Raw genomic sequence first — 144,179 nt, forward strand, 5'->3', positions numbered from 1 at the left:
TTTTTATACTTTTCATGTTTACTTTATTAATTTCACTGAACTATTTTCTTTTTTTTTTAACTTTACTTATTTTGAGAGAGAGAGAGAGAAAGAGAAAGAGTGATGGGGAAGGGCAGAGAGAGAGAGAGAGAGAGAATCCCAGGCAGGCTCCGCACTGTCAACACAGAGCACAGAGACACAGGTCTCAAACTCATGAGCCACAAGATCATGAACTGAGTGGAAACCAAGAGGCCAACGCTTCACTAATTGAGCCATGCAGGCGCCCCTCACTGAAACTATTTCTTAAGGAATATTTAATGAATGATAAGGCTGTTATTAAAGTGTAATAACCTGTTTAACATGACTCCTAACAAAAGAGAACGGAGTACAACAGAGTAATAATGATTGAGTCAGGTGTGTGGGGTTCCTTCCATGCCCTGTAGAGGTACAGTCCACTCTACCCTGCACTCCTAGAGGCTACGTGCACTACCTATAACTCTCTTTGGTCCTCTGACTTAAGTTCATGCCTGCGCAATGGGAAGCACCAAACAGGAGATCAGAGAAAGGAAGAAAGTGAAATTAAAGGTATCCTTCAGGGTTGCTTCGGTTTGCTTCTTCCTGGTTGAAAGGTCTAAACAGCCTTCACTATATATCTCCTCCCTACTTCTTCCCTTGAGGCTGAAGTGTGTTTATTTTAAACAGCTGTTCCCGACACAATGGCATTGCAATACCCTTCGTGGTTTCCTCACACCAAGCCCACAGCTTTTGTACACAACACCTTTAAAAACAGAACTTCTCTTCAAACCTTGGATGTACCATCTGTTTCTGGCTAAGACTGATTGATACACCAGGACGTTTTCCTGCAAATGACTGGGCTTTACAGAAACTATATAACTCTTAGCAGTCAGATTCTTGGTAATCAATCAGCTCCATGTTTGCTGAGAAGACGTTTGTTCCAAACCCACTATCTGGGGCTTTCTTTTTAGTATGGAGAATTAAAAACTCTCTTCCAGTCCTAGATGGGTTCTAAATTTGAGTATTACCATTATCCCAAACACATATGTGTTCTAAATAATTTTCATTCTTTTCAATGGTGTCTCCATGTTAATGTATGAAAAAAGGAAGTAAAGGTTTTGGAGAAGAGACTTGCCATTTAAGGTCTCCAATTAAGTAATCGCAAAGAATAAGACTGGATAAAAATAAGTCAAGAGGAAAAAGGCATTGGGAAGAAATAAAAAAAGGTTCTAAGATTTGAAGGAAAGGAAAAACTTGTTAATGTAAGATAATGAAAGTCTCCAGAAAAGGCCACTGAAGATGGATAGCTGCTTTTAACAAAAGTGAACGATTTAAACATGAACGGGAAGAGATTAATTTTTTTCAAGGGCAACATCATTAGTATTCAAAACCTATAATGAAATGAGCACCAAGGCAGCTCAACTAATTATGAATAGGACTAATTCTGATTGGAAAAATGTTTTTTTATTAGATAATTCAGAAACAAATAAGTTCCCGTGTACCAATACGTAAGAGATACACCAAGGAGTCCTTGCTCTGATTTTAAAAACAAGAGAGATTTCCTTTTAGAACCATATTTATAGGCCGTATGCTTCACAAACTCTTTCAGGAATTTACATTTGAACGGGAACCTAACAAACCGGAACAAAATGACAAGTGTTTTGGTTTTCATTATTTTTTTCTTTTTTGTACATAGGAGAAAGGCAATTTGATGGTTTCATGTAGCTTCTTTTTAAAAACAAAAATTTTGTTTGTTCATTTATTTATTTATTTATTTTGAGAGAGAGAGAAAGAGATGGAGGGAGAGTGTGGGGGAGAGGCAGAGAGAGAATCCCAAGCAGGCTTTGCAGTACACTGTAAGTGCAGAGCCCCATGCGGGACTCCATCTCACAATTCATGAGATCATGACCTGAGCAGAAATCAAGCTTAACCGACTGAGCTTAACCGACTGAGTCGCCCAGGTGGCCCTGTATGTTATACTCTTAAATGCAGACAGGATCTGCATTTAATGGATCATGCTCTGGGTACAGCATGATTATTACTACAAATTGTAGTTTGAACCTTAGCCACACAGTGTGAATTTTGATTGCCTTCCCTTTTTGTATCCCTTTGTATTTCTGTTGTGTTCATAAAAGTTTAGTTCATTTTCACTTAGCTGTCTAAGTGTTCCAGGTGGGTTTACTCCCAACTTTCAACAGTCATAAAAATTTTCTCAAAATTGTCAAAAGCACAAATGTGACTAGTTGTCTGTCTTCTGGTAGCATCAGTCATGAACTTATCAACCCTCCTGCCCCAAACAATATCAGTGGCCCTAGAGGTCTGTCTCACAGATGACTTTGGGGGTTTAATGTTTCCATTGTTCAAGAAAATTCTTTTGCCATCTTTCTGTTGGATCCACTGTTTCCTGCATGTATTATCCTCCTATGCATCAGTCATGCCTTGTTTTCATGGAGCACATCTCCAGGAACTTCTGGAAAAAGGGTACATAAGAGGAAGTTTTGAAATGCCTGTGTCTATACCTTTACATTCCTTTATATTCTATGGATAATTTAGCTAGTGTACAATTCTAAATTCCCTCAAAATTTTAAAGTATTTTTAATTCTCATTTCCCACATTTCTCTTAAGTTAATATGATTTTGATTTTTGTTCCTTCATATCATGATCTTTTAGTTATTCTGTCCTCTCTACAGAAGCTCTCAGGAACTCCTCTTTATCCTGGTGTTCTGACATCTCTTGGTGATACACTTTGCTGTGTATCTTTTAAAATTAATTTTATTGGGTATCTATGTGGGTCCATTCAATTGTGAGAAATCGTCTTCTGTTATTTTTTAATGATCCATCCCCTCTGCCTTTCTCTTTTCCTATATAAATCCTATGATTAGATATTAGATCTCCAAGACTGAGCTTTGTTTCTTATGTTTCATACATTTTCATCTCTATTTCCTCCAACTTCCCCATACTCTGTTTTGTAAAATTTTTTAGAAATCTTTTCATTACAAATAGGGTCATGCTGGGGGCACCTGAGTGGCTCAGTCTGTTGAGCGTCTGGCTTCGGCTCAGGTCATGATCTCACGGCTCATGGGTTCGAGCCCGGCTTCAGGCTCTGTGCTGACAGCTTCGAGCCTGGAGCCTGCTTCCGATTCTGTCTCCGTCTCTCCCTGCACCTTCCCCACTCACACACTGTCTCTCTCTCTCTCTCTCTCTCAAATATAAATAAACATTAAAAAATTAAACAACACAATAAAAAAAAAATAGGGTCATGCTGGTAAATATTTGACAACCAGCTCTGTGACAGAATGTATGCATGTAGATATGCATGCATGTTTGATGTAACTTTTACGGATTTAAACGATGTGTAATATTTAACTTACAAATAATGAAATATAAAATATCTTAATTTTTGAATTTCAAATAGCAATAGGTTCTCACAGAATGCTTCAGTTGGTTTTTGCAGCTTATATTTGTATCAAATCTATGGTTGCAATATATAAATCATTGTTCTGATAGGAATGTTGTTTGATGTACTCATTTACTTTAATAAGTAAAACAAAAGTGAAACAGTAAAGATAGATGTTGGGAGCTTCACTCATTCATCAATGACATGAGGAACTTCTTGGTTGAAATGGGTAATTTTTTTTCAAATACTAGAAAAATTGTTTCACAAGTTTTCATGTTATTCATAATGTAAAAACATGACAAATTTTGAATGTAATGTACATTCTTAACATTTTATCTATCTTTTTAAAAATCTAGACATTCTACAAGGTAATAAATCATGTCATGATTTATATGGTTTGCCAATTTCTATGATATAAATATTTCCACTACAGCCAATTTCAAGCCACCAACCTGAGATCATGAATGGGTATGTGGAAAGAGATGTGTTATAATTCATTAGGAGCATTTCCTATATACTAATACAACTGATAAAAATAACATCAAGAGCACAGATAAGAGTGAAATGTAATAAAATAATTAGGATGATATGTGTTTCAAATGTCTTTTATCTTTCTAAATATAATTTATTTAACTATAAGTTTATAATTCAATATTTAACTGCAGCTCACAAAATTCCATGAAGATTTACAGAGTGGCTCTCATGAGCTGTTACAGCTGGTTCTAGCACAGCACTGATACCATTGTTTCTGTTGTTTTTCATTTTTTAAACATTTCAATTCCAAGAGCTATCAGGTGGTTTCTAAATATTCCTTATAATAATATTATTTTCTGTTTTATGCACACATATTATATGTAACTTCTAGATCAGGGTCTTAGGATCTCTGTGTGCTTACATAGGGCTTGTTTTCTAAAGGGCTTTTTTATAAGGTGATGAGATAGCCAGTTTCATATGAAGATTTCACTCAGCACAGTTCCTTTGCGATCCATCCAAGATTTTCTGTATATCGATAGTTTGTGCTGTGTGGTGCTCCATGGCAAGGATGTACCAAGTTTGTTTAAGCACTGACTCATTGAAAGGTACTGAGTTTGTTTCCAGGTCTTGGCAATTATGAATAAAACTGTTTTGAATACTTGTGCACAGATTTTTGCATGAGTGTGGGGTTTTGTTTCTTTCAGACAACTGTCCAGGAGTGTGATTGCTGGGTCATATGATAATTGCATATTTATTTTCTTAAGAAACTGCCAAACCAATCTCCAGAGGGGCTATACCATTTTACATTTCCACCAACAGCACATGTTTCTCAGCATCCTCACCAGCACTTGGTGTTATCACTATTTTTTAAATTATGATTTTAGCTATTCTGATAGGTGAGCAGTGATATCTCATTATGGTATTGATTTGCATTTCCTTAATGGCTAATTATGTTGAACATCTTTTCATGTGTTCATTTGCTGTCTGTATATCTTCTGAGTAAAATGTTTCTTCATGTATGTTGCCCTCTTCTTATCTGGACTTGTTTGTCCTATTGAGTGTCTAGGGTTTATTATATTCTCTAGATACTAGTCTTTTGTCATATATGTGGTTTGCAAATGTTTTCTCCCATTCTATGGCTTGTCTTTCTATCCTCTTAACAAGGTCTTTTGCAGAACCAAACTCTTTTTTAGCTGATAGGTTTCCAGCTAAGAATATATAGATCCTACTTTCTTTTTATTTCAGGAAGACTGGCAACACTGCACACTCTGCCTGGCACCACCAGGCACAGCTAACTCGTGGCTGTCCCAGATAGAAGAAAAGAGGAGAGTGTCCCCTTCACCAGAGCCGTGTGCCCTAACTTGAATCCCAACAGGTTGTTTTAGTTCACGACCCCAAATCTTTTTTTTTTTTTTTTTTTTTTTAATTTTTTTTTTCAACGTTTTTTATTTATTTTTGGGACAGAGAGAGACAGAGCATGAACGGGGGAGGGGCAGAGAGAGAGGGAGACACAGAATCGGAAACAGGCTCCAGGCTCTGAGCCATCAGCCCAGAGCCCGACGCGGGGCTCGAACTCACGGACCGCGAGATCGTGACCTGGCTGAAGTCGGACGCTTAACCGACTGCGCCACCCAGGCGCCCCGCACGACCCCAAATCTTGCAGCTTACATGGTCTATACATAGAAGGCAAAGAAATTCATGAAGTGTTTTTGTTCATAATATCAATGTTAGACATTTTCATGTGAGTTAAAATGAGCTGTATTAATCTTGAAATAAGAAAATTTAAGTTGTGGAAACAAAGCTTAAACAAATAATAAAGAGAAAAATAAATATATTTAAACAAATATCTAAAGGTTTTTTCATCTAGACCACTCAGTAAAAATTTCAACACTGCCTACTGTGCTAACACAATTATCACTTTTTTAATGTTTTCATTTATACCATTATTCTATTATTATTTAATCTCGTATTCACTTTGTTATTTGGTATTGATGGTTTTTAAATCCATTGCGCCTATCGAGAGGTTTTTCTAGAAGTCAACATGTGGATATTCAATTTGCCATGTTTAATTGCCATTTCCAATTTCTTTTCTCTTTACTTTATTCTGGCTTTTATCAACACTAGTTTATCAAAACTGTTTTTTAAAAAATCACCAATAAGCTATCTGTTGCCAAATCCAATGGACACTTCTTTGCCCCAATTCCCTCTAACTTCTGGCAATATTTAGCACAACTATTCTTTTCTTTCTTGAAGTTTATACTTGACTTATGTGACTTTTTTTTTTCAAATTTCTTACTGACTCCTACTCTAAATGATGTCTAACTGTTCTTCTTTAAAAAATATTTTGCTCTCTATTCTTTTTTTCTTTGGAGATAGATCTTATCACATCAATTCACATCAATTCACAGCAAGTACAATAGTGATGACTCAAATCTCCAGCCCTGTACCTCTTCTCTGATCTTTGAATTTACTTGCTATCTCCAAATTGTATCACCCGAAGTGTTGAATGATACTCTTTTATCTTCCATTCACCTTTATCCCAGTCAATAGGATTCACCTCTCAAATCTAAAACCTGAAAATCCCGATTCCTCTCTCTCCATTAATTCCCACATTCAGTTCATCAGCAAGTCTACTGATGCTGTTTCCAAATACAAAACTCAAGTCTACTCATCTCTTACCCAGATTCTTGCAAGCTGTTATCAAATGTTTACTATGCTTCCCTCTTTCTCCCATACCCACAATTCATTTCTTCCGTAATAGCATACGTGTTCCTAAAATGTCCCTTAACATGACTTATAACACAGAATGATTTACCTAATCTTTAGCTAGTCTCCCAAATTCATTTCTTTTCTGCCTTAATTCTTCAGGCAGGTCTCTGCTACCTTCATCTTGGCTCTTAAACATGACAGGCTATCTTCTTAAGGATTCTGTATATGGACTTTATTTCTTCTACTTTCTTTGTCTATAATTCTTTTTTCCTTACTATTAGAAGGACTACAATCATTTTATCTTTCAAGATTAAGTTCTCTTAGTCATAGAAACTACTCTTAAACATATTTTTTAAAAACTTTATAGCATTTATCGTAACTTACAATCATTATATAAATATGATCATTAATGAAAAATCTTTTCCTGTTAAAGGTCCATCGGTGAAGGAACACTGTCTATCTAATATCTCATTTTCAACAATTAGCCCATTGCTTAATTCATAGTAATTTCACGTCAAATATCAAATTTAATGAAAAATAGCACTGTTTTGTCATAGATGAATGTGACATTGCATAATACATTCTGTATTGTAACTATTAAAGAGGAGATGCATGTGACTGTGACAATTATTTACCACTCCTTATTAAATAGCTCTTAAGTAGAGGGAAGTCATAATTGCTAATATAAAATATTATGTATTACTTGAACTTTCAGTGATCTGTGCTTGTGTTAAACTTTTCATTGGCCATAACTGGAAACCAATAGTTATTGAGAACAAATTTATAATTGTTTATATTGGAAAGAAAAACAAGCAAGTAATGTCTCAGAAAACTTGGCCTAGCACATTCAAGTCTATTGTGTCTCATGGTATAGTGTCTCTAGAGACAGCAAACTATTATTGCTCCCTTTGTATAAGAAAACTTCAGTGAAGTTCACAGAGTTAACTCTTGTGATTATCATCTTTCATTAGTGACTCTGAAAATGTAAAGAAGGTACTACTTTGAGACATCAGTTAGAATTGCACCCATCAAGTTGGAATGCAGCTTACAGAATCTTACTGGTGAACAAATCTAATTTTTCAAAATTATCTTATTATCTTTCCTAATATCAGGTCTCTGCATACCAAATAAGTTTTATTGTTATCTACATATCAATAAGGATGTTATCATCTTTAGGATCATTCTTTGAAAGAATCACTTTTTCATCGTACCAAAGTCTAGTACAAACTTAAGTTAAAAGGGGAATGTCTCAGAGCAGACACAACTTAGAGTTGACTTCTGAGTATTTGTCCCTTATTTTAACAGTTTAACATAGTAATAGTTTGGAACAGAGGAAAACTATGGCCCATGGGCCAAATATGGTTCACTAGCTATAAAGTTTTATTGGAAAAAATCCACTCTCTTTGATTTTATAATCTTCATGGCTGCTTCTGTGCTAAAACAGCAGAGTTGAGTAGTTGCAACAGAAATTGTATGGCTCATAACATCTGCAACACTGTCTGGCCCTTTGCAAAAAAAATATTTGCTAATCCTTGGTTTACAACACTGGCCAGGTACCTCACTTGTGTGTATCTCAGTTTCTTTGGCTTTAACTAAGGGGTTGTGCTATGTGAGCTCCAAAGTCTCTGCCATCTCATGTGCCTTTATTTCATGCTCACTCATTCAGCTGTGTCTGGCTTTATGGATCCAGACTGCATTAACATTCATGTCAATGGTATAAATTTATTTTTCTGCATTTTCCTTTTCTAGTATGACACATTAAATAAATATGGTCTTCTTAGCAGAACAAATATTAACTGCAACAGGAATAAAGAATTGATATTTTCTGTCTCTAGTTTTCATTCTTTCCAGAAAGGAAAGGAGGAGATCTCAGGTAAAGACAATAAGTCAAAATTCAGGACATAATCATAGGACTATAGTTCCTGTTTATTTTCTTATCTTAAACATCTTTGGCAAAAGACACTACAATCAAGGTGGCACTCAATATCAATATCCATTTATATTGTTTCAGTATGTAAAGAAATTATCCTTGTTCATCATAGGTAATATATTTGAGTGATATGAGTATAGAGATTACTTTTAGCAAACCTGTTCCTAAGAGGTGAGATTTTATATACACACGGTGATAAGTTAACAAGGTTGACTACTGATAAAATGGAAGGAACACTTACAAGATTTCTATATAAAATGTTTGTAAATGAAAGGACCTTGAAATTCATGACAGCACAAAAATGGAACACCATATTACTGATTTTCAACATTCTTATTCCTTTGCACATTTAATCTTCAAGTTTAAAAGACAATAAAATCACCTATTAAATTATGAAGTAGAAGATATATTAAAACAATTCCCTATACTTTATATGCATGTAATCCTAAAACAGTTTTTTTTGTGTGTGTTTTTCATTGTTGTTGTTGTTGTTGTTTCTGTTTGTTTTTTAAATAGTGCTAAATGAATGGTTTGAAATTTAGCTTGATTATATCTGAAAGCTGAGGTCACATTGCCACATAAAAGGATATGCCAGGGGCGTCTGGGTGGCGCAGTCGGTTAAGCGTCCGACTTCAGCCAGGTCACGATCTCGCGATCCGGGAGTTCGAGCCCCGCGTCAGGCTCTGGGCTGATGGCTCAGAGCCTGGAGCCTGTTTCTGATTCTGTGTCTCCCTCTCTCTCTGCCCCTCCCCCGTTCATGCTCTGTCTCTCTCTGTCCCAAAAATAAATAAACGTTGGAAAAAAAAAAAAAAAAAAAAAGGATGTGCCAAACCACGAGGGAAGAGCTACACTTCAAGAAAGAGCCAAAAAATAGAACAAAGATCTCTTAAAGCAAAGATAAAACAAACAAAACAAACAAACAAACAAACAAAAAGCACTGTTTCTTCAGTGTATAAGGGAAAAAAGAAGTAACTTTTCTTAGTAGCAAACTGATTTAGAATGTCATCTTGACACTCTTTAAAACGAAGTTTTAACTATATTCTATATGGGCATGATTACACAAGCGTACTCTAAAAATCATCCTTCTATGGTTTTCCACCAGGAAGACACTGATTTAACAACAGAAACGCTACTCAGACTTGTTTGATTCACAGTGTTCGTTTTTGCTCTTCTCAGTGACTATTTTATCTAGTCTCTTAGCTTATTCTTGGATGAACAATGTTTTCTCTGACAAGCTTTGGATTCCTCTAAGAGATTAGAGTGATTTAGTGCAGAAGAGATTGGTGCTTTGCTGCCCTTAAGAAAGGAAGATGCAGATGTGAATGACCTTAAAGGTCTTTGTCCAAATCAGCTTCTTTCCCCCTCCTTTCCTTCCTGCAGGAGGAAAATCAGTCATGTCTACACAAATCCCAATTCCATTAACCTTTCAGCTACTGCTGAGACGTAGTTGTACTAAGGTCCCTAACATTATATATGTCAAGAATTGGCTGGCATGTCCTTTATAAGTCTCTCTTGTAATATCTTGACTATTTCAGATAGTTCATAGTTCAGTTACCTGAGAATATTAAAGTGTGATGAAATTTTTATTTCTAGAATTAATGCCTGAACTTGAGGTTCCCTGGAGGGGTAAAGAGGAACAAAAACACACTTTCTCACACACACTTTATATTTAGTTCATTTACGTTATGTTCTTGTAAATTTTCTATGTTGCAAATTCATAGACAATAAAGAAGAAGAAGTACTACTCCAGAACTCTCTCTTGGAAATGTGTAAACTGAAGATACGTAAATTGAGTCCTACTGTTGGGCAGCATACTATAGCAAATATGAGTGAAGACTGAAGACTCTAGAAACCAGGCTACTTAGCCTCTATACCAAATCTCCCTTTTAAAAAAAACCAAAACAACAACAACAACAAAACAAGTCACTTTGGGATAATAAGCTAACTTTTCCACACATCAGTTTCCTCAAATGTGGGGAATGGGAATAAGCCTAACTAGTGTAGTCACTGTGATGACTACATGAGTCAGTATTTGCCTAGAAATAGTCAACACTTCTCATACCAGGCAGCATGGCAAACATTAACAACTCAGGCAACAATAGATGTTGGAGAGGATGCAGAGAAAGAGGATCTCTGGCTGGTGCAGCCACTCTGGAAAACAGTATGGAGGTTCCTCAAAAAATTAAAAATAGAACTATCCCATGACCCAGCAATTGTACTAACACATATTTAACCAAGAAATACAGGTGGGCTGTTTCAAAGAGGCACATGCACCCCAATGTTTATGGCAGCACTATCAACAATAGCCAAAGTATGGAAAGAACCCAAACGTCCATTGATGGATGAATGGATACAGAAGATGTGGTATATATATACAATGGAGTATTACTCGGCAATCAAAAAGAATGAAATCTTGCCATTTGCAACTATGTGGATGGAACTAGAGGGTATTATGTGAAGCTAAATTAGCCAGGCAGAGAAAGACAAATATCAGATGACTTGACTCATATGAGGAATTTAAGACACAAAACAAATGAACATAAGGGAAGGGAAGCAAAAATAATATAAAAATAAGGAGGGGGAGAGAACATAAGAGACTCTTAAATACAGAGAACAAACTGAGGGTTGCTGGAGGGGTTGTGGGTGGGCAGATGGGCTAAATGGGTAAAGAGCATTAAGGAGGACACTTGCTGGGATGAGCACTGGTTATTATAGTAGGGGATGAATCACTGGCCTCTACTCCTGAAATCATTATTGTACTATATGCTAACTAACTTGGATGTAAATTAGATAAGTAAGTTAATTAATTAAATTTAAAAAATAGTAAACACTCATTAAATGGTAGCTATAATTATATTTAAGTATGATCACCAAAAATTTAAAAAATACTGATAAAGTTAATATAGCTTATTTTTAATAATGGATCATAAATATCAATTCTAAAAGGATAAAAATAAATAGATTAGAAACTAAAAGGCAAGATTTTTGAGACTTTCCAAAGTTAATACGATTTCTTATAATCATATTAACCATTTTGAATCTGATAATACTGTATTACTGTACAGATTATAGAACACCAAAGCGTACTGGGCTTATAGTGGGATATTTGCATCTCCATTACTGAATAAATAATTGGGTAAACTGCAATGGAGGAAGTGGAAAGGATTCGTGACAGAAGGAAAAGCTGACAGAATGGGCCAGGGAAATATGATTTTTGCAACTATCCTATCATCCAGTATGGGGTCTCTTCTCTCACTTATATTGTCAGCCTTGTTATTCATGTAGGTCCTTCCTTCTCACCTGATACATACTATAAAGACTGTTCCCTTGTTGAAAGCAAAACACCACTTCTCATGGCCTGCACTCCATGCTAACATAGTCTCCTTTGAGTACAAACTGATTTAATATTAAGCTCAAGATCTAATTTTTCTCTTTACTTCCTAATAATCTTGTTTTCAATCTTAATAATTTATTGAAATTACTTTTTTCATGATCATGATTTTTGGAAAATCAAATGAAAACTCTTCAAGTTTTATTATTTGCTTGTATTTTGTTTTCATCTTTTACCTATCTCTAAGAGTTGTCTAAGCAACAGCTCATCTTGATAATCTATATTCCCAGTGTTGATGTCGATATCACTATTCAAGTTAGTCTCTCCTCCTGTGATTTGTTTACTCTTTCTCTCTCATTGCATAACATGCGTTTCCTCCTCTGGAGCCTTCAATATATGCAGCATCCACCAAGGTTATGAACGTAGTACTCTACACTTTAACAAATTATTCTCCTGTGCATTGTATACCATCCCATAACTTCATCTGTCACATCTATGCAAAGGACTAGAATGTCCCTGACTCATTATGATATCTAATATACTGTGTGACAGAGTGACTTCATGTAGAAAAGACTGAGGCTTTGCTGCCCTTAAGAAAGGAAGCTGCAGATGTGAATGACCTTAAAAGACTTTAAATCAATTTCTTTCTCCCCTCTTTCTTTTCCTGCAGGAGGAAAATCAGTCAACAAGAATAGTAAGTAATGGCCCACTATTGTCTTAAATTCAAATCCAAATACATTATCTATCTTATTTCCTTTTTTGACTAATGGTTCTACAGTTACCTAGTCACTCAGGCTTTAAGCTTGGAGTTTCTTTTAGTTCTTCTCATTTTCTGTTATGTTTAACAATTATTTGTGCAATTGAAATTTGGTTTACTCTAAATGTGTGCCCTACATTAAAGATAATTTAGGGGCTTCTGGTGGCTCAGTCAGTTGAGCGTCTGACTTCATCTCAGGTCATTATCTCACAGCTCATGAGTTTGAGCCCCATGTAGGACTCTGTTCTGACAGCTCAAAGCCTGGAACCTGCTTCAGATTCTGTGTCTTCCTCTCTCTCTCTGCCCCTCCCTTGCTCATGCTCTGTCTCTGTCTCTCTCTCTCTCTCTCTCTCTCTCTCTCTCTCTCTCAAATAAATAAACATTTTTTTAAGAAATTAAAAAATATAAGGATAATTTAATTATTGCTGCTATGGGATGAACTATATCCCTCAAAAAGCTGTTACAGTCCTAACTTCCAGTACCTCAGAATGTGACCTTCTTTAAGAACTAGAGTCATTGCAGAGGTAGTTAATTAATATGAGGTCATACTTCAGTAGCATGAGCCCCTCCTCCCATATGACTGGTATCCTTATAAGAAATTGAGAAACAGACACACAGGGAAAATGTCATGTGATGACAGAGGCAGAGATCATAATGATGCAGTTGCAAGCAAAGAACACCAGGGATTGATGGCCATCACCAGAAGCTAGAAAAGGACAAATAACGATTCTACCTCAGAGGCTTCAGAGGTAACATGGCAGTAACAACACCTTGGCTTTGGACTTCTAGCCTCCAGAACCATGAGGCAATGAATTTCTGTGGCTTTAAGCTATCCATTTGTGGCACTTTACTATGGTAGCCCTAAGAAATTACTATTGTTGCACTATTCATTTTCCAATCACAAAATAGTTTTGAACTCACAAAACTGGACATTTCACAAAAATTATCTACTTGCTCTGAACTACAATTGTGATTTCATCTATTTTTCTTTGTAGTTTTTTCAAATTTTGTTGCATGTATGCTGAAACTCTAATATTAGGTGCATACATGTTTATGATTATTAGGTTTTCTTGATAAACTGACTCCATTATTGTTATGAAATGATCCTCTTTATCATGTGTAATAGTCTTTTCTCTAGAATCAATTAACTACTCCAATTTTCATTTGATTAGTATTAACATGGTATGTCTTTTTCTGTTATTTTAATCTATTTGTGTCTGCATATATAAAGTATCTTATAGGCAACATAAGATAACATTGTGTCTTTCATTTTTAATCCCATCTGGCAATCCCTGTCTTTTAATTGGAGTGTTTAGACCTTTTAAATTATTATAATTTACTTTACATAAATCATCTTGCTGTTTGTTTTCTATCTGTCCCATCTGTTCTTTGTAGATTTTCTTTTTCTGCCAAATTCTACCAATAGCCTGTTTTAATAGTCTTACAATAACAAACAAACAAACAAACAAAACCTGTTTCTCACCCTTTTAAAAGGTTTTAAATAGGTGAAGGGGATTAAGGAATGCACTCATGATGATGCATGGAAGTGTTGAATTACTATATTGTATACTTGAAACTAATATAACACTGTATGTTAATTAACTAGAATCAAAATAAACAGCTAATAAAAAGGTTTTAAGCAGGATAGAAGAAAAAAAATGCAATAGAGACCAAATGTGTTTCTCAAAGACTACTTATTCTCTAACCTTGACAGAAGATTCACAGTATATTGTTGTGGTGTTTACTTTAAACAATACATTAACTTTTAAAGAGATTTAATATTTTAATGTCTTTTAAATATACCCACATAGTCACTATTACTGCTTCTCTTATTTTCTTTGTATAAATCCAGATTTCCAGTTAGTATCATGTTCCTTCTATTTGAAGAAAGACTACTTTTCTTGAAGTGCATGTCTTCTGGTGATGGCTCCTTTTCAATTCTGTTTTTGCATATCTTAGTCTGTATTTCCCCCTCATTTTTGAAAGGTATTCTCTCTAGGCATAGAATGTACCCCGATAGTTGTGATAGTTGTTTTGCTTTGTTTTGCTTTGTTTTCACTCCTTTCTATACTATAAAGGACGTTCCTTACTGTCTTCTGGCTTGCATTATTTTCAAGAAATCTGCTGTAATTCTTGTGTTCTTTCATAAGTATGTGACCCCCCCCAGGCTGCTGTAGGATTTTCCCTTTATCACAGATTTTCTGCAATTTGATGGAGTTTTATTCTTGTTTCTTATGATTATTGCTTGTAATTAGTGTTCTTTAATTTGCTTGTTTTGTAATTATCTTCAACTTTGGAAGATTTTTGACTCTTATTTCTTCAAACATTTCTTCTGCCCTTGACCCTCTGAGGAAATATTCCATACATATTAAGCTGTTAATGCATGTGCCCCATATCTCAGATATGCTCTGGTGTTTTCATGATTATTTGTTCATTTTCTAGTCATTCTTTTTATTATCTTTTATTTTGCATCATTTTGATTACCTTCTCTTATGTTCACTAATCTTTTCGGCTGTAGTAACTAATCAGTTATTAATTCTATCTACTCAGTCATTGTGGTTTTCATCTTTAGAAGTTTGATATGGATCTTTTTTATATTTTCTGTCTCTAATTCACATACTTAATTTTTCCTCTAGCTTTGTGAACTTATGGGAAACGGTTATACAGTTGACCTTTGAACAACATGGGTTTGAACTGCACAGGTCCACTTATATATGGATTTTTGTTAATAAATACAATACAGTATTATAAATGTATTTTTTTTCCTTATGATTTTATTAATAACACTTTCTTTTTTCTAGCTTATTTTATTGTAAAAATACAGTATATAATACATATAATATCCAACATGTGTGTTAATTGACTGCTTATGCTATTGTAAAGACTTGTGGTCAACAGCAGGCAATTAGTAGTTGAGTCTTGGGAGAGTCTAAAGTTACACAGATTTTTGACTGCATGGTAGATAGGTACCCATTGTTCAAGGATCAGTTATATCTGTTTTTAATCTTTTTTTATGCTTATCATACCATATTTATCATTTGTATCAATTTGATTAATTGATTTTAATCTCATAATAGGTTATATTTTTTAGCTTCTTCACATGCTTGGCCATTTTAATTAGATGACAAGCATTGCAAAGTTTGTCTTGTTGGCTGCTGGATATTTTGTATTGAGACAAGAATTCTTCAGTTTTGTGATAGGAGCCATTTAATTCATTTATAAATAGTTTGTTCCTTTTGTAATGTTTTTACTTTTGTTGTTGTTGTTGCTGTTGTTAGTTGGATCAAAAGCAAGATTTATTCTATGTCTAATTTTCCTCAACTACTGGGGTAAGATTATTCTGAGTATGATACTTGTTTCTCTAAATTCTAAGGGTTTAGCCTCTGCCTGGTAGGAACAGGAAATATTCCCAACCCATAGGAGCTTCAGATATTGTTCCCACTAATCCTCATAGGTGATTTACCACCCAATCCTGGATAGTTCCCTCACACCCATGGGCTAATTAAACTCAAAGAATATCCTTTGAAGATTTTCAGAACTATCTCTCTGAGCAATTCTCTCTTCTCAGATAGTAGGGCCTGCTAATTGTGGTTTCATTGATGTCTCTCTCCAAACTTTTAGCTTCATCTCATACTGTGAAGGAGAGTCTCAGGCTACAACTGGGTTTCTCCTCTCTGCAACATAGTTTTAAAATAATAGGCTGTAGCAACTGTCAGCTCACTTTATTTGTTTCCATATCCCAGGTATTATTGTCCTTTACTGCCTGCTTCCAATGTCTTGGGAACTATTGGGGGTTTTGTTTTCCTTTTTAGTTGTTTCTAGCAGAAGTATTAATCATATGTCAATTATTCCATATTGATTGGAATAATTCCCAATATTCCATTTTAAGTTTAGTTTATGGTATGTCATTAGTGTAGGCATGAAAAATATTACTTTACTTTCAAATTTAGATAAAATATATACTATTATACTTCAGCCTATTAAAAATATAGTAATGCTCCTAGAATACTCAAATGAATACTAATAAGTCCATAGGTATAAGGAAACTACCAATGGCCAACAAATCAAGGTAGAATTTTAGCATAATACAAATAAGAACAAATATGGTAACAACACATAATAAGTATACCAATCAATAAACACAATTCTGGTTTGAAGAAATGAAACCAAAATTGTTAGCCATTTAGGAAATGGAGTACAGAGCTAAGATGGAAGATACTTTTTTTAAAAAAAGTTCTGAAATAAATATCCTTGTCCTTTCTGCGCCTTTAACTACTCAATCATGTAGAAGAATAAAGTTGGAAATATGGTTTATTTATTAAGAAGCACAATTGTATGTGACTACCATTTCTGTGTAAATGGTTGAAAGTATCATTGAAATCTTGTTTTAAAATCATTTAAAATCAGAAATACTTATATAATTAATTCTTAAACTAACAAACAACAGATTTGTTTATGACAAATGGATGTCACTATATACACATTATATATTGCTGATATAAAAGCAAGAGAAGGACCCAAATTAAATTTTAATATTAATTACACTTTAATGAGCATGGCTTTTTTCTCAATTTTTTTTAGAATTTTTAAATATGAAGAATTTTACTCCCAGTGTTACTTATGCTTTGAAATTAGATTTTTCCCCTAAAAATGATTGAGCTTCAGCCTGTAGAAAATATGTTTTCACTATTTCCTTTCTCTCACCTAAGACTTTCTTCTAATTTACACCTATCTAACAATACCACCTGTATAATGTCCATAATATAGAGTAAGAACCATAGCGAAGGGTTTGATATTAACCTGGAAAAAGAATATGCATTTGTCATGTCAAAATCCAATCTTATTTCATTTTTACTAACATTTGTTCCAAGTTGTCATCATATCCTGATTTCAGTTCTGAATCCTAGGAGAAAAAGGCTAAGTTACATGAAAATCCTAAGAATTTCAGACTCCATAGGAGATTTTTATTAATAAATAGTTACCAGATAACCCAACACATATTTCTCACTTATATTCACAGCACTATCTTCATTGATCTTAAATAAATTTCATGCAAAAAGTATCTGGTTTTGGTAAAAGTTTTAATAGTATGGAGAAAATTACAATATAATTTCCTTTGTATTCCTCCATTTATTCCATAAATATCTTTCAAGAATCTGTTTTGCCAGGAACATAGTAGGTATTGGAGATTCAAGAATATCTTGAACGGTTTTAAATTCACATATCTTGCTTTCAGTGAAAAATAAATATATTAGATAATTTATTCAATAAAGTATGAAAATGTTGACATAGGATTATATAAGATGTTATTGGAAAATATATCAGCATGACTAACCTTGTCTAGTGGAGTGAATCAAGGCCTCATCAAAGAAGTCATCATTTTTATCCACAACAGAAAAAAACTATGTCCCTGATTATGTGGAAAAAAGTTAGTAATGAAACTTTGAACAGTTCTTGAAAACTTTAAAACAATATGAAAACTTGAAAACAATGTACCTAAGATGACCACCATAAATAATTTGATGATAAACCTTTTCTTTAATTACTTCTCCTTACTTCACGCTATTAGATTCCAGGTAACAATGAGAGAATCAATTAATATTCTCAGTTGGAGGAGTTCATTTCTGTTCTTAATATAAATATGCATGAAAGCAGATGGAAAGAATTATGTTTAAACTTAGAAAATCGGGGCGCCTGGGTGGTGCAGTCGGTTAAGCGTCCGACTTTAGCCAGGTCACGATCTCGCAGTCTGTGAGTTCGAGCCCCGCATCGGGCTCTGGGCTGATGGCTCAGAGCCTGGAGCCTGTTTCCGATTCTGTGTCTCCTTCTCTCTCTGCACCTCCCCCATTCATGCTCTGTCTCTCTCTGTCCCGAAAATAAATAAACATTGAAAAAAAAAAAATTAAAAAAAAAAAATAAACTTAGAAAATCAAAAGGAAGAAATAAGACCACACTTACTATTTATTTCTTTAGTATCTTGCAAATACTCTCACTTCTCCTTTGCCCAAATCCCATTATCTTAACTCACAACATCCTCACCTCCTCCTGTATCATTGCCATGGCATACTAACTACTTTCCCTGGCTCCAATCTTCACTAATTCCACTTTATTTTGCACTTCATTGTATTTTTCTGAATTGCAAAGTGAAAAATTATTTCCCCCCATTGTCAAATAACCTTCAGTGTACTTTTATGAATTGCAAAGCGAAAAATTATTTCCCCCCATTGTCAAATAACCTTCAGTGAGTCCCCACAGTTTGCCAAATAAAAGTCAATCTCCCTAAGACGATACAAAGGGCTCATTAAAATCTGGATCACAAACAAATAGATGAAAAAAATAAATTAATATCTTCATCCTTGTATCCTCAGATGTTGGAACGTTGACTCCCATTGTAGGTGCTCAAAATTACTTGTATTTAAATGCTTGGATATTTAATGGATAAGGAATTTTCCTTGTGGGATTTTTAACAGGTTGTTTCAGTGAAGAACAATAGCAAGATTATTACTACTGCAGAAGGCGAATGGAATATTTCATCTCTGAGCCAAGCACAGAGCCTGCCATATAGTTTGCACATCATCAACATTTATTAAGTAAATAAGTCTCAGGGGTGCCTGGGTGGCTCAGTCGGTTGAGCGTCCAACTTCAGCTCAGGTCATGATCTCACAGCTCGTGAGTTTGAGCCCTGCATCAGGCTCTAGGCTGACAGCTCAGAGTCTGGAGCCTGCTTCAGATTCTGTGCCTCCCTCTCTCTCTGCCCCTAACCCACTCGCATTCTGTGTCTGTCTCTCTCAAAAATAAATAAACATTAAAAAAACATAATAAGTCTCAATAAATTTTCAGACATCCAGGTAGATAGATGGTGAATAAGTGTGATAAAGCAATGGTGTGCATAATACCAGTTACCAAACTAGTAATCAGGGATAGGACTTAGAAACTTAGGAAAATAATTAGAATACTTATAAGTAGTAGGGGTGTGTATCAAGGTAAGCGTTTCAGGCAGTGGGTAGCAAGGTAGAAATGTGAAAGGGAATGAAATCTAGGTAGCTCATTAAAGTTGCCACACTTGACAGAGATTATCGCTCTCCAAAGATATATCTGATTATTTAATTGGTTAATGTAATTATATTCCTCGAGAGTGATAACACATTTGCCAGCTCACTTATTAAGGTCAGTTTATCTGGAAAAACTCATTCATTATTGTCCATTCCCACCACCAGAGGTTTCAGGCAATTGGACAAAACCCAGATGGATATTATTGCAATTACTGGGTGAAACTACTTGAGTATAACTCAAAGGGACCTAAAGTAGCCAGACACAATATGAATGAGGGATGCGAAAAAAAGAAAAGATTCTACTCAAAGTAAATTGTGCTTGACCTGGGAGTGGTACTGCCTAAGATATTAAGTAAAGCAGTTTATATTCTGGACACAGTACCATCCACACAAATGTTGCCCACGAGGCCTCCAGCACAGTTAACTCTTCATGTTAATTCACGTTCCCGACAAGCTTATATAAAATAGCACTTCTCTCACATGATATCATCATCCTTTTGTGTTTCAACATACGTTGACTTGCTTTTATTACTTAGCATTATGTTGTACACATTTTATGAGTACAAGGCCTTTATAAGTTTATATACTACTGTATGTCCAGTAACTAAAATGGCAACTGGAGTATGTAAGTGTTCACTAAATAATTACTGAATGAATAAATAAATGAATGGAGGTTTTTAGGGCCCTCCTCTTTTAATTTTTCATTAACTTCCATCACCATTAGAACCAGAAGCCATACTAAGCCCAATTTAATAAACGACATGAAAATTAGGAGACATAATTGTAGATGGAAGGCAACGTGTTTAGCATCACTGAAGATCACTGAAGCTTGGAAGTCATACCTTCAGGTATTTGATAGCCCCTACAGCTTTTCCACAAGTGAAGTTCAAATCCTATGAAAAATCGTGCTTATTCTTCATAGGGAAAACTGGCATCGTCTAAGAAATATTAAATCAAACTAAGGGTCATCAGAAGTTTTGTTACCTTTGACATGGATATTGTTATATTTATAAAACTTTTACTCTATAATTAGGTACACTCTAAACCTGGTAAATCTACTAGGTCACAAGTATAGTCTTTTAAAAAAAAATTATAACTTATGTAATCAGTAAAGTTATGAGTCCACAAACACATTTAGACAGCAGAAATTTGTGTATGTTTGATCTCTTTTCTTCCTAACAGTTCAATATGCTGGAAACAGGTATGGTAGAGAAAAGACAAAAAATAAGGTAAGTCTACCTGTGATAACACTAGCATTGTGTTTTCCTTATTAAATGCAAAGAGCTGAAGAGGAAAGGGTAGGAAACACTGCCGTATGTATTAATTACTATACTGATTTAACTGCTTTCAGTAGAAAATATATTTTAGGAAATGTTTTCAGATAGATGATCTCAAACTTTTGTTTGTTTCTTAATAGATAACTGATGTCTGCCTTTAAATATGTAAAACTTATGAAACAAGCTACCTGGTGTATTTTATTTATTCAACTTCCAGAAGATAGGATTTTATTTTATTTTTTTTATTTATTTATTTTTGGGACAGAGAGAGACAGAGCATGAACGGGGGAGGGGCAGAGAGAGAGGGAGACACAGAATCGGAAACAGGCTCCAGGCTCCGAGCCATCAGCCCAGAGCCCGACGCGGGGCTCGAACCCACGGACCGTGAGATCGTGACCTGGATGAAGTCGGACGCTTAACCGACTGCGCCACCCAGGCGCCCCTATTCAACTTCCAGAAGATAGGATTTTAATATGACAAGAATTGAAACACAATGGTATACATTTTTACCTTGCCTTGTGATTAGAAAGTTGATCTGTACCTATTTATTAAAAAATTGGGCTGTACCCATCATTCTGATAGAACTTTTTTAAGTTGGGAATCTTTGAAAACATACCTCGTATAATACTTTTATATAGGCAAAACTGGTTGAGCTATTCAATAAAATCTCTACCTAAGCAAAAGGGGGAATATTTAAATGAACATTATTTTTAAACATCATTTCTCCATTACATTATTTGCCGCATTACACTGAAGTGAGTTCATTTGCCTTTTTATAACAAAGGTATGCAAAGGTATGCTCACGTCTCCTTTATTTAAAAAAGGAAATCACTTTCATGATAGATTTTCATGTCAATCTCAAAATACCTTCTGATTATCACATATATTTAAACTTATATATACCTTAATTTCCTGTCCAGGATATAAAATAAACATTTTCAATGAATGGATTAATGTAAAATTACTGTGAGCAGTTCAGAGTGAAATTCCATTACATCCCCTTAGTGTTAATCAATTAGTCATTTTCATTAGCTACAGGTCATAACCTTGAGTGGCCCCAAAGAATTCAATCCCTAGTCTTATAAAACTAAAGTACGCTTTTAAATTCAATTTGATAAAACATGTCATATGTATGGTTAATGTAACCTTTTCCTTTTTAGGCTCACTCAAATCCTCCCCCTCTGCCCTTTGGGCATGCACAAAAGCCTACCTCTGCACATCCACCTATGACATGTGATTAAGCGTGCTTCTAACTGCTGGCATGAGCTGTATACTAAATATTGTACCTATCAAGCTTTTACATGTTTTCATTTTGAAATTTCCATTTAAATGCAAATTCTGCCATTTAAATAGAGTCCTCGTGTGCTTTATTACACTATAATTACTATTTCCCATCTTCCTGGGACCAACTGCAAGAAAGGCCATAGGTCACTTTACCAGCCCTCTAAAGTGCAATTGAAATCAGAAAGTCATCATCGCCAGCGTTTGTGAGTGACACCCATTTGTTAAGGGAGACCTGAGGGACTGATTCAAACAGTGCCCTAAAACCTGTCCTGTCCTGTGATTTACAGGAACAAGAACAAACAAAGCCCACAGCTACAATTTCTTTAGGTCCATGTGAATTAAATAGCTTAGCCAGGATTTGGCACAAATAAATAGCAATTGAAATGCTGCCCTCATTTTGAAAGGAGACACATGCCAAGTGATACAAGCTAATTTCAATGTCAAGGGACAAGCAAGAAACACAAATATATTTAGATATTGTCAGTTCTTATTGAACAAAATGCAATCAATCATGGGTTCAACTGAATATAAATGTTAGAACTAAAATTTTTTTATAGATTTATCAATACTATAGGCACAAATATAAAGATATATATATATATATATATATATATATATATATATATGTATTTGAAAGTCCATAGGAAATACAATGAGTTTATAGCATTTTTAACATTTAACTCTTAGCATTCAATAAAGCCTTGAAATTATATATTTCATAAGTATATTTTGTGGCATGTATGTTTTTGTGTGTGTTTTATGGTGGGAGGGAGCATGGATTGTGGATGACAACCAGGAAAAAAAAAAAAGGTATCTATCTATAGGAGGTATCTCCAAAATGCTTGTTCAGTTTATGTAAATTTTCTCTTTGAGAGGCTATGTTATACAGTAGAAAGAATATGGATATGTGAATCAGACCAACATGGGTTCAAACAAGATTGCAATTACCAAATTAATGTCCTCAAGCAAGGTATTTAATCTCTCTCTCTGAAACTGGAAACTGAGAACATAAAATATCTCAGAAGCTAACATATAGAGGCATAGACACATAGATAGAGATATAAAGACAGGTATAGATACAGATAACTTGAGATAATAACATCATTGAATACAAGACACATAACACCTTTGGATCTTCAGCATTCCCATGTATTTAGTCCATGGGCATTATGGCCATGCATTACTATTTGAACAGAGGGAAAAGAACCACCACTTTTCTCATATCTTCTTGATTCTTAAGCCTCTCTAATAATAACATGTTTTCAGGACAACCGAGTGGCTCAGTTGGCTGAGCATCCGACTTCAGCTCAGGTCATGATTTCACAGTCTGTGGGTTTGAGCCCCGTGTTGGGCTCTGTACTGACAGCTCAGAGCAGGTAGCCTGCTTCGGATTCTGTGTCTCCTTCTCTTTCTGCCCCTCCGCCATTCATGCTCTGTCTCTCAAAAATAAATAAATGTTCAAAAAAAATTTTTTTGAATATGTTTTCAACCCATTTCATTGGGTTACAAATCCTAGGACCCTGAGTATTGACAGAGTTAAGCACAATCATTTATATACAGGGTAGGTTCAATTTGAGCCCTGTCATCCTTGACACTATCTCTTTAAAGTGCATTAAATCACTAACTGGAAATACATTCCTTGCTACTGTTTGCTCTTACCTTGACTTCTTATGATCTTGTCTCTAAAATAAAGGTAAATCAAGTTTCATTTTCCAAGTTGAATTTTAATATCATACTTGATGTAATAAAAATGTTAAGGCAATTTAAATGTTACATAGCTCTGATTTTGGTAATCATTGGTCCATGTTGAACTTCTTAAAGCACATGATGTCAAATTTGCTTGTTCTATCAACTATGTTATTTATTTTTCATTGTCATCTGGAATTATTTCCCATATCAATATTAAGATAGTTGTTTCCAAAATGTTCTCATGATTACTCTAGAACTTATAACTTTTCATTTAGCTAATCTATTGAAATTTAAAATGCACTTATGAAAATGTAAGATCATTTTATTTATTTTATTTTTTTAATATTTATTTTTGAGAGAGAGAGAGAGCAAGGGAGGGGCAGAGAGAGAGAGAGAGGGAGACACAGAATCCAAAGCAGGCTCCAGACTCCAAGTTCTTAGCACAGATACAGGGCTTGAACCCACGAACCATGAGATCATGACCTGAGCCAAAGTTGAATGCTCAGCCAACTGAGCCACTCAGGCACCTCTAAAATGTAAGATCATTTTAAAACTTAGAGCATTCCTCAGCATGTGATAAAACTATTTAGCAATTGATATATTTTTAAAAAGTCATTTAAAAATTCAATTCTCTCTTTAGAAGAGGAAAAAGGATCAAATCACTCAGGCTCCATATTTCTAACCATCTGGCTATACTTACAAAGCTGATAAGGTTGTGACTGTCAGAGCCCTTGGGGGAACTTTTGGTAAACCAGCCCACAATGTTCAGTATTCTACTTAATGTAGAGTTGAATTAACAAAAAGTGTCATTCCTTGACTTAAATTCTATTCAGATATTGTCTGCAATGAGTGAGTCCTACAGGATTAAATTTTGTTCATTAAATTTCCTCCTAGGATTACATTCTGGAGGAATTTTTACTTCCCACTTATAGAAATTAACAACATGGACCACGTACACATTTCTGTACCGAAAATAGATAAATATTCTTTAAGCCTTATGCTGTGGAGTTATCTTTACCCTTATTCTATTTTCTAGACAACAATATTTGAGCTCTGTAAATTGTTTCAGAATGTCAGCAGAACTCAATTGCTTTTGTCAAGATATTAACAGTATCAGTAATTGAATCTTTCTCCTCTGCATTCATGGTACTGGCTACATTATGACATCTCTAGTTTCTGGCAGTACACCATATTACCACTTAACTTACTTAAACTTCAAAAAGTGGGGCATCTGTAGAAGACTCTACTTTCATCCACCTGTATTTCATGCATTTATTTGTTCTTTCACTCAACATCAATATGTCTTGAGTGCCCACTCTTTTCCACACACTATTTCAGGCACTGGGGATAGAGGTATGGGCCAGTCAGATAATTCTGTGTCCTCATAAATTCTTAAATTTAGTGGAGAGGAAGAAATACAAAAGTAAATATATCCAAATGAAGATAATTCATGATGTCAGCCGTAAGTGTCACAAAGGAAATAACGAGGAGTGAAGTGAAAAAGTACTGCAGGTGGGCGTGCAGAGAATACACATGGAGTGTTCAGAAACGGCTGTTACAAAGAGATGCCTTTTGAGAAGACACCTGAATAAGGTGAGGATCTTTGCAAGTATTTGGGGGAAAAGACTGTTCCAGACACAAAAGATAGGGGAGAAACCTTGGAAGGATATGTGTTATGTTCAAAGAGCAAAAATGCTGGCTGATTAAAGATGAGTGAGCAAAGAAAGAGATCGATTTTAATGAGGTAAGGCTGTTGCCAAATGTTGAATCAAATGGAATCTTTGAAATCAAAGCAAAAGCTTTAAAATGGAGTCTCTGTGATAGGAAATATTTTCAAAAAGAGCATTGGTTGGGGCGCCTGGGTGGCTCAGTCGGTTAAGCGTCCGACTTCAGCTCAGGTCACGATCTCGCAGTCCATGGGTTCGAGCCCCGCGTCGGGCTCTGGGCTGATGGCTCGGAGCCTGGAGCCTGCTTCCGATGCTGTGTCTCCCTCTCTCTCTGCCCCTCCCCCATTCATGCTCTGTCTCTCTCTGTCTCAAAAATAAATAAAGGTTAAAAAAAAATTAAAAAAAAAAAAAGAGCATTGGTCTACTATATGGAGAATTGACTTATCTGCGGAAGAGTGGAAAGAGTTACACCAGTTGAGGCTGTTGCAACAGTTGTGGTAAGGTGGTGATTATGTGGACAAGAGTGGTAGCAGTGTGGAAGGTAACATTAGAGGGCCAAGTAACATATGTATTTAATGCTAGAGCTTTTAAGACATAGTAGCCCTTTAGTTTCCCTGATCTTTGATTTCTTCCTTTCCCTCTCTCTCCACATAATTTTTATCAGTAAACTATCCTGGTTCCACCTACAAAATATAATTTGAATCCAGCTGTCACTTTTGCTTTACTGATACCAACATGGTTCAAGCCCATAGTGTCTTTTGCCTGGATAAATGCCTCCTCATTGGGTATCACCACCATATTCTCTACTGGCAACATAGCACTCAGGAAGATACTGTTAATATCATTAGGAAAGATCATTTTACTTTTCCACTCAAACCTTCCAAGCAATGTGGTTCATGGTTTCATCTTCAGTTAGTTCTTTGTACACTCTCCCAGCTCACTCCTCTCTTGTGACACTAGCTTCCCTATTGTTCCAAGGACACACAACACAGATCTTTACCTTAAGACCTCTGTAGAGAATTCTCTTCCTTGCACATGACTCCCCATCTTATCCTTCTACCTAGCTCATAACTTTGTTCCCTGATTTACTATTTAAAATTATACCTCTGGACCTAAAGCTTGTACTCAACTTTTATGTTTTATTTTACTCTATAACATCTATATAATCTGTATATTTTGTTTATTTGTTTTCTTATTACATGCCAATGCCCACGTGGTAGTAATTTGTACTACTCACAAAGCTTACCCAGCTCTCAATCTCCTGGATACATGGGAGGATTACAATTCCTGGCCCTTTTACATTTGGTTAGGATCATGTGACTGGCCCTGGCTAATGAGGTATGAGCAATCCTGCTGTGTATTATTTCTGGTCAGGAGCATGTGATCACTGGTATGAGGTCCTACATAGTTCTCTATCCTTCTTCCTCTGTGACTGGCAGAAACAACAGTGGCTACACCATTGGCCTTGGCTACAGAGTGAGTACATATAGAAAAGAGCCTTAGCCAACCTGCAATAAAGATTTCATTTGTACCAGAAGTAAACATTTATCCTTTTAAACTTCTAAGAGTATGGACTTACTTAATATGGCAGCATTACCTAGGTCTATGTAGTCAGGGATTTTTTTCTCTCACTGTTGCATCCTTAGCAGTTAGAAGAGTATCTTGCATATAGTAACCTCTCAAAAAAAAAAAAAAAATTGCTGAATGAATAACTTAGAAATTCAGTGACTACTAATTGCCAGACTCTATTTCCCTGTGCCGTTCCTCACCAAACACTACTATTGACCATCCACCTTTTTAGTTTCCATGGATAAAAGGTTTTCCATTGGAATATCTATGTGATTATAATGCTGAATAGCATTTATGACTTGGAATGTTTGTTACCCTTGGGGGATTATAGGGGAGCCAAAGCATTTCTTGGAACTTGATCTGTACAGTTGTACTTTCAACCACAATGACTACTGATGGAAAAAAAAGGCTAGAGAAGATGGAATTAAATGAGAAATTAGGAATGTTTGCCAAGTGTCCTACATTCTGTTTTCAGATATTAGCAAGGAAAAACAAAACAAAACAAAACTTTGTTCAATGCTATAATCGCTATGGAGGAAAGACAGTCTTTTAGAACAAAAGATCTCACTCTGAATCAAGAGGCAGAGAGGACTGTGTTGCCCAGATTAAAAAAAAAAAAAAAAAAAAAAAAAAAATCATCTAGGAGGGGATGCTGCATACTGCTACCTAGGCTGGATAATAATGTTACTCTAGGGTAATTTTGGAAAAAAAATTGTAATGAGCTATAAATACCATAGCTATCACTAGAAATCAGGCATAGTTAATGATCCAACATGACTGTGTAAATGATTCTAAATAGCCAGCTCTGTGGGAATAGGCACAGCTTGAAGCAGTCGGATGCACTGAGAGATCTCTGTAGCTGATATTAGAGACCACTGAAAGAAAACAGGGAATGATTCAGTTGCTTATGACAAGTTATTAGTAAAATCAGCAATTTTGTTTTTCTCTCTTTCTTATTCAGACTGCTTCTTAAGTCGCATTAATTTCTGATATTTCATTAGATTTTAAGCCACTGCTCAAGAGATGTTATTACAAAATGATGACAAAAATCACCTCTAACAATCTATATTTGGGTAACAGAAAGGATGTTAAACTCTGGAAGTCTTCATGGATCTCTGCATTGCCTGCATGAGGCTCCCTCATAAGAACAGATAACCTCATATATGTAAAACCACAGCCAAGCTGAATATAACATACTTTTGTTGTTGTTGTTGTTGTTGTTATGGTTGTTGTTGATGTTGTTGTTGTTGTTTTCCCAAGTAAAATTCTGGATTCAGATATCCAAAAACTGTGAGTGGTGATATGGGCTGTATTTGAGAACCAAAATTGAAGTTCGCCCCCTAGTTTTCTATCAATATGCAATAGACTGAAAAATAAGTATCAGACATTTTTGATCTTAATTATATGGCATTTAGCATCATTCTAAATCATGTTGAAGTACAAAGGCCAATCAGCTCTCTTATCTTTTTGTTATATAAATTTCTTGAATAAATTTTGGAGATTTTCAGTAAGTCTATCTTATTGAGTTAAACTGTGGATTTCTCTTCAATACTGTGTTTCCCTGCCCTGTATCCAGGTTTTTCATTCGTTTCATTTCATGCATGTGTTGTTTGTCTTGTCTTTTTTGCTCATTTTTAATTTATGGATATAATTCAGGGATTTCCTCAGTACTCTGCCTATTTTATGTTTCTTCCTTTTGAAGGCCTCACATGAGTACTGTCAAGGTCAAGGATCTCCCTCTTGGCTGAGCTTGTTTTACTGCACTGAAGGAGTCCAGGCTTGAGTTAGGTTTGTTCTGTCACCAATATACCATGTGTGTTTTCCTCTATGACCCTGAATATCAGGATCTTTGCTTTAACAGAGGCATAAGCAGAAACAGTAGAAAAGGCACTTTTTAGGGTCCTAGTAAGACATCTGTTTTAAAGACTGTGACTTCAACACACCACATGGTAACTGCTTTTCACAGAGGAAACCACCCAACAGGTCCATACACTGCAGGGTATCAGTCTTCCCTCTGAGAACCCTTAAAATGGGGGATAATTCTATTTTTTTTTTTTAATTTTTTTTTTCAACGTTTTTTATTTATTTTTGGGACAGAGAGAAACAGAGCATGAAGGGGGGGGGGGGCAGAGAGAGAGGGAGACACAGCATCGGAAACAGGCTCCAGGCTCCGAGCCATCAGCCCAGAGCCTGACGCGGGGCTCGAACTCACGGACCGTGAGATCGTGACCTGGCTGAAGTCGGACGCTTAACCGACTGCGCCACCCAGGCGCCCCAGTTCTATTTGATACACTATCAACTGTCATGGGTTAGAGGGTTTTTTCCTGAGATGAGCACATTTCACAATTTATGCTAGAATTAAGACATATAATTTAGTCTGAGATGCAAAAATAGGACGGGGTCAAGACATAATCAAGGATACTTTAAAAAGGGCCTCCTGGGAATGCAAGCTAGTGCAGCCACTCTGGAAAACAGTATGGAGGTTCCTCAAAAAACTAAAAATAGAACTACCCTATGACCCAGCAATTGCACTACTAGGCATTTATCCACAGGATACAGGTGTGCTGTTTTGAAGGGACACATGCACCCCCATGTTTATAGCAGCACTATCAACAATACCCAAAGTATGGAAAGAGCCCAAATGCCCATCGATGGATGAATGGATAAAGAAGAAGTGGTATATATATATACAATGGAGTATTACTCGGCAATCAAAAAGAATGAAATCTTGTCATTTGCAACTACTTGGATGGAACTGGAGGGTATTATGCTAAGTGAAATTAGTCAGTCAGAGAAAGACAAATATCACATGACTTCACTCATATGAGGACTTTAAGAGACAAAACAGAGGAACATAAGGGAAGGGAAACAAAAATAATATAAAAACAGGGAGGGGGACAAAACAGAAGAGACTCATAAATATGAAGAACAAACTGAGGGTTACGGGAGGGGCTGTGGGTGGGGGATAGGCTAAATGGGTTAAGCCATTTAGCTATAAATACCATAGCTATCACTAGAAATCAGGCATAGTTAATGATCCAACATGACTGTGTAAATGATTCTAAATAGCCAGCTCTGTGGGAATAGGCATAGCTTGAAGCAGTCGGACGCACTGAGAGATCTCTGTAGCTGATATTAGAGACCACTGAAAGAAGGGAATTCCTTAGTGGAATCTACTCCTAAGGAATCTACTCCTGAAATAATTGTTGCACTATATGCTAACTAATTTGGATGTAAATTTACAAAAAAGGGGGGGGGGGCTCCCTCTCATACTCCTGTTCTTTTTCACCAATTACCAAAACTTCTGACTCAGGTAGGTTAAGTCTGTAGCAGAGGCTTAGTAGGACTCAGCCAGTGCAGCACAGAGCAACATGGTTGAAAGTGCAAGCTCATTAATAGGCAGTGAAACCAATTAGCGAGCCATAGCCAAGAGAAGATACCCACAAGACCTACATTAAATTTCGTTCACACATTGAGACAGATGACCACACACTAGTACCAAGAAGGTATGACAAGGTTTACTACCATATAATAAGATTTTATAGAGAGAGCAGGGCTGGGTCTAAAGCTGGCTTAAAATGGTTTAAGGAAGCTGGTAAATGAGATTGTCTTGTTTTTTATGGTGGTTAGTGCATGGGGCTCTGGGGGGGCTGGGCTCCCACTCTGGCTGGGACTTACATGGATTAAACTTCCTTCCCACTGGCACCAAAGGAGGGAGGACGTGGACTTTCTTATCAGCTTGGTAGATTTAGGCAGAAATGGAGAGGGGAGTGGTTAGGCTTGAAATCTGTCAGTCATCAAAAATGAGAAGCACATTGAGACTCATTATCATACTTAGCCAACTTTAGTTCCTTTTGTTTTATTTTCTTTCCCAAACCAATCCCCATAAATTCAACTCATGACAATCAAATTCAGCACAAGAACAAAATATATCATAATTCAAATCATTTATCAGTGTCCTTAAGAAGACAGACCATCCATGTCACTACTGGCTCTCAGGTGTATCACATAACTGGTCCTTGGTTTCTCTTTTGTCCTCCTAAGACCAAGCATAGCTTAGCACTTACACAAACCCAGTTGAGCACAGAAAAGAGAAACAACTAAAGGTTCTTAAAGCAGGGAATATTGGGTAGAGAAATTAGATGCTTATAGAATGTTTGGAACAGCTCTAAGGAGTGTATTCTAGGCCAGATCATAAGAAATTACCTCTAAAAATATACAAATGACCCAACAAATGAGCTACAACGTAAAACCTCTTATTGAACCTATGCTTTAAAAACTGTGTACCATCAATTTTCAAAATATGATTGCTGTAAGGAATTAAAGGAGTAATCCACATAAAACATTCTCTCATCACATTGGAGCATAGTAACAATGATGGCTCATTTTCTTTTTGCCAACCATAGTTTAAATCACATCAATATTTTGCGGTATATATTATTTTATTTTCTCAATTTTGAAATATTAACAGTGTAGTTTATATTTTTTGAGGAGAATATACCTCTTTCAGTCACATTGCTTTACTTCTGTTTATTTCAACATAAAATATTTTCCAAAGTATTTTAGCCTTGGAGATCTAATCAATCAACTTTCTAAAAGACTTCTTTACTGCATCATATGCTAATTATTACTATATGCTGATTCACTTTATGGGTATGAACCTGATATTGCTGGAGAGTGATATTAAGCTTATATATTTCCCCATGTGGCTATTAAAGTTTAGAATTCTAATATTCTTTGTAATTTCTAAAAATTATTCCTGATAAATTGAATCATAACCTAACAATTAAAAGAAACAGCATATTAGAACATATCTTGTGATCTTGTCTACAGAAATAATATGGGGTTAGGAAATCAAAACTTAAGAGAAAAATGCCCTCACCTTCTATATGACAATGATGAATGCTCAAATCCAAATCTCTCTATACATTCTTCAAAACCATACATGTCAACATGAAAAGCAAATAAATCCTTATATCACCAACGTCTGGAACATCACTGGAAGCAGAGAATACTTACAATTATATGTAGGCAGACATATAAACTTTCTGAAACCATCAGAGACATAAGACTTTTTTTCTAAACATTTGTTATAATGAATGAAAGCATATAGACTCTGGTTTTCTATAGCTCTTCTACTTAAATTATATGTTAAAAATTCTACATTAGCTGTATTCTATAGATTTGTATACATTGTATACATTTAGTAAGAGTATAAGTAGCAGACTTCAATTTAATTTAAAAAACAATAAAACAGCTACTTCTTGACACAGTTTGAATTACTCTGACATTTCTTGAGAAATGAAACTTTTTTTTCTTAATTTTTTAAGTTTATTTATTTATTTTTGAGAGAGGCAGAGAGAGAAACAGAGGCAGAGACAGAATGCAAAGCAGGCTGCAGGTGCCCTGAAAAATTTAACAATTTTGAAGAAATGTTTAAATTTTCTTGTGGGAATATTGTTAAAATTTTCAGAATAGTTATTTTTCTACCTTCCACAGTAAGTATGCAACATATGCACACTTATGCAAAACTATCACTGAAATACAGAAGTTATATTTTTATCGAATATCATATTTTTACAGTTTTGTATCATTTTAGATATTATGGCAGATTACAGATCGCCACAAAGTAACTGGCTCCCCACCCTGCAAATATTTATAAACTTCTCAAGTATTGAGTAACCAGCTAGATTACCAAATCCAGAAAGAGAATTAAATTTTTCCTGACTTTAAATATATTTTAATTTCTGAAGTTTAATTCCTAAATTCTGAGCAACACAATTCTAATTTCATGTTTAGAAAGAAAAAAATTACATTTAGAAAAGACCATATTCTAGTCTCATGAGAAAAAGGGTGTAACAAATTTCTGTGAAGGATGCGAATGTGAATGAAATTAACTGAGGTTCAGAAATATGTAGACAAGTTTTGATCTCCTCATAGCTAAGGTAGAAATAGGGCTGCTGATAAGAACAAAATGGTATTATTTAACACAAAAGAAAGGATTTAACTCATTATAGGAAGGTCACTCCCAGGACTTTATACAAACTAAACATAGAGAGTTAGGAGTTACATAGGATAGGAGATATGTGGAAAGACCTTTTCTGAGAAACTCAGTTGATGAGAAACTTGCACATTGCTTCCCCAGGAGGGCAGGGGTTTCAGAGTACGGTATAGTGTGGACATACATCAATGTGGTGCTATGGCTTTGATGTAGGTAGAGTGCAGACTCTATTTCTTGCTTTTAATCTCAGGCAAGTTATTTTACTCTCACTGGTCCTCTGTTTCCTCAGTATAAGAAGACTAACACTTACATTATGGATTAGTTGTGAGGATTAAAATATTCTCTGTAAACCATTTTACATAGTGGCTGGTATATAGAAAACTCAATGAATGGTAGACTGGTAAGTGTTTTATTTAGAAATTACAGTATTAGGGGCGCCTGGGTGGCTCAGTCGGTTGAGCGGCCGACTTCAGCTCAGGTCATGATCTCACGGTCCGTGAGTTCGAGCCCCGCGTCGGGCTCTGTGCTGACAGCTCAGAGCCTGGAGCCTGTTTCAAATTCTGTGTCTCCCTCTCTCTGACCCTCCCCCGTTCATGCTCTGTCTCTCTCTGTCTCAAAAATAAATAAACGTTAAAAAAAATTAAAAAAAAAAAAGAAATTACAGTATTAGAATACATCCTCTTTATTGAAAGGAATTCAGTGTTATTTTAGTTTCAGCATAATTGTTTTCTTTACTTTACAGTACAAGTTTACTGTCATTGACAGGCAAATATCTGTGCTACATTCAAAAGAAGTTTTTTGTTTTTGTTTTTGTTTTGCTCTGAATACTTTTGTTATCATAAGAGACTTAATTTTTCATTGCTTTGTGGTTGTCTTTGGCACAGTGTAAATGTAATTTAGGTACTGCATCACATCGATATTTATAGAGTATATTGAATTTTATGATCTCATAATGAAATGCAAGCATATGTAATCTAATAAATTTAATTTGGGAGAAAAACACACAGGCACAAATATACAACACTGCTTTTTATAGTCCCCAAAGAAATGTTTCCTGCTTGCAAACTAGCAACTGAGCATTGGTGACAGTCAAAATAGCATGAGAAAACTAACAATATTTTATGTCACAAATGGGAAAATAGTGAATCCAGGGTCAGAAGTAATTAAGTTATGTCTAGATTATTAACAGGGAACCAATAATGTTAAGTGATTTTGCTGAATACAAACAGACATGGCGAACACACGCACAGATTTTAGCTTCTGAAATTCCAACTAACTTACACAGTTCCATTCTGGTTTCAGAGATCCTTCCTTGGCAGATGTGTAAGGGTTCCAGAGAACATTACAATATGACCAGCTAGTTTGACTTTATATAATACTGTGAATAGCCAGACGCTCAGTTACTAGCTACTGTTATTAGAGTCTGTTGGTTTCAACAGATTTGACCAATCCTCAAGCAAAGAGCTAATACTGTTGCAGGATTTTTTACCTCAATATCCAGAATTCCTTGTCTTTACCTCTTCAAAGAATGAAGAGGTAGACACAAAATGAGCAGCAGGCAAAGTTTATTACAGTATTAAGATCAGAAAGGAAGAATAGTATGAAAGCTCTCTTCATAGAGAGGGGGGCATTTCGAAGTAAATGCCCCAGACTATAGGCAAAGGTCCTTGTTTTATAATGTTCTGGTTACCCTCCCCCACCTTCCATTCCCCCTTGTTCCTCTTCAGGTTCTACCCTGATTGGCTGGACAACTCTAGGTGCTGGGTTGTCCATTCCCTATTTACTCATTTCCATTGTATGAAGGGTGGTCTATGGCCATATCATTCCTTGTGGGTCATAGTTTTATGGCCTACTACTTATTTTTAGTTAGGTCTTTTGTCAGATTCCTGAGGGAAAAGCCTGAGGGGGAGTGGGTGGTGTCTATTGTATTCATAAAAGCAACCTTGAGCCTGAGGGGGTTTGCTGTGGTCAGACACTCCCAGCATTGTTCCAAAATAGGTGTTTTTCTCCCACCCAGGGAACGCAGGTCCTAATCTTTCTGTCTCTGCCTACTGAATCCTATCTTTTCTATCACAATATTACCCTCAAGCACAGCCATGCTATCCTTGAAGATGGAAACTCTCTGGCATAGTGGATTACAGAATTTTTTTACCCACATTATCTTATTTACACAAAGCCTTATTATTTTTCCTGTAACATGATGGAAAATAGATCTCAGTAGATAGCATGCAATATCTTAGTTTCCTCAACAAGCAAAGAATGAATTTAGAATATAAGCCTGGGCCTTCTAAGCCCACTCCAAGTTTATTTTCTCTGTTACCTTGCCTTTATTGTGGCTAACAAACACTAGACAACTCTGTTATGTGATGTTGAAAAGTATGTCATCATTTTCCTACTGTTATGTCTGAAACAATATCTTTTCTTTCCTTAGATCCAGGATTTTTTTGGGGGGCAATCACAGAAGAGCGTATTTATATGAGAATGTTTCCTAATACAAGGACACCACTAAAAAACATGCTCATATCTGAATGTGACACCTGTATCCCTTTCAGATTATAATAAATGACACTCTTCTTTGTTGACCTGTGATATTGGAAAAATTATAATGCCATGAAGGACCAGCTACCTGTTTGCCTTGCAAACAAATTCTGAATTTTTTGACCCATTACTTTATTACTGGCTATAAATTACTTAACATTTTGATGTTGAAGATTAGTGGCGACTTTCAGCTCATTTTTCCCCTGGGGAATCAGAACTATGTATGGTTAGAGGTTTTTCCTGAACAATGCTTCCCTGGATCTGAGAAATAGAGAGAAACATAAGAATTACTTATTTTTATTCTTCAGTAACTACAATAGTAAACAAGGAGAAAGGAAAAATGAAGGTCCTTTTTCTCTTGTTTCTCAGTCCTAGAACAAGTTGTACACTTCATAAACTGTCTCCTAGGCTCTTAACTTACAGAGGAACAGTGATGATCTCTAGGCACAGCCATCTTTAACCAGGAAAACTACGTGCATGAATGCCTGTCCATGTGACCAAAAAGTTTCCTCCATCTGACAAGTCCTCAGCAGCATCCTTCTTACTAAAGATCCTTCTTACTAAAGAATAAAAGCAATCTCTCCAGATTCTTAGTTTTGTTAAATCCTTCCCTATCTAAGGCTCCACTCTTATCATGTGACATCTGGATTTAAGGGCAAAGAGGGAAAGGTAGAGCATTAACAAATATAAATATGTACTTAAAGAATATATGGTTATCTCACTAATCTCAAAATAATATTATTTTAATTATTTCTAATTTTATTCTGTCTATATATTTGTTATACATATTCTAGCATTATTAACCCCAGTTTCTGTTCCTATGCTTAACATCTTTTTATGCTTTATATCTACTTTCAGATCCCCTAGTAGGCTACAGAATCTACAATGGTGTTTACACTGAAATACATAAAAATTTTACCTGAGCATGCAGCCTATTGTTGATTAATAAACTATTTTCTCTTGGCCTTCATGGAAGAATGGCAATGCATACAGCAATTATTTCAATAGCAAAACCAAACAAACCAAAAACCAAAAACAAACCAAAAAAATACACATTAAAAAAATTTTTTTTAAATATTATTATTGAGAGAGAGACAGAGTACAAGTGGGAGAGGGTCAGAGAGAGAGAGGGAGACACAGAATCTGAAGCAGGCTCCAGGCTCCGAGCTATCAGCACAGGGCCCAATGCAAGGCTCAAACTCACAGACCTAGAGATCATGACCTGAGCCAAAGTTGGATGCTTAACGAACTGAGCCACCCAGGTGCCCCCAAAATCCACATTTCTATAAGGTACCTAATATTCACCACGTTCTCTTGTGTTTTACAAATATTAACTAATTTAATCTTTACAACATCCCTTTAAGGCAATCACTATTATTCTTCCCATTGAACAAAGAGAACTCTAAAACACAGAGGTTGAATAATTTGCTTAAGTTCATCTAGAAAATAAGCAGTACAATGAGATCAAACTCAGAAAATTTCTCTGAGGGCTACACTCTAAACCATTATACCAAACTCTAAATGGTAAATAAATTCATTTAAGATTTCGCAACCTCCAGACTGGAGAATTTTCTAAAGATCTGATGAACTGCTTTACAATAGAATCTAGCCCTGTCTTTCTGATTTTATATTCTACAGATTCAATTCTGTTTCAGTACAAATCTCAGCAAGTTTAAAAAAATTGGCAAGCTGGTTTCAAAATTCACCTGAATCTACAAAGAAACTACAGGAAACAAAATAATTTTGTCACAATAAACAAAGCTGAAGGACCTATAATACTTGAATTCAAAGTCTACTGTAATGCCACTGTTATCAAGACTGTGTGGTATTTGTGAGAACAGACATGTATATCAATGAAATACACTAGAGAACTCATAATACATGCTCACATTCACTGTCAAATGATTTCAACAAATATGCAAAAATAATTCAGTGTATAAAAGATAGTCTATTCAACAAATGATGTTGAAGCAACTTGGTGTCTATATTAGAAACAATTATGAATCCCCTACTTCACACCGTTGAAAATATTTACTTGAAACTGATCATGAACACGAACTTAAATGAAAAGCCCAAATTTACAAAAACATCTTTGTCGCTTTGGAGTAGGCAAAGATTTCCTAACAGAACACAATAAACACAATAAAAGAAGAAAATTGAATTTAAAGTCTTATGTCATATATAAATCATAAATAATAGTAATACATATAATATTGGAATTTATCAAAATTAAAAACACACTCTTTGTAAGATAAGTTCAAGGAAAATGAAAGCCTTAGACTAGAAAAATATTTATATCATTATTATAAATTAGTGAAAATTATAAATATCACTATAATTTATAAATTATATATAACAAAGGACTTGTATTCAGCATATATAATTATATATATGTATGTATGTATATATATATATATATATATATATATATATATATATATATGAATATAAGGACATACAAATAAGCAATGAGAATTCAAACAACATCATAATGGGGAAAAGCCCTGTACAGTCACTTTGTAAAACAAAATATAAAAATAACCATACACATCTGAAGATTGCTCAACATTATTAATTGGAAGAACTAAAATGTAAACAACTATCCACCTATCAAAATGGCCCAAAGTAGAAAACATTACAATGTCAACGTTGGCAAGGATGTGGAGTAACTGGAATTCTCAGTGTTGTTGGAAAAGTAAAGTGATAAAACTACTCTGGAAAAAAGTTTGGCATTTTCTTATCTCAGCCAGTGTACTCTGAAGTATTATCTAGGTATCATCCTAGAGAACTAAAGATTTTAACACAGATTTTCTTAGGAGCTTTATTCTTAGTCCCAAATTGGCCATAGCCCAATTGTCCATGAACAAGTGAATGGATAAAGAACTTCTGATATAGCTAAAGAGTAGGACACTGCTCATTAACATAAAATCACAAAATATTCTTGCATGCAGCAATATAGCTAAATCTCAAAAACACTTTGTTGAGTGGAAGAAGCTGGATACATTAAAGGCAAACTGTATAATTCCATTAATACCAAATTATAGCACATACTAAACTAATTTATAATGACAGAAAACTGGTAGTTGGCAGGGGCCAGAGTCAGGTTGAATTGATAGAAAATAGTCAGAGGCATATGGGGTGATACAATATTCTACATCTTGATTATGATTATGGTTACTTGACTGATTACAGTTATCAAAACCAATTGAACTTTATACTTAAAATGAGTACCCTTATTATATGGAAATTGTCGCTCAATAAAGTTGATTAAAACTGTAAAGTGAAGAACTCTGGAAGCATTAAGTGGAAAAAAATAAAGAGGCAAAAAGAAGGGAACTACCAATCTAAATTAGAAAGTTACTATGAGCTGACTTAAAATATGCCATTTATTTGGGCAGCTGGGTGGCTCAGTTGGTTAAGTGTCCGACTTCAGCTCAGGTCATGATCTCACAGTTTGTGGGTTTGAGCCCCACATAGGGCTCTGTGCCGAAAGCTCAGAGCCTGAAGCCTGCTTCAGATTCTGTCTTCAGTGCTCTCTGCCCACCCCCCAAAACTTGTGCTCTGTCTCTAAAATAAATAAACATTAAAAAAATTTTTTTAAATATGCCATTTATTTGATGTGTATAATTAAATGTAGATTTACCCAGTCACCATACAGTTGGAACTTGCAGTGTGATAGCACGAATGGAAAAATACTAAGTACAGTTATAAATCATTTTCTTTTATGTAGTCCCCGACTCTTCTTAATTTCAGATTAATTTGAAAAAAACAACTGATAGAAGCAATCTCTCCCTCCCTGTCTCCTACCCTCGCTCTCTCTCTCTTTCACTGTTAAGAGTTTAGCAAAACCCGTCCATGATACTGTTGCCTCCGTATCCATTCTGAGTGGCTAAGTGGCCTGTAGCAGGCTTAAGTAGACACCAGCCCCTCTTGCAAGTATATGCAATGGATTACAGCCCTCAGAGTCACAGGTAAGTTCCTGATACAAGTCCCTTGATGCCCCTTGTGATAAACAGTGTCTCTTGTCTCCTGGCTTTTTCACCTTGAGCACCCCTTGGATAAGATTCCCTTGGAGTTTACCTGTCTTTTTGTTTTGAATTAACCGATTTAGACTTTGCGCTTTTACCTCAGAGCACTCCACCAAAAGACTCTACTAAAGACCTGGATCCCAGGTCCTACTGCTTACTCTGCCTGCACACTGCCTTGACCTCCCAGTGTGGCCCCTCAAGAAATGCTCTCGACTTCTTAAAAAAAATTTTTTTTTCAACATTTATTTATTGTTGAGAGACACAGACAGAGCACGAGCAGGGAAGAGGCAGAGAGAGAGGGAGACACAGAATCTGAAGCAGGCCCCAAGCTCTCAGCTGTCAGCACAGAGCCTGATGCAGGGCTTGAACCCATGGACTGCGAGATCATGATCTGAGCTGAAGTCAGACACTTAACTGACCGAGCCACCCAGGTGTCCCTTAATGGTCTCCACTTCTAAGATCTGTAATATGTTTCTCTATTTCACTTTCCCTTGATGTATTTTGTTGAGCCTGTAGCTCATCATCCAACCTCCAGCATTCTGCTCAACAAATGTTAATTTAACAACAACAACAAAATCACAACACACACACACACACACACACACACACACACACACACCCCTCCAGATGCTCAGTGAATTACTGATAAATGGAGAGAAAGAAAACAAAGAAAATGATCCACTAAGTAAGGTGAGAAAATCCCTCTGATGCCAAGAAAGAACATGGCAAGACTATTTCCAATTCTGTATATTCATTAAGTAAAATATTGGGCAAGAAAAACTGTCCTTGATAGTTCCGTTAGAAACAGATATTGAATACCGATTATCTCAAAGGACACTAAACAAATACCCAAAGCCTTGTTGAGTTACTGCAAGTCTACATTTTATTTTCAATATCCATGCCTTTTGTGCAATTGATTACATCTGACCTGGGCTAATAATTTAACCAGAGTAAGTGAATTTCAGTCAAATTATTTCTCCAAAGCTAAGGTTTACAGGTCACTGCTGCTCCTTCTTTCTAGAAGAAAATTGAAGAGACACCGGAGTCACAGAAAGAGAAAGTAGAAAGTACTTGTAATTTCATTCAGTTCAACCTGTTCATTCTGCAAGTAAGAACACTGGCATGTGGAGGAAGAGAAAGAAATCAAGAAGATTGTTTGGATAGAAGTTATGTAATTCCCCTAATGGCATATGTTATTACTAAGGCTTATGTCAGAATCCACATCTTCTGATTCTCAATTCAGTATTCTTACCATACCTTGGAACACAGGTTACCAGGAAAATAGTTGTGTCATCTAGAATAACTAGCACTTTATTTTTTTTTTTTTAATTTTTTTTTTAACGTTTATTTATTTTTGAGACAGAGAGAGACAGAGTATGAACGGGGGAGGGTCAGAGATAGGGAGACACAGAATCTGAAACAGGCTCCAGGCTCTGAGCTGTCAGCACAGAGCCCGACGCAGGGCTCGAACTCACGGACGACGAGATCATGACCTGAGCCGAAGTCAGCCGCTTAACCGACTGAGCCACCCAGGCGCCCCAAGTATAACTAGCACTTTAAAAGTATTATTGTATTTTCTACAACATTTACATCAAAGCCTTAATTAGAAACTTCTTTGCATAGATTTCTTTCACAGAATTAACTCACTAAATATTCCCATTCACGTGATATACTTATAAATGAAATCTGATAGACACTGGCCTTACTCCATGTTGTTAACAAATTAAACCTTTGGGATTCTCTGTAGGAGCCTATTTGGTCCTTGAAGAAACCATACATCTGAGAATTTTGTAATTTTCAATGTTAATTGCTAAGATTCAGTGAATTGAATGTTGAATATGGTATAAATTTCTGAAGTAATCTAAGAAACTAAAACAGAGATTTGGTATCTCCCCAGGTGATACATTGTTACATTTAATTATTTTGAAAACTTTCATTAAAGAAATGAGGAAGGCAAGGCCCTAGGACCTTAAGGGGCTTTCTCTACTTTACTTATTTAGACAAAACCTGTGTGTTCTGGTTCTGTTTGTACTGGCTACATCAAGGGGTTTCTAACAACCTAAGTTGTCAACTTCTATAACTTGTTATGTAAATGTGAATAAAAAGAACTCTATGCCTTGTGTTTGTTTTTATTTCTCATCCAATCCTGAAAAAAATGGGAAAATTTTCATCTTTAAATGGAAAAGGAAACATCTTTCACTAGCAATAGAAACACGAAGATTATGAAACCCCTTCACTCAGCGCAGATAATAAACTCTTTCCCACTCTTTGCTGTTACATATATAATGTATGCTCGGGAGATTTTTGGAATAGTGATAAGAAAATTTGTAAGAAAAATGTCTATGACATTAGTAATAGGCTGTGCTTCTATTAACTTTGGTGTCTATCTGTTTCATGTCAATGACAAGCTATGATACATTTCCCACAGCATCTTTTTTTTATCTAAGTATTTCATTTTGAAAGAGAGTAGGAGCTTCCACATTTTATAAAGGGTGGCATTGAATATTTTTTGCTATATAGCAAGAAAGACTCAACTAATTTCAGTAAAAATGATAACTAAATATTTATTTACAACTAATCTTATAATATTGTTCTGTCATAATATGTTTACATTTGTATCTCTACCAGTATACTTCTAAATTCTTGAAGGTAAAAATAATTCTTGATCTTTGTATGACAAGTTTCATGTACATATAAGATATTCTAGTGATATGCCTTTTTTTTCCCCCAAGAAACTTTAGGTATACATGTGGGCATTTATAAAGCAAAATGTCATGCACAATGGAGTCAAATTCCTGATAACATCATATTCATCCATGGCCAATTTAGGGTGGCCAAATGGTCCTTAGTTTAGATTACTTTGGTGTTTTTTAAGGATGTGTATGTATGAATGTATTTATTTATGAATCATATATGGTACACTGTTACAATAATGATTCTTCAATTTGTTCACACCCCTCTGTATTAATGCAGCTGGGTCGCCCTACTATACTGATACTTATATGCTGACAATTCATCTTGTTTGACCCATAGTAGAGTAGCAAACATAACACAAACAGTGACTTGGAAAGTGCTTTAACGCTGATCTTTCTTTCTGTTCTTGAAACATTGTCATCATGTAAATCATGGCAGGCTAGCCTGCCAGAGGATAGGAGACCAAGTGAAGTGATTCTCATTTGGGAAGTCAAGGCTAACATAAGCTAGTTGCTTCACACAGTCTACCAACTCATCACAGATGGGTGAACAGTAAACAGACCTAGCTGAGATGAGGTGAATGAGGTCCAGATGGGAACTTCCAACCACCTGGACCTGACCCAAATTCCCAAATTCCCAAATTTTTAATTTGCAGAGATGTAAGCTAAGTACATAGTTGTGTGTATGAATGTGTGTGTGTGCTGTGTGTGTCTTTAAACCACTGCATGTGGAGTGGTTTGTTATGCAACCAATATTATCTGAAATATTATCTGTCTTCCCCAATTGATCACAAATTTTATTGGGTAGGGAATTTATCCATCTTGTTCTATTTATATCTCCAGCACCCAGAAGAGTGCCTGCTATACCACAGATTAAAAAAAAAAAAATACATGAATTATAGTGAATGAAAGAATAATTTAATATAATTCTGCACTTGATCTTGGCCAAAAGGACAAGAAATGATTATTATTCTGGATTCTTAAGATTCTTATCTGTTATAGAGGGATCAATAGTCATGTGGTTAATATATATTATTGTTTTTAAAATTTTTTGTCCTTAATTACACTTCCAGAGAAAACTATGTGGCTTTTCAAAAGTAGCATGACCTCTTGTTACTTTTCTCAGGTTCCTCATTCTATTACCATACAGGATGGGGTAGGGCTGGGGAGTGTGCTACAGATGGCAACTGCTCTGTTTTGTTGAGTACAAATAAGAATACTTTCTTCCAAGAACAGTATTAATGTTTACATGGCATAATGTATAGGAGAAAGCATAGTTTATTTAATTGTTTAATATTTCATATTGTCAAACACATGGGAAACCATTAAAAAATATATAAACTAATTACAGTTCACCCTTGAACAACAAAGGTTTAAACTGCATGGGTCTACTTATAACATTTTTTTTTTCAATAAATACAGTTTAGTACTGTAAATGTATTTCCTCTTCCTCATGACTTTCTTAATAACATTTTCTTTTCTCTAGTTTACTCTATTATAAGAATATGGCATGTAATGCTTATATAAAATATAGGTTATTCAACTTTATGTTATCAGTACGACTTTTCATCAACAGCAGGTTATTAATAATTAAGCTTTGGGGGAGTCAAAAGTTATATGAAAATTTTTAACTATGTGGGATTGGCACTCCTAACTATTGCATTGTTCAAGGGTCAACTGTACTGATATTCTGAGAGAGATAATAGTTTGCATTGGTAAAGTTTTTAACATATAAAAATGGACAATTCCAGTTTATCAACCTCTTGATGCTTAGTTTTTTCCTGATTAGTTTAATTTCCCATGTTACAAACTCAGAACAGCTGCCACAGATTATCTGAATACTGACAGGAATATACCAGGAAGAATTTTTTCTGACATCCCTGTTCTCAGCTCTCACAACATTTGTGCAGTGATCTTTTGTTTTTTTAATTTTTTTTAATGTTTATTTATTTTTGAGAGAGAGCAGGAGTGAGGGAGAGGCAGAGAGAGAGGGAGACACAGAATCTGAAACAGGCTCCAGGCTCTGAGCTATCACCACAGAGTCCAACGCAGGGCTTGAACTTTGAACACCAAGATCATGACCTGACCTGAAGTTGGACACTTAGCCAACTAGCCACCTAGGCACCCTTGTAGTGATCTTTGACAATAATGTTCCTGGATGTGAGAACATGATTTTGCACAAGATGGCTGCTCTCATGCCAGGGTTTGGCTTGTTATTTTACTTTGGGGTACATGTGGTTTGTTTTCTGATAACCTTTTGTGTTCTTTTAGCTATTTGTACATTTTATATGGAACCTGGTCTTGATCACCCTGAGGAAGAACCAAGTGGCACTGGGAGATCTTGGAAGGCAGGAGGGTTATTTTACACTGGCAGGCTCAGAAGACATCACTCTCCAGAGGTTTGAGTCCTGAGCATAAGCAGAGGGAAAAATTTATAGTCTGTTACTTCCACATTCCACATTAGTAGCAATTTGGTGTGCAGGGCAAGTAGAATAGGAAGAACCTAGAAGGGGAGTCTTCTGGTGGGGACTGGAATTCTCCTCTCAGTCCTGTCGGCCATCTTATAACAGATTTTTCCCTATCAGTAGTACCCATAAGAGAGTTAGGCTTAAATCAATTTAAAATTGAAGGATAAAAAAGAACTAGGCTCTTTATAGTGGCTACAGATAGCCAGGGTTTAGTTGTTGAAGGAACCCATAACTTCCTAGAAGCTGGAGACTGCTGTGGTTGAGACTGAGCAGAATAAGAATATATAGAGGACACCAATTTAACTACCATGCAGATTATAAAAATGTAGGTGTCTTGTCACTAAAAGCTCTCCTCAGTTTCTCTCACATATAGTATCTTCTACATGGACCCCAAAGACATGCACAAGAATGTCCATAACATCATTATTAATGATAGCCAAGTAGTTGAAAACCATACAAATATTCATCAACATCAGAATAGATAGTTGTATACTCACTGAATGAAATATTATGACAATAAAAATATATAAGCCATTGATACATACGAAAAAGGTGATGCATCCCATAAAATAAATGTTGAGATAAAAAACTTAGCAGTATAAAAACACAGACAACATAATCCCATCTCTATGAAGTTAAAAAAAAATGACAAAAGCAACCTTTAATAATGTTAAATGTCAAGAAAACTGTCATCCTTGGTGAAGATATAAGGGAAAGCAATTGGATAAGGAGAAAAGCAGTGTCTTCAAGAATGATAGCAATTTTACATTTCTCATTATATTCTAATTCCAATAATTTTTTTTAGCTTCTGCACATTCTAAATCTTATTTTTATTATATTTCCCAGTCACTTTTTATGGTTTTGCTGTTTATTGTTTTAAGAAATATTGATATGTTTAATCTCTTTTTAGTGTATCTTTTAGTGTATCTAGTGTATCTTTCTAGATTCTGAAACTACAGATGTAATTAAACAGCAGACAACAATCAGAGCTCCACAAAACTTATATACTAGTTAAAAATAAAAACAAAATCAAATTGATAAATTATATATTACAGTAACAAGCAAAACAGAGATAAAGCACAGAAGGTGGAAAAAGTATGTATATCTAATGTGTTGTTTTAATAGGATGGTCCTACACTTGACTGAGAAGACACCTGAACAAACACCTGAAGGAAGCAACAGTGTGAGCTCTCAGATATCTGGAGTAAAGACAGTCCAGGTAACTGGAAGATCAAGTGCAAAGGCCTAGGCTAAGAACATTCCTGGATTATAAAGGATTAAAAAAAAAGCATGGAGACCATTGTGGTTTCAGCAGAGTGAACAGGGGGGAGAGTAGTAGATGATGAAGTCAGAGGAGTAATATACAGTGCATACAGAAGATTTGAAGCCTTGGTTTTACTTCATATGACTTGGGAAGCCATTTGAGGTGTTTAGCAAAAGATTAATGGGTTATTTCTTTCATTGAAAAATAGCACTCTGGTTGTTTCCCTGAGATTTGACTCAAGGATAAAGGATAAAAAGGCCAAGGGTAAAAAGGTATAATGAAATGAGAAACACTACCAAGATATTAAAATATTCCAGAGGGGCACCTGTGTGGCTCAGTTGGTTGAGCTTCTGGCTCTTTATTTTGGCTTAAGTCATGATCCCAGGGTCGTGGGATTGAGCCCTGGGTTGGGCTCCACACTGAGTGCAAAGCTCACTTAAGAGTCTCTCTCTCTCTCTCTCTCTCTCTCTCTCGCTCTCTCTCCTTCTGTCCCTGTCCCCCATTTGTGCATGCTCTCTCTCTCTAAAATATAAATAAATAAATAAATAAATAAATGAATGAATAAACAAACAAACATAAAAATGATGGTAGTCTAGACCAGGAAAATAGCAGTGCAAGAGGTAAAAAAAGGTCAAATTCTGGACGTATTGTGAAGGTAAAACTGACAAATGGCATTTGCTGACAAATTGTATTTGAGGTTTGAAAGTAAAACAGGAGTCAATGATGAATCTAGACATAAGCATCTGATCAGCTAGATTTGGTGTCAATAACTGAAACAAGAACAAAGGACTGGGGAGAAAATATACAGATCTTGATTTCCTGTCACTGGTTTTAAGATGCTAAATAAACACCCAAATGAAAGGATGAACAGGTGAAAACGAACTAGCTTGGAAGACTGAGACTGAGTCAATGAGTGGAGGGAAACTTAAGCAAAGAAAATGTTTCAAGAAGGAATGATAGATAGTACATGTCTAATGTCCAGATAGGTATACCATAGTTAATTTCTGTGATATGAACTGCTATCTATATTAAGATAACATAGTCATCACTTGTATAAAATTGAGGACAGCAATGTATCTCAAAGGCGAGACAGATTTTAGTAAGACTAAGATGGTGAAAGGAAAGATCTCAGAATATACTGAGATACAGGGCATTTTAATAACTGACCCCGTATTCTGAAGAAAGAAAAGGCCTAGAAGGCTGATAAAAGGAGGTGATATCCATGAGAATCAAGACTTTCTTTGAAGGACAGACACCAGCAGGGATAAAAGGCATGCTGAAACAAGGTGCACACCTTCCTCTTCACTCTAGCCAACACTGACATAGAGGCTGGAGACTGAGGTGGGAGCCAAAAGCATATGGTATTCTGTTGCTCCCACATCTCCTGTCTATGCCTCTGAACAGTTTTCCTCATGCATGCCTTTTCATAAATGTCTCAACTCCATTTCAAAAATATTTTCCTTCTGTTCATCCTCTTAAACACATCTCGAGTGTCAATTCCTCTGGGAAAACTTTCCTCAACTGATCCAGCAATCTCAGCTGTGTCATTTTTCTCTGCTTTTATCTCATAAATCATAGTGGTCATTTTTTTCTGTGCCTTTACCATTACTTTATTATCTACTGAACACACTTGAAAACCATGCTTAATCTCCACATCACCAATACCAAGTATATAATAGGCTACTTTTTGAATAGAAGAAAAAATCATGTTAATTAAAAAGGACATACTTGGGGCGCCTGGGTGGCGCAGTCGGTTGAGTGTCCGACTTCAGCCAGGTCACGATCTCACGGTCCGTGAGTTCGAGCCCCGCGTCAGGCTCTGTGCTAACAGCTCAGAGCCTGGAGCTTGCTTCAGATTCTGTGTACCCCCCGCCCCCCGCCTTGCTTGTGCTCTGTCTCTCTCTTTCAAAAAAGGAATAAACATTAAAAAAATTTAAAAAAAAAAAAAAGAAAAAAAGGGCTAGGGAACCACTATTTACATCAGACAAAATGACTTTAAAACAATGATTGTAACAAAAGGAAAAGAAGGGCATTACATAATAAAAAAGAGATCAGTTCAACAAGAGAATAACAATTGTAAATATCTATGCACCCAACATTGGAGCACCTAAATATATAAAGCAAATATTAATGACACAAAGGGAAAATTGACAGTAATGCAATAATAGGTGACTTTACTATCCCACTTACATCAATGGATAGATCACTCAGGCAAACTCAATAAGGAAACTGTGGCTTTGAATGACACATTAGACCAGGCAGACTTAATGGATGTACACAGAATATTCTATCCAAAGAAAGCAGAACACATATTCTTTTCAAATTCACATGGATCATTCTCTAGGATAGGTCACAGATTAGACCACAAAACAAGTTTCAGTACATTTAAGACTGAAATCATAGCAAGCATCTTATCCAACCACAAGAGAATGAAACTAAAAATCAATTATGAAAATAAAAAAACCTAAAAACAAAAACAATGTTTTTATGAAGGCCAAACAACATGCTACTAAACAACCAATAGACCAATGAACATACCAAAAAGAAAATTAAAAAAATACCTAGAGACAAAATCTGAAAACACAATGGTTCAATATCTTTGGGGTGCAGCAAAAGCAGTTCTAAGAGGGAAGTTTATAGCAACATAGGACTAAGTTAAGAAACAAGAAAAATTTGAACAAATAATCTAACTTTACACCTAAAGGAACTAGAAAAAGAACAAAGCTCCAAATTAGTAAAAGGAAAGAATAAAGATCATAGTGAAAATAAATGAAAGAGACTAAAAAGCAATAGAAAAGTTCAATGAAACTGAGCTAGTTCTTCAAAAAGATCTTTAAAAATTGGAAACCATTAGCCAGATTTATCAAGAAAAAAAAAAAGAGTAGGCTTAAATATATAAAATCAGAACTGAAACAGGAATTACAACCAACACCACAGAAATACAAAAGATTATGAGATTACTATGAAAAATTATATGCCAGCAATATGCACATTCTAGAAGAAATTGATACATTCCTAGGAACATACAACTTTTTAAGACTCAATCAGTAAGAAATAGAAAATCTGAACAGAACAATTACTAATAATGAAACTGAGTCAGTAATAATAATAAAAAAAAGTCCAAGATCAGATTGTTTCACAGCTGAATTTGACCAAAATTTATGAAAAGTTAATACCTATCCTTTTAAATTATTTTTAAAAATTGAAGAAGAAGAAGGAATGCTTCCAAATCCATTTTACAAGGCCAGAATTACCCTGATGCCAAATCAGACAAAGACATTACAAAAAAAAATTACATGTCACTATTCTTTATGAACAATAAATGCAAAAATCTGCAACAAAATATTGGCAAACCAAATCTGACAAACATTAAAAGAATCATTCATCATAGTTAAGTGGAATTTATTACTTAGAGATGCAAAGATGATTCAATATCTGCAAATCAATCAGTGTGATACACCACATTAAGAAAATTAAGTATAAAAATCATATGATCCTTTCAACAAATGCAGAAAAAACATATAACACAATTGAATATCCATTCATAACAAAAACTCTCAACAAATTGGGTTTAAAGGGAACATCCTCAACATAACAAAGGCCATATAGGAAAACCCCAAGAGCTAACATTATACCCAGTAGTGGAAGGTGACAGCTCTTCTTCTAAGATGTGGAACAGTAGGACATTCGCTCTCATCACTTTTATTAAACACATTACTAGAAGTTCTAACTCCATCAATCAGACAAGAAAAAGAAGCTAAAGGCATCTAACTTGATAAGAAGGAAGTAAAACTGTTACTATTTGCAGATGACATGATACTATATACTGAAAACCCTAAATATTCCACCAAAAAAGATACTAGAATAACTGAATTAAATTGCAACATACAGGGGTGCCTGGGTGGCTCAGTCCGTTGGGCGTCCGACTTTGATCTCGCAGTTTTTGAGTTCAAGCCCCATGTCAGGCTCTGTGCTGACAGCTCAGAGCCTGGAGCCTACTTCAGATTCTGTGTCTCCTCCTCTCTCTGCCTCTCCCATGCTCATGTTCTGTCTCTCTCTGTCTCTCAATAATAAACATTAAAAAAAATTATAAATTGCAACATACAAAATTAATATACACAAACCTGTTGCATTTCTATACACTAATGATAAACTAGAAAACAGAGAAATTAAGAAATCAGTCCCATTTACAACTGGATCAATTAGAATAAAATACCTAGGAATAAACTTAGCCAAGTAGGTAGAAGATGTGTACTCTGAAAACTAGAGGATACTTATGAAAGTAATTGAAGACACAAACAAATGGAAAGATATACCATGCTTGTGGATTAGAAGAATTAATATCATTAAAATGTCCATTCTACCCAAATTAATCTACAGATTAAATTCAATTCTATTCAAAATACAAACAATATATATATATTTCTACAGAACTAAAAAAATCATCCTAAAATTTGTATGGAACCACAAAAGACATTGTTATTTTGCCAAAGTAATCTTGGAAAAGAAGAACAATACTGGAGATATCACAATTTTAGATTTCAAACTATCCTACAAAGCTATAATAATCAAAAAAATATGGTATTGGAAAAAAATAGACACAGATCAATAGCACAGAATAGAGAGACCAGAAATGAACCCACACTTACATAGTCAATTAACCTATGGAAAAGGAGGTAATATACACAGTGGGGGCAAATAACAGCCTTTTCAGTACACAGTGCTGGGAAAACTGGACAGCTACATGCAAAAGAATGAAACCAGATCATTCTCTTGTACCACATAAAAAAAAAACTGAAAATGGATTAAAGACCTAAATATAAGATCTGAAACAATAAAACTCCTAAAAGAAAACAGATTGTAAATACATGGAAATTAGTTATACACACACACACATATATTATATATTCACATATATTATACATTTTATTTGTATGTTATGTGTATATATATATATATATATATATATATATATATATATATATGAAAAGCAACCTGAGTGAGAGAATATATTTACAAATGATATATCCAATAAGGTTATATCCAAAATATATAAAGAACTTCTTTACAGTTCAGCACCAAAAAAAACAATCCATTTAAAAAATGGGCAGAAGACCTGGACAGATATTTTTCCAAAGAAGACATACAGATGGCCAACAGACACATGAAAAGATTATCAACATTGCTGATCATCAAGGAAATGCAAATCAAAACCACAGTAAGATACCATCTCACATCAGTCAGGATGGCTAGTACCAAAAAGACCAAAAATAAAAAAGTGTTGGTGAGTATGTGGAGAAAAAGAAATCCTTTTGCTCTGTTGGTAGGAATGTACATTGGTAGAGCCACTATGGAAAACAGTATGGAGGATCCTCAAAACATTAAAATTAGAAATACCACCAGATGCACTAATTCCACCAGTGGTTATTTACCTAAAGGAAACAATAACACTAATTTAGAAAGACATATGCACTATGTTTATAGCGGTATTACTTACTTACAACAGCCAAGATACAGAAGCAACCTAAAGACCCATGAATAGAAGAATGAATAAAGAAGATATGGTGTGTATATATACATATATACATATATATATATATGTGTGTGTATATATATATATATATATATATATATATATATATATAATGGAATATTATTCAGCCATAAAAAGAATGAAATTTTGCCATCTGTGACAGTATGGATGGACTAAGAGTATTATGCTAAGTGAAATCAGCCAGAGAAAGACAAATACCACATAGTTTCACTTACATGCAAAATGTAAGAAACAAAACAAGCAAACAAAAAATACCAGAAACAGACTCATAAATACAAAGAACAAACTGATGGTTGCAAGAGGGCATGGTGGTTGGGTGAAAGGAAAAATAGGTGAAAAGCAATAAGGATACAAACTTCCAGCTTTAAAATAAATACATCACAGGGATAAAAAGTATAGCATAGGGGATATCGTCAAGGATATTATAATAACTTTCTATGGTGACAGATGGTAACAACAACTTATTGTGGTAAGTACTTTGTAATGAATATAAATATCAAAGTAAAAAGGGGACATACTTGGGTTTTTAATAAAACTATTGTAGCTGCATAAGAATCTCTTTGATTAGGTAACTTTCAAATTAACCAGCAAAAGTCACATCCTGCTCCACTGTTCTATGTATCTGTTTTTGTGCTAGTACCATACTGTCTTGATGACTACACCTTTGTAACATAGCTTGAAATCTGGAATTGTGATGCCTCCAGTTTTGTTTTTCTTTTTCAGGATTGCCTTGGCTATTCAGGGTCTTTTGTGGTTCCATAACAATTTTATGATGTTTGTTCTAGCTATGTGAAGAATGCCAGCGGTATTCTAATAAGGATTGCCCAGAAATAGACCCACACCTATATGGTCAACTAATCTTCAACAAAACAGGAAACAATATCCAATGGAAAAAAAGACAATCTCTTCAACAAATGGTGTTGGGAAAACTGAACAGCAATATGCAGAAGAATGAAACTGGACTGCTTTTTTACACCATACACAAAAATAAATTCAAAATATATGAAAGATCTAAATGTGAGATAGGCAACCATCAAAATCCTAGAAGAGAATGCAGGAAGCAACCTCTTTCACCTCATCCAGAATAACTTCTTACTAGTCACATCACCAAAGGCAAGGGAAGCAAACGCAAACATGAACTATTGGGACTTCATCAAGATACAAAACTTCTGCACAGTGAAGGAAATAATCAACAAAACTAAAAGGCAACTAATGTAATGGGAGAAGATATTTGCAAATGACATATCAGATAAAGGGTTAGTATCCAAAATCTATAGAAAACTTATCAATTTCAACACCCATAAAACAAATTATCCAGGCAAGAAATGGGCAGAAGACATGAGTAGACATTTTTCCAAAGAAGACATCCAGATGGCTAGCAGACACATGAAAAGATGCTCAACATCACTCATGATCATGGATATACAAATCAAAACCACAGTGAGATATCACCTCACAACTGTGAGAATGGCTCACAAGAAACAACAGGTGTTAGTGAGGATGCAGAGAAAGAGGAAGTCGTGAGTGGTCACACTGTTGGTGGCAATGCAAACTGGTACAGCCACCCTGGAAAACATTATGGAATTTCCTCAAAAAACTAAAAGTAGAACTACCTTATGATCCAGCAATTGCACTATTAGGTATTTACCCAAAGTATACAAAAATACAGATTTGAAGGAGTACTTTCACCCTAAAGTTTATAGCATCATTATCAACAATAGCCAAACTATGGAGAGAACCCAAATGTCCATGGACTGATGAATGGATAAAGAACATGTGGCATATATACAAATGGAATATTACTCAGTCATCAAAAAATGAAATCTTGCCATTTCCAATAACGTGAATGAAGCCAGAATGTATCATGCTAAGCAAAATAAGTCAATCAGAGAAAGACAAATATTATATGATTTCACTCATATGTGGAATTTAAAAAACAAAACATATGGGGTGCCTGGGTGGCTCAGTTGGTTGAGCATCCAATTTAAGCTCAGGTCATGATCTCACAGTCTGCGAATTTGAGCCCCACGTGGGGCTCTGTGCTGACAGTTCAGAGCCTGGAGCTTGCTTCAGATTCTGTGTTCCCCTCGCTCTCTGCCCCTCCCCCACTCATGCTCTGTCTCTGTCAAAAATAAACATTAAAACAAATTTTTAAAAACAAAACATATGAACATATGGGAAGAGGGAGGAGGAGAGAAGAGAAGCAAACAAACCACAAGAGACTCTTAACTTTAGAGAACAAACTGATGGTTGATGGAGGGAGACAGGTGGGAGATGGATGAGACAGGTGATAGGTATTAAGGAGGACACTTGTTGTGATGAACACTGGATGCTGTATGTAAGTGATGAATAACTGAATTCTACTCCTGAAACCAATATTGCATGTATCTTAATTGTCTAAAATTTAAATTTTAAAAGCTCATAAAAAAAGTCACAGCCTGAAATAGTGTAAGAAAAGTAAAAGTTCTCGGGGCGCCTGGGTGGCGCAGTCGGTTAAGCGTCCGACTTCAGCCAGGTCACGATCTCGCGGTCCGTGAGTTCGAGCCCCGCGTCAGGCTCTGGGCTGATGGCTCAGAGCCTGGAGCCTGTTTCCGATTCTGTGTCTCCCTCTCTCTCTGCCCCTCCCCCATTCATGCTCTGTCTCTCTCTCTGTCCCAAAAATAAATAAATGTTGAAAAAAAACATTTAAAAAAAAAGAAAAGTAAAAGTTCATAATCAAATAAGGTTTGCACAAGATATTAATCAAGTTACAAATAGATTCTAGGTTCCTTTCCAATCAAGAAGTAGAATAAATAAGAAGTAATCTTAAAGCTTAATGCGAATTTAACTGGAAATCTGTTCCAAATATGTTCTCTCTCCAAGAGAGACAGAAAGAAGGAAGAAAATAAGGGAGAGAAAATCAGCATTAATCTGGATAAGTAAATCAAGCATTGACAAAGGCAAGTTGAGCTTAAGATAAATATGAGACACAATATGAAGGTTTTGACCAATAAAATAAGCCAACACACTTAGTCTAGACATTCAATGTTCAAGGATACCAATAGTCTCATTAACACAATCATTTATATATAAACAGTCATTTACTATTATCCACATACTGTACTCTATCCTTTGAAATACTATGCTATTACCTGGGCCCTATTCATCTAATTCTTAATATAGCTGTCTGAGAAATGTATTCTCATTTCCAGTCTACAGATAACAGCAGCAGCCATAGCTGACTTGCCTTAGGATCCACAGGAGTTAAGCAATAGATCCAAGACTTAAAGCCAGGAATTCAGAATCCAAATTCAGAATCTTTTCTGTAAGACAGGAGAACTTGCAAATATATGCTCAAAAAATAACCCTTTGAGAAATAATGAAAAAATGGTAGAGACACAAATATGCTAATACCAGTCTGTATACTAATTTTCAAAAAGGAGAAATAGACAATGAAAACTAAAGAATTAAATCTATTAAGTTTGATGCCAAGCCCTAGTAAGATTCAAAAAGGACCAGTAAGCAGTTGCTTTCAAGGCATTAGAATAAAATATTAGAGGAAAATTACCAAATCCTGGCTTGTTAAAAATATAATGCAAACACTTTTAACATTATTCTTTAGTATTGTATTTCTATATACATATGTCTTTTTTTCTACTTGGGATGGGGAAATGTTATAGATATAATGAATGTTGAAAAGACACTTAATTATTTTTCTCAATATACCTATATGGGTAATACGAACCTGGTTATATAATTATTCCTAGGAAGTACTGAACAATAAAGCAAGGTCAATCTCCTATAATATGCCTCAAGGATCCATTCTTGTATTTATCCTGTAAGTGTGAAATACATCAGAGGAAGAATGTGTCCTAATGTCCAACTAAACTATTTGGATAAACCACCTGTCTAATAATATCCTGACTCATTTCCTTCGGGAAGAGCTGAAATTGATTTTCATATGGTGTTGAAAGTTAGGATTAATTGATCTCTTACAAGTAATAGTGAGCTAACTCAAATGACTGGGATAATCATCTAAATGATATTAAGAGTGAGTTGGGCATAGCTACATTTCCAGGGACACAATTATTCTTCCCCTTGTAGTATAATAAAATAATTTCAAATGATTCTCATTTTCTTTAAAATGATAAACAACAAATGTAAGGGGAAAGAAAGGAAAAACAACAGAAATCACCCTTCCATTTTTCAGCATGGCATATTCTTGATATAAGTACAGCTGCTGCTGCAGGCAAACCTATTACAAATGCAAGTAAACTCATTTTTCCCCACAAATAATATTTTCATTAATTTCACAGTGTTTTAGGAATAAATCATATCATACTAGATCCTTCGGAGCTTCAAAGAAACAAAACTGGCCTTCTTAAATAGATTATTGACCAAACAAAAGGTTTATTGAGTATTAGTCTCTCTGTTATTATGAATTATGGGTTTTTCTTTGTTCCTTTTTAAAATTACATTATCAGACTGGTCACAATCACTATAATTCATATAAAATTACTTACAGCATAGTTTTTATCAGAATAGGCAAGTGGGTAGATGCAGCAAAACTGACCATCTTAAATTCAAGGAAAGATACTATACGCACTCATATAATATCCGTCTACAGGATTTAGAATATTTCACTTTAGTGGTAAGGAAATGGGATTTGAAGTCAGTAAGGTCAAGTTCAAATTCCTGTTCATTCACAGTTGTGTGACTTTGTACAAATTACATAATCTCTTTAAGTCCTCCTACTTCATAATAGAAAGAAAAGAGAAGAAAATAGTTACGCATATTGACAGATTTGTGGTATGGTCCTTGGACATTAAAATGGTTCCCATCTCTGTCAGGATTTTCTGGTTTGGTTTGGTGAAGTGGTATATGAAGTCATTTTTTTTTAGAACGAAATAGTAACATGACTTATAGGAAGTTTAATGACAGTTGAAGGAGATTGATATACTTGTGGAAAGTGGAAAATGAAATGTTTTAGAAATATGTTTTAGAAACACTTGCTTAGTAGAAGTGGACACCTAGTTGAAATTGTTAATAATCCTTAGCTGCAAATATGCTCAATTGATTTTTCCCTCAGAAATACTCCAAAGCCCAGTTTTGGACAAGACAATGCAGATAGTTATCCAGGATTATGGTTTTGTTCTGTGATGTAGTGAAAGGACAAAGGACAAGTAGGGTTAGAGAGTAGGTGACGTGACAGTGAGTGCATCAGAACCGTGAACACAATAGAAGTCAATAAGCTAGCAATCCATAGGAATTGGGTATACAGTTTTCATGGGCATAAGTTTACAAAGAATTGAAAAAAACAATACAAACAATGCAAAGCTAAGGTCATAAGGCAAATGTCTGGATTTATGGGTTTTTGTTTGTTTGTTTGTTTGTTTGTTTGCTTTCATGTTGAACAGTATAACAAAAGGGCTCAGTCAGTATATAATCATGGATTGTCTGGCCAAAGGATAGAGATAAGAAAAGTCGTGATATTTAAGATGTTCAGGAAATTGAGAGGTCAGTTTTTTGTTTTTGTTTTTGTTTTTTTTTTTTTTTACAAGATCTCTATATACATTTAATATAGATTTTGAAGTCACTCATGATAGTTGGGGTTTCTGCAGAAAGACTATACACTATACTAAATACTCCAAATTTGTTGAAGAGGATAGAATATATAAAGATGCTCTATGAGTGAGATAAAAGTGAGAGTCATACAGGCAAGATGCACAACTCACAAAGAAATGAGGTTTTTATTACAGAATAACATCACAATGTTCTATATTTGGTCAGTAGGAGATAGGTCAGTAGTAAGCAGGTTAGTAGGAGGATTTCAAATGCACATAAATATCATAAGACCCACACAGTATGAGAAAATTTACATTTTCAGCAGGAGGAAGTGTAATAAAAGTAGGATCTTCAGTTGAGGATCAAGTTTCAGATAAGTCAAGAAGGCAAAGGGAATATTTAGTCGAAGGACTGAAACAAAAGATATGTTATTAGTTTGCATCAAGTTTTGAAAGAAGTAAAGAAGAATGATTGGCTAAGAGGAGAAAAATAGGAGGAGTATCTGCATAAAAATATGTGAGAAGAAAAAGCCTTCTGTTTTGAATGAAGAAAAATGGTCCTTATGGGTTCAGTTACAAAATAGACATAAACCATTTTGTTGCAGTTCACTTTGTTGTGCTTTCCATATATTGCAGTTTCTTTTGTTTTGTTTGCCAATTGAAAGTCTGTGGCAATCCTGCATCTTGCAAGTCTATCAACACCACTTTTCCACCTGCATTTGCTCACTTCTTATTTCTATGCCACATGATGGTAATTCTCCCAATATTTCAAGCTTTTCCATTATCATAGTTATTATAGTGATCTAGAATCAGTGATGTTTGATGTTACTATCGTAATTGTTTTGGGGTGCCACAAAAGGGTGACCCTTTAGGACAGAGAACTTGATAAATGTTGTATACTCTGACTGCTCCACCAAACAGCCATTTCCCTGTCTACTTCCCTGTCCTCGGGCTTCCCTATTCCCTGAGACACAACAGTATTGAAATGAGACCAATTAATAAGCCTACAGTGGTCTCTAAGTGTTCAAGTGAAAGGAAGAACTACATGTTTCTCACTTCAAATCAAAGTAGAATGATTAAGCTTAGTGAGGAAGGCGTATAGAAAGTTGATAGGCCAAAATTCAGGCCTCTTGCACCAAATAGTTAACTATGTTATGAATGCAAAGGAAAAGTTCCTGAAGGAAATTAAAAGTGATATTCCAGTGAACATGCAACTGATAAGGAAGCAAAACAGCCTTATTGCTGGCATGGATAAAGTTTGAGGGCTCTGGAGAGAAGACCAGACCAGACAGACCATTTCCTTAAACCAAAGCCCAATCCAGGACAAGGCCCTAACTCTCCTCAATTCCATGAGGGCTGAAAGGTGAGGAAGCTGTACAAGAAAAGGCTGAAATTAGCAGAGGTTGGTTTATGAGGTTTAAGGAAAGAAGCCATCTCCACAACATGAAGTGCACGGTGAGGCAGCAAGTACTGATGCAGAAGCTGCAGCAAGTTATCCAGATCTTGCTATTTTAAAATAATTAAAGAAGGTGGCCACACTAAATAACAGACTTTCAATGTAGACAAAACAGCCTTCTATTGGAAGAAGATGCCATCTAGGACTTTCATGGCTAGGGAGGAGAAGTCAATGCCTGGCTTCAAAGCTTCAAAGGACAAGATGACTCTTATGAGGGGTTAATGCATCTGGTGACTTTCATTTGAAGCCAGTGTTTGTTTACTATTCAGAAAGTCCTATAACCTTTGAAAATTATGCTAAATTTACTCTGCCTATGCTCTAGAAATGGAACAACACAGCCTGAATGAAAGCACATCTGTTTACAACATAGTTTACTGAATATATTAAGCCCACTATTGAGATCTACAGAAAAAAGATTCTGTTTAAAATATTACTGTTCACTGATAATGCACCTTGTCTCTCAAGAGCTCTGATGGAGATATACAATGAGAAATGTTTTACATCTGCTAAAAGAACATTCATTCTGTAGCCCATGAATCAAGGGGTCCTTTCAATTTTCAAGCCTTATTATTTAAAAGATACATTTTGTACAGCTATTGCTACTTGAGACAGTGGTTCTTCTGATGAACGTGGGCAAAGTAAACTGAAAATCTTCTGGAAAGGATCCACCATTCTAGGTGCCATTAAGAACATTCTTAATTCATATGAAAAGGTCAAAATATGAACATTAATAGGAGTTAGGAAGAAGTTGATTCCAAACCTCATAGCTGATGATAAGGGGTTCAAGAATCCATTGGAGGTAGTAACTGCAGATGTGGTAGAAATAGTGAAATAACGAGAATTAGAGAATGAGCCTGAAGATGCAACCTAATTGCTGCATTGCTATGATGAAACTTTAACAGATGAAGAATTGCTTCTTGGGAGCAAAGAAAGTAGTTTTTTGAGACGGAATCTATTCCTGGTGAAGGTGCTGTGAAGACTGCTGAAATAGCAACAAAGGATTTAGAATATTTACATAAATTTACTTGATAAAGTAGTGGCAGGGTTTGAAAGATTGACTCTAATTTTTTTTTTTTTTTTTAAAGTACTCTTGGGGCACCTGGGTGGTTCAGTCAATTAAATGTCTGGCTTTTGATTTCAGCTCATGATTTGTGAGGCGGAGCCCTGCGTTGGGCTCCATAATTATAGCGCAAAACCTGCTTAGGAGTCTCTCTCTCCTTCTCTTGCTGCCTCTCTTCCTCTCTCAAAATAAATAAATAAACTTTTTTTTAATTAAAAAATTAAAAACATACTACTGTGGGTAAAATGCTATCAAACAGCATTGCATACTACAGAGAAATCATTCACGAAAGGAAGAGTTAATGAGGCAAACTTCACCATTGTCTCTTTTTAAGAAATTGACACAGCCACCCCAAACTTCAGCACCACCACCCTGTTCAATGAGCAGCCGTCAACACTGAGCAAGGCCCTCCACCAGCAAAAAGGTTATAACTCACTGAAAGCTCAGATGGTAGTTAGCATTTTTTAACAAATTATTTTTTAATTAAGGTATGTAAGTTTTTTAGACATGATGTTATTGCACAACTATTAGACTACAGTATAGCATAAACATAACTTTTATATGCATTGGGAAACCAAACTAATAATTTGACTTGCTTTATAGCTATATTTTCTTAATTTCACTGCTTTGGAACCAAACCTGGAAATCTTCAAAGTGCAGCTGCATTCCTAGAAAGTATATTTAAGACCCACAGAATTGAACTATAGCCTAAAGTGAAGCTGGGTCATAAGTGATAGGGAACAACTGATCAGAAGCCACATTAGTTTTTAAATATAGATGAGCTCTAGCAATGAGCATCCTTTAAAAAATTATCATTAAAAAACAAACCACACAAAAAACTTGGGCACTCTGTGTGATGACTGATCATAAGTTTTAAGGCTAAAAAATACAATTTAACCTCTCTCTTTGACACTTTCCAGCTTTAAAAAGTTCAGGAAATTACATATTCTCTTAGTCTCAGTTTCCTCATCTGAGGAGGGGGAGAGTATAGACAGAGTTATTACACCAAGGTCAAATAACTAGAAAATAAGATTCTAAACCCAGATTTTCTAAATCCAAATTTTGTTCTTTCTGTTCTGCTATAGCACCATCACCTACAGTTAAACATCTAGAAAAAGTGATAAAGAATTCACGACTCATATGTAAGGTTTGGGAAATTCAGACGAGATTTATGTTAGTGCTTATCTCTACCAGCTGTCTTTAAATCACAAGACTAAACACAGGCAACAGTTTGCTTGGATTTTCCATTTTGGTTACTTAAAACATATTGCAAGAAGTTTCTGCAAGTTTCTGCACCTGGGTTTAAAGCACAGTTTAGTCAGTGGCAAAGACTAACTGTTCTTTGCAAAGAATCTAAACAAGTACTAGGCATTCCTTCAGTTTTCCATCAACTATGCTACATGTTTAAAATATAGTTAAAGCAACAGCAAAACTAGAAAAATGGCAGAATGTGAAGAGGTAGGCAGGACCACTTTGCCACCACAAAAGAAAGCAGATGGAGTATCATATAACTAGAAAAAATCAGAGCCAGCCAGAGGACACAACAGAGCCAGACTGATGAGCATAATGCCAATGAAGTACACAGGCAGATTATTAAACTCTACTGGTGCTGCAGCAAGATACTAGAGACAGGCCATTGGGGAAGAATTACCCCCTGGGACTGTTAGACCATGTAGGACAGAAAGGCTAAGAATATGCTAGTGTTAGAGCACGGCACAACACCTGTGTTACATCCTCTGACCTGAAGTTCTTCCTTCCCTGGGACTCAGTGATCTATGCTTCAAATGTCTCATTCTTGCTCCTTATTAAATACCTATAACAAACCTAGGTGTCAGTAAATCTACATAACCTTGATGATTTAAATGCTCTCTATTTGTATTTCCCAATAAACAATTCTCAGGTAGTTACAATAATTTTTCACTGTGCTTTTCACTTACATGTCTGTCATTTTAACTGTTTAAGAAAGGACAAAAAAAAGTCAACAAATATTTCTAGGTGGAGTAATTGAATTATTATGTATTATAGGTAGTCTTCTAGTCCTTAGTTTACCAGCCAGTAAAGTATCCAATAAACCTAAAATAACCAGTCATATGATATGAAGGGCTAAAGACATCAACAATAACATCATCATCATCATCAACATCATAGTCATTTTGTGAAGCAATTCCTAATAACAATATAGATTCTGCTCTACTTTACACAGCAGAGAGCCAATTACTTAATCTCTCATTTCTTCTTCTTTTTTTTTTTTTTAGTTTATTTATTTATTTTGAGAGAGACAGAGAGAGTGCAAGTGGGGGAAGGGCAGAGAGAGAGGAAGAATCTTAAGCAGGGCTCAAACTCACAAAACTGTGAGATCATGACCTGGGCCTAAATCAAGAGTTAGATGCTCAACTGACCGAGCCACCCAAGGGCCTCTGTAATGTCATTTTTAAATGACAACTGATTCTTCCTTCTACACAGATTATGTCACACATAGCCTTCTATGCTTTTCCAATTAAGTTGGGTAATGTTTGGGATGATTTCTTCACTTGACTCTACTGGTTATAGAACTTAAGTTCCTACTTATCTGGGAAACACAAAGAACCAGAGCAAAGTATACCCTGATGGCTTATTATACTTTTCTATGTAGTCTATTCCACTATTGTGACATAACTATTAGTTTCAAGTAATATTAATTTTTAGTTCTTTTGCAAATTACAGAGTTAACTACTACATAGCAAAATTTTGCATTTGGCAACTGCTATGTAATCAAATTTGAACTTTGTGTAGACCAAAAGGGGAAAAGAGGCACAGATACATTGAATTGATTTTGTTTTCCTCTCAACACTGTAATGCTTTCTTCTCTAAAACCTAAATCACTTAAAACAGAAATTTAATATTTTACAAAATCTTGTCATTTTGATTGTTGACACTAACAACCTTTCTTCCTACTTTAAACAGAAAGTGAGATTATCAAATTTAAAGACCAATTTTTGTGTGTATATATACACACCAAAACCATCCCTATTTCCTTGCATCTTGTCTCAAGTGGAAGAATCAAACTTTTTTTTTACGACTAACATGAAAGTTTATACCTCATTAAGATTTTTAATTTTTTCTTCATGTTTATTTAGTTTTGAGTGACAGAGAGAGGGAGACAGAGCACGAGCAGAGACAGGGAGACACAGAATCCAAAGCAGGTTCCAGGCTGTGAGCTGTCAGCACAGAGAGCTATGCAGGGCTCAAACTCATGAGCCGCAAGATTATGACCTGCACCGAAGTCAGACACTCAACCAACTGGGCCACCCAGGCACCCAGGATTTTTCCTTATAATTTATCCTTTCTCTCCTGTATATTAGTTTCTCTTTTCCTCTGACATATTTTTTTCAGTTTGTAAACATGATCAAAGCATTTATCTCAAATGTCTCCCCAACGTCAGAACTCATCTTGATGTAGTTTAAAATAAGTTATAATCTAAAGTAATGAAAATAGCATATTATTAGAATACTAATTGATTGCCAATAAATAATCGCTACTAAAATGTATACACTTAATCTAAAATACAGAGGACCTTGAAAAATAATTGAAACCCAAAGGAAAAAGAAAAATTACTATTTGTAAAAAGATATTCTTTAATTTAACATCATTCAAAAAATATATACCAGGTGGATAAAGGGTTAGAGAAAAATATATATGTGAATATATGTGTAAAATCTATTTGGAGAAAAAAAACCTCAATGACAAATTCCAATAAAAAATAACATACACTTTACAACACAAATTTTCCTGAAGAAAAAGACACTGTTTTGAAAGTTAAAAGACATCTTAGGAGTAAAAAATAAAGGAAAAAAAATCAGTCTATTTTCCATATGCAATGCCTCATTTATCAGCTGGAAGAGTGTATTGTGTATATGTGTGTATATGTGTATGTGTGTGTGTATGTGTGTGTGTGTGTTTAGAAAGTTGTGACAATATTTTCTATTTAATTAATGCTTAGCATATGAATGATCTTAAAATGAATAGAGATTTGCCACTGAAGGAATTTGCCTAACATATTAACAGAGGTAATTTGATCTTATATACTACATTTTATTGATATTTAATAAAAGGAGTTGGTTCAAGAGAAAAAAACACATTGGAAATCTCTATACCCAAAGTAGTTGATTTTTCCATATACATCTTGTAATATTATGATATAAAACTATATTTTTTTACCAACTCCCTAAACACTGGGAGTGAAGCTAATAAGGAAACTGTCATGCAAACTGTGATTCGAACTATCAGACATATGTGATATTTTATATGCATATTGTCTTCAACAATTTGGAAGGATTATGTAATTCAATTTCTCATTTTATGTCCATTTCTAAAATTTAATAGGAAACAAATATGTTATTTTTATTTAGGATGTTTTATTTAATAAAACGTCTGAGTTTTTCTGAACCCTGTAAAAATAATTATGCTTCCTTATCCAATAAATAACATGAACTTTAATATTATCTGCTTAAAAGAAATGGGCACTTTGTCCTTTACCTAAGTCAAAAGCATGCAATTTTTTCTAAGGATGGTATCTCTACCATTAATAATATGTTTTACATATCAGGATAACAGCAAGAATAGACCTACACTACATACCTTCTCTTGAGATTTTTTTTTTCTGTGAAAAAAAAAAAGAGCAATAAAAGGTGTCTAATTTTCTAGAAGAAAATAGGAGCTGTAAAATGTACTATTTCATTTATAATAATTCATCAATTCATGAACATGAGATTATAAACCAAGCACTATTCCAAGAAATTGGAAATAGAGCAGTCAAGAAAGCTGACAAAAGTCCCTAACTTTGTGATGTTTAGATTCTAATAGGAGAGGCACAAATATTGAAGAAACTAGTAAAACATATAGTATTATAAGGTAATAAAAAGAAAGCTATGGGCAAGCAAAGTGGATGGTGGGATTGAAAAAGAGAAGTGATTTTAAGTAGGACAGTCAAGGAAGGCCTCACTCAAAACAGAATGGTTGCTCAAACACTTGAAGGGAGTGAGAGAGTAAGCCATGAATGAAAGTGTTTCTATAGAGTGAAAGCAACTGCAAAGACTCCCAGTCCAAAAAAAAAAAACAAAAAAGGAAGAAAGAAAGAAAGGAAAAAAAGGGGGCGGCGGGGGGGGGGGGAAGGTAGTCCTATTGTGTTGTGTTCCCAGAACAAAATGAAATTCTCTGGGCAGGAGTGGAGTAAATGAAGGCGAACATGATAGATAAGGTCATGAAAGTCTTCAGGAGACAGAGATGGCTGGAGTTTGAACATCATTCTGAACGAGACATAAAAGGACTGAGGAGTTTGAGCAGAGAAGCCACACAATTGGGACTGTTAAATTATATTAGGCTGGCTATTCTGTGGAGAAAACAAAGTATGCGGAACAAGGACAAGGTGAAGATTATTACAATAATCCTCCTGAGAGATGATGGTGACTTGGAATAAAGTCACCACAGAAGGCGGCGAGAAATAGTCACCATCTGGATATTTTTGAAAGTATGTTAATTGGTCAAGCATTCTTTGAAAGATCATGGGATGAAGAGTAACCAGGAATATTTTGACATGAACAAATTGGAGGTTGAATTTGCAAATTATCAAGAAGATACCCAGAACTTCCCCTGGACTTTTATTTACATATACAATTATATGCAAATAATGCACATAGGAAAACAATAGACCTGTTTATTTTTCTCTACATATTAGATGACAATGCAAACTGGCTATTGAACACAAACTAGAAACTTATAAAAACAGAGCTTAATGGTTTCTATGAGTTTCTCCAGAAATTATCAGATGGTAACAACACAAATTGTCTCTGTCTTCACATAAGCACAAAGATGTTTTTTGAAATTTCACAAGGAAAATTTATTTTAAAAACTAAGAATTTTGTTTTTAATTGTACTACCTCAGTTAAGCCAAACTTGGTGAATTTCTATGCATACAAATGAATTGTGAGATTTAAACATATGGGTGGACAGAAGTATATATAATTATTTTAGCTTTTGGAAAATGTTGTGTTTTTTTTTTTTTGGTAGAAAAAAATGATAAAGAATACTGAGGACAAGATAGAAACAAAGTTCACTAGATTTTAAAGTGTTCAGGAATAAAGTAAGGTTGTACTGTATTTCCTCACAACTTCTCACTTCCTGTTTATATTAAGAGTATTGTGTGGGTTCCTTTCAATATTAATTTGAAGGACAACATTTCACATGCTAAATGATGAATCACCCAACTCTGCTGATACTTTGTAACTATAGTATTTTTCGTCAGCCCAAATCAACTTAAGTCAGTAGAAAAACAGTAACAATTTTTCATGCCAATAATATTGGAAGAAAAATTGGAAGACATTACTTAGAAATATTACCAGAGGCGCTCCTAGGTGGCTCAGTCGGTTAAGCATCAAACTCCTGATTTTGGCTCGGCTTATGATCTCAAAGTCAAGGGATCAAGCCTCACATTGGGCTCAGTGCTGAGCATAGACCCTGCTTAAGATTCTCCCTCCCTCCCTCTTTCTCTCTCTCTCTCTCTCTCTCTCTGCCCCTCTCCCTGCTCATATGCTCTCTCTCTCTCTCTCTCTCTTTCTAGATTAAAAAAAATGCATAGTAAGCATTCAATAAATATTTGTAAAAAAGGGAAATATTATGTGAACTCACAAATAATGATCTGAACTCATACATTTTAATGAATCCTATGTATTGAGTAAAATTCTTACATGTATTACAATTCATTGCCAACTAAGTAGTCTAATAACCACACATATATTATCTGATAGACCGCAAATCCTCCCTTTTAATATTTAAGAAGAATATACTAGCATTTCTTTTACAAAATGGGTTTGTAATGATAGGTTTCATTCATCATTTATAATATTACTTTAATTTTCCAGACATTTATAAAGTTATTATTATTGCAATGTGATTTTTCCAGATGAGAATAGTGACCATTCAACACGGAGAGAATGGTCCTGGGAGAGAGATCTTTATCATCTTTAGAGTAACACAGTTGAGTCCCATCTATTTCAAATTATTAAACCTTCAAATAATGAAAGGTATTGTATGAATTTGTCTTTAATTAAACTCTCACACAGAAGACAATGAATCTATTTAATGAATCATGCTTCTTTCCCACCAGTATTCTTACATTATAGGTAGAGTTCTTTAATTCTTCTAAATCACTAACATATTTACACCTCCTCTACTGAAAATAATTACCTATAGGGTTTTATCTTTGGTGTCATTTACCTGTTGCTAACCCATAGCTAACAGATGCTAAAATTTTAAGTCATTGGTTACCACAATTGGCTTTACTAGTTGTGAGATAAGGCTCAGGAATGAGTATTTTGGAAAGGTTTCCGCGACAATTTTTTTTTTTTTTTTTTTTTTTTTTTTTTTGTGAGAGAGTGTGTTAGGGAGGAGAGGCAGAAGAGGAGGAGAGGCAGAAGGGGAGAGAGAGAATCTTAAGAAGGCTCCATGCTCAGTATACAGCTTAATGCAGGAATCCATCTCTCAACCATTAGATGTGAACTGAGCTGAAATCAAGATAGACTGAGCCACCCAGGAACCCCATTAGACACTTTGAGTAGATTAATATCCATGGTTTGAAACTACTATTCTGAAGCACAATGATGAAGACATTTAACTTGAAACTAAGAAGCATGTTTGTGTTAATGTGATGAAATTGTCAACAACTTATTTTAAAATCCTTATTATGTTTCTATTTCCTATTTACTCTGTTTCCCACCAGGCTGCATACTAGTATTTTTTTTAATTTATTTTTTAATCTTTCTTTATTTTTGAGAGAGAGAGAGAGAGAGAGAATGAACGAATGAGTGGGGGAGCAGCGAGAGACGGAGACACAGAATCCGAAGCAGGCTCCAGGCTCCAAGCTGTCAGGCTCCAGTGCGGGGCATGAACTCACAAACTGTGAGATCATGACCTGAGCTGAAGTTGGATGCTTAACCGACTAAGCCACCCAGGCGCCCCATACTAGTTGTATTTTGTGAGAGGAATACATACATTTCAGTGCTCCTTTTCCATCTTGTCCCTTCCTTTAATGATGGCAACTATCCTTGGATCTAACTTACATTCATTCGTGACTTTGATCTATGGAGATTACAATTTAGTTATAAGAGATAGGAAATAAATGTACAATCAAATAATTATATGATGTGTCAGATAGTGATAAGGACTGGGAAGAAAAGTAGAGTCGCCTTGCAGTAACTGATAGAAAATGCCACCATTTAATGATGATAGAATGGCTTTTCAGCTCTGAAAGGTACCTGAATCAAAAGTTCTTTCTTGTTGTAGTATACTTTACTATTTTCATTCAAAATATTCACAAGATTTTAAGGATTGTAATTTAAGATGAAAAACAGTGTGACTATATTTTACAATTTATAAATGAATTATCTTAATTTTTAAATGTAATATTAAGCTGAATCTTGTTTTATATTACTTTCTTTGTACTTAAAATTATTACCCCAAGATTTTTTTATTCAAATATTTACTATCTGTGCTCTGTATCATGTGAGGTCATTGTACTGTGCTATGCTGGGCTAGGGAGCATGATTATAGCATAATCTACATAGTCAAATGCCTGGGTATGCCTGCATCAGATTCCTGGCTGTGCAGATCACCAACTGTGTAAACTTAAGCAAGTAGCTTAATTTCTCTTCATTTCCCTTTCCCATCTACAAAATACAGATAAAATTAATAATAAAATAATGTTATGTTGAAGGATTAAGTGACATAAGTTATGCATTTAGAAACAGCCTGACACATGTCAAATCCTACCTAATTATTAACTGTCCTTATCATATGAGGATATATAACTAAACACTGCTTTCAATAATTTTATAAACTTATTAAGAGAAATCAATACAAATATTATGAAGCAATTAGCAAATGATAAATAAGTGCCAAAATTAATTAGAAGAGAAAGAGGACATAGTGAACACAGTACTGGATTGGTAGAACCGTGATAGATCCTGCACTGTTTTAGAGAAGGTTATTTTACACATGGGCTAAGCAAGTACAGTAAAACCTTTGATAGGGAGTAACTTGTTCTGTGAGTGTTCTACAAAATGAGCAAACATTGCTACTAAATGTTAGCTTGATAAACGAGCTTGTCTTGCAGTATAAGTAGTATGTGATGCCGAACATCACATGATCACAACTGAGCCAATAATTCTTGAAATTCGCTTTGATACACAAGTGCTTTGGATTACAAGCATGTTTCCAGAATGACTTATGCTCGCAAACCAAGGTTTTGCTGTGTATTTGTTTGCTTGGGCTGCCACAACAAAGTACTATACATTGGGTAGCTTAAAAACCAGAAATTTATTTTTTCAGAGTTCTGGTGTTGGCAGAGTGTTTGTTCTGAGGTCCCTCTCTGGCTTGGGGGCGACCACCATCTTGCTCTGTCCTCCTCCTATAGTCATCTCTTGGTCATCCTAATTTCTTCTTTTTATAAGGACATTAGTCAGTTTGAATTAGGGTTCTCCCTAAAAGCCTCATTTTAACTGAATCATTCTTTAAGGGCCTTATTTCCATATACAGTCAGATTTTAAGGCATTAGGGATTAAAACTTCAATATACAAATTCTGCGGGAACACAATTCAGTGGAACTCAGGAATCTGTTCTCTCATCTCTAAATTGCAGATGATATGATACAAGTTTCATGTATATGCAATAATTATAAAAATTTATGTAAGGCTTTTAACATAGTGACCATGACTTATTGCTCAATAAATATTAGCACCTCTATCAGTCATTATTGCAAAGGGGAACTGAACTCATTCCAGGTTAGTTTAGGGACATCTTATTTACAAAGGGATAATTGCAAAGCTGTTAGGGAAGTATAAGGAAAACTACAAAGGAAAATGGGTCTAATAGCCCTAAGCTGTTACCATCCCTAGCCATTAAGATATGAAGAAAGACACAAACTTGACTTCAAGTCTTTTCTTCCTTCAGATTCAATGCCAGCGTTCCCCACTGGGGGAATTCAAATGGAATCTATAGATTATGGGAGCCCCTTGATGACATGGTCCATACATGTCATTCTCTTGGAGTCCTAGAGAAGAGTGGAGAAGGAAGGAGAGTGTTTCTAGAGGAGCAATTGGAAAATAAGTAGCATAGAATATTTGACTAGGAGGAGGGAAGTGGAGAGAAGAATATCCTTAGCATATTTCTCTTGTTTTTTCTCTACATAGATCAATACAGATACAGGTAAATATAGATATGAATATAGGTATGGCATACATATAGATGCTGATATAGATTTAGAGAAATGTAGTAATATAAATTTGCATACAGATATAGAGACATAATCTATTTTAGTTCTTTTCTGAACTACTTGAAAGTATATTTTAGACATCATGTTTCTTTACCCCTAACTATTATGACATATAATTCTTAAACAAGGACATTAACTTACATAACCACACTATGGTGATACCCTTGAGGCAAGTTAACATTGCTATTATCTGTATGTTCTATATGTTTGTTTGTTTGTTGCCAATTGCTCCAAAATGTCCTTTATAGCATTTTCCCCCCTTTGATCCAGGACTCAAACAGTATTGTGCCCTGAATGTAATGGCCCTGAACTACTCTGCATTTTAGCAATGAGCATTCTGTCTCAAGCAAAAGTCTCTCCAGTTTTCACACATTTGAAAACCATCTTAGATTTCCATTGCTAATGTACATATGATTTTGTAGTTTATATTATTTATGTCTTTTCATTTTGAAATAAGAGACTGAGGGGTGCCAGGGTGGTTCAGTCGGTTAAGCATCTGACTTCGGCTCAGGTTATGAGCTCACTGTTCATGGGATCGAGCCCCACATCAGGCTCACTGCTGATGGCTCAGAGCCTGGAGCCTGCTCTGGATTCTGTGTCTCCCTCTCTCTCTCTGCCCCTCCCCCACTTGCTCTGTCTGTCTCTCTCTCAAAAATACATAAACATTAATAAAAAAAAAGAAATAAGAGATTGAGGAAAATTTCTATGTACTCTAGAAATAATATTGTTTGAAAATGGTCATCAATGATCTAGAAGAAAATTGGTAATTCAGAATTTTTACATGACAATCATAATCAATCATGTATTTTGTGAAGCTGTTAATAGGACAACAGTGAGTTGCAGTGAATATATGTTGTACAAATCAAGTCTGTAAATTTTTTTAAATGTCTATATTTTGCTAAAACTCCTTTAGGATATGATTTAAGATATAGAGGAATACTCAGTAAGGTCGCATTGCATAGAGATTGGGTTTCTTTCATTTTTCTCTCATTTAAATATGAGTGGTTGGTCTTGGTCTACATTACTTTAGAACTAAATCATTTTTTCAATAAGTATTGGATTCAAGTTTAAGTGCCGTCATGTAAAATACGATTTTAGTAGAATAGTCAGGTTTGGAAGCCTGAAAAAATGATGATGTTTGAAGTAGAAGTTTTCTTAGACTGTTAAGGTTAACTTTAGTAGAAAAGCAGTAAAAAGAACCTGAAATCTAAAAATATAGCTTTACAGACTTACATTTCATGTTTTTCCTTTAAAAGACTATCTTAAAGTACACACATACACCAGACACATTATAAAATATAATGCACTTAGTTTTGTCTTTTATACATAAAGCTTGACAAGAAAAATACTAAGATGTGGGTATTAATATCCCATGGGGACTCAGTAAAAAGAATTTTAGTGTAAAATATATATACACTCTCTTTAAAATCAAAACTCCATTAGATGAATCTTTCTTTTTCAAGCCTTTAGAAAACCATTTTCTTTATCAAGTACAACTGAAAATATACTGATTTTGAAAAGTAGCAGTGGAAACATTAGTTCTCAGAAATTAGCAAAAATATCTATTTAGAATAAATATGTACATATACAAATTATTTTTGTTTCTTTTACAACTATGTCAAAGCTATTTTAAAATATTTGTAGTTAATTAAAACTTATCAAATACTTCACATTCACTTCTTCTCAGAATCGAACCAGAGATAAAAATGAGATAGATGGATGATGAAAACCAATGTGAATAAAAAGAGTAATGGCACAAAATCTAATGTATTGTGAGAATTCAGTGAATTGGCTTACCTTGATAAACAAGACAAAGGGTGTATTTTCCCTTTAACTCCCATCCATCTAAACTATTGGAAAAAACAAGTTTATCAACAGGTCCATTACTCTCCTAAACTTTAAAAACCCTTCATGCTGAAGAATAGCTATTCATTAAAATTTCTACTACCCAGGAAGAGAGGAAAGCTTCCTGTCATATTTGCAAGGAATGTCTCTGGTGACACCAGGTTCATGAATTTAAGAGAGATTATTACCCATGTGCAACAGTTGGCTATATTTAAGATTAGGGTTGAGAAGCACAGAAATAAGGAAAGGATTTCCAATACCTTTTCCTGGCTAAGTCTCCTTAACTGCAAGCATCTTACAAATAAAGTATGCATTGATTACTTTAAATCCATGAAAACGAATGACAATTTTTTTTTAGACTTAAAGAAATATATGAGAATCTCTGAAACATGTATATAAAATCTCTCATATAGTAAACTAGACTCTAAACATGATTATAATTCATCGTATCTTTAACCCATGATTGGCTGATTTACAGAAGTTAAAGTATCTGCAATAGTCTGAACATCAGTGCTAACTAAACCAGTACCTTACTATTTCCATATTTAATCAAAAATTTAAGTGTGTTGTCTTTATATTCTACTACACATGGCGTATCACAATTGTGTATTAAAAAAAGGCAGATACTGGTAGTCAAATGAATTTTTTTATAATCAAAATATTATTTTTAGATATTTATTTTCGTATAATCTACCATCTAAAATTAAGATTAATATAAAAAATATAGACCTGTCTGTGTGTTCCTTGGGAAAAAAAAGAATTTAAGTGGTGATTTCAAGGTCATCCAGCAGCATTTTGGTCAATAATGACATTGCGCACAGTTGGTATTAGATGTCTCTAACTCCCATGAATGTTTGCTCTGGGATGTTTCCATTCTATATGGAGTAATTCTTCCAAAGGTAGCCTCGCTTGAGTTCTATCAGAGAACAGACATAAAAAAAGACATTCAATTTCTGTAAAAATTCTATGAGTGTTGTTAAACACCTAGTTAGACATGATCAAGGAGGGATAAAGTAGATGGTGACCACATGCTCACAGTCACCCCTTGAAGGCGAACAGCCTCATCTTTAGAGTCACCTCCAAGGTGCTAACAGAACAGGGAAGTCTTGGTGACAGACCTGGGTCAAAAGCCACAAGAGGACTTCCAAGAGCTGAGCATGCACACAAAAGGTACAATTTCTTCTCAGGTTACCCTAAAGTCACAACAAAGCTTATTAGACACTCATATATACACAATACATAAATAAATACAATTATAATAATGCCTCACAGGTCATGGATGTACAGAAGCCAGAATGTTATACAACCACCGCTGTCAATCACAAATATCAATCAAAGCCAAATTTAATATACGGAAAGCAGGCTTAAAAGGATGCAGCTAGAGTTTCTGGGACATTGCCACTCTTGCTCAGGCATTGGCCCGCTTTCTCTCTTGAAAGTGTGCTGTATGTATTTACTCAACAAACTCTATTTCCCCATTCTGGTCTGCGATCTCCAATTCTTTGGTACATCTGGGACAAGAACTGAACAACCCAGTAACTGATTATTTTAATCCGTTGTGAAATTTTTACAAATGTAGAGTTGAATGTGTCTGTTCCCTTCCATTTTAAGATGTATAGTGAAGATAACCTTGTAGTATTTGTATTAGACCAGCCCCTGAGTAAGCTTTTCAAACCAACCAAGAAAATATGCCTGTTGCATAAAATGAATTACTTTTCATAGGTTGAGCTTTAATGCTATTGTATTGATGATCGGAGAGTCACTCCCTTCTACACTGAAAAAAAAAAAAAACGCTGAAATTTCTAAAGATAACTATTCCCACCATATTTATGTTTTATGACTCATACTGCATTTGTCTTTAATTTGTTGTATGAATATATTACATAAAAGTAATGAGTAACAACATGAGGGAGACTCTTCTGTAAAATTGCTAGGCACATAACCCAATTTCACAACAGCTTTTTCAATCACCAGAAACTGCTTACTCAGAGGCCATACATGGCATAAGTTAATGTCAAATAGCCTCGAGTGTACTCCTTTTTTCAATTTGCTTCTAAAGTTTTTAATCAGGTTTATTTCCTTGAGCCTTCTTATCAATTGCTATGTGTTTATCAATTGCTATCACTACTCCAAGACCTCCTGATACAGATCCCTTTATCAAGCTGCTACAATTATACATCATTTGAATAACTTGTTTAAAAAATTGCATAATCACCCTTCTGAGGCCTCACCTTTTTCCCAAATTCCCATTTCAACTAATAAAATCATTCTCTTCAATAACCTTCATTTAACTGATCAGCAACTTTCACTGATGCTCTCTGGAAAATGCTGATTTTTTTTCCATTTTCCTCATTGCACCTCTATTGACATGATTACCTTACTGCTCATTGCTACTGTGATGGTTAATTTTATGGGTCAACTTGACTGGGCCCTGAAGTGCCCAGATATTTGATTAAACATTATTCTGAGTATGTCTGTGAGGATGTTTTAGGATGAGATTGTCATTTGTTTTTTTTTTTTTTTTTTTTTTTATACAATGTATTCTTTTTTTTTTTTTTTTTAACGTTTATTTATTTTTGAGACAGAGAGAGACAGAGTATGAACGGGGGAGGGTCAGAGAGAGGGAGACACAGAATCTGAAACAGGCTCCAGGCTCTGAGCTGTCAGCACAGAGCCTGACGCGGGGCTCGAACTCACGGACCGTGAGATCATGACCTGAGCCAAAGTCGGCCGCTTAACCAACTGAGCCACCCAGGCGCCCCAAGATTGTCATTTGAATAGGTGGACTAAGTAAAACAGATTGCTTTCTCTAAGGTAGGTGGTCCTCATTCATCAGTTGAAGGCCTGGATTGAACAAAAAGTGCAACTCTCCCTTAAGGAAGAGGGCAGGCACTAAGCCTGCCTGACTGCTTTGAATTGGGACATCAGTTTTTCCCTGCCTTCAGACTCAAACTGAAACATGAGGTCTTTTTGGGTCTCAAGCCTACTGGTTTTTGGACTGGAACTTATACCAGGTGCTCTCCCACCATGTTCTCAGGCCTTCAGACTTGGACTGGAACCACATTATTCACCGACTGCAGTTCTCAGGAATTCTCAGCATTTGTAATATGTGAATCAAAAATTTATAATCAGTCTTTCTCTTCTTCATCTCTCTGTCCTTCTCCCTCCCTCTCTTTCTATGTGTGTGTGTGTGTGTGTGTGTGTGTGTGTGTGTATACACGCACACATACATACATACTGTTTCTCTGGAGAATCCTAACTAATATGGCTAATATTCTACTTAATCTCTTATCTTGCCTCCGTATCCATTATCCCCTTTTTTCCCAGTCCTTTCTCTGAACTGTGGCCTGAGTTTTTTTTTTTTTTTTTCATATTGACACATCTGAATAGTTCATTCCCTTGCTTGTATTTTTAGCTTTTTTTATAATCGTACATTGATATTATAACAGAATAAATCTGGATATTGAATATTTGGATATTGTAACAGGATAATATCTCCTTTGTACAAATTAATTAATTTACTAATTTATTCATTCATTCAACAAATGTTTATTGCATGTTTACAATGAATTATGCACTGTGCTAAACAAATACGTTATAGTAAGGTATATACAAAACTCCTTTCCTCATTGAACTTACATGTGGATAAACAGTAAACTGGTAAATAAATGAAATATATACTATAATTTCAAACACTGATTAATATTATGAAGAAAAAGAAAAGGTATAAGGGGATTAAATCTAATGCAGTATTACCATTTCAGATATAGTGGTCAGGAGGAAACTGAACAAGTAAATGATAACTGAGCAAAGGCAGAATATAGCCATATCACTATCTAAAGAAAGAATGATAATTCTAAGTAGACGTACAATTAGTAAAATGTCTTTCTGATTTATTATGATGATAATACTGAAGAGCAGTGGGAAATTGTGATCATTACAATACTTAGAAATGGGTCTTTTGGGGTTCTATATGGAAAGCCAAAATGAAAGTGCCTATAATATACTCCATATCCCCAGATCAAATTTAAGTATACTATACAGGGAAATCTTCAAAGGCACACTAAAAAGAAAATATAGGCAAGTGTCTCCATTATGTTAGTTCAGCAAATACTTTTTTAAACAAGACATAAAAACATTGACTAAAAAGTCAATGATTGATCAATCTGACTACATTAAAATTAAGGAGTTCTAGTCATCAAAAGAGAGTTTCAAAATCATAGAAAAGCAAGTGTTGAGTTTAATAATTGTGACCCACAAACCAACAAAGGCTCATATTCAGAATATATAAACACTACTATAAATCAATTAGAAAACAATAGTCACCCAGTAGAAAAATGGGAAGATTACTCAAAAGGGCAGTTCACAATAGAGAAAATCCAAATATCAAATAGCATATGAAATGTGCTTAACTGCTTGTAAGTAGGGGAATGAAAATTAAAATCAGAATGTTAGGTACCACTCCCTACTCACAAACATTAACCGACAGAACCAAGTAATAGAGAAAATGTGAAGTGATATAATGCCATTGGAGTAGAGATTGATAATAGTTATTTGCAAAAGAGTTGGGCCCATTTTCTCAAATTGAATACCTCATATTTCACTAATTTAATTCTTTGTTATATAACCTATAGTATTGCATGCTTATGTGAGGCAAGTTAAATGTATAGACTATTTATTCATAATTACCCCAACTGGAAACCAACCAAGCGCTTGGTGGGAGAGTGGATTAATGAGTTGTGGTATAGCTATACAATGCTGTAACTACAGTGAGAGAAGTGAAAAAATATGTTTATCTATCCTCAATATACAGATAAAATTTGAAAACATAACTTTGCCACCAAAAGCCAGAAAAAAGGAAATCCAAAACTGCATTGTGGCATGAATGTATTTACATAATTTTAAAAAAGCATCAAACTTTATTGTTTACTGATACATAATTTTATAGGTATATGAAGTATAAAGAGAAGCATAAAAGTAATTATCACAGATATCAGAGCAGTGGTGACTTCTACGAAAGAAGAAAGATATTATGATGAAAACACACATAGGAGTTTTCTAGGGGTGCTGGTAATATTCTATTTCCTTATCTAAATAATTGTTACATGAGTTAGTTTTATATATTATATAAGATGCACATTTACGTTTCACAGATTTTTATGTTATATTCCACAATAAATTATTATAGATTGAATGTAAATGTCTCACTCTCAGTGAAATGGGGTGCTGTTAGTTGGCTACAAAGAAGGGATAATATGACTTTCCATTAATTTAAGCAGTATTTATTGACCAACTATAATGTTCTAGTTGCTTGTTAAAAGTCCACCGGGAAAATCATGAAAATAACTGCTCTAATGGTATTTACATGGGTGCGCTTGTGTAACCATAACATAACATATATGTAAATTATATATTATTATGAGATTTGTTTGTTACAAGATTCAAGACTGAGTAAACATGAGGTGAGAGGTGCAATGTTAAATGGCATGATCACGAAAAGCCTTTAAGTGAGTTATGTGTGAGCAGAAACTTGAAGAAAGTGAGGGAGTCTGCCACATGTGGTCTATAGCCAATGCAGACACTTATGCAGAATAGAATAGAGGCCCCCTCAAAATATATTCAAGTCCTAACCCCCAGTAGCTATCAACGTGAAATTATTTAGAAGTAGAGTTTTTACAGTAGCAATTAAATTAAGAATTTCAAAACGAGATCATCCTGGATTTGGAGTGGGTCCAAATCTAATGACTGTTGTGTTTATAAGAGAAAAGAAAGGAGATTTGGGGCACAAAGATACCCAGGACAGGGAATCATGTGAAGATAGAATAGAGACTGGAATTATGGTGTCCCAAACTCAAATATCCCTGGAATCCTCTGAACCTGGAAGAGGCAAGGAAGGATTTTCCCCTGGGGTCTTTAGCAGAAGCAAAGCACCTAGACACCTTAATTGCAGAATTCTGGCCTTTACAGCTGTGAGAGAATTTTTATTTTAAGCAACCAAGTTTGTGGTAATTTGTTATAACTGCTCTAAGAAATTAATACAAGGGGTTTGCTGGGAACGTTAATGTTATTCTTCATTCGTTTTCTTGATTTTTAATATTTGCTCATCTCATCTAGAGTGGAAAGTTACTGGCCTGTGAAAACCTTTACACTTCCATATTACATTAAATATTTTTCTGGATATATCCATTTAACTCAGTAAAATATGAAGCGTGAGGACACAGGAGTAGTTTCTTAGTTATTTACTTATTTATTAATTGAACATTTCATGTAACATTGAATATTGAAGAAAACATACTGAATTTTAAATTTTTTTATAACCTAACCCTACAGAGGTCATCATTTTGGTATATTCTCTTCCAAATGTGATACTATATATTCAATAAAGTGATAGTGAACATAAACTTTTAGTATCTTGCTTTTTAACTATGAACATTTTATCACACAATTAAGAAATCTACAAAACGTGATTTTTAAATGGAAGCATAGTGCTTCATTCTTTGAATATAACATAATTTATTTAGTTAATCCTTTAGCTCTGAAATTCAGTTTTTTCCAGCACTTTCTTATTGTAAAAACTACTGTAATAATCCCCTCGTTTATAACCCTGTCTATAGCTTTTATCGTTTCCATGCAGTGAATTCTTAGATTTAGAGTTATTCTTGGGCACCTGGGTGGCTCAGTCGGTTAAATGTCCTGTCCGACTTCAGTTCCGGTCCTGATCTCAAGGTTGGTGAGTTTGAGTCCCCCGCCCCCGTGTCAGGCTCTGTGCTAACAGCTTGGAGCCTGGCACCTGCTTCTGATTCTGTGTCTCAGGCTCTCTGCCCCTCCCCCATTGGCATTCTGTCTTTCTCTCAAAAATAAAGAAACATTAAAATTTTTGAATTATTCTATCAAAAGATATGACCTTTTAAAAGATCTTTTTTTCATTTTCCAGGAAGTCTATCTCAACAGAAACTTACCCCAGAAGTGCATGATGGGGCAGCATGCAGGGTTTCAACAGTGACTTTGTAGTCTATTCAAATCCCAGCCGTATCCCATAGTCTTTCATTGTGGGAAGAAAATTGACCTCAATTTTTTTTTATTTGTAAATTGTAGAAATAATACAACCAATCACAGAGGATGTTTTTGGGGCTTAAATGTAATTCATGTAAAATATGTTGACTCAATGCCCAGAATATGAGTAATCTCTCAAAAAAGGGGTTCTGTCTAAAGAATTGTTGATCTGTGTCACATATTATTTTTTAATTTTTTTTAATGTTTATTTATTTTTGACAGAGAGGGAGACAGAGCATAAGTGGGAGAGGGGAAAAGAGAGAGAGAGACAGAATCTGAAACAGGCTCCAGGTTCTGAGCTGTCAGCACAGAGCCCGACGTGGCACTTGAACTCACAAACTGCCCCTCACAAACTGCGAGATCATGACCTCAGCTGAAGTCAGTCGTTTGACTGAGCCACCCAGGTACCTGGATCTGTGCCACGTACTACTGCAAGTGCCCTGTGCACTGTCTGTCTGCTGCCTGGCCCTTGATTCTCTAGCACATTTGTCCACAGTATACACTGAGAGTGGCATCCTGTGGGAAACTTTTCTGGTTACTCTCAAGTGCCACTGCTGCTTCTTGGCTGAGAAATTCGCCCAGATCTCAGCAATACAGCAAATCTCATACTCCTTTCCATGGCTACCTTGTGTCGCTCTTTTCCATGTGGATCAGGGACCACGGTGCATACCGATCCTACCATTTTCAGTGGGTTTTCGTTTAATTTCTATCTTCTGAATCTAGTAATTTCCACAGAGTAGATACCATTCAGTAGTTATTGCGTGAATAAATGCCAGGAAGAATTTTCACATGTTTGGAAAGCTATGACTAATGTCACTTTTTCAAAACTGCCTGCCATATATGCCAATAACTGAATGTTCTTGCATACATAAACATAAATACTTCACACTACATTGTTTAGGAAAGCTACATTTTTTTCTGATAAACATGTTACTCAGGGAATAAATGTACTAAGGCAAATAGAAAGCATCCATGTTTTAAACAAAAATCAAAATAGTATTTTCTATACCCTTGAACATTTCCAGAAAGCTAGAAAAAGTAATACCTCATTTGAATGACCCAATAATTAACAGCTTCTTCCTTAATTCTTATGGTTTAACCAGGACTGTGTTAGACACCACACACGAACATCCAAAAGAAGACCAGACCTTTGCCTACTGTTTGATGATGCTCTAAGCCCAAGCACATTATAAACAAACAAATCCAGGGCAACCTCTCCGCTTTCAGTAACACGTACCCAAACTGAAATCCATGTGGTAAACAAAAGAAAAATATCTGTGGTTGATTTGAACATAATAACAAAGCAGATTAAGCATACACAGAAGTAGTGACCACGATACACAAATCGAAATCTGAGCACAATGATCGCTTTCAGGTTCTTAGCAAAATGAAAGGCCCACTTTGCTTTATAAACTCATCACCAGAGAATGCTTACCAGACTCTTAAACTACTGCCCTCATAATTACTTAGGTGATATAAAATGAAAGAACACTAAAGAAAGGAGAACTGAAGAGAAAGTGATCCAAATCAAATGGCTTTTGTGGACATTTTGAAAGGGAAGAAAGAGAAGCAAGTGGAAATAAAGCCTTGACATCCTGATGTGTATTCTACACAGTCCCCAGCAGAACTGTGCCCCAGTTCCCTACAGAATCAACAGCTCCTTATACTCTATATGTTGCTTGACTCACTCTTCTCACGCATCCGTTTCTGCTCCTCGGTATCAACTTCCATAAAAGCACCCACATGCAGCATATTCTTCCCTCACTTACGTAAGCAAGAAAATATATTAAGTTACTCTGTGGACACAAAGAAAAGCTTAAGATAAGGTTGGAAGTCATTCATTCTCTCCTTACCCAAATACCCAAAGCCATATACGGATAACAATATTGTGCCTGGGTACCAGAATTATGATTCTTCATTCCATGCTCTTTCTTCCTACATGTCTTTCTTCTTGAATATCTCTATCCATGCCCATCCGCCTCAATCCTGTCCGCTTTTAAAATCCATTCTCAAATGCTATTTTCCTCTTCCTGTCAACTGGATGTTAAACATCAACCCTTAAGGTTGTATCACTTTAGAATACTTATGTTATTCAGCACCGTATTGCAAACTTGTATCATTCATTCATTCAAGAAATTCAAGAAATTCATTCAAGAAATAAATACAAGACCTTGCTACCTGCCTGACAAGGATTAAGGCAGACTTTGGGGATAAAGAATAAGCAAAGCAGATATAATCCAGTTTGTCATGAAACTTATAGATTAATGAGGAAATAGATATTATTGGCCATGTCATAAATGCCATTTTTGAAGAAGAAATTTAAAGTTCTATGGCATTAAGAAGGGGGACCATATTTGTACACTAGCTCATGATCAGTTCTTTCTCATTAGGGAACTCTGTTTTATTCATCACCATCAAACAAATACCATAGTGTCATGTATACAACAGGTAATTTATAAGTATTTGAAACAAAGTAGTTAAAGAGTTAAGAGGCTATACAGCAAGGTAAGAGGCTTACAGTATACAAAGGTATTCTTTGTTTTCTTTGTTCCTATCGATGAAAAAAGGTGGACAGTTTGATCAGTTTAAAACGTGTTTTAGCTGCGTTTTCACTTTCAGCTGAGATGGGATAGCAGAAATAGTTTTTGATTCTTAAGTTACATTTATGTGTAAATGTGCATTTTGTGTGTGGGCTCCACTTCAAATGTAGTATAGATTTTGCCATTGATTTTTGAGAAATGGGCTATAGGAATTTCTATTTAAAAAGCTAAACCACATGTGTAATTGAAAATGTTGCAGAGCCTCTACTGTATTCCTCATTAGATCACCCTTTGAATTAAAATTGAGTTTATCACACTAGGTCAATACCTCCCATACAAGTAATTAGAATTGTTTGGGCAAAAGGTCAGAGTTCTAGAGTCTAGACGATACCATCCATCAAAATTATGTTTTCAATTCTTTTTTATGTGTTACTAGAAATATGAGAATCAAATTTTATAATGAGATTTCCACATATTAAAACAGAAAATAACCTGCTAGAAGACACCCTCTCCTGAGACCTTTTTTGTTCATTGTCTTGTTTTATATTTTCCAAGCTTCAATATTCATAAATGAACAAGATTAATGTTTTTCTCTCTGGAGTCTGGAAGGTAGATCATATGGCTATTGCCATAGCACAATCACAGAGTAGTAAGACACTGAACTAATTGCTAACACTGGAAGTTCCAACATTTCAACTTTACTGGTTGTGAATCAATGCTTTTTCCAAGATTTTAAGACCCATACTGACACTATGTTAGTGCTGTCTCTCATGGTATTTGCCAGGGTATGAAACCTGTGCATCATGGGTGAATGTGTTCTTGTTATGAAAATTACCAGTGTTCAACTTTAACTTCTACCCCTGTTGATCCAACAACCTCTCAATCTATTCCCAGGCATATTCTCCCCACTCAGGCTTGTATATATAAGCTAGACCCTTCAACTCCTTTAATGTGAGGTCTCTATTCTTCTTGAGCAATCAGTCCATCCCTAGGATGCAATACTGGGATTCACACATGTTATTGCTCTGGTTGCAGGGGGAGGAGGTTGCAGTAAAAGTTAAGGACAAGCATTGCCTTACAAGGCACATGCCTCACATGAGGCTTCCGCATAATTGCAAATCAAGGGAGTTCAATATATTTTAAGAAGGCAAGTTAGCCATTTTTGTTGGCACAATGGGTTCAGGAGAATATGGGATTCTAAGGTTCTTAACTCTTTCTATCCAGTTGCATACATCCCAACTCTTAGGGTCTCTTTCCTTACTTATTTTTACCCCGACTTTGGTGTAGAAGGATGCAACCTTAACCTAAAGTTCTGATACTCTCATAATTACCCTGAGCCTTGTATGTTATGTCTGATCATTAATTATTGGAAATCAGTTTCCTTAACTGCTGCCAAGGAAACAATCTGACTTTCATATTTTGCTTGAATTGTTGATTAATTACACTGAGCCTCTCTTTATTTCTCTTTGTTGAACCTAATGCCACCCAATTCCACAGTTCTTATAGTCACTATTTCTTGATACCTCTCTAGTAACATGTATATTGTGCCAGATGGTGGTATTTTTTTTTTTCTTTTTCCTCAAAAAAGTATCCCAACCAAACTCCTCACAGCTAAAAGTTTCAACAGTTCCACTCTACCAGTAATAGGGTCCTTATTGCTAGCTGACTTATTGCTAGCCAACTGACAAATGATCCATACCCTAAATCTCATTTTTGAGTCTGTTTCTAGGACAATTTCTGGTGTCCGCTTTCTTACACAGATTTTGTTGAATCAGTGATGCAGTTGTGTGTGAAGAGGTTCGCTGGAGTGAGCTCTCAGGACACACTTGTGAGAAAGTGAGGAGTGATGAGCAGAAAGAGAAGCTGACCTACAACATGGTTTCAACTGAGGGCTCAGGTGATCCATTTTGAGAGTTGTTCAAAACTGAGGCAAGAGAGACAGGGTTTTGAATTCCTACATCAACCAGGCGTTTTCTGGGAGCCTTCCATAAAGAAGCCTGTTCCCTAAATTGGGGGTATTCTTTATGGGGACACATCTGGGAGTCACCAGCAGGTGATAATCCCAATAACTGGAGGGTGAATAAGTTTTCCTATAGCGAGGAGATGAACAAGGGGACAGAGGATGTCAATCCATTTGTGTTGCTATAACACAATACTAGAGACTGGGTGGCTTACAAACAACAGAAATTTACTTCTCGCAGTTGTGGAGGCTGGAAGTCTGAGATCAGTATCAGCCTGGTTGGGTGAGTGCCCTCCCATGTCACAGACTTCCTGTATCCTCCAATGGTGGCAGGGCCTAGGGAGCTCTGTGTGGTCTTTTTCATAAGAGAAGTAATCTCATTCATGAGGGCTCCAACTCATGACATAAGCATTCCCCAAAGACCCCATTTTCTATGCCTGCACAGCAAAGGAAAGAACAGAGTGAAAAGGCAAGTTATAGAAAGGTTGAAAATATTTTAAACTATTTATTTTGTAGGCAGTTAATCTCGGAAATATATAAGAAACTCCTACAATTCAATAGTAAAAAACAAATAATTTAAAAATGGGGAAAAAACTGAGTAGACATTTCTCAAAGAAGATATACAAATGGCCAGTAGGTATATGAAAAGACACTTGTCATTAATCATCTAGGAAATGCAAAACAAATCCACAATGAGATATCACCTCACACCCAACAGAATAGCATTTATTAAAAAAAAAAAAGTAACACCGTGTGTCAACTAAGAAAAAACAAAACAAAATGTAATTGTTGGTAAGAATGTAGAGAAATGGAAACACTTGCACACTGATGGTGGGAAAACAAAATGGTGCAGTCACAGTGAAAACAGTACAAAGATCCTCAAAATGTGTTAACCAAAATTATCATATGATCCAGAAATCCCATTTTTAGATTTTAATCCAAAACAATTGAAATCAGGATCTTGAAGAAATATTAGTGTTCTTATGTTCTCTGCAGTAGTATTCACATCAGTCAAGATTTTGGAAACAATAAATTCCCATTGGTAGATGAATGGATAAAGATAATGTGATATATACATATGATGCAATACTATTTAACCTTTAAAAAGAAAGAAACTCTGCAGTAAGGGACAACATTGATGAACCTTAAGGACATTATTCCAGTGAAATAAGCTAGTCACAGAAAGATAAATATGGTTTTACATATCCAAAGTTTCTAAATCATCAAATTCATTGAATCAAAGAGTGGAATGGTGGTTGCCAGGAGCTGGAGAGAGAAATAGGGTATATCTAATGGAAGGGCATGACATTTTAGTCAAGCAAGGTGAGTGTAAAATGTTGTGCCTATACGCCTGGGTGGCGCAGTCGGTTAAGCGTCCGACTTCAGCCAGGTCACGATCTCGCGGTCCGTGAGTTCGAGCCCCGCGTCAGGCTCTGGGCTGATGGCTCAGAGCCTGGAGCCTGTTTCCGATTCTGTGTCTCCCTCTCTCTCTGCCCCTCCCCCGTTCATGCTCTGTCTCTCTCTGTCCCAAAAATAAATAAACGTTGAAAAAAAAAATTAAAAAAAAAATGTTGTGCCTATATTCAACAAAAAAAATTATACTTGTACACTTAAAAATGTGTTAAGAGACTAGATCCCATGCTATGTTCTAACCACAGTGAAATAAAATTAAAATATAAAAAAAATTAACTAATATAGGCTGTATGTTCAAGATCCATAAAAATATCCCTTGGCCTAATAATTCTACCTCTTATCATAAATAATTTATTGTAACTAGAGAAATGTGTTATGGTTAAATATACAAGCAGGTGAACATCTATATCAAAATCACTTTCTAGAATTACAAAAGTGCTGCCACAGTAAATGTTTCCCCTTTTCAAGAAAAACGGAAACAAAAACAAAATAAAACACTACTGATATTTGACATTTGTGCATTGGACTGTTTTGATTGGCTAAAAAAGAAAGGTTTGGTGTAATCCTCGATAGAGTTTGTTATCTTTCATGCCACAGTTTGTGATGTGTAATTGTGGTTTCCCATTTAATTATCATAGCCAGTCAGAAATTAAAAAAAAAAAAAAAAGTTTCAATAAAAATACAAAGAACTGGTGAAGCAAAAAAAAAAAAAAAAGTATATATTTAAAGTTTATTTATTTTTGAGAGAGAGAGAACAAGCAGGGGAGGGGCAGAGAGAGAGGGAGAGAGTTTTCCAAGCAGGACCTGTGCTGTCAGGGCAGAACCCAACACATGGCTCGAATCCATGAACCATGAGATTGTGATCTGAGCCAGAATCAAACGTCGGACACCTAACCATCTGAGCCACCCAGGCACTCCAATTTTAAAATTTCTACTATTTCCCTAAAACTATATTCTTCACTTAAAAATCCAAACCCCTTATTTTTAGAACCTTTAGAAGCCTAAATATAAGGTAGCTATTCAATATTGTTTATTGTATAAAGGCATAGCCTGATATTACTTAACGTGGCACGCTTTTATTTCTTATAAAGAATCATTACAGACTGTTCTTTGCATTCATTTTAGAATATAAATCACATATAGGAATATACAGAATACAGAAGTATTGACATATTAGTAAAACTAGTACTGAATTCTTTGAGTTGGCTATTTTGTGTGGTCTCACACTTTTTTTTTTAATTTTTTTAAGTTTATTTATTCACTCTGAGAGAGAGAGAAAGAGAGAGAGAGCATGAACAGGGCAGGGGCAGAGAGAGGGAGAGAGAATCTCAAGCAGCCTCTGCACTGTCAGCACAAAGCCCAATGTGGGGCTTGAACTCACAAATCATGAGATCATGACCTGAGCTGAAGTCAGATGCTTAACCCACTGAGTCATCCAGGCACCCCTAGGTCTCACACTTTCTTAAAGAGTCATAAAATTAATTAAAATTTATTTGCTTATTTAACTTCACCTCCCACCTTTTCCATTCATGCTGAAAGATCTCTTACCCTTTAACCTCTTCTCCATGACCATTTCCTCATCTTATGTCAATCTTACCTACTCTTGTGCGACCTCAAATTTCAACACAATTACTGCATGCTGCCATCCTGAGTCCCATTCTTTGCTTTTGGCTTGTATTCATATCTTGTTTTTTTTTGCCCCTTTCTTATATGTTTTTTCTAATTAAAAAGATTCTGTATTTCTTGACATTTGTCCTTAAATTAGACACATGTGGTCAGTGGAAGTAGATTACCAAAGAAAAAAGTTTTTTTCCTCTCAGTGCCGTATTCTTTCATGTCCAGATCCATTCTGGATTAATTTTATGTTCATAGTATTTGTGTGTGGAATGTTAGACTATAAGATAGGGAGATAATAGACATTTAAATCATTTGTATTTGAAACAATAAATAATCAAACTAACATCTTCCTTCTGGCTCCTCCAGAAAGAGATAAAGACATCTATTTTAGAAGATGTTTCATCCTAACCATGGTACTAGCCAGGATACTGAAACATAGTTACTGACGTTGTCTGATAAGAGTACACTTGAAGAACATTGCGTTATATGAAAAATAGCACATGCATTTTGGGACCACTTTTTATTGCATTTTCCTAAAGTGCCTTTCTTTTCACTTCTCATTTAGCAGCTAACAAGAGCAAATGCCTATTCATAAAGTGGCACCCCTCCAAAGGAACACTTCTTTGGGATAAAATTCTGATGAGGTCATTAGAAGTCTTTTTTTCTTAATGGAAAACATGAAAAATTATAAATATATAGGATTATAGTTTTTAAAGAGATCATGTACTTACCTCTTTGTTTATCTGTTAGCTTTAAGGAAGAACTACATAGAGTTTTCACAAATAGGCTTATATTTCAAATACAGGGTATGGAAGACCTCTAATGGATTCAATATAGGTAAAAATACTAAGAAAATTTACTTTTGAAAATAAATTTTATTGATATTTTGTGATCTAAAGAAATCTACTCACTTTTCTAAGTGAGTGAAAAAAAATATATATTTACCATTAAACAAACAACTTCTCTTGTTTCAGGAAAAAAAGAAACAGAAATTAATGGGTACATTTTAGGAAGGGTAAAGCAGGACATTGCTACCAAATATGTAAATATATATAAATATGGAAATATACATATATAAATTATTTCATTTAACGTCAATGAGATGTCACCTATTACATTTTTTTTCTAATGAGAAAGAAATGGAAAGTTAGGTGGGTTCAATGGCTTATCCATGGTTACATAGCATAAACTGGAAGCCAGATTCATATACAAAAACTACTTGACTCCTACTTTAATACTGTTTTAAAAAATGTACACCACAATGATTCACAATGAAATTGTAAATGTTATGCTGAGAAAAAACATGCTAATGGCTATAATTTGAAAACAGTTGCACATGCTCTTTATTTGTTTTAAGTTTTTAATGTTTACTTATTTTTGAAAGAGAAAGAGAAAGAACAAGCATGAGCTGGGGAAGGACAGAGAGGGAGACACAGAACCTGAAGCGGCTCCAGGCTCTGAGCTATCAGCACAGAGCCTGATGGGGCGCTCAAACTAATGAACCGTGAGATCATGACCTGAGCCAAAGTCGGATACTTAAGGTACTCCAGTTGTACATGCTCTTTAATAATAATATAGGAATGATAGGGACAATTTTAAAAATAGAGAATGGAGTTGCTAATCCAGCAAAATTTGAATATTTTGGACATTTTCCTATGTCCAAATATCCCCCTACAATGATTCATCAGTGTTTGACATTCCATCATCAGGATATCATTCTTCATTCAGGAAGACCTTCTTAGAAGGAATATATTCCTTGTGGGACAATATATGAAGTATCCAATACTTATCTGTGTTATGATTTATAATATTGCTGTTCCCTATGAGAAGAGGCATTAATGAAGCCCTGGGATGAGGAGGCACCTAAATAAGAAGGACAATCAGAAAAGAGAACTTTTCTGTGTAACATTGTGTTTCTGTCTAAATGTAAATAAAATGCAGCAGATCTCACCACAAATTACTAGCCCTTCCTGTATAAAAAAACATAGACTTAGTCTTTAGCTCCTATCAAAATACCAAAAGCATAGTAAGTGGTGGCTAACTTATGTTTCCCTTACTTAGGGATATCATCTATACCTCCTTCCATGACTTATGATAACATTTACTTAGTTAACCTCTTCAAATCTTTAATACATCATTGAGGACACTGTTGTAAGATGGAGAACAAAAGAACACAAGGAATATAGAGTTAAGCACAACATGAGCACTTTGGATGTTTATACAACACGTTCTTTGCTTATTACTATGAAGCACTGCATCTAACCAATCCTCAGAAACTATTTCTCAGTTCCACACCCTAGCCTAAAAACTCTGTCCTCTTTGTGACAAAATGCCCCAGAAAACCATGCAAGAACATTTTCAATTGTTGCTATATAAACTTCCTTATGCTAGAAGTCAGAATCTATGTTCAAATAAGAAGCCTACGCTAAAAAGACATGGATGCCAGGTAAAGGGATAAGAACAGTGATATTATGGGGATGTTGCATGGCATTTGGCAAAAAATAAACAAATACGTGTAACTATCCTAGATCATGATGCATGGGGAAACCTCTTGGGATGCAGGGACACACAATATTTTAGCACTTTGCATAGCAAAATCCTTCACTGTGGTCAAATCTAAAAAGTATAGAGGATGGTACAACCAGGCTCCTGAATACTGGAGCACATCAAATCGGGTTCTAACTGGTCATCTGGAAACACAGGTGGTTCCAAACTCCAGAGAGATCTTAGAGGAAGCAAATTTGGGCCAACTCAAGCAAATTCACAAACTCAAGCAGATGCATTTGAATGCGATCATACTTAAATAAGGATCCTCCAAGAGTGTGAAAAAGAGTGACTAAAATAGATAATCCAACTTTCCCACTTTATGGGATGCAAACCAAGTCTCCTCTCTCATTTCCTCCAACAATTCATAGAGGTGTTTGGGTGAGAGCTGGGAAGAAAAGAAGCAGGGGATATAGTTAAAAAGAAATCTAAATTTATTAAGTCATCTTTAATTCGAGGGCTAGACCAAGTTTTGCCATACTAATTTTAACATCGTAACCACTTTTTCTAATTACACAGAACAAATGCTTATGCTTTCTATAGACCTTCTACTTGTTCATTCACTCTATTAAGATTATTATTTGAGACAAAACTTATCATCCCCGGTTTCTGTAGGTGGGAAATTTTGGAGTGACTTAGCTAGGTGATTTTGACTCAGGGTCTTTTAATAGGTTGCAGTCAAAATGTCAGCCAAGACTATAGTCAGCTGAGTCTTGATCAGAGGGAGAGGATCTACTTCTAATGTGACACACTCACATGGCTGAACAATTAATGATGACCATGGGAGGGGGGACTTAGTTTCTCCCAAACAAGGTGCTTGATTATCTTTGTAGCCTGCCAGCTGCCTTTCCCAAAATGAGCAATGAGAAGGAGAACCAGGCTGAGCTACACCGTTTATAACCTAGCTTTCAAAATCACATTGCTTCACTTTTCCCAGATTATTTTCATTAAAAGAGAGTCATTAAATCTAAGCTCTTTGAAGGGAAAGGAAATCAAACTCCATCTTTTGAAGAGTGGAATATCAAAGAATTTGTGAACAAATTTTAAAACCAGCACATTCATTCGATCAACATTCTGTCTATCCATTTATCCATTCAACAAACATGAACAAAACATTCCATACCTTCAGAATCTGGAATGAATTCTAAAATAGCAGCACAACACTGATATTCATCCCCTTGGTCAATCGTAAAATTACACTTCGCAACAGGAATGAACGTTATCGCCCTTCAGTTGATCCCCCAAAGGTAAGATAATCCTACTGAGAAAAATCCAATTCAATAGTTGATTTGGATTCATTATGTCCTCTGACATTTTAATAGAAAAATTAGTAGTTTCTTATGTTCCAATTTTGATCAAGAGATGACCAAACAAGGTATAGAAACATAATGGGAATTATGAGGAAGGTTCTTTGTAGACTTGTATTCAAACTTCATAATTTTATATTTGCATAATTTCCCTCATTTTACAGTGAGCCCTGGAGTCAGACTCTGAAATGTCAAATAATCATGATCACACATAATCGTAAGAATTTACGAATCTGAAATCCAAACATATTTGTTTTCCAAAGTTTATGTTCTTTTCACTTCTCAGTGGACACAGGTTGAAAAAACAAAGTGGCCCCTTTGTCAATAAATTATTTAGCAAATATTTATTTTAAAACATTGGTTCTGATTTATTGAAAGAACTTTCCAAACCAAATCTTGCACCCTATCTTAATTGAGGCATTTTTCTAAAATACTACTATCTCAAACTTATAAAATGCACATGTACCAACTATTACCATCCTAAGAAACAAAAGATTTTAACGCGATGAAGTGTACCTGCAATTTATCAAAAGGTCAAAAATAAAGTAAAGCAGTAAAACAGTAACAGAGATTAAGTGAGGATTGTCTTAAACAGTAAATTAAAATCAGAGATTAAAATCAATCTCTGATTGAATTTTAAAAATCATGGCGGTCCATTATCTTTATCAATAGCTCTTAGATGAATGGTTTTGTTTTTGTTTTAAGGATGAAGATATTTCTATAGAGATGAGTCAATTTATCATGGCCAAAGTAGAATTCTAAAAATTTTGTATAAATGATTAAATCTTTCTATTTGGAAAATGGGATCATTAAAATATATCCATTTTATTTCATCTTATAATATCTAGTCAGTGATATTTATGAGAGTGAAATCTCATGTATGTATGCTTAAAATATATGTGACCAGGTGACTCCAAATGAGGAAATCAGGAAAAAATGGAGTCTCCACACAGCATTTGTATATTTCTAATAGAGTCTGAATTCATAGGTTTCCAGAAAATGCAAGCATTTAGGAACTTCATATGAACACATATGAACATTTAGTTCATGTTAAAACAAGAGCCAGAATTATAAGAAGTAATAAAATTAGTAAAAACTCTTTATTGTATTTTCCTTTTAAATTTCTCAATTTAGGCCATTTATCACCTTTATTTATTAATACAATGAATGACAGCATAGATTGTTGGAAAACCATTTTTTTTCTTTATGGATATGAATGCTTTTGTTATTTATTGCCATAGTTAACATAATAAAGATAATTATTATTTATATTTTAATGTCTAAATGAAATGGATTCATGTATGAGAATAATTGCCAATTAAACAATACCCGCAAAATACTGTTTTTATTTTCTAAGCAAAGGATCTACTTGAATTTCTGTAACTCATTTCATAGCACAGAGAGTATACAACATTCTGATAGTTTACTGACCTTTACTCTCTCCAGAAATCTAAAACATCAACCAAATAACCATTAGAAGTAACAATGTATAGGTAGACAATGGAAGTAACCATTCCTTCATATACTCATTCATTTATTCATTCATTCTTCACAAGTGCCAGTTCATGTAGGAATATTTTTGGTAAGCATAACAGACAGATGCTCAGTATTTAGGGGCTTAAAATTTAGGAAAACCCACAACTCAAAAATTCAAGTAATTTATCAAATATTTATACTAAAGAAGAAATTTTTCCCAGAAGCAGTTCTGATAAAAAAAATTAAAAATATTAAAATTGCTATCAACAAAAGAGAAAAACAGAAGTTAATTTAAACAAAAATAAAAGAAACAGGGGCATCTGGGTGGCTCGATTGGTTAAGCATCTGACTGGCTCAGGTCTTGATCTAACGGTTCAGTTCATGAGTTCAGTTGGAGTCCTGCATTGAGCTCTGTGCTGACAATTCGGAGCCTGGAGCCTGCTTTGGATTCTGTGTCTCCATATGTCTCTGTTCCTCCCTGCTTGTGCTCTGTCTCTGTCTCTCTCTCTCAAAAAAAATAAACATTAAAAAAAAAAAAGAGCATAATACCCTCCAGTTCCATCCACATTGCTGCAAATGGCCAGATTTCATGCTAAGTGAAGTAAGTCAGGCAGAGAAAGACAGATACCATATGTTTTCACTCATATGTGGATCTTGAGAAACTTAACAGAAGATCAAGGGGGAGGGGAAGGGAGAAAAAAAGTTACCAAGAGGGAGGGAGGCAAACCATAAGAGACTATTAAGGACTGACAACAAACTAAGGGTAGATGGCGGGTGGGGAGAGGGGAAAGTGGGTGATGGGCAGGGAGGAGGGCACTTGTTGGGATGAGCACTGGGTGTCATATGGAAACCAATTTGACAATAAATTATATTATATTAAAAAAATAAGAGAAAAAATATAAACTTTAATTTTTACCCCTTTTATTTTATGTTTACTTATTTATTTTTGACAGAGAGGGAGAAAGAGAGATTATGCATGTGCAACAGAGAGTTGGAGAGGGTCAGAGACAGAAGGAGTGACAGAGAATCCCAAGGGGGCTCTGCACTGACAGTGCAGGGTGGGGCTTGAACCCAAGAACCCTACTGTGAGGTCTACCAGTTTACTGTGAGCTCTTGACCTGAGCCAAAACCAGAGTTGGAGGCTTAACCATTGGAGCCACCCAGGCACCACTACCCTATCATTAAACAAAAAATACATGTGCGAAAGCTACATTGAGATAAATATATCAGCTGCTGCAGCAATTTTTAAGTTACAGTTTTGACTAGCTTTAAAATTTCTGGGTCAAAAGACTGTGATTATTAGGTAGCATAAAATATCTTATCTGTAGTTGTAACTTAATCTTCTGTCTTCTTAACTGTAGTACATATCTTAACTTTGTGAAATTGAAATTAGGCTAAAGGAAATGCACTGGAAGATAAATGAGGGACAGGGAGGATGATATATCACGTAAATGACAAGAAGATTAGAATCCAAATTTGGAAACAGATAAAATTCAAGGCACCTACAGGATTCAGAAGGAATAACAGTAATAATGACTTCATAGCCACAAGTATACTATCCAGATATTGTCACATTTTTTTTCTCTTTTCAATTTCTTTGTCCGTTTAGTGATGATTCAAAATCCAATAATGGAGTATGCACTGACAATTTTGGGGTGATACGCCTATCTACTAACTTGGAGAATATATTTTCCTGATCTGCACTTTCCAGAAAACCGTTAGTTGGGTTACTCAGTTGACTGAATTATCCATAAATTTGATCTCTATACATTTACTGCCTTTCTGACATGATTCTATCATCTATTTCACCTCCCTGTCTCCTACAGATGTTCCTATAATTCAATTTTGACCGGGATTAGTTTGTCTTTTTTTTCACCCTTGAAATATCTCCCCAATCTTTGCAACTACATCAATAGATTCTCTGTGTTGGCAACTCTCATTATCTTACTATCAGCTACTTCATCCAACTCTCAGTCTTATGGAATGACAATAAATAACTCTAGAAAACATTAATGCTTGTTGCTACATTGTTACCTATATGTCTGCCACACAATTAAGATTTAAAAATTGTTTAGACATTCTGAAACAATATATATTTGAACTTTTTGGTATACTCTGTTTTACTTGATGCCTAGTAAGAATGTTTCCATTTCTAAAAGATGAATATACTTATATCCTTCTGCCTCACTGTTCAAGCGAACACTGTTCAAATGAACAAGATAATGAACAAAAATAATGTTTTTCTTAGGAGAAATATTTCACCCAAGACCACTGTTCTTTGCTTGGATTTGAAAGAGGCATCCTTTGGAAAACTCAAGTATTCCACTTTGTTTGCAAAACTCATTCATATATGTGTTATTTTATAAACATAGACAATGTTCTAAATTATAAATCACCATTAGCTTAAGCCAAGTCTAATGTGAGAATTCTATTTAACATTTTAAGAGACAATTGCTGATGTAAAGGCGTTCCAAACTGGTTTTTAAAACTCACAGGATGTGAAATATTCTCTTAATAATTCTCATAAAGATACCAAAGTTCTTTCCTTAGCTTTTTAAGAAAGAAAGATATTGGCAAATGAAATTAAGGGCTTGGCAACTTAAATTAAGAATAATGTTGCCTGGGACTGTTTGTTTGGCAGGGTACTAATCAACAATCTTGCCATTCTGAACACATGAATCAGGCTTGTAAAAATAAGGTATTTTTTCTAGACCACAGAAAATTCAGGCATAATATTTTCTACAGAATCACTCAGTATAAACCTAGAATGTACAGACTATGAAACACATGTACTTGATTAGACAGAGCATCGATAATCACCTTCATGAGTATGTCCTAAAATTTCTACATTTCAAAGGCTGCTGTGCTAAGACTCACAAAATTCTAGATACCAACATACACAATTCTAGAGATTCTCATTCCCAATTGAAAAGATGTAGGAAGAAGAGCAATAAAAGCAGAATCTCAAATAATCATATAATCATGTTAAGAGAGATTCTCAGTCAGATCTAATCCTGTCAAAACCGGCCAAGAGGAATTAGTCACTTAAAATCATATAAAGTCAGGCTCCCATGGGGTGTGTGAAATAATCCGTACAGATTTTTTTTTAACCTCTCCTTTCACCGCCTCTGATATATGAATAGGGTTTATTAGAATTAGCTAAAATTAGAATGCCACAGTGAATTCTTCAACTTCCTTTTTTCTTAGCAAGTTTCGCAGTTGTACAGAGCTGGGCAGAGAACATAAAGGCACAGCAGCAGTTGCAGAGAAAAATCACTTAAGATAGAGGCACCTAGCTTTAAGCCACTGAATAACCTAAGCATAAAGGTAGGTCAGAGATACAGGCAGATTGGTAGAACAGCAAACTGGTCAAGTCAGTGAATAAATAGATCTCGATATAAGTAGGTAGGTTTGCAATGTCTTTCACACTGTATTCAGGTATCAATCATAAAATCTTCCTTATTAAAGTAGCAAGATTGAACACAAAAAAGTGCATCAATTTCATGATTTATCTAGTACTCACTAATCAAACAATTACTCATTAATTTCTATGCACGTGCAGCACCTTCAATTAGATAAAGAAATGCAGGGTTGAACTAAAAAAAAAACTAAATGTATTCTTCCATGGAAATTATACTTTCATGGCAAAAGACTGAGAGAAAATAAATGACACACAAGCACACACATCAGGTAGTGAAATACAGATATTAAATGTATGATATTCATAAATATAAGTATACTAGGAGTATAAAATATATAGTTGTACTAGGTATGTATGTATACATACATATGTGTGATCTACATCTGTATATGTACACATACATGTATGTATGCATGTGTATTTATTAAATGTATATATATAAGGCATATGTACTATATCATAGTATGAATCAGGTAGCAACAATTCCAGTGATTAAAAATAAAGCAGATTAGAAGAGACTGTGAGTTTTCTGTGAGTTGGGGGTGAGAGAAGTTTTTGTCATGATGTGATTCGATCACAGAATTGGGTGGAAGAGGAGTGCCTGGGTGGCTCAGTTGGTTAAGTGGCTGACTTCAGCTCAGGTCATGATCTCGCAGTCCGTGGGTTCGAGCCCTGCGTCAGGCTCTGTGCTGACAGCTCAGAGCCTGGAGCCTGCTTTAGATTTTGTGTTTCCCTCTTTCTGCTTCTCCCCTGCTTGTGCTCTATCTCTCTCTGTCTCTCAAAAATAAATAAATGTTAAAAAAAAAAAAGAATTGGGTGGAAGATGTTTCAGATCCTATAGAAGGACCATGTATACAATGTTAAGAACTTTTGATTTTTGTCCGAAGTGATATAGGAAGTCCTTGGAGAGTTCTGAGAAGAAAAATGACAGACTGTAAAACCCTTCTGGCTGCCTTGTGGAGAATAGATTATGGGGGTAAGTGTGCAAACAGGAAATCAACTGGGGACCATTGTGGTAAATAATCCAACCAAGGGATGCTGGTGATTTGGGGAAGGCAATAGCTTTATGAACCTGTGTATTTTTTTAAAGTTCCGAACCTTCACTGTACACAACTGTATGTAGCATACCATTTTACATCAAATGTTTCCTTTCTTCCCTCATTCAAATCTATACACTAAGCTATTTCTGTCTCTGTATAATTCCTTAAATATCTAATACTGAAATACATCTTACTTATACTACTATAGGACTATATAAGTCAAGCCATGGCTAGCCTGATACTTCCAATATGTAATAATTTTATAATATTTGGAGGTAGAAATGAAAGGCAAATAAACATCATATTTAATTCTACCATTAGGCATTAGCATTCTTTTACTCTGTATACACACATACATATGTGATGATTCTGATCACTATAAATATACAATGTTGTGTTGATTTCTCACACACATACATATACGTTTATACAAACCTACGTGTAATTAAATACCTCATGTTTTATTTTGAAAAACAAAATTATGGTTTGTAATATTTAATTATATTTATATATCATTCTTATATTTTTGATTTTTTTTTTATTCACCAAATATTTACTGAGTGCTTCCTATAGACAGGCCTGTTCTTGGCATTTGGAATACATCAGTCAACAAAATTTGATAAAAAAATCTCTGGACACAGTTTATATTCCCATGCTATGAAATAGCCAATACATAATAACAATAGTAAATTAATAAATTATAACAGCATGCTAGCAGGTGAAAATTATCCTGAAAAAAGGGGACTGTATAAAAAGGATTCCAATGAGGTTGAAGTAAGATATGATGGTCAGAGTTGGCCTCATTGAGAAGGAATCGCTATTTTTTTCATTATAAAGAGCCATGCACATCTCTGTTCAGAAATCCTTATCTAAAATTCTGAAGTTCTTCTTGGATACATTCCTAGAAAGGGAATTAATAATGGATTTAAGAGAAAGACTCTTTTTTTTTTTTAAACCAACATATGCACATACCAGCAGAGTTCAAGTTATTATTTGAATGCCCCTTAATAACTACTAATCCTTAATCACTTTTAAGTACATTATTAATGTCTTACCACTTTGTTTTTTGATTGCTAATATTGGCATTTTCATTGCATTCCTTCAATAACTTTGATGTTCCTCCAAAGATTGTAAGTATTTCAATTTATTATTTGGTGAAATGACAATTTTGAGGTTCCTTGCTTGCTTTTCTATTATATTTTATTTTTCCAATTTTGATGTTCATCTGAATGCACCACCCCCTTTTTTCTAAGAGTAGAATTAAGAATTTTTTTAAGACTTTATTTTTATTTATTTATTTTTTTTAATTTTTTTTTCAACGTTTATTTATTTTCTTGGGGACAGAGAGAGACAGAGCATGAACGGGGAAGGGGCAGAGAGAGAGGGAGACACAGAATCGGAAACAGGCTCCAGGCTCTGAGCCATCAGCCCAGAGCCTGACGCGGGGCTCGAAATCACGGACCGCGACATCGTGACCTGGCTGAAGTCGGACGCTTAACCGACTGCGCCACCCAGGCGCCCCCAAGACTTTATTTTTAAAACAGCTTTAGGTTACAACAAAATCAAAGGGAAGGTGCAGAGATTTCCCATATTATTTGTCCATTTCTGATAAATGGGTATTAAAGTGTCCACTATGGCAGAAGATTCATCTATTTCCCACAGTTTTTGCATGTACTTTAGACACTGTTTGTATCATGTACTTTAGACACTGTTACTAGGTGCATACTCAATGTCCCTACTCTGAAACCTACTCTTTCTGCAAATTAGCAACTCCCTTTTTTTTATTGGTGTTAGTATGGTTCATCCTTCTTCACTCCTTTACTTTAATCTGTATGTGTCTTTATATTTAAAAGGAGTTCGTTGTAGAAAATACATGGTTGATTCTCAGTTGTCAATCCACTCTGTCTCTACCTTTAAATTGGTACATTTAGGCCATTGATATTTAAAGTAATTATTGATAGATTAATAACTACTATATTTATTACTGTTTTACTATTTCTTGCCCTTTGCTCTTTGTTCATGTTTTTGGCTTCCACAATTTTTCTATTTTTTGTAGTTTTAAGTGAGCATGTGATATGATTCCATCTCCTCTACTTTAGTGTATCAATGATATATTTTTTTATATTTTTAAAAGTATTTGTCCTAGAGTTTGCAACATACATTTACAACCAACCCAAGTCGACTTTTAAATAACATATGCCTCTTCATGGATAGTCCAAGTACCTTATAATAATAAAATATTTATAATTCCTCCTTCTTCTTGCTTGCATTATTAACATCTTTATTTCACTTCTATATAAGCATATATAGATGCATAAGCATACATAATTGAATATAATCTTATTATAAACACATTGTTATCTGTTGGGTTAATTAAGAATAAGTTTCTAGGGGTGTCTGGGTGGCTCAGGTGGTTAAGCATCTGACATTAGCTCAGGTCAGGATCTCGTGTTTCTTGGGTTTGAGCCGTGTTGGACTCTGTGCTGACAGCTCAGAGACTGGAGCCTGCTTCGGATTCTGTGTCTCCCTCTCTCTGCCCCTTCCCCGCTCACGCTCTTTCTCCCTCTCTCAAAAATAAATAAAATATTTTTAAAAATAAAAAAAAAATAAGTTCCTATTTTACCTTCATTTATTTCTTCTCAGATGCTTTTACTTTCTTTATGTAGATCCTAGTCTCTGACTTACATAATCTTCTTTCTCTTTAAAGAAATTCTTTTAACATTTCTTTTGAGGCAGATGTACTGGCAAAAAAATAATTCTTCTTCATTTATTTTTTTTGAGCAAGTCTTTATTTCTCCTTCAGTTTTAAAGAAAAATTTCACAGGCACAGAATTCTAGGTTGGTGGTTTTCTTTCCTCAACACTTTAAATATTTCACGCAACTCTTCTCACTTGCATGATTTCTGAGAAGTCAGACATAATTCTTCTCTTTGCTTCTTTATTCATAAGGTTGGTTCTTCCTCTCATTTTTCTCCTTCCAAATTTTTTCTTTACCTTTGATTATTTACAGTTTGAGTACAATACGTCTAGATTTTGCATCATGTAATTTTGAAAATCCACTTTACACCTTTAATAATTTATCTGTAAAATTTTTTTGAGATCATCTAATCTGACATCTTATTTTAGAAAATAATTCCAATGAGTTCAAGCAGAACAGAAACTTTTCTAAAGAAAGTGACAGAACTAGGGTGGAAGAAACCTATAATATGTTGATATCAGTTTATTTTGCTTCCCACTAAAAGCATATAGAATGTGTTTCTTCATGTGAAAGTAAAGTAGGAAGCAAGCATACAGGAAAGTACTATTTTAATTTATTTATCAAAGATGTTAGATAACAATCTCACAAACAGCCAAAGACTCTTTGTCTATTCTAGAAGTAAATCTTAATCATTAATCTAAATATTAGTGTATTAAAAAAAAAGCTTTCAATACTATTTCATGTCATTCAGAAAATTGGTTTGGTTTTACTGAGATGTATTATCTTTGTCTCATAAATATCACAGGCATTATTAGGTAATATCTTCATGAAAAAAAACTGAGAAAATACTTTACTTATAGTTGCTAATTTTCAAATTGTAATAGATAACCAAAACTGCAATTTAACCCCTGATTATATGTAGCCACATATCTTCTATAAAGGTATAATGTGCACATTATTTGTCTGCCTAAAGAGTTCTGCATTTCTTTTAGCATAGAGAATATCTGATATAGCATGAAGCACTCAACATTTGTGTATAAATCCTCCTTGGATGACTAAATGCTTTTGCTATTCCTGTCATTATAATAAATTGTAAAATTTAATGTGGCTTAACATGTTTAGCTCAACAAAATGGGGTTTCAACTGATTTAAAAATATATAATTTATGTTTGTATTCTAGTCCTAAATTTCTCAGAATTACAAGTACCGCCTTCATTTTCCTTTAAGGTATCCAATGGTGGCTTTTGGGGGCACAGAAATAAATGATAACTTATTCTCTCAAAACTCGACATCACTGTAAGGTCTACCTGTGGAGATAATTTTAGATTGGCATGAAGAACAGAACAGTTACCAGTAAGCCACTTACCTTTCAGGATATGTGTTGTAAATATTCTTTGACTGAAGTTAATTAGGAAATTTGAGGAATGGTCATTTATCTGTGTGGCTCCTTTTAGCAAAGGAGACAAACTTGGAAGACAGTTTCCACTTGTAAAAGAAATAGAAACTACAGACAATTTTTAGTGAATATTCTTAATCTGAAGAATGAATTAATATTTTATTGATGAAACAATTGTGTGTGTGTGTTTGTGTCTGTGTAGAGAAATTATACACGTTACATAATTATTTAGTTATATACATTATGTTATGTTATATATAGAGACAGCAAGATAAGGTTTTATATATTTAGTTTTTACTTACATATATATATGTATATATATATATATGCAAATATGAGAAAATAATCTGCTGTGCTTCCTCAAGTGTAAGCAGAAGGGGACACATTTTGATTTTCTGCCATATTATTTATATACACATGATTGGCCTATTTGCTGACTTCGATTTCTTTGTTCTTTAACTTATTATGCTCATTTCAGTTTAAATTTTTTTTTAACATTTATTTATTTTTGATAGAGAGAGACAGAGCACAAGTGGGGAAGGGGCAGAGAGAGAGGGAGACACAGAATCCGAAGCAGGCTCCAGGCCCCGGGCTGTCAGCACAGAGCCCGTCGCAGGGCTCAAACTCACAAGCCATGAGATCATGACCATGAAGTCGGACACTTAACCAACTGAGCCACCCAGGCACCCTTGCTCATTTCAGTTTAAACGTCACAGTTCTTAAGGTTTAGCCAATCAAAGCACAACATGCGTGATACTAACTTTAGGGTTAGAAAATCAATATTGATGTTTGAACTGAGCACATTTACAAAGCTTCAAAGGAATTTTGGTCTCCAAAGAATGCCAGTGGAAACTACAAAATAATAGTGGAAATAATAAGAAACAACCACATCTTATGTTTTACAGAGGGCACATATATATAATGCTAAGAGTGGGTTTCCTATGTTTCAGGTACTGTTCCAAAAATTTTACATATTTTGAATCATTTCATCCTCACAAGAACCCCATGATATACTTGCCATCAATATTTTACAGGTAAAGATAGCAAAGCAGAAAGATTAATTCATTTGTCTAAAGATCTCACAGCAAGCCAGCTCTAGAGCTTGATTTTGATTCCCATCTGACTTCACAATCACCACACTACGTCACTGTGATATCTTCTACTGACTCCGTAGTCACAACCAAAGAAATGTGATCTTATAGGCACCTTAGAGCTAGATGAGAACAGTTGTTTGATATGCAGTGACAGATGCTAACGATTTGATAATAGGACTGTGTTGAAGATATTGATTTCTTATGACCATATCAAAAGACTTGATTTTGTATAATTTATTGTTTTTATTTTTTTTTAATTTTTTTAACGTTTATTTATTTTTGAGACAGAGAGAGACAGAGCATGAACGGAGGGGGGGAGGGAGGGTCAGAGAGAGGGAGACACAGAATCTGAAACAGGCTCCAGGCTCTGAGCTGTCAGCACAGAGCCCGACGCGGGGCTCGAACTCACGGAGATCATGACCTGAGCCGAAGTCGACCGCTTAACCAACTGAGCCATCCAGGTGCCCCTATAATAATTTATTTTTAGATAATAAGGAAACTATTATACACGCTGATAGTAAGAGGAGTTATATTTTTAGGACTAAAATGTAATTAAAAATAAATATCTGCTTACATTCAATGGATAGAAATTATAGGTAATATGTATATAGGAATTTGTTTTATCAAAAGTGATCAAAATGTTATTTAGTAAGTTTTATATATTTATATAAGCATTTCACAAAATAATTCTTGGTTAAGTTAAACTTCCATGGGTAAATTAGTAAATTAAATAAGTTTAATACAGAACAGGTTTACTATTTGGGGGTTAAAAAGTTAACTCTGATATTATTGAATATTTAAAATAATAACATATAAAATTACTAAATTATATTTTTAAAATATAATTAGCATTATCAGTTGTTAAATAAATGACATATAAAAATGACAATACGAAGATTTTGGATAATTCCCAGACCAGAAATTGAAGTAAAAATGAGCTTTGATGTGAAATTAGAAAAAAAGTACAGGACACCTAAAAAGAAGAACCAAAAATTCTGCCATTAGACTGTGTACTAAACACATTTGAAAGCCCCAAATTAATTATCAACAATTGCTTGATGAAAGATTATCAGAATATGTCCAAAAGAAAATGGAATGAATTAAAATATGTATTAAGAATCAGGTAGAGAATACATATACAGTAAAACCATGGTTTGTGAGCATAATTCGTTCCAGAAACATGCTCATAATACAAAGCACTTGTATATCAAAGTGAATTTCCCTATAAGGAATAATGGAAACTAAGATCATTCATTCCAAAACCCAAAAATATTCATATAAAAATACTGTAATATAAGATAATAAAGAAAATATAAAATATAAAGGAAAATAAATTGACCTGTACTTAAACCTTTGTGGCTGGTGTGAGGGAGACAAGAAAGAGGAGAGTTATTGTGTAGGATGGCTTTCATTATTGCTAACGGAATCACTGCTATTAGCTCAATGGAATCTTTTTCTTTTCATGAAACTTTATCCTATCCAATGACGTAGAATATGGCCAAGGAACATATCCAATGACCTAGAATGAGGCAAAGCATTCCTAAGTTTACTCTTGTATGGAAAAGCAAAAGACAATCCATAGGTGCTTTGAGGTGACAAAAAGTACACTACTGTCAATTGTGGGCACCTTCGAACGTTCAGAAAAATCACTTATTTCAACCAAACACCATGGCCTAAGACTGAGCATTTGAGTATGGAAGATGATCACCCACGAGAAAGAAAGAGAGAGAGAGAGAGAGAAGAATCATTGACTCAGTTGTGATCATTTGGTGTCACTACTATTGCAAGACATTGCTCATTTATCAAGTTAAAATTTATTAGAACTGTTTGCTCGTTTTGCAGAACACTCACAGAACAAGTTACTCCCAATCCAAGGTTTTACTGTAAGTGTAAATATCTTTCATAAAGATATTCTATATGCCATATATGTGTTAGACTGTTTTCTAAGACTGTTATAGTGTATTCTATACTAGTTATGCAGAGAATTTTGGTTCAGTGTCAAACTTTCTGAAAGTCACCACTTGAAAATGGAACACCAAAAGCAAACAAAGTAATGATATTTTTTTAACTTTCAAAGAATTGCTTATTTGTATGAGTTACAATTAGGCTGTGTGAATATTTTTATAGCATTATCATATTCTATTAGTTAAAGAAGACTTACAGACATAAAGGTGATATTTTCTTTTCTTTTATATTTTGCTAAATATGTATACAGTTTAAAATTCTATTTAAATTTATTTTTATAGTACAATTACATTAATTTGTTGCAATAATTTAACCCTCGTTAAATTTCAAATACTGATTTTCAAAATTAAAATACTAGGAGTTATTGAAAAAATATTATGAAAACATGACTCTACAAAAAAGTCAACAAAAAATTGTGACTTAAGCATACTGACTTGATATTAGGTTTTATGGGGAAAAAATAACTGATATTTCTAATTGGCCCATTTCATTGAAGTTTACTTCATTTTACCCTAGAATATACATACCCCTCACTAAAGGCAAAATGTAGAGATGTCTCACTGAAATAATATTTTTTATCTTTTGGACTAAATTTAGTGATTTGATTTTATGGAATACAAACAGTGTAAGATCAGAAATTACCTAAGCATTATCTGTGCTAAGAGAAAAAGCTTTGGCTTTTCCAATATTTTATTAGGGAAAAACATAAATTTGTGGTTATCAGCGTTCTGATTAGGAGAGCAAGTGACTAGATATGTCATATGTCCTCAAGTCAAACAAAAACTTCTTTAGCAGGAAGGTATCCGTATACAGCAACATAGGCTCTCTGTTTCTGCTATTTTTTTTTTTTTTTTTAACGTTTATTTACTATTGAAAGACAGAGAGAGACAGAGTGTGAGCAGGGGAAGGGCAGAGAGAGAGGGAGACACAGAATCTGAAGCAAGGCTCCAGGCTCTGAGCTGTCAGCACAGACCTCACGCGGGGCTCAAACTCACAAACCTTGAGATCATGACCTGAGCGGAAGTCAGACACTTAACCAACTGAGCCAGCCAGGCGCCCCTGTTTCTGTTAATATACTGGACATTATGCTATTGTTTCAAAGGCAGCTCTGAGGAGGATCCCTTGCATAACCTCAACAAGAAGTGTGGCAAAATTATCTCAGTTCTCTGGTTTCCTTTTAGCATTCTTTGATATGTGAGAATTTGGCCTGAAGAGGAAAAAACAAAAATATTTCAACAACTTCTCCAGCTTGCATCTTTCAAAATTCTTTCAGGCCTGCACAGGCAGACCTTTCTTTTCTTCCACAACATCTTCTGATTCAACTATCTATCTTTTACACACAATAAAACTACTATAGCTCATTTTAAACTATATAGGAAACCTAAAGTTTCCATTATGAATTAATAAAATTGAATTATAGTTGAAATGCTTTTCTCAAAAATTCCAAGACAAATTAATGGAAGTAGTATAAATCTATCAAAAATACAGGAAAGAAATAATATCATATCTACACAAATTAGTAAAGAATATTTTGCAAATCATTTTGTAGGACCAGTTATACCTTGGTACCAAAACCAGAAAAAGATAAGCAAGAAAAGAAAATTAAAGAGTAATATCCTTATAAGAGCATGGAAGCAAAAATCTACAATAAAATCCTAGTAAGTCATATTCCACAATATTGAAAACAAATAATAAATTATGATAAAGTGAGATTTGGTTAAAATTAGAAAATCAATTAATGTAATCCAGTATATCAATGGACTATTAAGGAAAAGGCATAGAGTCATTTTAATGGATAATAAAGAAGATTTGACTAAACTCAACACTCATCCATGAACATAATCTCATCAACTTCATTAACTTATCAAAGGGTTTGCTATGGGCTAAACTGTGTCCCTTCAAAAGACTGAATCGGGAAGAAATAGAAAATCTGAACAGATCCATTGTAAGACTGAATCAGTAATCACACATCTTCCAACAAACAAAACCTCAATACCAGATGGATTCATTGTTGAATTTTACCAAATATTGAAAGATAAATTAACACCAATTCTTCTCTAGCTCATTTTTTAAAATTGAAAAGGAGGGATCACTCCTAAACTTATTTTCTGAGGCCAGTATAACACTGATGATAAAGCCAGATAAGGACACTAACATAGGTCAATATCCCTCATGAATAGATTCAAAAATGTTCAATAAAATATTAGCAAAACAAATTCAGCAGCACATTAAAGAAGCATACACTATGATCAACTGAAATTTATTCCCTGGATGCAAGGATGGTTCAACATATGCAAACCAATAAAGGTGATACATTGCATTAATAAAATAAAGCATATCAATCATATGACCATCTCAACAGATGCAAAAAAAAGCATTTGACAAAATTCAACATTGATTCATGGTAAAAACTCTTAAGTTAGATATAGAAGGAATATACTTCAACCTAATAAAGTGCATTTATAACAATCTCACAGCTGACATCAGACTCAATGGTGAAAATTTGAAAGCTTTTCCTTTATAATCAAGAACAAGACAAGGGTACCCACTCTCACCACTCCTATTCAAAATGTACCAGAAGTCCTAGCCACAGCAATCAGGCAAGGAAAAGAAGGAAAAGACATCTGAATTGTAAATGAAGACGTAAAATTGTCTCTACTTGCAGATCACATAATTTTATAGACAATCCTAAAGACACTACCAAAACACTCTTGGATATAATCAATGAATTCAATAATGGATTGAATTCATTACAAAATCAACATATAAAAATCAGTTACATTTCTCTACATTCACAACATATTATCTGAAAAAGAAACAAACAATCTCATTTATTTATTTTTTATGCTTAGTTATTTATATTGAGAGAGAGAGAGAGACAGAAAGAACCCAAGTGAGCAGGGGAAGGGGCAGAGAGAGAGGAGATAGAAAAACATCTTCTTGCTATGGGTCTTAACAATGATTTCTTTGGATATGATCTTAAACCACTAGCAACAAAATAAAAAATAAACATGTGGGACTACATTGAAGAAAAAAATCTGTGCAGCAAAAGAAACAATCAACAAAACCAAAACGTAACCTATGGAATGGGAGAAAACATTTGTAAATTATCTATGTGATAAGGGGTTATATCCAAAATATATTAAGAACTCATACAATTCAATAGCAAAAAAAGTAAGAAAATAAAATAATAATTCAACTAAAAATGGTAAAAATACCTGAACATTTCTCCAAAAAAGAGATTTAAATGGCCAACAGGTGCTCAACATGAGTAATCATCACGGAAATCAAAACCAAATGTATCACCACACCAGTTAGAATGGCTATTATTAAAAAGACAAGAGACAACACGTGTTAGTAAAAAGGGAAACTTGTGCACTGTTTGTGGAAATGTAAACTGGTATAGGCACTCAGAAAAACAGTATACAGGTTCCTCAGAAAAGTAAAAATAGAACTACCACATGATCCAATAATTCTACTTTTGGGTATACATCCAAAAGAAACAAAATCCCAGTATAAAAAGAGACATTGGCCCCCACCACGTTCACTGCAGCATTATTCTTGGCAATAGCCAAGACAAAAAAACCACCTAAGTGTCCATGGACAGATGAGTAAAAAAAAAAAAAAAAATATTACACACACACACACACACACAGGAATATTATTCAGTTATTCATGAAAACAGAGGGACCTTGAGTGACAGGAGTCAGAGAAGCACTGTATAACCTCACTTACATATGCGATCTAAAAATTAAATGAATAAATGAATGAATGAATGAATGAATAAATAAATAAATAAATAAATAAATAAATAAATAAAATCTCAAACTCACGATGCTTCCCGGAGGCTGAGACCAACTGGAGAGACAACTCTGTGCTGCCCCGCTGGTGCGTGCGGGATAAAGAGAACGAGAGACAGACAGAGAAACCCAAGAAAAACAGCCAGAGAGGAAAGCGCTGAGAGGAGCCGCCCCCTTGTAGAAGGCGGTGCTGCAGCGCCAGTTGCGCGAGGTCAACTCCAGGATTGCTGTAGTTTATAGAACGCACCTGGAAAGGCTCCCATCAGGCCTCAGGGATCCAGGTGTGGCTCTGCTTGCCTCTGGTGAGTTCCTGCAGACCCGGACTAGGCCTGGAGAGCTCCCACCAGAGGCACAGCGGGTGGGGCTAGAGAGGGTGCATGTCACCTGCTGAGCTCCGCAGCTACCTTCCTGGAGTGGGAGACGGGGAGAGAAACCTTAACAATCCTCCGTTATTCCAAAGAGGCCACAGATACCTGCAAGTTACCGTCCTACTCTGGAAGTGTGTCTTCCCACCGGATGTAAAGGAGTACCCTAAGGGACAGGTTTACTTTTCTTCCTGATTCCACTGACAGTGGAACAGTGAGTGCCACATTAGATCAATTATATGGGAAATAAAGGAACCACATTTTCATGAAATGCGTGACTGTGGTGTGTTCTTTTTTAATTTCACAAGGCACAATTTGTGTTAAAAAATACAGACATGTAGAGTGAAAAAAAGTTTAAAAAGATTAATCTAGAGAAAAACTCAGTATTTGGTATATTTTCTTCAAGAAAGTACACAATCGTATCACGAAGTTGAAGTCATGCATTTCTTGTCTCAATTTTTATATTGAATGCTTTATTTTGAGTGTTTTTCCAATTCCTCAAATATCCAATGTCTATATCTTGACTGCATTCTTCATCTTCCTCCTACCCCGAAAATAACAACAGAAACAAACTCATGTATTGAAGTCCCAACTCTTAATACCTCAGAATGAGAGATGCATTCTCCGTATTTGGAGATCGGGTCTTTACAGAGGTAATTCAGTTAAAGTGAGGTAATTGATGTGGGCTTAATCTAGTATGACTTATGTTCTCATAAGCAGAGGCGATTTGGACACAGAAATGTGCAGAGGAAAGATGATGGGATGACACAGGGTAAATAGAGCAATCTACAAACCATGGAGTGAGGTCTGGACACATCCTTCCCTCAGTGACCCTCGGAAGGAGCTGACCATGTGAACACTAGCGTCTTGGACTTTTTACCCTCCCAAATTGTGAGAAAATAAATTTCTGCTGTTGAAGCTAATCAGGAAGTGGTACTCTCTTATAGCAGCCCTAGCAAACTAATATAGGCATTTATGAAAAACCTGTGATTAATATCACACTTAATGGTGACATACTGAATATTTTGTTTTGTAAAATCTGCAATAAGAGAAGGATACCTACTCTCTATTTAACAATTATAAGGGAGCCCCCAGCCAGGGCGATTAAAGCTAGAGAAAGATATAAAAGGCACCCCAGTAATTGGGGAGGAATACTCTTTTCATTTATAGGTAACACAATTGAGTATGCAGGCAACCCTGAAAAATCTACAAAGGAGTTATTAGAACTAATTCATGACTATGGGGCGCCTGGGTGGCGCAGTCAGTTAAGCGTCCGACTTCAGCCAGGTCACGATCTCGGGTCCGTGAGTTCGAGCCCCGCGTCAGGCTCTGGGCTGATGGCTCAGAGCCTGGAGCCTGTTTCCGATTCTGTGTCTCCCTCTCTCTCTGCCCCTCCCCCGTTCATGCTCTGTCTCTCTCTGTCCCAAAAATAAATAAAACGTTGAAAAAAAAAATTTTTTTTTAAAAAAGAACTAATTCATGACTATAACAAGGTCACAAGGTACAATGTCAATGTAGAAAATCGATTATTTTTGCCTGGACCAGCAATAAGCATTTGCAAATTATATAATTTACAATAACATAAAATATACAATATGTGTGGATATATTTACATAAATATGGGCAAGACATTGTTGAATCTGCAAAATATTGTTGTAGATTAAAAAAATATATAAATGAAGAGATATGCTATATTAATGGACCAAAAGATTGTACAGGGTTAACACTTCAATTCTACAGAAATTGATACAGATTTAACCAAATTCCAATGAAAATTTAATTATACTTTTATAGAAATTGTCAAACATTTTCTAAGATGTATATGCAAATGTATATGCAAAAAAAATAGTCCTAAGGGACTAGAATAGCTAAACAATTAATATAAAAAGAAGTATGGGGAGCCTGGGTGGCTCAGTAGGTTAAGCGGCCGACTTCGGCTCAGATCACGATCTCACTGTCTGTGAGCTCGAGCCCCGCGTCGGGCTCTGTGCTGACTGCTCAGAACCTGGAGGCTGTTTCAGATTCTGTGTCTCCCTCTCTCTCTGACCCTCCCCCATTCATGCTCTGTCTCTCCCTGTCTCAAAAATAAATAAAACGTAAAAAAAATATATATAAAAAGAAGTATCTAGTTAGAGGACTTACTCTTCAAAGCTCACTGTACAAGTACAGTCATTAAAACAGTGTGGGATTGCGGAAGGATAAACATACAAAGGAGTGGGACTGAGAAATTAACATGTACATACTAAGTCAAATGATTTTTACCAGCAGTGCCAAAGTCATTCAAGAGAAAAAATAATCATTTTTCAAGGAATGATACTGGAAGTAATTGAAAACAAAGGGAAAAAAAACAAATACTTAAAACTAAAATTTAAAGTGAAGCATAGACGTATATACATAAGTGGTGGACTTCAAAAATTGCAGAACAAACCAGTGTTTTGACATTGAGTTAGAAAACATTAACATGAGGTGCCAAGAGGTAAGCTATAATTTAAAACAAATATAAGCTAAAAAATAATACTAATAAAAAATGAAAGATAAACTGAACTTTATTATTATTATTATTATTATTATTATTATTATTTTGGTTTTCAAAAGATAACTTTAAGGAATTTGACGAGGCAAGCACAACTGTGCAATTATATTTACAAATATAAATGGGTAAATAAATGATATCCAGATCATGAAAAACACTTAAAGCTCAATAGAAGGGAGATTTAGCCATAAACAGGACTGACATTTAACAAAGAAAACATATAAACAATAAATAAATAAATATGTGATTAAGACATTTAATGACTGGGAAATTCTAATTGAAATGTCATTGTGATATCTCTACACGCCTAAAATAATAGTTAAGATTTTAAAAACCTGGTAATACTAAGTGATAGAGAGGATGCAGAGCAACGGAAACTTCCAGACACTGAAAAACTTTCTGAAAAGATTTGTTAAGTTCTACAATTGCTGGGACTGGATTACTTCCTGCTATATCAAAATATATTATGCCTGTGCCACAATTTAACAGTGTGTCATTTATTCAAGGATGGTTACATCTGTCTATGGAACAGAGTACATAGTAGAGAAATAATTATACTGCACAAAATACTTCATAATATTATAATAAATCAGTGATGATCGATCAGGTCATTCAGCTATGTTGAAGGGACATTTGAACCGCTATTTCATGAAAAATAGTGCTAAGTCAGCTCCTCACGTAGCAATTAAATATCAGGTATATTAAAGAGTAAAATAATAATAGCAAAAAGAAGAAAAGGACCACAAACAATAAATTCTAGATGAAAATATGTGTGATTATTTGCTCTCAGGATATAGAAAAATTTCTAAGCAAGCTATACATAAAATCCAAAGAGAAAAAAAAACAAATCAAGGAGTTTCACAACATAGGGATATATTTGAGATCAACTTCTCCAATCTCTTTTTAAAAGCAACGGAAAAACTAGGGAAAAATCTTTTATGTGTGTCATACATAGAACTATTCCCTTAATAAAAAATGGAAACACAGAAAGATAACTGGTAAATTAAAAACTATGTGGAGATTAAACAACATACTTCTACATACCTCTGGCACTTAAAACTATAAGACTTACTATATAGCTACAGTAATCAAGACAAAATAGTTATCAGTCAAAGAAGAGACAAATAGATCAATGCATCAGTATAAAGAGCCCCAAAATAGATAAACATAGTCTATCAGTTTTTGGCAAAGGAGCGAGGCAATATGATAAGGTGAAGATAGTCTTTTGCATAAACAGTGCTAGAACAACAGGACATCCACCTGCAGATATAGACACAGATCATACACCCTCACAATTTTGACTCAAAGTGGGTCACAGACCTAACTGTAAAATGCAAAACCACAAACCTAGAAGATAACATAGAAGAAAATCTAAATGATGTTGGGCATGGCAATGCCTTTTTAGTCCTTGAAACAGGGACTTCATTAAAATTTTAAAGCTCTGCTCTGTTAAACTCTATATCAAGAGAATGAAAAGACAAACCATAGACTGGAAGAAAATATTTGCAAAGGAGATATTTGATAAAGGACTATACAAAGTAAGTCGAAGGTACACAAAGATTCTTAAAATTCAACAATAAGAAAATATGCAATCCAATTAAAAAGCAGGTGAAAGATTTGAACAGATATCTTATCATAGAAGATATACAGATGGCAAGCAAACATGGTAAGATGTTTAATATCATATGCCCTTAGGGACTTATAAATGAAAAGGACATTATGAAATTATAAATCAAAGCAATGAGATACTACTAGACACCTATTAGAATGGCCCAAATCCAAAGCACTGACCACACAAAACACTGGTAAGGATGTGGAAGAATAGGAACTCTCATTCATTGTTGGTGGGATGCAAAATGGTACAGGTACTTTGAAAGATACTTTGGCAGTTTTTTTTTTTTATAAAACTAACCATACTTTTATCATTCAATCCAACAGTAACCCTCCTGGGTATTTATCAAATGAATTGAAAATTTAAGTCTATAAAACAGAGGTTTATTGCACATAGATTTTTATTGCAGTCTTACAATTTATAGCAAGTTTCAAAATTGGAAACAGCAAGATGTTCTTCAGTAGCTGAATGGATAAATAAATCTTTGGTACCTCCAGACAATGGAATATTATCTAATGCTAAAAAAAAAAAAAAAAGAGCTATTATGCCATGATAAAACATGGAAGGACCTTAAAAACATATCACTAAGTGAAAGTAACAAGTCTGTAAAGGCTACATACTGTATGATTCCAACTATATGGCATTCTGGAAAAAGAAAACTAAGGGGAGAGTAAAAAAATAGGGTTTGGGGAGAAGAAGGGATGAATAGGCATAGCATAGCACAGAGGATTTTTAGTGCTGAAACTACTTTGTACAATACTTCAATTGTGAGTACACATCATTACTAATTTGTCAAAATCCCTAGATGTACAATAAGAGTAAACCCTAATGTATACTTTGGACTTTGGATGATTATGTGTCAATGTAAGTTTTTTTATTGTGACAAATGTACCACTCTGGTGCGGGATGTAGATAGTGAGGCAGGTGAAGTTTGTGTGGAGGCAGGGAGTATACGTAAACTGTATTTCCACTCAATTGTACTGTGAACCTAAAACTGCTCTAGCAAATAAAGTTTATTAATTAAAATATATTTATAGGTACATATATTTATATGTATGATTATATTTTCGTGATTCTGGAACCGATTTTTAAAAATTTTTTTAATGTTCATATCTTTTTGAGAGACAGAGAGAAAGAGATTGAGACAGAGTGAGAGAGGGGGAGGAGCAGAGAGAGAGAGAGGGAGACACAGAATCTGAAGCAGCCTCCAGGCTCTGAGCTGTCAGCACAGAGCCTGACACGGAGAGGGAACCCACAAACCATGAGATTGTGACCTGAGCCGAAGTCCGATGCTTAACCAACTGAGTCAGGTGCCCCTGGGAGGAATAGATTTTTAACAAGAACTCAAAAAGTGCTGACCTTCAAGGTACAAACTGAATAACTGGACAAGAGTCAAGAAATATTCTTTAAAGACAGCACTAAAGGAGATGAAATTTAACTCACAGAGTGGGATAAGCTATTTAAACACAAATATTCAAAAAAGATTTGTGTGTAGACTGTATAAAGTAATCTTACAAATCATGAAGGGGGAATAAAGAGCAGAGAAGAAAAATGAGAAAGCCAATTGAAAAAGGAGGCTTATGGTTCAGATTGATACTTCACACACACACACACACACACACACACACACACAAAAGGACACTCAATAGCCAAAACACACATGAAACATGCTCAAAGTCAGTACTCCTGAGGGAAATGTAAATTAAAATAATATAACACATCCATATACACTAGCCTGACTAATACAAACCATATACTTCCAAGGTATTTTATAAGCCAGAGGAGTAACTGGAACATTCATATGTTTCTGGTAACAGTTTAAGTTGGAATGAACTCTTCAGAAACTACTTTGAATTATCTACTATGAACTAATAATTCCTAACTGGAGCACATACACAAAACACATGCTTAAATATATTCACTAAAAACATGTGCATAAGAATATGATACTAGTATAATATTTAATAGCCCAAAACTGGAAATTTCAAAAATGCCAATCAAGAGCCAAATGGATAAATTGTGGTATCATTGTACAAAAGAATCAGTGAAAATAAATAAATTATTGATATATGCAATGACATTTATGAATATCATATGTTAATGAAGAACAGGTTCAAAAAGAGCACCTGTTTGATTTCACCTGTATAAAGTTAAAAAGAAAGAAAATCTACTATTTGATAGTAGAAGTAAAAATAGTGTTTCCCTTTGGGGAGGCTAGTGACTGTGAGAAGGAATAAGGGAACTTCTGGTGTGTCAAATATGTTGTGTGTCTATGCGTGTTCTGTAAGCTCAGTGGTTTCACGGGTGAATTCCCTTCTGAAATTCATCAAGTTTTGACTTCCAGATTTGTGCACTTTTCTACATTTATGTTTTATAATAAAAATGATATGTGAATAACAAATCGTAGCTTAATGTAAAACTGACAACCTATGCAAAAAAAAAGATTAAAAAAGAATTATTTGAAAAGCAAATAAACAATTATACTGTGCTATATATATGGAATATATACATATATATATATATATTTTAAAAATTAAATCAAATAAATTTCTCAGCCTAAATTTCATAAGAGTTGAATATTTGTTGGATGCCCCCCAAACATATTTGAGATTAACCAATTTGGCAAATAATAAAGCATATAGATAAAGTAGAATTACATTAATAATTATAAAAATATAATCACTGGTTTATAATTATATTGCCCCATATAAACATGGGATATAGGTGTATCATCAACTCAGATATGATTTAAGGATTTTTGTAAATGCTCTGCTGTTCTGTAGTCTTCCAAAAAATGGTAGGTTCAAGATATTCTACATATTAGAAGAGCCATAAATTTAAATTCATCAAATTAGACTATTTCTACATTGAATTACTTTTGGATAGCAACATATAGCATTTGCTAATTCAGAGAAATTTAGCCTTTATCATTTCCACTTACAAAATACTCAAGTATCAGATAACCAGAGTCAAATGGTAACATGTGATATTTCATACAAAATCTAACAATTAATTTAATCTGTGAGATCTCAGGTGACAGTAGTTACAATGACTTTTATAACTATATAGTATTTTGTATCATGAAGTTACAGAGCAAACATAAACAATGCTTTACTGAATTCTAAACCCCAGACTTCCTTCCAATTTTCATTCTCCTCCATGCTTCAAAAACATCCATTCAAATACTTAATGCTTTTTGTAAGTTAAATGTCTTCCCGATATTCATGAAATGAGCTTTAGCAGCATAAACTAGAATGCATAAATTAGTTTGTGATTTATGTAAAGTACAAAATAGCAAATGTTTTCTAAATTAGGCCACTAGTCTCTAATGTAAACATATTAAAATGCTGAAAAAAACATCCATTTTATTCAGTGTAATGAAAAGAACATTGTTACTATATTTTGTATACAATTTATTATAACTCAAGAATAAATAATTCCTTAGAAAGAGATGCCATCTGAAAAGACAGTAAATTATGCTTCTAATTTTTTTATATATTACAACTAAGCATGGGTAAAAAATGTCTGTTTTACTTGGAAAAGGATAGAAATTATTGTAACAAAAGTACATATGTAGCTGAAGAAGTTATCTCTTTTTTTTTCTTCATGAATGCATAACATGGGTATTACTATCTATCACAAACACAGCAGCTAATCTTTTTTCTATTAAAACATCCTGAACAAAGGATCAAGGGACCTAGCATTTATGAAGCATTTTCTACTTATTAGGCATTGGGATGTAATTAAATGTTGTTTATTCCATATAACAATCTTACAATGAGAAACTGATATTCAGGGGGAAAAAGTTATAATCCAAACATACTGCAGCTAAAAATTAAAAAAAAAATGTTAAACCATTGTCTGATTACAAATTTCACATTTTCCCCAAATATGCCATTCTAAATTTCTACACTAAGGCCCCACTAAGCTGATACTCATTCACATTAGAGTATTGGCATAGTTAGACAACAGGGTATTTGGCCTAACAATAGACATCCAACCAAAAAAAATTCAAAAATAGATTCACATAAGCAATTGATTGCTTAAAAAATTTTTAATGTTTAGTTATTCTTGAGAGAGAGAGAGAGACAGAGTGTGAGTGGAGGAGGGGCAGAGGGAAAGAGATACACAGAATCCAAAGCAGGCTCCAGCCTCTGAGCTGTCAGCACACAGCCCAATATGGGGCTTGAACTCACAAAACCTGAGAACCCACTAAATGTGAGAACCCATGAAACGTGAGATCATGACCTGAGCTGAACTGGATGCTTAAACAACTGAAACACCCAGCGGCCCCAACAATCCATTGATTTAAAGAAAGATGTCAATCCCAGAGGAAAGGATTGTCTTTAGAGCAAATAATGTTGAAAACATTGGATATACCTAAGCAATAACATGATTCCCTAACACCATAAAATGTATTTTAAAATCAATCAGAAACCTAAAGTAAGAACTACAATTATAAAACTCCTAGAAGAAAATCTTTGGTATCTTAGGCTATACATAGGAATTACAAACCCTGAAAGAAAAGTGGTAAATTGAACTTCACCAAAATTAAAAAATATATATATTTTTTCTTAAAATACAATATTTATTAAGAAAGTAGAAGTGAAAACCAGTAATTGGGAGAAAATACTTGCAAAGCATACAGATGATAAAGTACTCTTTCTAGGTATTTAAAGAAGTATCACAACACTAATAGTGAATAAACTACCTTATAGAGAGATATAAAGTCATATCTATCTATCTATCTATCTTTCTATAGATAGTGGACAAAATTTCATGCACACTTTACTCAAAACAAGCAAAGGCCAATAGGTATGTGAAATGATACTTAACATTATTTATCATTAGAAACATGCAGATTAAAACCATACTGAGTTACTACTGCATAGCTACTCTAGTGACTACAAAAGAGAACAAAACAAAACAAAAACTTAACAATACCAAGCACCAGCCATGATTTGGAGCTATTCAAACTCTTATATATATGAATAATATATATATATGTATATCATATATATTATATATATGGATAAATTTGACATGTAACATTGTATAAGTTTAAGGTATACAGTGAATTACTTTGATACATTTATATATTGTAATATGATGGCCAACATAGTGATACTTGTATTACATAATTATAATACAATATTACTGTCTATGTTCACTATATTTTTCATTAACTCTCTATGGCTTATTTACTACTCATTGTTTTTATATATTTCTCATGAGAATGTAAGTGGTACAGCCACTTTGGAGAACAATATGGCCATTTCTTATGAAGCCAAATATATTTTCATCCAGCAATCTCAAAAATCCTTTCAATAGAGGGGAATACATATAATCACACAAATATTTGCACGTTAATGTGTATAGTAAATTCATTTCATAATAGGCCAAACTGGAATCAACCAAATAATTGCATTTAATAATATACTATGTGTCAGTAAAAAGGAACAAGCTGCTAATATGGGTATCAACTTGAAATAATCTGAGATTATTATATTATAAATCATATAAATGTGATTTCATTTATATAAAAAATTTAATGATAAACCTATGGTGGAAGAAAGAACAGTGGTCAGGAACTGAATATGTAGAGAGAAAATTTTATGATAAATGATTATGAGGGAATTTCATGGGGTAAAGAAAATGTTTTACATAATGAATGCCATTGTGTTAATACAACTGTATACATTTTTCAAAATTCATGAATTATATACTTGAAATTGGTAAATGTTGCTATATGTAAACTTATGCCTCTGTAATACTGATCAAAAAACAAAAAGAAAAGAAAAAGGGTGAGGACAACTATTGCTCATAGCTAAGAACAGTGTCATGAGAGATTGGATAAGGTAAGTTCAACTTTCTATAAAGCCTTGAATTTTCTGGAAGCTCCACATAGTAGAAAGAAAGATCAAAACCCAAGAATATCTTCTCTTTTAGAAATCAGAGACTGACACGTTAATTTTTTTTTTTTTACATTTTTTTGTTTGTTTTGAGAGAGAGAGCAAGAGCAAGCCAGGGAGGGGCAGAGAAAGAGGGAGAGAGAGAATCCCAAGAATGATCCATGCTGTCAGCATGGAGTCCAATGAGGGGCTTGAATGCATGAACCATGAGATCATGACCTGAGCCAAAACCAAGAGTCAGACATTCACCTGCCTGAGCCACCCAGGCGCCCTTATTTTTATTCATAAAATCTCTACATACAAGGAAAGTTAGATAAATACAAACTATTTTCAGTGAAGTATAAAGAGAGATTTAAAAATATGTTCCTAGTTTGATGTCTAACTAAATGATGCAGACAGGGAATCTGCTAACCTAAGACATTATTGCTATGAAGTTGTTTCAATTTGAAAGAAAACTTCTAAAATTTCAGAGAATACTGGCACAGCTTAAACAATTTCCTGTAATTCTTTAATCATGTATTCTATTCTAGTCTAGTGGGTAATGGCTGCATTATTTCCAATTACTCATCTGGTAGGATGCTGGACTAGATATTATAAAAATATCTCATTTTACAATGAAATTAGAATACAGGTTATTCTATAACACAATTGTGCATGTGTTATGACATAAGAAAGTGAAGAAAATCTTGAGAAAAAGAAGGAGGCAGGCAAGAAATAAAGGGAGAGACAGAGAATGAATCTGGAAGGAAGAAAAAAGAACACATGAGAAGAAAGAAAAGAAGAGGACGTGGAAAGGAGAGATGAAGATTAAAAAAAATAATGAATCAAAATAAGAATGAAGTGAGCTATAAAGACTCAGTCTGGGACTATACCCAGGCATAAATACTGAAACCCATAACTAGAGCTTCAGTTTATTACAGGTGGCCATCCATATGAAACTAGCACTCTAAAGCAACATCACATACCTAAGGACAGTGGCAAAGGCGTAAAGGAAGCGGGATCTTCAATCCTCCCTCACACTTATTTAGCTCACTTATTTGGCCTATGCAGAAATTGGACAGCAGCTGTGGTGAATGGCATTGGATTATCAAAACAGGTGGTGACACCAATTACAGCTGCTGTTCCAGATTTTGTCTCTTTTATAGAGCAAATCCACATAGCCCTAGCACATGGTATGCAACTAATGAGCTGGCAATACTTTTTCTTTCGTGTCGTTTAGCATAGACTACCAGAAGCAGTTTGGATGGACAGCAGAAACATGTCACTGTGTTACATAGGACCATGTCAATTCTTTCTCTGTCACTATCCAGACTGGAGTGAATCTGATCATTTTATTATTTCAGAGGACATATTGGCTTCATGAATGGCCTCATGCTGAATAAACCTAGAGAAGAGGAAAGACCAAAAAGTCTTCATATACCACATGCATGAAAGAAAGTGAAATATACCTTACCAAATTCTTTTTTTTTAACTTTTTTAATGTTTTTATTTATTTTTGAGAGACAGAGAGAGAGAGAGAGATACAGACAGAGCGAGTGGGGGAGGGGCAGAGAGAGAGAGGGAGACACAGAATTCGAAGCAGGCTCCAGGCTCTGAACTGTCAGCACAGAGTCCGACTCGGGGCTGGAACTCACAAACTGTGAGATTATGACCTGAGCCAAAGTCAGACGCTTAACTGACTGAGTCACCCAGGCGCCTCACCTTACCAAATTCAACTTCCATCTCAGTAGAGTTTCTACAGACCCAGTGTCTAAGTCATATTAAAATATCCCTTCATAATGAAAACTATAATAATGGTTTCAGAATTCAGTAAACGGACTTAAAATCATTGAATGTACACTCCAAGTGGATGGATTTTATGATATACAATTTAGGCCACAATGATTTTTTTTTTTTTTAAGTTATCCTCTCAGAGCAAAAGATAAAACTGTAATACCTACTGCTAAGAAAGAGTGACTATACTTGGGGCACCTGGGTGGTTCAGTTGGTTGAGTGACTGACTTCAGCTCAGGTCATGGTTTCACAATTTGTGGGTTCAAGCCCCATATCGGGCTCTGTGTTGACAGCTTGGAGCCTGGAGCCTGCTTCAGCTTCTGTGTCTCCCTCTCTGTCTGCCCCTCCCCTACCTGCACTCTCTCTCTCTCAAAAATAAATAAACATTAAAAAATTTAAGGAAAAAAACAAAGAAAGAGTGACTACCCTTCATGGGCCTCTGGAATTTTCATGCAATATATATAATGTTATCTCAATATGCTGTGATGAACCATTTGTGAAATAGCACATAAGACAACCAGTTTGGGGTTGGACTCAGAATAAGACAGTTTTGATGAGGATTTAAATCACTGCGCAACAAGTTCTACAAGTTTGGGCTATGACCTTGAAGATACGAGTGTCTGTAGCAGACAGTAATGTAATATGGAGCTTATGCTAACGTCAATAAGACAATCACAGCACAGAGCCTTATGGCATTCTTCTAGAGACAACTATTCTTTTGAAAAGCCATCCAGAGTTGCTGAGGTGCTCTTGCAGAGACTGGACATCTCACTATGGAACCCAGAACGACCATGCTGGATAAGTGGTCATCCATGAACTGGGTAGTGGCTGAATCATCAAGCTACACAGTTGGTCTTACACAGGAGCACTTTCTTATTGGAGAATAATTATATATGATTGAGTTTGAACAGACCTTGAGGACACAAGTTCCGTAAATGGAACACAGATTCTCAGAGACTCACTTGTGCTTTCTCACTTGTACCTTTATACATTTGTATATTGCTAGGAATATGTAGGCTGTACTTTACTAATAGCAGCAGCAGTGAAAGCTCCAGTGGCTTATGATAGTAAATACCACAGAGTGAGGTGGTAGAAATAAGACAAAGTATAGCATTCACCAAGATAGAGATAAATGGTCTAAAGTCACCATCTTAGAAATGCAGGTTTTCATATTGGATATAAGAAATAAATAAACCCAGCTAAATGCTTTTCAAAAATTACATACTATAAACATAAAAACACAGGAGGTTTAAAAATAAAGGAAATTGAAATAAGTTTTGAAAATCAGGATTATATCTACCACCAGGCTAATTGTAAAAATAGCATTGAACAACTATCTTATGTTTATTTTTATATTATTTTTTATGTTCTTATGTTTTTTTTTGTGTTACTAAGGATGAAGAGAACCATACAATGTTCGTATAACATATACAATGATATAATATATATATATTATATATAATATATCGTATAACGTATATAATGATATATAATATATTATATATTATATAATATGTAATATATAATATATTACATATTATATAATATGTAATATATAATAACGTAGGTAATGATAAAGTCTCAGTTTTCCAGGAAATGTTAAACATTCTAAACTATTATATTCTGATAACACAACCTAAAAATAAATAATGTAATAATTTATGAAAATGCAATGAAGAATTGACAATTTCCTACCACGATTGCATATTGGCACCTACCTCTCTCACATAATGTAAATAATATGAGCTCCATGAAAGCTGAAGCTTTTGTATCTCTATTTACTTTCAACATTCTCATTTGTCTTCGTCTATTTGAGCTGTTGTAACAAAATATCACAGATTGGGAAGCTTATAAACAACAAAAGTTTATTTCTCACTGTTCTGGAGGCTGGAAACCTGGCATTAGGATGAGAGTATGATCAAGTGAGGGGTCTCTTGCAGATTTCTTTTTGCATTCTTACATGACAGAAAGGGCTAGGGAACTCTGTGGGGTCTCTCTCTTTTATTTAAATGTTTATTTATTTGAGAGAGAGAGAGTGCATGTGACCCAGGGAAGGGGCAGAGAGGGAGGAAGGGAGACAGAGGATCCTAAGTTGGCTTTGCTCTGACAGTAGAGGGTCCAGCTGATGTGGAGCTCTAACTTACAAAAAAAGCCCTGACATCAGGGGCCCCTGGGTGGCTCAGTCTGTTGAGTGTCTGACTTCAGCTCAGGTCATGATCTCATCATGGTTTGTGAGTTCAAGTCCCACATCAGGTTCTGTGCTGACAGCTCAGAGCCTGGAGCCTGCTTTGGATTCCGTGTCTCCCTCTCCCTCTGCCCATCCCCTGCTTGTGCTCTCTCTCTCTCAAAAATAAACATTAAAAAAAAAAAATAGCTCTGAGATCATGAACTGGGCTGAGGTCCGCCTCTCAACAGACTGAGCCACTTACATGCTCAAGGGTATCTTTTATAAGAGCATTAATCTCATTCATGACAGCTTAACCTTCACAGTTTCCTCCCAAAGGCCACACCTCTTAATATCACCATTTTGGGGGTTAGGATTTCAACATATAAATTTGAGGGGAAAAATTCTGAGGCCATAGTATCGTTTAACACCAAGAAGGTACTCAATGCGTATGTGCTAAAAGAGTAAATTACTGATGAGTCCCACACACAAAAGTATTAATAGAATGCTAAAGTATAGAAAATAAGCTTGATTTAATAAACATAGAAATTTCTGCATTCCCTTCTAAGAGAGTAAACAGTCTTTGTATGTAAAGTAGACTATTTATAAAAATTGATTATTAACCAAATCTTTGAAAGAGCTTTCAAAATTTGCATCATTAAAATGCACTTAAAATTCATGCAATTAATTCAGAAATAAATGACTAAAGTTAAATTTTAAAATAAAGCATCAAAAAGAAATATTCACTCATAAATAATTCAGAAGTCAAAAATAAAGATACTTTTAACTATCTAGAACTTAACACTATGTTAAACAATATATATAAATTAAACGTATAGCATTCACTGTAAGAAGTAAAGAAAGTAACAACTAAGCAAGTACGAGAAAAATTAGAAAGAGGAAAATAACGAAATAACAGAAGCGTGTAAAAATTAACCAATAATAAAAAAAAGACAAAATTGATATTGATTATCAACAGAAACAATAGTTGTTTCCTTAATGATAATAAAAAAAGAACAAAGTAAAACAGAAGGTGCAAATAAAAATTATTAAAAACAAAAAAGGAAAAGGGCACCTGGGTGGCTCAGTTGGTTAAGTGTCCACTTTGCCTGAGGTCACAATCTCACAGCTCATGATTTCGAGTCCCAAAATGGACTCTGTTCTGATGGTTCAGAGCCTGGAGCCTACTTCAGATTCTGTCTCCCTCTCTCTCTGCCCCTCCCCTGCTCATGCTCGCTCTCTCTCACTCTCTCTCTCTCTCAAAAATAAAACATTAACTTTTTTTAAATAATAGAAAAAATAAAAATAAAAAAAGAAATATAATTAGAGAAAATTTAGAATAAAATCCCAGGAATGTTATGACATGCATTTGAAAATTTAAAGGAAATAGGAGTTCTAAGAAAATATGACCCAGTAAGACTAATTTGAGAAGAAATAAATGTCAAGGTATTTTCAGTATTAAAAAAAATAAAAGTATCTATAATTAAAGAATTCATTCAAAGCAAAACAAAATGGAAACAAAAAAAGGCACAAAGTTTTTTAAAATAAAATTTACTAAACTTTTTAAAAACTTATGATTCCCATATTTATATAGACTTTTAGAAAACAGAAAGAAGATTCATCTACATTTGAGGCCATTATGAACATAATTGCAATAATCCTAAACAAAATGTTAGAAACCAAGTTCTACAAAACATCAGGTTCATTATACATCATGACCAAGTTTGATTCAAAGAACTCAGTTATTTTAATATTTAAAAATTCATTAGTATAATATACTATGTTAACCAATTAAAAGAGAAAAATAGTATGCTAAGTAAAAAAGTGCAATTAAAGTATTTGAAGAACATACCTCCTCATAATTAGGAAAACATTCTTAATAAATGAAGACAAGAAAACTTATTATACTTAATAATGTGTATTTACAAAGAAAGTTTAGTTGATATCGCCTATGATGATAAAGTGTTAGAATCATAGCCCTTATAATCAGCAACTTGACAAGGATATCCACTCTGCTATCGCACATCTACCGAATATCATATTTGTCATTCTCACTAATGTTATAAAAGAGAAAAACAACAGGCACAGAATTGAAATGGAACACAAACGACGTCATTATTTGTAAATATCAGCGTCTTCCTGAAAAATGTGGAGAATCTCCAGAAAGAATATTACAATTCATGATAGGATTCAGATAAGCAGCTGGATGTAACATCAATAAAAAATGAATTATTATAGTCCAGTCACAAGCAAATAGAAAATAAAACTTTTTGAAACATTTTTGGAAGACTTAAATGAATGAAGAGATAATATGCATATATAGTTTGTTTCTCTCCAAATAGATCCACAAGACTATTTATGGAATTTGACGATCTGTCTCTAAAATTTATATTGAAGATCAAAGAGCCAAGAATAGTCAAGATATGACTGAAGATAAATAATTTTTTGTTCTCTTGCTATTCCCGAGAGCAAGACTTAAGACACGATGGCATTGGCAAAGTAATAAACAAATAAACCAAGAGAAAAGAAGGGAGAGCCCAGAAGGAGCCCATAAATATATGGAAACCTGACAAGTGAAAAAACTCTCATTACAGACCAGTAGGAAAAGAAGAGGAGACTATATAATAAATGTTATATTGATACTATATTTACTGTTTATATTCTTTGTGAAAATGGATCCTTACCTTCAATGACATCCAAAAACACATTTAGTATAAACACATTTCATAGGAACACCCAAAACTTTATAATAAATTATTGAAGAATAGTGTAGAAATGAATAAATATTTTTTAAAAAGTTACCCTAATAAGTGAAAAGATTGGTAAAGTGACATTAAAAATAAATAAATAATACATCTATAAACGTAAACTTCTGTTCAACCCATTAGATTGGCACAGGCATGTGTTATCCAAAATTGTAGTTGACCTAAACATTGTGAACGTCCCAAATGGCAAAATCACCAAGATAGGCAGTAAAATCAAAGAATGTACAAAATTGCAATACATTATAAACATTAGGAAGACTACATATTGGATGGATTCCCTACTCATCTTAATGTAATTTGTAGAATCAGGTAAGAAAAGATAAAGGGTAAGGTCCATGATAGGGAAACTGGCTCAAAATATGTGGTTTTCAGAGCATTGCAAAAGTAAAGCCAACCCAATCTGGGATTGACAGCTGACTAGAACATCTTGTTCTTCAGCATTTTACAGGATGCTCACTCTTTAAATGTAAATACGTTTAAATGTAAATAATACCAAAATATAGTGAATCTCAAAAAGCAGAACAGTGTAAATATTTTACAGCCAAATCCACAGTAAGTAATGACTAGCAACATTTATTTATTTTTTTTTTTGTGATTTATTTATTTATTTATTTATTTATTTTATTTATATATGAAATTTATTGTCAAATTGGTTTCCATACAACACCCAGTGCTCATCCCAAAAGGTGCCCTCCTCAATACCCATCACCCACCCTCTCCTCCCTCCCACCCCCCATCAACCCTTAGTTTGCTCTCAGTTCTCAACAGTCTCTTATGCTTTGGCTCTCTCCCACTCTAACCTCTTTTTTTTTCCTTCCCCTCCCCCATGGGTTCCTGTCAAGTTTCTCAGGATCCACATAAGAGTGAAACCATATGGTATCTGTCTTTCTCTGTATGGCTTATTTCACTTAGCATCACACTCTCCAGTTCCATCCACGTTGCTACAAAAGGCCATATTTCATTTTTTCTCATTGCCACGTAGTATTCCATTGTGTATATAAACCAAAATGACTAGCAACATTTAAATCAAAATTACTGTTATATCTGAATTTTTTCTAGACTATATTTCTGAAAAATGATGCCTCTTTTACCAAATGGCTTTTGTTTGCTAATATACCTCTTTGTTTTTTAAAAAAATTAAAGATATTTATTCATTTATTTTGAGAGAGATAGAGACAGCATGAGCTGGGGAGGGGTAGAGAGAGATGGAGAGAAAGAATACCAATCAGGCTGCACACTGTCAGCACAGAACCCAACACTGGGCTTGATCTCAAGAACCATGGGATCATGACGTGAACTGAAATCACAAGTAGAATGCTTAACCCACTAAGCCACCCAGGTGCCCCATCTTTTTGTTTTTCATTTAAGTTTTGGGGCGCCTGGGTGGCGCAGTCGGTTAAGCGTCCGACTTCAGCCAGGTCACGATCTCACGGTCCGTGAGTTCGAGCCCCGCGTCGGGCTCTGGGCTGATGGCTCAGAGCCTGGAGCCTGTTTCCGATTCTGTGTCTCCCTCTCTCTCTGCCCCTCCCCCGTTCATGCTCTGTCTCTGTCTGTCCCATAAATAAATAAAAACATTGAAAAAAAATTTTTTTAAGTTTTATTTATGTACTGTTTTCTAATATATTTCTAATATGTAATATATATTATATGCAATGTAATGGGAGAAAATTCATATTACCTGAAAAACAGTCCCCATATTTAATACAGAATATGAGGTTCAATTTTTATTTTATTTTATTTTTCCTCTTTTTGGTTTCAAAATCATGATATTTGAGCCTTTTTTTTTTTATTTTTGAGAGAGAGAGAGATAACACATGAGCTGGAGAGGGGCAGAGAGAGAGGTAAACAGAGGACCCCAAGCAGGCTCCATTCTGACAACAGAGTCCATTGGGGGACTCAAACTCACAAACCGTGAAATCATGACCTGAGCCAAAGTTGGATGCTTAACTGACTGAGCCACCCCAGGCAGCCCGATTTGAGACTCTTTTTAAAAGAAATAAAAATTCTAAAAAACAAAAACATTTAGTAATTTAAAATGTGTATGATAATTAATACACATAAATGCACCAAATACAACTTATATGCCAAAACACATGGCTACAACATACTCCACATTATACATAAAATTCTAGAGTAATTATTCAACATGTTTGAGATTAAACACAGTAAAATTAAAATGTCAACTTATTTGTTGACAACAGTTTTTAACTATTAAAAGTGAAAACTTTAAGGCCCTAGTAACCATTTAAAATACATATTCATGAGAAAAACTACCAACTAAACTATATTCTTCCTTAAGACACTAGTTTCCTTTTTCAAGTGATTGATAAAATATCCCTTGCCTGTCATATCATATTTTGTAGATTTAGAAAGGGTATGTTTTCAGCTGTCATATCCATGATACACACAATGCTTCAAATTTTAAATCTCCTTTTGATTATGTGGTATAAGACTACAGTCATTTTAATGTGCCCATTAGATATTCATGTGGGATCTCTGTGATAAACAGAATGACAAAATAAGAGTCACTTTGTCTTTGATATATGGGTACATATGTGTGTATATTTTTTGTCATGAGATAGATAATAATGTCCCACTTTGGAAAAGAAATATCCAAGATCAATTAAGATGATATTTGAATAAATACTTCTGCTAGATGATCTAAGCTTTCTTACATATTTCAACTGAGTTAGTCATGGGCCCTTTTCAGACTTCTCCCACGCTAAATGATATAATGACAGAACTATAAGGACAAAATTGATGGTATAATGTACGTGCTTTTAAACTTGATGATGGGAACTGAACTTCATATGCAATTAAATGCATCTAGACACAGACCTTACACCTTTTACAAAAATCAACTCAGAACGGATCATAGACCTAAATGTACAATGCAGACTATGGAATTTCTAAAAAGTAACATAGGAGGAAATCTAAGTAACATTGGTTTGGGTAATGACTTTTTAGACTCAACACCAAAGTGCAAACTATAAAAGAAAAAAGTGGTAAATGGGACTTTATTTAAATTGAATACTTCTGCTCTGCAAAAGATACTTTTAAGATAATTAAAAGACAAGCCACAGACTGGGAGAACTTCCAAAAGACACATATGATAAAGGATTTATATCAAAAAATACTCAAAAAACAAATATCAACAATAAGAAAATAACCCAATTAAAAAATGGGCTAAATATCTGAACAGATATCTCACCAAAGAAGATCTAGGAATGGCAAATAAGCATATGAAAAGGTGGTCCACGTCATATATCAACAGGAAAATACAAATTAAAACAGCAGTGAGATACCACTGCACACCTATTAGAATGGCTGAAATATAAAACACTGACAATATCAAATGTTGATGAGGATGTGGGGCGACAAGAACTCTCATTTATTGTTGGTAGAATGGTAAAGTCGTCTTGAAAGACAGTTTGGCAGTTTCTTACAAAGCTAAGCATAGTCTTATACAATCCAGGAATCATGTTCCCTGTTATATACTCAAATGAATTGACAACTTTTGTTTGTTTTCTACACAAAAACCTGAACATGAATGCTTATAGTAGTGTTATTTATAATTATCCAAAATTTGAAGAAACCAAGAGGTCTTTCAATAGATGAGTCGATAATTAAACCATGGTGTATCTATATAATGGAGTATTAAAGAACAATAAAAGGAAATGGGCTATCAAGCCACTGAAAGTTACGGAAGGGAGACGCCTGTGTGGCCCAGTCAGTTAAGTGACCAACTTTTGATTTCGGCTCAGGTCATGATCTCACAGTTTGTGAAATCTTTTACTTTTAGTAAGTAAAAGAAGTCATTCTGAAAAGGCTACATACTATATGGTTCCAACTATATGGCTTTCTGGAAACAACAAAACTATAAAGATAATAAGGTCAGTGTTTGTCAGCGATTCAGAGGAAAGGGAGGATGAACATATGGAGCACAAGTCATTTCTAGGGCAGTGATACTATGGTGTATGATATTTTAATGGTGAATACATGGCATTATGCATTTACCAATACTTACAGAACTGTACGATACAAAGTGAACTCATATAAACTGAATTTTAATTAGTAATGTATCAGTATTGGCTCATCAGATGGAAAAAAAAATGTACCACACCAATATAAGATGTCAATACCAGGAAAAACCACATTGGGGGACAGTTGGTATATGGGAACTTTCTGTACACATTTTTCTATGAACCTAAAAGTGCTCTGAAAATAGTCTATTAAAGGGGCACCTGGGTGGCTCGGTCAGTTGAGCATCTGACTTTGGCTCAGGTCATGATCTCACAGTTTGTGAGTTCAAGCCCTGTGTTGGGCTTTGTGCTGATAGGTTGGGCTCTATTATTGCAGGTTAGGGTCTGTGGAGTCTGGAGTCTGCTTTGGATTCTGTGTCCCCCTCTCTCCCTCTCTCTCTCTCTCTGTCCCTCCTCATTGTGTGCTCTCTCTCTCTCTCTCGAAAACAAATAAATAAACATTTTTAAAAAATAGCCTATTAAAGGGAAAAATTGTTAATGGGAAACAAAAGATAATGAAATGGCCCTAAACAAAATCGGAATTCAATGGAATTGGGTTGGACAAGCGTAATCAGTTTCCCCAATATTATGATAATTTATTTTGTGTGAATATTTCTGTAACCATAATTTTTTTAATCATGGGAACATTTCACCATCAAAGCTGAACACTAGTTTTCCTCAGGTGTGTACATATTCATGCAGTCAAGGAATGGATGGGTTTTCTGATGGGAAGTCAGAACTCTACACTACAAATGAGAAAGACAATGTCTGTACTTGTCTTTTTCCCCATCTACTGCACCCAGATTTCCAGAAAAATATACAGCATCACATGGGAATTTGGATGCAGAGTGATAAGAGATCCCTCATGCAAAAAGGCAAGTCAAAAACATGTAGGAATGAGACCAACAAGTCCTAGAAAATAAGTTATAATATTTAAGTTAGAATACTTACTTTTACATGGTTCTGTACTATATGTTTTCTCATAATGTCACCTATGGTGTTATTAAAAAAGAAAAAAAAAATTAAAAATTAGAAATTAAGCAAAAAGAGCAACAGGTACTTCCCCACTCACACACCCTTCCTGGGATCACCAATGTTCTGATAACAAGAAAGAAAAGAGAGATTTTCAAGGTGAAAGGAAATCCAAGGGACAGGAGTCAGCATTTTCAGGTAGACTTGCCTGTCCTTAGTTGAAGAACATTCTCTAGAATTAGTAGTAGGGAGAAGCACTTTCTTTTAAATATATTGTTTATGACTTCTAAAGAAGGTGAAGATTTCCTGTGTGGCACATTTTCCAGAGTATAACTTAGAAACCAGTCTCTAATGGCTAAAATTTCAGAAAGGCTTCTGTACCCTAAAGGTGTATAACACAAGAGACCCTAACCTGCAATAAGGGACTTGCTTTATTATGTCATCTGTACACAAATAGTTTGTCTGTTTGATTCACAGCATGGGATGGATCTGAATTTGGGTTTTTTTGTTTGTTTTAAAAATTTTATTTTTTATTTATATTTTATTTTAATTCCAGTATAGTTAACATAGTGTTATGTTAGTTTCAGATGACAATATAGTGATTCAATAATTCTATGTGTTACTCAGTGCTCATCATGATAGATGTACTCTTAATTCCCATCACCTATTTCACCCCTGCCCCCACCCACCTCCCCTCTGGTAACCATCAGTTTTTTTCTCTATAGTTAAGTGTCTGTTTTTTGGTTTGTCTTGTTTGTTTGTTTTGTTTCCTACATTCCACATGAGTAAAATCATATGATATTTGTTTTTCCCTGATTCTGCCTAGCACTATACTCTCTAGATCCATTCGTGTTTTGCAAATGGCAAGGTTTCTTTTTATGGCTGACTAATATGCCATTGTGTATGTATACAACATCTTTATCCATTCATCATCTGTCCATGGACACTTGGACTACTTTGATAATTTGGCTATTGTAAATAATGCTTCAATAAACCTAGGAGTCTATATACTTTTGAATTAGTGTTTTCACATTCTTTGGGTAAATACTCAGTAGTGGAATCATAGAGTAGCTCTACTATTAATTTTTTGAGGAACCTCCATACTGTTTCCCACAGTGGCTACACCAGTTTGCATTCCTACCAACAGTGTACAAGGTTGAGCTTAGGGTCCTCTTTTCCATCTTCCCAGAAGTCCTAACTTTGTTTTGAATGCTTATTTTTGTTCAGTCTTCTACTAGATAACCCAGATTATTTAACTCCTATAATTTTCTCAGAACTTCTTCCTACTGTCATGAGAAAACATGAGAGAATTGAGAATAGCTTTCCTGTCATTTTTAGATTTACAATGAGATTTGAGTAAGTTTGTGAAGCTCTGGGGTTCGTAAACGTGGGATTATTTTTGTATGGGTTGATCTAAGTGTGCTTTCTCAACAATACTGATCTCCAAATCTATTACACATACTATTTACAGTACCAAATCCTTAGACAAATATTGACAATAAATATCAGTCAAGGGTCTGAAAATTTTTGAATATCAAATATTTGTTATTATATGGAGAACAAAACAAGGAAAAACAATCTATATATGTATAAAATAAAAAACTTAAAATACATAGAGATGTCCAGTTAATGCATAGAATGCAAAATGATGAATTGTATTAGAGAACTATCTATCCATTCAATATGTTCCTACTATAAATCATGAGCATGTGCAAAACAGGTAAAACAATTTTAATTAGTTGTCTCAGTTGCTAGAGATGATCCTTTTACATTTTCTGACATTCAAAAATTAAAATGTAATTGTCTCTTCAAAGCATATGAGGTTTCTAATAATACTGTTAAATTATTACCTTTAACATGACTTAATATACAATTTATTGTTAATTTCCTTTTTTCTGCCCATCATCTACTAATTTTCTCTTTGTGCATTCATGCTTTGATTACACATTTGCTAAGCAGGACTCTAAAGGCAGGAAGTGGTCAGGTTCTCTGCCTTTCTGAAAGGTGTTTTCACAGTTTTAGGTGAATAAATACTTGGTGGATCTATTCCATGCACGTTAAAGATATAATATAATCACAGGAGTTATAGTGATGATTTTTGTTCTAGAGCACATACAAAAGCATACATGCAAACACACACACACACACACACACACACGAGTTTTCTTCAAATGAAGTCATCCCCAATGACTTAGAAAGTGAACAAATCTGATTTAAATAACTCTAATTTTTAACCTGACCTCCAGTATTTATTAAACTATCATTTATTGAGCATTTATTTTGTGTGAGGTGTAGTAACGCTCTGGGAACGTAAGATGAATAATGCGTAATTCCTGCTTTTAAGGAAAGGAATATCTAATAGAGAAGACATATGTTGATAAGTTATTACAATAGACTTTAATGATATACTGTTATATTACAGTTATGTTATAATAACCCTGGGATCCTCTTAAGGGATTAACTCTATCTTGAAAAATTCTTCACAAAGAAGTTAGTATTTGTATTATTTCTGTAGTATGGGTAGGTCTTCATGAAAATATACTACCACTCTAAGCAAAAATAAAGCATGCTATATAGCAATACCTAGCTTCATATTTAAGCTCAGCTATCTTGTAGATGTAACCTCAGCGATGTTTTCAGATAAGAAAAATATATCTTCTTCAATGTTATTACATATAAAAATAGGAATAATAGTAATTCCTACCTCATATAACTATAATTATAGAGTAATTATAGGTATTACTCTAGGTACAGGTATAGGTAGTTAAAAATGTGTAGACAAATTCCTGGAACATGGATGTTAGCTTTATTATTATTATTATTATTATTATTATTATTATATTGTTATTATTAAGTACAATAGATACCATTTTGCTGCAGGTTACAATTTTGGCTCTGCCTCATTTCAGGCATCTTTCCAGACTCTGGAGAACCTTATACCAACAATTCAGACATCTTTCTTCTAGTTTGGTTGTATCCTTGTATCCTCTCCCTAGTATCAAGAATACTATTATTTTCTACATCCAAGAACTTAAGCTGTGCTCTGTTCTAATAAGTCTTTCACTGATTATCCTTTTTCCTTGGGTCCTTGTCATAATGAACCCAGATGTGCTATGTGTTGTACAAAGCTTTGAGAAGACCATGATAAGCACAAAGATATGATGTTTCTTTCTTCATGAATCTTAGCATCTAGTTAAGGATGTCTACAATATACTTAGACTCTGGTAATATAAAAAAAAATGACAGGGCACCTGGGTGGCTCAGTCGGTTAAACATCTGACTCTTGATTTCAGCTCAGGTCATGAACTCATGGTTTGTGAATTTGAGCCTCGCATTGGACTCTGCACTGAAGGTGCAGAGACTGCTTGGGATTCTCTCTCTCTCCCTCCCTCCCTTTCTCTGTCTCTGTCTCTCTCTCTCTGCTCCTTCCCAGCTTTCTTTCTCTATCAAAATAAATAAGTAAACTTAAAAAAATGGATGATGTTATTACAGTCTATTACAGTCTATAACAGGTGGATATGACTTTCTAATTTCAGGGGATGTTTCTATTAGGAAGCCTTAGATGAGATTTAAAATGCAATTTAGAATTTACAAGAGAAAGGGAAGAGGAAGAATGAAGAGGTCAGGGGTTTGCATTTCAGTCTTTGTAGCTACAAATGGGTAGATGAGGGGGAGCATATGGTGAGATGGGGCTGAAGGCGGCAGCCACATTCAGGTCATGCAGGGTTTTGTAGGCAATGCTGAAATCTTTAGATTTTGCTATTATTGTTTTTGTTTGCTTTTTTAAAATTCCAAGAGTCCTGGGAAACAGTTAAAACTGTGTGTGTGTGTGTGTGTGTGTGTGTGTGTGTGTGTGCATATTCATGCATGTCTGGGGTAGAACAGATGACAAAATTAAATTTGAGTTTTAGAAAGCTCAGTATCCAACTTATATAAAACTTAGATCCCTGCAAGCTTTGGTCAGATTTCTTCAGAAACATAGGGGACTTGCATGTGCTATATTCTTCTCTGGCTTCTTTTACTCCTCCAAATGATTAGAGTACATTCAATTCCCAAATGTATTGTCCACATGTACCTGCAGACATTTCTTCCCATAGTGGGTATTGGTGACACCATCTTCAAAAGTACATCACTTAGTGTTTGTTATCACTCATTTGGGACACCAGTCTCTACATGTCTTCCCATCTTTCCTCTCATCATTTGGTTTGAGTCCTGACCCAGATGAATCAGTCTAATTTTTGATATTCATATTTCTTATTTTAATCTACTTATCTCACCACCCACTTAATTTCTCAGATCCACTTTGGCATCTTGAAAAACCACTGATATCTGAGCTCAAAATATAAGTATATATGTTCCTGCTATAAAGGTTTTTTTTTTTTTTTCAATTTGTACTGTATGAGAAGACTTTTAACCTACTTTGCTGTATTTTTAAAAATCATTTAAAAGCAAGAATTGGAACAAGAGTAACTACTGAGAATTAGCCTAAATTCATGGAAACACTTAATTTTTCTGGATCTGATTGTAGCCCTTGGGCAATGCTTTTGACAGCATATGGTTTAGATTTGGCATAAGAGTGGAAGCAGGCTGAAATTACTGCCTAGGGATTCACAGTCCTTTAATACAGAAGTGTTCCAGTTAGATTTGGTCAGAGATCACAGAAGCATATTTCCAGAGAATGCTACAAGGCGTGAAATGTACTAAAGAATACAGCAATGAAACCCCAGGACCACAATTCAGCAACCATTATTAGGCAGCCTACTATATTTCAGGTAATGTATTACACATAGGGGACATAAAGATTTTGAGGTTTTGGTCCCCTATTACAATTACAACTTTGACCTAGTTCTTTCCTCAAACAGCTCATATTATAAAGGGACAAGAGATACCTAATAACAGAATGTGAAAGTACTAGCCAAGCAATTTTGTTAAAAAGGCTATGAGAATCTAGGGAAATAAGCTATTTGCTCAGACAGTGGGAGAGAAGGAAGGTATTACAGAGTAGTTCATATTTAATCTGTGATATAAAAAAATGAGCATGATGTTTCTAGGAGTGTGTGATGACATTTCAGGCAAATGGAGAGATAGGGGCCAAAGTAGGAAGATGGGAAATTGCATGGTCAGACAATATCATTCAGATGTACTAAAAATTACATGCAGGCATACAATCAAGGATGTGGGAGTTAAAAAGACAGATCTGTACCAGTTCGTAAGTAATACGTTATAAGCATGGATGCCTAGCTTTAAAATATTCTAAGCTTTGATTGGATAAAGGTGACCTTGGGTGCAAGTAACCCTAACTACTTTATAATCACACACAAAAATGCATTCTAGAAGAAGATAAAAATATCCTAGGGCTCAATTTATCTCTATATCATTGTCAGTGTCCAATGCAAAATAAACAGGCACACAAAGAAGTAAGTTTTCACAATTGATGCCAAGAGCAAGATGGAAGATGGAGTTATCAGAAATGGGTTCTAGAAACTACTATGTTAGCTACGCTTGAAAACACACAGGATAGAGAGTTTTCACAGTTGAATGGAAACTATTTTAAAAATTTAATGAAAATTCTACATTTAAAAAGTTTATAGGTGAATTTACTCATTTAATAATGGGTTTCATATAGATTAGATGCAACAGAAAAGATGGTCTGAAACTATAATGTAGGTAAGAAGTAAATAAGCAAAACAAAGCACAATAAGATGAAAGTTAGAAAATAAGAGAAAAGTAGGGCACCTGTGTGGCTCAGTCTGTTGAGTGTCCAACTTCGGCTCAGGTTATGATCTCGCGGTTTGTGAGTTCAAGCCCCTCGTCAGGCTCTGTGCCGACAGCTCAGAGCTTGGAGCCTGCCTCAGATTCTGTGTCCCCCTCTCTCTCCACCCCACCCCTGTTTGTGCTCTGTCTTTCAAAAATGAATAAACATTAAAAAAATTTAAAAAAAAAGAAAATTAGAGAAAAGTGAGAGAGATGTAGGCAATATCATTCCTGGAATAACACACTGATAATCTAAGTCCTCAAGAAGAAGAGAGAGAATAAAAAGAAACAATATTTTAAGAGATTATGGCTCAGAATTTTCAAAAACACAAATGACAGCAAAGTATAAAATCAAGAATTATTACAGACTCAAGAAGTATAAGTAAAAGGACAACCATATTTAGATAGATTATTAGCTGCTAAAATATATTAAAAAAAACTTTAAAGCAGCCAGAGGAAAAAAGATATATCTGCACATAAAAAAAAAAATAAGTAAATAAATAGAAGTGATAATTACCTTCCCAAGAAATAATGCAATTTCAGGGATTCCTGGCTAGCTTAGTCAGTGGAGCATGGGACTCCTGATCTGGGGGTTGTGGGTTTGAGGCCCACCTTGGATGTAAAGAGTACTTTAAAAAAAAAGAAAACAAGGATGAAATTTCAGGAGATAGCAGCATATATAATAAAAAGCTGAAGAAAGTAACTGCCAACTGTAGGCGTCCCTACCTAGTGAAATGTATTCTTAAAACAAAACTAAACCTGACTTCTGCTTCCAGCTTAACCAGGATTTACTTAGAACGGGTTTTCTCTGCCGTCAGAATCCATGAAAAACCAAACCAAATTTATGAAGCAGTTTTCAAAATCTGGACATCAGGCAACAAAGGAGAGACATCCCAGAGAGACAGGAAACAAATGAGGTCAGCCTTATGGTTGCCCCGGGTTACTGTTTTGACACATTCCCAGGCTGTGGCATGGGGAGGTGAATACATGCAGTTAGAGGTAGACTTTCTGAGTTTAGAAGACAGAGTTTAGGGTTTTGGGAAATAAGGTAACTAGAGATTAGTGGACAGAGTACCAGAGTTGGGAAAGCTCACAGAGAACACCAAATATTTGCATAAGATCTACCCCAGATTTTCATCAGAGTATCCTTAGTGCATACATGTGAGAAAACTACTTGATGTTAAAAAAAACAAAACAAAACAAAAAAATCCAAAAGTATCAGAAGAAACATACCTGCCATTCACACATGGCAGCTGTGCTCATTTTCACCAGCCAGATGGGAAGATCTCAGAATTCATTTGGCATGGGGCAGAGTACACGGAAAAGTCTTGCCTCAGTAGTAGGAAATAGTTAGGTCAAGATTAAACAATGATTGTCTTCTGCCAAATAAATCTTAAAAATGGACATGGAAGGATCATAAAGATTCCAAGGAAATTAATTGTGTTCCAGAACAAAACTCAAGAATATTTATAATAATGCAAAAGTATCTAACACCCTAGTTCCCAGCAAGGCAAAATTCACAACCTAATCATGTATCTAACACCCTAGTTCCCAGCAAGGTGAAATTCAAAACCTAATCATAGATTATCAGATACAGGAAGAAGCAGCAAAATATTTTAGGAGAAAAATCAATCAATCAACATTGATTAAGAATTAACACAGATGTTAGATTCAGCAGATAAAGATATTAAAGCAGTTGTTACAACATAACTCAATATGTTAAAAAAGTAAAGCAGAAACATTGAAAATATTTATAAAGACCCAAAATAAAACTTCAGAGAACTAAGAGGTAAAAACTCCAATAACTAAGAAGAAATTGCATTGAATGAAATAAAGCGAGATAGAAAATTTCAGAAGAAAAAAATAGGAAACAGCAATAGAAACTAAATTAAACACACAGGTTGGGGCACCTGGGTGGCTCATCAATTAAGTGTCAGACTTTGGCTCAGGTCATGATCTCATGGTTCTTGAGTTCAAGCCCCACATCGGGCTCTGTGCTGACAGCTCGGAGCCTGGAGCCTGCTTCGGATTCTTTGTCTCCCTCTTTCTCTGTTCCTCCCCCACTCACACTTTGTCTCTCTCTCGCTCTCAAAAATAAACAAAATATTTTAAAAAAAATTTTTTAAATTAAACACACGGGGCAAGTGGGCGGGGAACCTTTAAGAATAAAGAGTATCTGTGAACTGTGAGGCAAATTCAGGGGCCTGACAAATGGGTAACTGGATTCCCCCAAAGGACAGGATAGAGATAGGAGACAATAAAACATTTGCTGGAGAAAAAACAGCCCATGATTATCCAAATCTGATGAAAACTGTAACTTCAGATCTAAAAAGTTCAGTGCAACAAAGTATAGCACTTGAAATGATATAATGTTACATATGTACAACAAACCCCAAAGCAGGGGTGCTTGGGTAGCTCAGTCCGTTGAGCACGTGACTTTGGCTCAGGTCGTGATCTCACAGTTCACGGATTCAAGCTCCATGTCCAGCTTTGTGCTGAAAGCACTGAGTCTGCTTTGGATTCTCTGTCTCCCTCTCTCTCTGTCCCTTCTCTGTTCACGTTCTCTCTTTATCTCAAAAATAAATAACTATTTATCTCAAATAAATATATATAAATAAATATATATATAAATAATATATATAAATATATAAATATATATTTATAGAAAAGTAATAGCAAGATGATCAACTTAAATCTATCAATAATTACACTAAATATAAACATAATATATAATATATAGGCACAGATAGTTGAAAAGTAAAATAATGAAACATATATGCCATGTTAACTTTAATCAAAAGAAAGCTGGAATAGCTATAACAAATATTAAAAAAACCCTAGATTTTAAGGCAAATAATATTGCCAGGGATAAACAGAGATATTCTATAGTGATGAAGGGATCCATTTATCATTTCTACCATAGCCACAGGCATCTGGCTTTAAATAGTATTAGATATGTCTGTATATTTACACGTTGTGATTCATATGTATCCAGTTATAAAAATTAATTTTATTCTACATTAAATTATGGACACACCTATAGATCATTTTATTATAGAAATGGAGCATTATAAAATATTTGCTACTAAATATTTGTGTTGGTACATCATAGATGAACCTCAAAAAACATTATCAAAGTGAAAGAAGTCAGATTAAAAAAAACATTCTGTGTGGTTACAATTATATGAAATTTTAAAAAAGATACAATTAATCATGGTGAAAGAAAGTATGTCAAAGGCAGTCTGGGAGAAGACAGGTCCCCACTGACTGCAGTGGAATACAAGAATACTTTTGCAGGTGCTACAAATGTTCTGGCTCATGATTGTTGTGGTGGTTGGATAGATATAAATTCACTTTCACCAAAACTCATTGTATTGTATGCTTACAGCATTTCCATTTTATCTTAGGTAAACTATATCTCAATAAAATGTATTAAAACATTTATGATAGAATAAATAAAAGGAGGGTGTTGTTTCTGACAATGGTGAAAGCTGTTGACTTAAATCTCCATATTCTCAGGCATTTATTGAACTTGTTTTTTTTTCTCTCATGTATGTTCACCCCTTTTTTTTCACCACTAGAAGTTGATGGAAAAAAATTATTTTCCTTTCTTTTTTCCATAACAATATACTTCATTCCAGAAATTATCTCCCATTCTATTTCAGAACAAGTACAATTCTCTGGGCTAAGAAAACTTCAACCACGTGATTTAAAATTGAAGTATATTGCCCCCAGTGATACAAAATAAATTATAAAAGGAAAATCAAAGTTGTTTTAAGAACTTTTGGATTCTATTCCTTTGTATATACATGTCATAGACTCTGGGTCTAAAGTTCTTTCTTGTCTAGCAAGAAAGTGGGACACAGGATTAAATGTGAGAGATGGCTAATGTCCGGGAAAAGACAAGAGCCCTGAATAAGGGTCCTTGCCCCATTTTTATTAGGATCAGAAGGCTTACAAACATGGCGATGGACGTGCACAAAAGGACAATGAATCTGTGAACAATAACCAATGGACCTGAGGGAAAGAGGGTCTTGAAGATATTCAGGTTTAGGGGTTTAGGTTAATACAAAACAAAATCTTGGCGCCTTGGGAGGCCGGGTGGAAGGTTATTTACAGGGGACATGAGGCACCACCTCTGTTTACCTTAGCTAGCCTAGGGCATGAGACAGGAAGGGCACATGACCTCAGGGTTAACAAGGCACCTTTTCTTTTGTTAATCATCTCAATCTGGGCTGCTTCACCTGCAGGGCAGGGGACTATTGCCCTATTTACCTGTTTACCTAACTTGGTCCTTCCTTCCTGTGAAAGCAGCTTTTTGTTACAGTACTAAATTGGGGGGCGCTTTTGTCCTGAATACTTAGTCTCATTTACCTCATATACCTTTGTATTGGGGGCCTTTGCCCCCTCTCTCTATTCTGGGGACCTTAGCCCCCATTCTCTATCCTTATTCACCTAATCTTGTTTATCCAGACTTAGGTTTGGGTGTGAGCATCCTATGGCTTTGTACTTCTTTATGCCTTGTTAACCCATCAGTGAAGGTTCAGGGAATTCCTAAGCTTATTGCCCACATATACATACAGAGAAAAAGGCTTTATTTACTTTTATAGATGCAGGCAATGACAGAACACTGGTAAAGTATAAAACATAAGTAGTTTTGTGCTTTAAGAACTTGTGATTTACTCATTCCGCATCCCTCATTGTGGTCAGTAGCATTAATTTCCAAAATAGTTGTCAGAATAAGAAGGAAAGATGGCATATGCAAAGAACTACACACATGGTTAATAGAGATCTCCATTCGCTCACTTACAGACACTTGCAGCTCAGCAGTGTTCCTTTCTAGATTGAACTTCTCAAGGAGATGATTATCAAATCAGAAAATGATGTCCCAGGTTTTAGCCTGGCATTTACAAGAACTGTTGAAGATCTATGATTGAAAATAATTGCAAAATATATCAGAATGATTGCTGAGCCAAGCTGTGCTGTAGCTGTCACCAAGTTACCACACATTCCAGATTAGTTTATACTCAGTCTTTATTCAAATTATGCTTGTGGGAAACATATTAATATATTTTTGATAAATGTTATCATGAGCAAAAACTCTGACATTCCAAATCAAATACAATGCTTATTAAAAATAATATAAAATATTAACTACATTCTTTGCTAACTGTCAACCAGTCAAACGAACAAACTGACCGCAAGTGAACCTCATTTTAATCTAAAATCTAATGCACCCTTGGTGGGGGCTGACATTGTTTTGGAAAATTCCATGTGCTTGGAGGATAGAGCATAGTTATGTTGTTCATCTTTAAAAGTACTTCTTAACAGAATTTAAGAGATTCTGGGATGCAACTTCTAGCAGCCAAAGAAATTAACATTCTCATTTAACTGCTTTAGGTTTTGTTTATTGGTAGCATAAACCACTGAGCAGAAAGACATAAGTATTTAATATACATATGCTGAAATCTTTGTATGTTGATAGTATCAGAGATATGTGTTGCACATATATATGGTTAAACCTGTAATATATATTTTATTACATGTAATTATATTTCATGGGGTCCATTAATACCTGACACATATGATATATATATAATCATATTGTAGCATATATGTTTTATATGTATACTTGTGTGTGTATGTGTGTGTGTGTTAAAATGTATCTTTTGTACGTTTTCAATTCTTTATATTCCATTGAATAGAAGTTTAAGGGAAAAAACAATAAAAGGGATAATAAGAATGAAAAATTAAGACATATTTACTTTATATTTGTTATTTCATCCTTTTAACAACAAGGTGCTAGAATTCGATTTTGCAGATAAATAAATAAGGATTCTAAAATAGTTAATAAGAATAATAGAAGGCTTCAAACTCTTGCTTGTAGGCTGCTACGATTTCCAAGCTAGGCAAGTACAAAGAAAGCACAGCATATTGATTAAATAGGCTTGTCATTCAAGACAAATGCTTAGTTCTTAGACATCTCCAACAATTGAAATCATCATGGCACTTCTTTCTAACCCTGAGATAATCAGAGCCAAAGAAGTTTAGTCAGGACACTCAATAAATCTAAATGTTCATTAACAAAAATAAAATGTATCAATACCAATATCAGGGAACCATGATCAAAAGACCAAAGTAGATACTATTGAATGTCAGCATTCCAGTAAGATCAGGAAGACTAAAAGAAATAACACTCTGTTATTACAACAAATCATTAAAGCTAGCGTTATGTCTTTAAGTGACTACTATAATTTATAGCAAAAACATATGAAGGCTATCAATGGGGAGATCCGTATTGAATGCATATACATTTAATTACTTAATCAATTATTTATTTATTTTTTTAAATAATGTATTCACTTGTTCTGGAATACTCAGAAGCTTCTGATATACTTCTCAATTACATCTTGTTCTCTCAACAGGTATCGTTAGTATGATGGAGTCCCTTGTTCTTTTCACTAATGTAGTGAAAGACTAATGTACTAAAGACTAGTGTAATGGGCTCTGTTTGGGAATGCCCTGATTTGAAAAGCCACCCAGCAGATAATACAGTAGACATCTATAATTTTTGTTGTCTAACTGTGTTCTTGGTGGTTGATGATTCTAGAGGTTTGCCTCATTGTTTGATACTTTACTGGGTCAATGAAAATAGACAATCTATGATGTCCATCTTTTTTTTCCTATCATTTTAAGAAATGAAGTAGTATATGATCTTTCCTGTATTACATTTTTGTGCCCATAAAAGTCTGTATTTCCTGGGCTCAGCATAATGACAATGTTTGTAGTCTGATTATATAACAAACATCATACAAATATTTCTTAAAAGAACTAAAGAGCACATGACAAAAAAAAAAAAAAAAACACACAAGAAGTCCTCAGAAATGCACACAATCACATAAACATGCAAATCTATTTTATTCAATTTTTGGCTTCTGTGGGTTTCAGTTGTTAGTTGTAGTAATTTTATGAAATTGTTTCTATAAGATTATCTTCTCTCATGGCTATCAGAACTTGTATAAAGAAAGAGTTAATGGCTTTAAAAAATAAACCATCAGTCTTAGGAAATAATTATAAATGAATTTCATATGTGTTCTGTGAACTTCACCAAATCTTTCACATAACTGCTATTGTTAGACTCATTTACAGGTAAGAAACTGGAGGCTAAGAGTCTGTGTATTATCTTTGCTCCAATGTAATGAAAATGTTAAGAGTTGAACTTGAATCCAAGTTTTATGTGTCTATAAGCAGCACTTCACCCAATGTAACATAAATAGAAATAGAAAATATTTTCTTTTTTCTTCTGTTCTTTCCTCCTTCCTTCCCTCTCCCTTCCTCCCTTTTTACTTCCTTGCATCTATCCTTTTATTGATAACGTTTTTGCAAACATCAAATAATATATAGAGGTAAACTATATTTATATCTATATTGTATTCATTATTTATTAGGAAATAACTCTTCCATTCTAGGTGTTGTTCTCTACCCAGAATCTGAAATACTCATAAGTTTAATTTTAAAATTCTATTTATTATGAATTTATTCAGCTAGCATATGCAACCAGAAGATACTCCAAATCAAGGATACACTTGCATCCTCTGGCACGTAGTAAGTACTCAGTAAAATACAATTTAGACTTTGAACTTACCAGAACTGCTTAAACATAACAAGTCAGCTTTATCAACCATTCCCTGGTTGATATAGTAGTGATAATAGAATATAAACTAGAGAGCATTAACTACCTCTTAAGGAATATAAATTGGCTGTAACAGAAAAGGTGCAAGCTAATACTATCGAAATACAAATACAATTCACTATTTTGATAGCGAATATTATCAAAATACAAAAGAGAGTTGTGCAGACACCAAATGCTATTGATTTATAATATAAGCCTTACATTTATGTCAGTGAGAAAAAAGTAAAGATTAATAGCTATATATATTCTCAAGTAAAGGATGCTACAAAAATGTACCATCCTATTGTCATCGATGCACAATATGCTTGACAATTTATTGAGTTTAGTGAAATATCAATTTATATCAGTACTAAAAAATGAAAGTTTTCAGTCAGAGGCAAAAATCTACTTATCTACTGCAAACTGATTGCATAGATCCCACTGAATGTCTCATGCCTTGATTAGGAAAATATCTACATGAGAAAAAGTAAAAATTAACTATAAACTTATCATTGTTATGAGTTTGTTCTTAGCATCTACAAATCTTCCTCAAACCGAAATGAAAGACAAACTATACACACACACACACACACACACACACACACACACACACACACACAAATCCATCAAAATGATTTTGAAAAGTAAAAAAAAAGAAGCTGTCTTTTTCAGGTGTTAAATTCAAATATATTGTGATTTAGAATAGAGTTATACTTGTCTAATTTGATTTTTTCTGATTATAATGAAAAAATATGCCATAATCAGTATTGTTATTAATGTGTCATAATGAAATTAGGTTGTATACTTTATCTATCTATCATTTAATATTATCTTTTTCTTTTATTTTAGAGAGAGCAAACAGGGGAGGGGGCAGAGGAAGAGGGGGAGAGAGAATACCAAGCAGGTTCCACACTCAGAGTGGAGCCTGATGTGGGGCTTGACACGGGGCTTGATCCCATGACTCCAGGTTCATGTCCTGAGCTGAAATCAAGAGTCAGGTGCTCAACTGACTCAGCCATCAACCAAATGAGCCACCAAGGCACCTCATAATTGGGTTGTATACCTTTGGAGATACATTTTTGCTTCAAATTTGAACACTTTTCTGGCAAGTAAAGAGGAAGGTGAGAGATAGGTGGCTTACCTTTGGTTGGTTGGTAAAATAACACAATATTTCTTTCTTTTTTTAACATTGAAATATAAAGTACTGATTTACTTAACAATATTACTTATATTTCAATGATTCATGGTATACTAGTAATGTCAGCGTCCTTCGTCACTTTATTCACTCTTAAATGACAAATTTGAAATAAAGAAACTCATACCACCATTTTGACTTTTGCATGTTCTGCTACTTCAAGAAACTCCACCCACAGGTCATATGAACATGATCAGGAATTAATGTTGGGGGTGGGATAAGTATCTCAGTATG

The sequence above is a fragment of the Puma concolor genome, chromosome B1 (assembly GCF_028749965.1).
Source record: "Puma concolor isolate L17-30 chromosome B1, mPumCon1.1.hap2, whole genome shotgun sequence".
In the NCBI taxonomy this organism is placed as follows: Eukaryota; Metazoa; Chordata; class Mammalia; order Carnivora; family Felidae; genus Puma; species Puma concolor.